General features: G+C 36.2%; 8 protein-coding genes and 1 long non-coding RNA gene across 11 annotated transcripts; 3 read left to right on the forward strand and 6 right to left on the reverse strand.

Moving 5' to 3' along the window:
- The first annotated feature begins 7,398 nt into the window (after window positions 1-7,398).
- LOC146160558 (nardilysin-like) lies at window positions 7,399-12,116 on the forward strand. Its single transcript, XM_083384312.1, has 5 exons — window positions 7,399-7,637; window positions 8,163-9,335; window positions 9,463-9,584; window positions 10,111-10,551; window positions 10,748-12,116. The coding sequence occupies exons 1-5, from the start codon at window positions 7,418-7,420 to the stop codon at window positions 11,879-11,881; spliced, it is 3,090 nt and encodes a 1,029-aa protein (XP_083240438.1). The 5' UTR covers window positions 7,399-7,417; the 3' UTR covers window positions 11,882-12,116.
- Window positions 12,117-12,197: 81 nt separating this feature from the next.
- Window positions 12,198-25,062, reverse strand: LOC146160559 (ATP-dependent translocase ABCB1-like). Its single transcript, XM_083384967.1, has 14 exons — window positions 25,010-25,062; window positions 24,500-24,632; window positions 24,097-24,221; window positions 23,819-24,032; window positions 23,443-23,625; window positions 21,726-21,842; window positions 20,641-20,853; window positions 20,254-20,431; window positions 19,945-20,165; window positions 13,636-13,748; window positions 13,449-13,530; window positions 12,855-13,001; window positions 12,293-12,462; window positions 12,198-12,228 (listed from the first exon to the last, which is right to left on the reverse strand). The coding sequence occupies exons 1-14, from the start codon at window positions 25,060-25,062 to the stop codon at window positions 12,198-12,200; spliced, it is 1,980 nt and encodes a 659-aa protein (XP_083241093.1).
- A 5,721-nt stretch (window positions 25,063-30,783) lies between these two features.
- LOC146160560 (uncharacterized) lies at window positions 30,784-32,437 on the forward strand. Its single transcript, XR_014494698.1, has 3 exons — window positions 30,784-30,878; window positions 31,545-31,644; window positions 32,208-32,437. It is a non-coding gene; the product is annotated as an uncharacterized LOC146160560 (long non-coding RNA).
- Window positions 32,438-36,494: 4,057 nt separating this feature from the next.
- LOC146160561 (UDP-glucose 6-dehydrogenase-like) lies at window positions 36,495-46,253 on the forward strand. The gene is made up of 11 exons (XM_083386116.1): window positions 36,495-36,728; window positions 37,212-37,313; window positions 37,382-37,582; window positions 38,427-38,624; window positions 39,810-39,930; window positions 40,004-40,125; window positions 40,438-40,558; window positions 40,690-40,795; window positions 41,236-41,368; window positions 41,676-41,780; window positions 45,098-46,253. Exons 1-11 carry the CDS (start codon window positions 36,570-36,572, stop codon window positions 45,191-45,193), a joined length of 1,464 nt encoding a protein of 487 aa, XP_083242242.1. The 5' UTR covers window positions 36,495-36,569; the 3' UTR covers window positions 45,194-46,253.
- A 5,911-nt stretch (window positions 46,254-52,164) lies between these two features.
- Window positions 52,165-59,709, reverse strand: LOC146160562 (putative ribosome biogenesis protein RLP24). Its single transcript, XM_083384183.1, has 3 exons — window positions 59,198-59,709; window positions 52,768-52,955; window positions 52,165-52,622 (listed from the first exon to the last, which is right to left on the reverse strand). The coding sequence occupies exons 1-3, from the start codon at window positions 59,339-59,341 to the stop codon at window positions 52,460-52,462; spliced, it is 495 nt and encodes a 164-aa protein (XP_083240309.1). The 5' UTR covers window positions 59,342-59,709; the 3' UTR covers window positions 52,165-52,459.
- A 1,468-nt stretch (window positions 59,710-61,177) lies between these two features.
- Window positions 61,178-66,626, reverse strand: LOC146160563 (recQ-mediated genome instability protein 1-like). 3 transcript variants are annotated; one of them, XM_083384033.1, is made up of 11 exons: window positions 66,504-66,626; window positions 66,260-66,390; window positions 66,066-66,189; window positions 65,782-65,904; window positions 64,338-64,487; window positions 64,124-64,190; window positions 63,909-64,039; window positions 63,639-63,744; window positions 63,012-63,511; window positions 62,031-62,207; window positions 61,178-61,434 (listed from the first exon to the last, which is right to left on the reverse strand). In XM_083384033.1, the coding sequence occupies exons 1-11, from the start codon at window positions 66,609-66,611 to the stop codon at window positions 61,246-61,248; spliced, it is 1,806 nt and encodes a 601-aa protein (XP_083240159.1). In that variant the 5' UTR covers window positions 66,612-66,626; the 3' UTR covers window positions 61,178-61,245. The 3 variants fall into 3 exon arrangements, with proteins under 3 accessions (XP_083240159.1, XP_083240158.1, XP_083240160.1); XM_083384032.1 differs by having other exon boundaries at window positions 63,615-63,744; XM_083384034.1 differs by lacking the exon at window positions 65,782-65,904 and having other exon boundaries at window positions 63,615-63,744.
- LOC146160564 (uncharacterized) lies at window positions 66,621-68,767 on the reverse strand. The gene has a single exon (XM_083384035.1). It carries the CDS (start codon window positions 68,761-68,763, stop codon window positions 67,324-67,326), a length of 1,440 nt encoding a protein of 479 aa, XP_083240161.1. The 5' UTR covers window positions 68,764-68,767; the 3' UTR covers window positions 66,621-67,323.
- Window positions 68,768-70,122: 1,355 nt separating this feature from the next.
- Window positions 70,123-82,555, reverse strand: LOC146160565 (serine/threonine-protein kinase PLK4-like). Its single transcript, XM_083383385.1, has 14 exons — window positions 82,475-82,555; window positions 81,799-82,221; window positions 81,399-81,600; window positions 78,226-78,322; window positions 77,446-77,604; window positions 75,458-76,975; window positions 74,900-75,082; window positions 74,698-74,808; window positions 74,435-74,574; window positions 74,127-74,242; window positions 73,424-73,688; window positions 71,676-71,992; window positions 71,043-71,238; window positions 70,123-70,777 (listed from the first exon to the last, which is right to left on the reverse strand). Exons 1-14 carry the CDS (start codon window positions 82,524-82,526, stop codon window positions 70,636-70,638), a joined length of 3,921 nt encoding a protein of 1,306 aa, XP_083239511.1. The 5' UTR covers window positions 82,527-82,555; the 3' UTR covers window positions 70,123-70,635.
- A 3,678-nt stretch (window positions 82,556-86,233) lies between these two features.
- LOC146160566 (N-alpha-acetyltransferase 15, NatA auxiliary subunit-like) lies at window positions 86,234-100,506 on the reverse strand. Its single transcript, XM_083385775.1, has 19 exons — window positions 100,356-100,506; window positions 99,993-100,077; window positions 99,207-99,400; window positions 98,699-98,767; window positions 96,982-97,116; window positions 96,649-96,796; window positions 94,060-94,144; window positions 93,669-93,799; window positions 93,279-93,458; window positions 92,997-93,163; window positions 92,076-92,228; window positions 91,431-91,559; window positions 90,661-90,810; window positions 89,914-90,095; window positions 89,434-89,506; window positions 88,797-89,010; window positions 88,214-88,357; window positions 87,968-88,065; window positions 86,234-87,658 (listed from the first exon to the last, which is right to left on the reverse strand). The coding sequence occupies exons 1-19, from the start codon at window positions 100,410-100,412 to the stop codon at window positions 87,347-87,349; spliced, it is 2,706 nt and encodes a 901-aa protein (XP_083241901.1). The 5' UTR covers window positions 100,413-100,506; the 3' UTR covers window positions 86,234-87,346.
- Between the last annotated feature and the right edge of the window lie 10,700 nt (window positions 100,507-111,206).

Consider the following 111,206-nt stretch of genomic DNA (forward strand, 5'->3'; position numbering starts at 1 on the left):
TGCACAATTCTTCGTATAAAGGATACAAACCTAAATAACGTTACAATTAAGATATCGCTGTTCAAACTTAAGTGTACTGTAGATTATGTGAAATTATATGGCTATCGAAACAAAAACATTCAAATACTACAGTATAACGTGATGGTAACTTGAAACACCACGTATATTTACCTTTCCACAAGAACACACCCACCTTCGAAGAGTGCGATGAACATTATCACACTGGCCAGTCAGGGACGCCCGCAGAAAATTTTCCAGGGGGGGGCAATCAGGGGAAAATCAAAAAGGGGGGTCCGGAATTTTCAACTGAGGGAATTCTCCTATTTTTCGTCTGACTTAATGAATAATGACGTCATAAAACAGTGACAGTATGACGTCATAGAATGGTGATTGCAAGACGTGATAAAAAAACTAATCAGAAACAGCCAAATACGTCCAGCAAAAGCGACCACGTGCGTCGTCAACAATCCTGTCAGGCGCCAGCTGCAAAACACGGTAACTTCAGGCAAAAAAAAATTGTAGAATACACACTTGCTAATCAGTCAACCTAAACAAATAACGAAAAATAACAACTTCCAGCGTTTACGGTCGACCAAACAAAAGACGAAAAACGGCGTTTTGCACTCGATTTAGGTTTCGCATTAGATTAAGACCCGTGACCCAATTACTTTAAAAGCACGCCGCTTCGAACAGTTTTTTAAAACATGACAAAAACGAACAAAAAACGATAATATCACTTACAAAAAGAGGGTAAGAACTCCCGCCCCCTGGATACGCCCCTGGGGGCAATGGATAAAGTATAATATGTTTAACCTTCATATACATATTACACTTATAAATAATACTAATAATCGCATTTTGAAATTGCAGGGGGGAAAGTGCCCCCCTTGCCCCCCCGTGCGGGCGCCCATGTGGCCAGCAACATAGCGATGTTAAAAGCTAGGTTGATCTTCAGTTTTTCCAATGAATCCGGGACCATTGAATAGAAGCAATTCTGCAAAGCCTGGAAATCCTTCGCAGGCTGCTTTGGTTCGAACGTATTGCCGAACAACCCATTGAAGGAAGCAAACAGTTTCGAGTCGATTCGAATAAAAAACATAGCTTTCGCTTCTGCCATAAATTTCTGTCGTTCCCGACAAAAGACATTGAACGAATAAGTCAAAAAATGTAAAAAAAAAACTTGCCCTGGCAAAAAGCCATTGTTTCAAGTTGTTATGACGTAACAAAATCTTTGGGAAACTTGACTGAATTTAGCAAACTTTTCGGAAATTTCAGTCAAATCTTTTACAAACACTGATTAACACAACCATTAAAATAGGGAATAACACACCTAGTTTATTCTTTTGTTAATTTTATGGTAGGCTATACTTGTGCATAGCAGGAATAATTAAAAGCTGGCACACGTAAGAAACTGAGCGCTGTATCAAAATATTGGCACGCTGTTTTCCAAGTTGTCATATTGCATTTTGTTTAGTTTTGTGTTGTTTGTAGTTAACACCGACTGGTTAACACTATAAAAAGTACACCTATATCTGCTATATGTAGCCAAGCGAAGTCTCCGAAGTGGTCCGCTAAACTTGCTATAATTTTTACTAAATTAATGGTAGCTATGACCAGGGCCGGATTAACCCTTAACCTAATAAGTAGGGCCCGCAAAAGTCAATAAAGTTAAAATTTTTTAAGGAGCTCGTCTGTCCACGAATCAAAGAATAAAGTTGTTTTCAGCACCTAGGGGACTGTTTCTAAGAAGTTTATAGGTTAAAATAAAGTTAAAATTTACAATAAAGTCAAAATTTTCAATAAAGTCAAAATTTGTCAAATTATGGTTTTTGACAAAGTTTTTTGTGTTTCTTGAGAGTAATTTTTGTAAAAATGCATTGTAAATCAGGAACTGCGACACAATTAAACCATATTAACCCATAAAAGCAGGAAATATGTCACAATGCCCAGCTGGATCAGCAGTAACTTTTATCGTAAATGTCCATTTTTTTTATTCATAGTTACCCATTAAAATAATTCTTATAAAACACTTCCTCTTCATAAACGTGGTCTTTTCGAATATCAACAGTTTGGATCTCAGAAATAGCCTACTGACATTCTGTAATACAAAAATATCTAAGCAAGCTAAATCTAACGCCAGAAAACACGAATCACTTTTTAAATCCATAAAACACTTTGATTTTTCGACAAAATATTACATTTGGGTCTGAAATCGACAACATATTATGTTTGGGTACGGTAACTGGCATCAATTCAAGGAAGAACTGTAGCCTCTACAAACAGGCAATTTCGTTAGGTTAAAATAAAGTTAAAATTTGATAAAAATAAAGTTAAAAAAGTTGTTTTTTTAGATTAAAATAAAAAAGGCCCTACTAATAAGGTTATAGCCTTAGGTAGGACTACCATATGTCCTCTTTTAGGAGGATTTGTACTCATTTTTTAAGAAAAACTGAATGGTCCTCCGAGGACGCTCAAAAATGTCCAATGTCCTATTTTTTCGCATTTCTAATTATAGTTGCTTATACTTTTAACAAGACTGTTAGGCGAGACGTTGTATTTATTTCCCCCAAAATACTGTAGCAATGAAATATGCCGAATTGCCGATTTAAAACAGGTTTTGGCACAAATTGCCCTACCAGCCTTACCTTCTTGATTGTTATTGCAAACATTACGCCTAAAAAAAGGCAACAGAACCTCCTCACATTTAAAAAGGCCCATTGAAAAGCAAAGGCGTGATGAGTAGTGTAGGACTTGCCTACTATTAGTGTTGCTGTATGGTAGGCTATGTTCTTATTTCTTACAGAAGCTTGTCTAGTTAGTCTATAGCAGCGGCTCTTACCGGGGGCGCGCCCCTAGGGGGGCTTTAAGCAATTCTTAGGGGGTCGCGAGCTCTAAGTTAATATTTAATTTTTTTGCAATGATTCTAATGGTTTTGTTTTGGTTGTACACCACTCCTACAGCGATGAACAAACTTTGTTTTTGCCAACTTTAATGTTAAAACTGAAAAATAAATTCGCGCTGCGCGAATCTTCTATTTTTTTACCTTTGTTCACTTTTTTTTATCGCAAAGTCTTTTTGATTGCCATTGCATGTTTTCATGTCAAGGTTTAATGGCCCTATTTAATTTTAATTTTGCTAACTTAAAGATAAACGATAAAAGTCATCCACCGTTCGAATTATTTTTTATCCATATTTTATATAATTGGATAACAGGCTAGCAACAGGGGAACTTTACTTTTTGCACGAATCGATAATGTTTTTGCCATATTGCTGTTGTATTGTGTGTCGTCACATCTTTTGAAACAGGATAACGCAATGTTTAATTTTTGCGCTTGACACTTTTATTCGCACTCGACATCACAGTCTTACAACTGTTGAGTAAGTAAATCCCCCTCACAACACGTTTGTCAAAATCACCTCGTGCACCAGCAATTTGTTGTGTGACCAATAAGAAAACCTCCTAAATTTACAGTTTAACGCCAATTCAACCAATTAAACTAATTTTTTTCGCGCTTCGCGCGACCGTCAACAAATTTCGTTACTTTCAAGTTGCCTCAGCCTCAGTGCACACTTATTTGATTTATATGCGGGGAGTCGAGCCGGAACCGAACCGCAACTTTATGATCCGGTTTGGGGTCTATTTTTCCGAACCGTAACCGAACCTGAACCGTTTTTTGTAAGATTTTAAGGAGCCGAAGTGGAAATTGAACAGAATATTTTAAAAGAACCTGAACCTTAACCAATCCCGAAAATGTTAAAAAGCGGTTCACTCCAGCATGACGTCACAACATGTATTTTACCGAGTCAAGGTATGTTCAAAATTGTATAAAAAAATACGAATATTGATACTGATTAAATAAAAACGTTTATTTTTTATTTTTCAGAAATTTCAGTAACGACTTGCTGGTTTTTAATACGTCACGTAACTTAGATTAAATGACTTACAGTTCAAAGATTATTCTTTACATTAATTGACCCATATTTTGAGATTTAACGCAACATATATTGTATCCGAACCAGAACTTTATGAACCGGTTTTGAAATAACGATAGTTAAACCGTAGCTAAATCAGAACTTTTAAATTGCTCGAAACCGAAACTGGAACTGAACTGGGCTCCGAAAAAAATCCTTGAACCCGAACCGAACCTGAACCGGAAAAGTCAAACGGTTCGACTCCCTTCCTCTGATTATATGTCTTTGCTAGCCTAGTTAGAATGACAATCGTGTGTTAGTTGCGAGGTTAGAGCAAGTGGTTCTCAACCTTTTTAACTTACGGTCCGGTAAAATTTAAAAACAATTTTTGCGGACCGGTTGACCTTCAAAAATCAAAATCAACCCAAAATTTAATTACAACAAAAGTATGCAACTTTAAAGCAAATATTTAAAACTTTAATTAAATGAGCAATTTGCTTCTGTATTATTGATATCATACGTGTTGTACGTCGTTCTATTGATTTTTTTCTCATACAACTGGTCTTAAAGTTTAAGACTTCGAGTTGGAACTTAAGCCTACTTTTAATCAGTCGGGCACAACACTTGACGCATTGTGACATACGATAAAGTCCAAAGTAGACGATTAACTCTATGTTACGTCACAATGCTGCAAATTGCGGAACTGGCGAAGTCCTAAATTTGTTTGACAAGCTTTTACATCTTGCATTTTGCAATTGAGATATTATAAAATTGTTATATATTTGGCGGACCGGCAGGAAAGTTGACGCGGACCGGCGGTTGAGAACAACTTACTTAGAATGTTTTTTAAAATTAGGTCTAGGGCTTTAGGCTTATGGAAGTTGGAGTATTATTAGGCCCTTCTCAAGTAAACAACCTTATAGGCCTACAGTACACTTAATCCGGTCCTGCCTCTACCCACAGGTTCGGGCGTTATTTTTTCCCATGAATTTAGTCCCTATTCCGACGAATTTAGGTTTTTCAATGAACTTAGGACTAAATCCCATGAATTTAGTACTAAATCCGATGAATTTAGGCCTTATTCCGCTAGATTTGGGTCTTTCAGAAGATTTTGATTTTACGCTGTACTGGATATTGCTGCGTATTTGACTGTATTATGTCGTTGGTCTTAATGTTATGGTTTTATAGATTTTTCTGCTTTAGGTATTGTTGCTTTTTAGGTCTTATTGTGTGTTCCTGCTGTAGGTGTTGAAAAGAAAGTATGTTCGGTTCGTCATTATGTTAACTTATGAACAGCGTAGTTGTAATTTGTAACGCATGGAATCGAAAATATTACGCAAAAATAATGTCAATATTAACGTTTTCAAAAGCGTAGGCACAACTTTATTTCCAATGTAACATGTGCGCGGTCCTGATTCACACTTTTACGTAAAACTAACTTTGCTGAACGCATAAATACCGTCATTGAACAATGCAATTTTAAGTCACATTAACGTCATCTGGGTCGCCACTCTTACGTAACAAAAACGTTCATGTGAATAAATACCTTACTTCATTGCCTAGTTTTTAAAGTTGCATTTTTTAAACGTTAGTAGCTACGTCTGAAGGACGTATAAATTACGTGGTTGCCCAAAGTAGTTTTTAACGTAGTTGTTGGACTATATGCGAAGTGATATCATTTTATTCGTCTTACGTAAAACAATTGCCTCTGATCATAGGCGTAGCCATGCCCCCCCGAAACAAGCATTGTTACGTCACAAACGATGTATTTAATATTACCTTTGCTATACATTAATGTAGTTTGATTACTTTTAGTCAGTTTTTGCTCTTTGAATGGCTTTTTGAGCTTTGCGTTAACACTCAGTCAGTTGTTGCTCAAACGGTTTGTTAGCATTGTTATTTGTGTTCGTTACGGCACTTCATACATTGACAAAAGCTTAACAAAAAGTTCAAACTTTTTGGCCCCCCAAAAAACTTTGGCTAGCTTCGCCACTGTCTCTGATCACTGATGAAGAATGTCGGCAGAACCAGAAGTTGATTGGCACGAAAACTGGTAAATAGGCCAAATTATATTGGTATTATATCTTTTGGCCGTTGTATATCCTTGTTTAACGATTCTCATATTTTCATGTTTTGACCTACCCTGCGTTCTGGTTCAGTTAAAGCAAGGCACTGTACAGGTATTGGTTAAAGTTTGAGCTAATAGGCCTATGCGGCTATATATATGGTTGGATCGGTTGGACTCCCTACATTAAAATAACGGTTCAGGTTCATTTATGATTCCGATCAAATTATCCAAAAACCTATTAAATCTGGTTCGGTGTTGGTTCGACTCCCATACGATAAAAATAATAACAACACACAAAATTCAAACAACAATAAAAAAACGCTGTTTCTGTTAGTAAAAAGGGTTATTTCCCATTTTACAAACTTCCACGTGCAAGTTACGAAAACAATAATTGCAGATAGTTCAATTTCAACAGTTTAAAACTAACTCCATTTTGAGACAGTAAGTTGCGCACATCACTGTAAAAGATAAAATTGGTTTATTAAAAATACCAATCAAAATTTTATTCAAAGGATTCACTTCAACATTTTAGAACAATTTTTTTTAACTGCTTTTAATTGGTAATGTGCCTATTAAGCTTCTATATCCAGTTAATTCTCCTAAATTTATCCAATGTTGGGTTGCTTTGACGACGTAGAATCAGGGAAGTCAGCGCTAGATTTTATCTCGTTTTTTAGTTGAAAAAGGCATGATTAGTGGATAAATTAGTTAGAAGAGAAAGAGGCACTGAATAAAAGCATTAAGTTAGGTGTATATGTATAGCTAATTATTAGCTAGTGATGTTGAATAAATGTTGTACTTAATAGTTTTTATTAGGAAAGTGACAAGCGAGAAATAATTTAGATTACAAAAATATGTTTGGCAACCCTGTATAGAACAGGTGGATACAATTTTATTAACAGCACCCAATCATTTAATTAAAGATTTTTCTGCTCATGAATTAAGCAATATGAATCGATTGTCATGAAAATAATGCAAAAGTAGCGAAATTGAATTAAATAATATATAACCACCCCAAAGGCTGAACCCAAATCAATATAATCCCTAAATGGCTGTATGCAAATTACATACCCACAGTGAGCAACTAAAAAAGCCACTTTTAAGCTAAGTTATAGTTCAACTGTTAAGAACCACATTGGAAACTTTGGATTTTGAGCGGGGAGACGATTTTGCAGCTTGAAATTGTGCAGCTGTAATAACACATTTCTGCCCAAATTTGCACGGCTATAATAACATTATTTGTAAAGTTTGCACGGCTGAAAATGGAGTACTATACTGAAAACCGTTAGCGTGACCGAAAATTTTGCGCATTTGAGTGATTTTCGCGGCTGACCGTATTTAACAGTGATTTTGCACAAAATGCGCAGCTATGACCGAGGCTGATCGGGAAACATACCTTTTTATTCTTAGGTGCTCATTGTCTGCTGAAGATAAACTATGGATGCAGTTCAAGTTTTAGCAACACCCACTAAATCCCTGAATGATAAGAAAGATTACAAAATTATACAGTTAAAAAATGGTTTAAAAGTCGTTCTGATAAGCGATTCACCATTATTAGGTGATCATGAACAAAGTGATTCAGAAGATGATGAAAATTTTGAGTCTTGTGATGATGAATCTGACGAGGAATCCATGAGTGAAAACTCTGACAATGAAGGTACATGCTATAATGTATAAACTGTTAATAAATTTCAAGTAATTTGTTTACGGGATACCAGTATGATAATCGAATTACAAAAGTGTTTCTTATGCTTTGTTCAACTGCACATGTTTCAAACACGAAAGCTGACCTACCAAGTCAGGCCACATGTTTAGCCCCTAATAATACAACAGTTGGTTAAATTTAAAATATAGAAAGAGTATCCAAAAAATTGATTTAGTTCTGTTTGCTAAAATATGTTTTAACAATATTTTGAACATAAAGACACCAAGTCCTATTTTTATCTGAATACAAGTCACCCTTCAAAGGTGCTGTATTTAAGGAAATGCCTGTTTTTATAGCAGCACCTATTTGTATGTACTTGACAACAATATATAATCATACCAATGTAATTGTTTAAACCCTAATCAGGTATAAACAAAGTTGTTTTGTAATATATATATATATATATATACCCATTATATATAGTTTTATTTTTACAGACAAACTCTATTTTTTATCAACAAAAATTATTTTTTATAGACAATAATGAAGATGATTTAGATAAAGATGAACAGAAACAGGCAGCTGCAGCTCTTTGTATAAATGTTGGTTCGTTTTCTGATCCAGACAACATTCCTGGCCTTGCTCATTTCCTGGAACACATGGTGTTCATGGGAAGTAAAACCTATCCAAATGAAAACCATTTTGATAAATTTATTCAATCTCATGGAGGCTATGACAATGCTAGCACTGACAGTGAACGGACAATGTTTCAATTTGAGGTTAATCCGAAAAACTTTAAGCAAGCCCTAAAGATTTGGTCCAAGTTTTTTATTTGTCCCTTAATGACATTTTCAGCCATTGGAAGAGAAGTTAAAGCTGTAGATGCAGAATTTAAGATGGCAACCGTGGATGAGCAATCACGACTTGAACAACTAATTGGAACCTTGTGTGCAACCGGTCACCCTGTCACAAAGTTTTTGTGGGGTAATGAAGAATCCTTATTCACCAGTCCTCAAAAAAACGGAACTGATGTTTACAAGGCACTACATGGATTTAGAGAGAAGCACTATCTTGCACAGAATATGACACTTGCAGTTCAGTCAACAGAAACACTTGACACACTGGAAACCTGGGTAAAAGAAATATTTGCAGATGTGCCAAATGTGGAAGAAACAAATAATAAAAATATAAATGAAATAGTGACAAGGAAAATTCCGGACTTTATACATGAAGAATTTACTATGATAAATGTGATTCCGATACAGAATATTCAAGAACTGCACCTTGTTTGGTTTTTACCCACAGTGATAAAAGAATACAAATCAAAGCCACTTTACTATGTTCTTTGGATGTTAGCCCATGAAGGACCTGGCAGCTTGCTAGCAAATCTAAAACAAAAACACCTAGCCACCTCAATATATGTCAATGAACATGACAGATCAGGATTTGATGACAACACTAGCTATTCCTTGGTTTTGCTGCAGATTACCCTAACTGATAAAGGCTTACAAAAGAAAGAAGAGGTTCTTGATTCTATTTTCATGTATATGTTTATGCTACGTTCCAAAGGTTCACTTGAAAGTATTTTTAATGAACTGCAACAAATAGAGAAAAACAATTTTACGTATATAGAAGAAAGTTCCCCTCTATCTAATGTTGAAACATGTGCTGAAAACTTGCTTTTATATGCACCCGAAGATAACTTGACAGGTTATTAAATTTGGTGTATGCTTAATAGTTCTAATGTATAGACTAATTTTATGTATGATAATGTGGTTTCTAGATAATATGAGTACAATTATTGGCAGATGTGAAATATTTTGTTTTTATTTTTTAGGAGATTATTTGTTGGTTGAATTTAAAAAGGAAATAATAGATGACATTCTCAATCAACTTCTCCCTAGCAAATGTTTAATCCTCTTGTATACCCCGTTAAACCAATCTTTGAAAAACCTAAATGTGAGTATGGCTATGTATTGTGTTACTTTTACACTTCAGTAATGGCAAATTGGGTGCATGAGTTTTGGAAGGTTACATTTTAGCGATTAGGAGATGTGTAGCTGCTCAATGCACATGTAAGTAGGCGCTGGCTGTTAAGGCGAAAGCTGATGACTGCCCAAGTTTCTTACACGTTCCTTTTCAAGAATGACTTTATAGAGCAGGCCACTAGAATACCTGTCCTTAACTTCTTGAATTCAATTCTAAACAGAATCACTTCACTCAGTTGATATTGCTCGTTAAGTATAAATTTACAAATCTCAGAACACACAAACAAATAACATGGTGATTCAAGGCGTTAGTATAAAAGCAATATCAAAGTAAAAAAAACAACAACTCTGTTCGTGTGCTGGTCACACATCAGTGGACACCTGTTACGTATATAGTGATGTCAAATTAAGCAATGCAGTGTAATAATGCTTGATAAATGTTACAATATTAATAATATAAGTTTGTTTACTTACACTTGTAATGTTTAATTTTACAGAAAGAACCTTGGTTCAAGACTGAATACAATGTTGAGCGCTTGGACAAAACCTGGGTAAAAAGGTGGACAGACATTGATATTATCACCATAGATGATACTATGCATTTGCCTTTCGCTAATCAGTTTATTCCATCCAATTTTAACATTGTAAAACAACCTAAAACAGATGGGGATAAAAAAATAAAGTACCCACATTTGGTTGTTGACGAAACATCTCTCAAAGTTTGGTTTAAAATTGACACTAAGTTTCTGCTGCCCAAGGCCTATCTATACCTTCATTTGGCAAATCCAACTTTGTCCACTACACCAGAAAATCAAGTTTACTTGGATCTGTTTATCGCGCTGTTAAATTACAACTTGTCAGAATTGCTGTTTGATGCAGCTGCTGCCTCATTTTGTTACACCCTATCTGTCAGCATGACATATGGTATTGAAATCAAGGTAAGTTAAAATATTAAAAACATTTTTTTGTATTTAAAAACAAAAACATGTACACAAACGCTGCAGTGCCTTATTGTCTGTCTTTGTTTTTTCCAAGATATTTTTGTGTGTTTGCTTTTATAGAATATTCTTGCCCTTGCTTAAACTTTTCATGTTTACCTGTTTTGCTTATGTTAAATTATGTAATCTTGTACAGATATCCGGTTTCTGTGACAAATTGGAGCTTGTGTTGGAGAAGGTTTTACATGAGCTGTTTAACTTCACTGTTTCGGACATAGTTTTCCAGGAGCAGCAAGCCTTGCTGCGCAAGGAGTACTTCAACAAGCTGCTGAACAGCAAAAAGCTGTGCAAAGATGTTCGCCTTACACTGCTGGAGCAGCGGCGATTTTCGCTCCACGACAAGCATGCAGTAACTGCACACATTTCTCATCCAGACTTCCTAAGCTTTGCGCGACAGTATTTTGAGCAAGTGCAGGCCGACTGCCTGGTCCAAGGTAACATCAACGAAGACGATTGTCTTGCGATGGCGCAAAAAGTACAACGCTACGTCGGTGACAAAGCACCGCTTTGCCGCTTGAAAAATGACAGAATTCTGGTGGTTCCGGAAGTACGCCATTTCGTTAAAGTTCGAGGAACGAACCTGGCCGACGAGAATTCCATGGTGACTGTATACTTGCAATCCGGCCCCTGCACTGTCCAGTCGAGCGTTCGTCTCGAGCTTCTCAACAACATGATGAGCGAGCCTTGTTTCGATGTGTTGCGAACCAACAAGCAGCTCGGATACAGCGTGTGGGTTGACGACCACAACACATCTGGCGTGCTTGCCTTGTCCTGTAACGTCCAGTCACAAAACAGCAAGTTCTCTGTCGAACAGCTTACCTTGGCCATTGGCGAATTTCTTCGCGGCGACTTCTTTCGGCTTCTGAAGAGCATGACCTCGGACGACTTCGACGAGCACGTGGAGAGTCTAATTGATCTGAAAAAGGTGGAAGACACGCAGCTGGTGGACGAGGTTGCGCGTAATTGGGACGAGATCCTGTCCGGTGACCTCCTTTTCGATAGATTGGAACATGAACTCAAGCACCTCGACACCGTAACCCACGAAGAACTGCTGAGTTTTTACGAAAACCTCTGTTTTCAAAAGGCTCGGCAACTTACAGTGCAAGTCCGTGGCAACGACGTAACTGGAAACTCGGAGGCTTCAACCCCCGATTTGGAATACCTAGACGAGATAATTGGCGTCCAATCGGGGGCTGGTAACCGGATTACAAGCATTGCTTCGTTTCGTAACCTTGCTCAATATTATCCGGTGTGCAACACCCAGCTGTAATTTTTATTCCAAATCTCGCATATATGTTTTACTGTCTTTTGTACATAATGTAAAAGCTCTGTCGATTACAAACAATACCTTTAGGGAATTTTTTTATGTGCCTTACGATTACGTTGTACGAATAAACTTCACGCCATGCCTTGTCTTGCGCAGCACGTTATTATATTCGTGTTTTATTGCTGCTTTTTATTGGATAGCAGTGCAATATATGAATGACAATGTACTTACAAAAGAAAATCGCGAAATAGTATGAAGTGGTATTACATTTGAATGAGGCAATATCATTTTACTATATGATTAAAGTCTGGGCAACCGGTCAGTCCTTGATGTGCTGTGCTTCTATCAGCCTGTGAAGCCCGAAAAGAACAATTAGGGCTTTGAATAAAAACTAGCAAAATATTTACTACCTACGTTCTGTAAACGCCGTTGAGTTGAAGCAACTCAGAGTGGGTTCCACATTCGACAATTTTCCCATCTTCTAGCACAGCAATGCGGTCAGCGTTCATGACGGTGGATAGACGATGCGCGATTATCAAACAAGTCCGACCCTCTTTGGCAACGTTTATCGCTTCCTGGACTAACTGCGCTCAGTACAAAACAATAGTCGATTACCTGTTTGCGGAGCCAACCTCATAAACTAAAAAAAACTTTGACCCTATTTATTTTAAATCTGTTAAAAATATTGCCTATATCTTTTATTTTCTGATAGTGTGTTATAATGAGGCAGCATCAAGCTTAACCGTTGTGCACATTACTTGTTAAGGAGCGTAGGCATAACTTTATTATTTATACGTTTGGTATTTTCTTCGCTGTGTAGTTCAAAAGCAGAGGTTAACAAATAACAACTATGTAATGAACTGTGAACTAGCGGGCTTGCGAGGGCCTCTAGCACATGATTAAAATAGCTGATTGGCTTTCACAAATAGTAGGGTAGACCTAGTCCATATTGTTTTTTCTATAGTAATCTATGAACCTTTTCGTTTTCAGCATCAAGAGATGCAGTAGCTTCATCAAACAAAAGCAAGGCCGGGTTTCTTGCAAGTGCTCTGGCAACCGCCACTCGCTGCCTTTCTCCTACTGATATTGACATTCCACCTCTTCCTATTTTTGACGTTCCCAGCTGAAGCGCAATATAGACACATACACAAAAACGAAACGGAAACTTAATTTAAATCATATTTTTGCACGAATCAAATGTGGGTAGGCCTACTGACATTAGGTTGAACGTTAGTATGGCATCCACCGCGCTGTTAGCCAGACCGACAAATTAACTGAAGTTTTTCAAAAGCGCCATACGGAGCTGGATTCCTTCTAAGACTAAGCCCAAGTACATGCTTAAGGCTACTTTGGTGTGCAATTTTGTTTGCTGCATTTAAGGGTAAACAGATTTGTGGGTGTCGCGTCATTATTTTTGACTAATATTAAACTAGACAAAAATATTACCATTTTTTATTCACGTTTGCATGCGAAGCTAATTTTTTTCTCTTAGGTCAATGGCGAAAAGGGTAACTTAAAGTGCTGTCTTGATGACAAGTAAACTTGACACTTGCTTAAACTCTAGGCCTACCTTGTCCCAAATATCCTGCAATTTTAAAACTTTAACGAGTTGCTTTATATCAATATCCTTGTTTTCTTTGCGGAGTCCAAGTCTGTAAAAAGTATTTCAGTTATCTGGTTGTTTTATGCGTACCGGTATACAAAACACTTTCTACTTCTCGCATTTTCAGCGTAAGAAAGCCTTATGAGTCATTTACTTAATGTTCTCAGTGAGAGTTTCATCAAATAAAATAGGTTCCTGCTCAACAACTCCAAGCTGATATCGAAGCCATGAAACGTCCAAATCTCGGATATCACGACCATCCAGTTTCTGGAGAAAAGTAAAAATCACAATTCTCTATTTAGTTTGCCTAGAATTTTGTTTTATAATTATAGTAATATATCTTACTAATTATATCGTTAAAGTGCCTTTTCTTTTCACGAGATTTGTAACCTTGTCTGCGGTTTTGTGTCGATTAGCATTTGTTACATTCGAGTGAAAAAGTAGATATAATTTTACGGATTTGGTATTATTACTAAAATACAATCAGTAATCTTTTTTATGTTTTGGCTCCGAAAATAACTACTGACATTTTTTCATTTAACCTTTTTTCCTTGTTATTGCTTATAAGCAAGAGTCCATTTTCAGTGTCGTGAAGGAAAATTGTTGAATAATAATGAAAAATAAAAAAAATGTTCAACTCACGACAGATCCACTTTGCGTGTCGTAAAACCTTTGTATCAGTTGAACGCAGCTAGACTTGCCACATCCCGAAGGGCCAACCAAGGCCAGTGTCTCTCCATTGTGGATTGTAAAGCTCACGCCTTCTAACACCACGTTATTCGGTCGAGTTGGATAACAGAACGTGACGTCTTCAAACACCAAGTCTCCAACGTATGGCGTCTTATACGTACAACATAATTAACGCGATACATAGTGCTAAAGCGATGGTTTCCAAACAGATTTTCTTTTATTAAATCAGGTTATTTAATTACGATTATCCACCGATACTGATTGATTTGCAATTAAACCTATAACCTACTTTAACGTACTCGTTGTTACATACAACGGGGTCAATAAACGATTTTCGCTGAAGCAAATTCAAAAGTCTTGCCACTGAAAGTTTTACGTCCCCGAAATTTGTTGTCATCGACGTCCGTTGTCCAGCTGACATAGCAGAATAGACGATAACCACTGTCACCCTGTAAATTTGGACAAGTATATACCCAGACAATCCTGTTTCTTAAAATCAATAAAATTATATGTATTTAGCTATACAAGCAGTAACAGTCTATTTAAAAAATAGAGATAAGATGGTCAAGTTTTTTGCGCCACATGGCTTTAAACATAAATGGCGAAACGTACGTTAACATATTTGCTGGGGTCAATTGCTGAATCACAACCAAGTAAGAACCCAGACCAAAAATGGCGGTCAACGTCATCATCATAGTTGCCTGAGAATATCCGTAGGCCGCTCCTACACTTAGTGCAGTTTTGATCCACAATCTTCAAAAATATTTCGTCAATTTGCATAGCATATGGGCACTTATATTTACGTATTTCCAACATAGCCTACTTGTATTTTCCCCGAAAGGAATTCCGGTATACTGTTAAAATGGTGGTTGCATTGGCCAAGCCGAGAATAGTCGGTAAGTTACTGATCATCTCAGAGGCAAATTGCACTTTAAAATGAAAAAAATGATTATGGATAAAACAGCTTCCTACGCTTTATAAAATTTGTTCTTTCACAGGGTCAAGTCCAGGAGGGGGCGTCAGGCCACGTCCCCTGCCCCCGAAACAATTTTTTTGCCTACTTTTAAGATCTAAATACAAAAATTTTTGCGCCTCGCGCATACTTTTCTCTGTTTACTATATGTATTTTATCTGTTTTTTAGGACCAATTTAGACTGGGTTTAAATTTATTTTGCGCATGATCCGTTCGCTTGAATAATCGCTACATGACGACGTCACGTTGTGACGTCATTACTGAAAATATTCATGGCCCCACAAAAATCCTGGATCCGTCCCTCATATTTTATTGAAAAAGTTTATGAATATTGAGTTAAATGTAAAACAATATGACATGCTGGTCAAAAATATAAACTGTTTTCAAAAATAGTGAAAATTGATACGCTTACCGTCTGCAATAAGGACAGCACGTTGAAGAAATCTTGTCTGAATATAAGCAGAAAAGGCAAGAAGAGGCAAAATGCAAATAGCAAACAGCGCAAGCTGCCAACTTAAGACCATAGATATAATAATGGAACAACCTTGAAAAAGTAACACACATGTATATTTAAAAGTGAACTTTTAGCGATATATGTTCAGGGATCAGTGCCTAGACCGTATGTGCTCTTCCTGATGTTTGTATAAAAACTTAGTGTTAATTTACAGAAATTTTAACAAAATTTGACCTTGAAATACTTTTTTTTGACAAGGACTGCATTAGTGTGTCTTGGCGTCATCAGTCAGATTTTAAATATTTATTGGTGTCTCGACAACCGACGGAACGCAAATTAAGAAAAACAAGACCCTGTTTATTTTAGAAACTGGATGAGTAAACATGTTTGGTGAAATTCAAAGTAAAAGACTTAATAAAACTTTAAACTGAAGGACAATTTAAAAAAGCTTACTACAGTTTTGGTTTAATAATTTTTAATATTTCCTTCGTTTAACGATAACAAAAAATATATATCCCGTCCACGTTGGCATAACGTAAATGCGGTCGCGATCGGCGACCCCTACAGTAATCCGACATTATATAAAAAAAAAAAAAAAAATCGCCCAAGCGGCAGTGTTTGTTAAATTCTTTAGGTTGTACAGTAAAAAACTCCACAAATTTCGGGACACCCTTTATACAAAACAAAAAATATTTTAACTAACAATCACCTCTAATATATGGAAAGACAGTACGTAAATGTCCTAATATTAACAGTTTTGTAATCGACAGTACGCATTCAAGTTTCGCATGCTTGTGGGCATGCATATTTCTAATACAAATAGGTTAATTCAAAATACCAAAAAATATCGAAAGACATGAAAATCTCTCGAGGTACACTAGAAACACTGGCTTATAGAGTGAAGTTGGTTTGTAACAATCGTTACTTGCATACTCTATAATCGGTTTAGGACCGCTGAAGGGTAAAGCTTTTGTTAACAAAATGCTTACCAAACGACGAAAGAAGCTTGATAGTTATGTTTATGCGATCAATGGTAACGTGACTAACGCTGCACGCGTCTTCTGCCAAAAGTTGTGTCAGTGCCGAACATTTGTTCGCGCTTTGGTCGAAATAGCTGATTTCCTGTCGAAGAAGGTTCCCGAACAACTTGCATCGCAGCCGAAACACGAGGTTGGCCGAACACTTGGCGAAAGCAGCTTCCTATTGAACAATTTCGTTTTAAAATTTCTACCCAGGTAAACTCCATAGTTAGACAAATTGTTACGATGTACGGTGTGATGTAAATTTTGTCTACATGGCAAACACGTTTTATCTTATACTGTGTGCCAGAAGTAGGGCAATTATTTTTCGATCTGAAAAATTAAAGCAAATTTTTGTCAAATTAACATGTAAGTTCTATTTGTCAAAATCATTTCATATACAAAATCGTTTACAAAATGCACTTAAGAGTTGCTTTGTCGCGTATGTGTTGTCTTTGTTGCTTCCCAAGTCTTAGGTTATCCCAGGGATCACCAAACTTTTTAAATAGGCTAAATAACTATATAACAGTTAGGATTGACGATAGCGGGACAGATCTTTGTCAAACTTTATTAATCTGGGTATTGTTTTTGTTAAACGAGGGAAATATATATACTTATTTTGCAAAAAACTGTAGAAAGCTTTATGCAATTGTATAGTTCGACAGCATACCAACTGATGTATTTTAACTTTATTTAAGGCGATGCGTGGGCCGTAGTTTAAAGACCCCACTGGTTTACCGCGTTACGTTCATCTCGTACATGGTTTTTGCTTTTTCATGTATCTTCAATTTAGACAAATGTATTAAATAGTTGTTGCCGTGTTGACTGATTTTCCACCGGTCGTCAGCAAAACACCATGCAAGAAATGCTCTCTATACAACGCACAGTGATGACTAGGGCCATTTTTATTTTAAACCTAAAAAAAAATTTGACTTTATTTTTATCAAATTTTGACTTTATTTTAACCTAACGAAGTTGCTTGTTTGTAAAGGCCACAGTTCTTCCTTGAATTGATGCCAGTTACTCAAACATACATTTTGTCGATTTTAGACCCAAACGTAATATTTTGTTGAATAGTCAAGGTGTTTTATAGATTATAAAAAGTGCGTCGAGTTTTTTGGCGATAGATTTAGCTTGCTTAGGCATTTTTGTATTACAGAATTTCAGTAGGCGATTCCTAAAATCCAAACTGTTGATCTTTGAAAAGACCACGTTTATGAAGGAAGTGTTTTATAAGAAATATTTAAATACGTAACTAAAAATGGACAATTTGCGATAAAAGTTTCTGCTGATCCAAGTGGGCATTGTGACATATTTCCTGCTTTTATGGGTTAATATGGTTTGATTGTGCCGCAGTTTCTGATTTACAATGCCTCCACGACGATTTTTACAAAAATTGCTTCCAAGAAACACAAAAACTTTGTCAAAAGCCATAATTTGACAAATTTTGACTTGATTAAAAAAAATTTAACTGTATTGTAAATTTTGACTTTATTTTGACCTATTAACTTCTTAGAAACATTCCCTTAGGTGCTATAAACAACTTTATTCTTTGATTCGTGGAAAGACGAGGTCCTCAAAAAATATTAACTTTATTGAGTTTTGCGGGCCCGAGTGAGACTCCTAGACACTAATACCTGACTCCTAGACACTAAAGACTCCTAGACACTGAAATGTCCTTTATGTATATATAAATTCTTTATTGGTCGAAAATATGTATTTTTTGGTCAAATTAATGTTTTATATTTAAGGTTATTATTTTTAGCTCGAAAAATAATCGCCCTATAGTCACACGTTTATAGATAGAATAAAAATATAATCAGGAGTTGACAAGTTTACATATATTTAATAATTATACAGTAATACTTACAGCACCAAAGTGGAAGAAACCATCAACGAGAGACATAGCGATGAAAGCTATCATGAGGTTGAGTGGTTGGCTATCAGTGTCACTCTTTATAAATGTGCTCATAAAATAGCCAAGAATCAAGCCCATGGCACTATTTCCACATCCACTTAGTATGCCACTAAATACGCCGACTGCACAACAAAATAATGACGTCTTATACGAATAAAAAAAAAAAAAAAAACTAGTTTTGTTGAAATGCGTGGTTTATGCTGTTAATTACTCTGTTATTTACTAAGTATGAAGCCATAAACCATAAAATATTTAATTTACAATGTTTGGTGAAGCTGCTAAATAAAATTAAAAAGTTGTAAAGCTGTTAAAATGTTACGTACAAAATCTGCAAATCCGTTGGCTTACCAGCAAAAAGCAGTGACTCCGGCTTGCTAAGTGCTAACAATTTAAAAAATGGAATTGAAAGTTCGTCCCTTGTCATAGTTGCATTTTCTACTTCGTCGTCATGCGTCGGTTTTAAATCTACAGCTGTTCGTGCGTTCGTTTCGATAGAATCTAATTATCAAACAAAATATTACCATGCTTTTGAAGACGATGCTAAAACAAAACGCCGTCAGAGGAGAGAGATTTTGCGTCTGCGAATTGTCGCGACATGATCTCTTATGAGCGGGGCAACTATTTTTTTAATCTTTAAAAATTTTGCACTTATTTTTTAGGTCGACATTCTCATTTTTAGGTGAAAAACTATTCGCCATAATTATTAGTAAATTTGGACCTTTTTATAAAAAAGAACCGACGAGGTAGAAATGACCCAAAACAACTTTATTTAAAACACAGAATAAGTTAGACCGAAAACGACATTGTCAGTTCTGCTAAAATACTAATTCGGATGAATCAAGCAAATAATATTTTTATTTAAACAACTGTGTATAAATATTAATTACATATATGAAAGTTTTAGGAGGCAGCACGTCTCTATTAGTTTTCAAGCGAAATTCAAAATACTCACGTGGCCATGTCACCCTTTGAACTGTATTTTTGCCTGTTTTAACCAAGTAAACGCAAGAATTCTAGTTATATTTCTATATGTCTTAGCCACTTAAAAAAATGGTTTTGGCCAAAGGCATCATGCGCCCCATCGCATCAAAATAAAATAAAAGTTTGGCGACATAAACGATTTTAAAGCGTTTTGCGCTTTGTGCGAATGGATAACATCTTTGCGATATTGGTTTTGTCTTTAGATTGGCAGCTCTGCAAACTTAAACTTTAACAAAATAAACGAACTGTGTGGTATAACTTTTTATGACGTCGTTTAGATGTAACTTTGTGAGGTCACATTTTTGGGTAACATTGAGAAGTCATCTCTGAAAATACCCCCCCCTCGCTTCACTTGCAAAGCAACAAAGGTCAGGTTACATGCAAACGTTTTATAGGTAAGTTGTTTAATTGTATAGGTTTTGGTTAACTTGATCAATCTGTGACAAACCGCGTTCACTGCTTTGATGGCAAGGATCGCTGTTTGCTTTATCCAACTGATGTTCGACCAGCGATTTGTACGCTCCATTTGTCAGCCTCATTAACTCATCGTGTGTTCCAGTCTCGGCAACCTTTCCACCGTCAAGCAGACAGATCAGATCAGCGTGTCGTATTGTGTTTAGGCGATGAGCGATAACAAGCGTTGTACGGCCTTTAGTAGTAATTTTTTTTCATATTACTAAATATCCCTTCATTTTTTTAATATTTTAAAGCATTCACGGGTTAAAATATAATCTAACCCTGTGTTGCTTGCAAAGCATTTTGGATGACGGATTCATTAACGGAGTCGAGGGCTGAAGTTGCCTCATCCAAAACCAAGATAGTGGAACCTCTAATAAGAGCGCGGGCGATAGCAATTCTTTGCTTCTGTCCTCCACTCAAGCTCGCCCCACGATCTCCAACAATCGTGTCGAATTTCTGCAAAAAACGCCAACGCTGCAGTTAATCTTTCCGATTTAAATTAGTTTAGAAGCAAAATATTTTTAGGAGATGTCGGCTGTTGTTGTTTTCCAAATATTACTGAAATTTAGTTCGTGCTATACAAATATATAAAACCAAAGACCAAGATTGTATTAGGAGAGAAAAACGTTTGGGATTTAAGATGAATGCAAAAATCACAAAATCACGTCAGGAAGTTTAAGAATAAACTCCAGAGCATTTGCAAGTTGGGCTGCTTTTTCAATCTGCTTCCGATCAACGCCTTCGCGGTAACAGCTGATGTTGATTGCTATCGTTGTGTTAAATAGCACTGGTTGTTGCTCAACGAAACTTATTTGATTACGCATCCAATGCAAGTTTAAGTCACGTATGTCGTACCCACCGATGCTTACTGAACCGTACTGAAAAATAAAATATAATGCGATTTTCAGTGTTAAATCTTGTATCACATTTAGGTCACTTGAACCACCGTTTTGCTTTGATTTAGGGTTAAAATTTTTAGTAGAGTTAGCTATGAAGTTAGGGGCGGGGTTTGGGGTTAGATAAAAGGTTGTATAGGAATTATACTAGCCGTTTTAGGTCAAGGGTTACGACTATTAGGTATTAGTTAAATTTTGATCTTACTTTGGTGTTAGTCTAATTTTGGTCTACAGAATAAGTCCAAAATTTTAACACGTAAGTAGATAACTCTCCTTTTAAATAAGACATTTTCCATTTGCAAAGACTAAACCAATTTTAATTAATAAGATAAGATTTATATTTTTGCTGAAGAATTAATCAGCAGTCTAATTCTTATAGTGGGCCTACAATCTTGAAATAGGGCTCCACTTTTCATTGTTGAAGAAGGCTCGACTTGATCTTTCCAAAATGCCATCATTCATACAGCACCCTTAGTGAAGTGGAAACCATTCGCAAAATTTTTAGCAACTCAAAACTAGAGCTCCTTACTATGTGCTGGTTCGGGTAAATAATTCGCATGACGTGTTATTCTTATTCCTTCGCAAAGACCAAATACGCTGTGTATTATGTGTACCAGTAAAACATGAGCTAAATGTATATATCTACACATTAAATGTCTTTTGCGTATATACTTCAGACACAGTTTTTTTACAAGATCCAAATACCAGTTGACGTAATTCGCCTACTGGTCGAAACAACTTTACCGTGAAGTCCATCTAATCTAAAACATTACCACACATAATGAAAGAAAACGCTACACGCTAGGAAAACAAAAAAACTTGCACAATACTTGTTATGAAGGGCCCATAAATACCTCAACATCATGCCACCTTTGCAATAGCTTGGCCACAGTAGTTTTGCCGCAACCACTTGCGCCAACAATCGCAACCATTTTGCCTTCTGGTATGCTTAGATTAAATTTCTCCAAAACCTAGACATTGAAATAAAGGTTACGTGCTAACTGACTTCAATATCTACATAATAGTAAACCAATTTTATGTTGTCCAAAAAATAGAAATTAGTGTTTCTCAACGGATTTGACATTTCATTTGAGGACATATTAATCGAAAAAGTTCCAGCTCATCTGGCCTGGGAAAAGGCGCCATTTTGGATTTTCAAAATGACCGTCAAGGTCAATCCAATTTACCGGGCCATGTAATTCATGGTTTCAGACCCTCAAAGTTGTTATTAAATTGCGTGGAACAAGTGATTTTGAAAAAAATTACTTAATTATTTTACTGAAATACTGTCTATTCTATACTCTATTATCTATATCAGGGATGGCGAATGTTTTCATCGCGCGGGTCACAATCACGAATTTAAGCCTTACAAAATGCAAAAAAGTGGGTCATATATTTCTTTAATTATAGGCTATGCTAATTTTATGCGAAAATTTCCTGCTGATTCGTCTGGGTCGGTAATAATTAATTCAAGGTTTTTAAAGATTTTCAAATTCGGACTCCTACGAATTTTAGAAACTTAAATTGTTAACAAGCGCTGCAGCGTTTTATGGGATAACAGGAGTTCAACAGAAAGCTTTTCAGCAGGTTTTAACCAGGATTTTCATAATTTACAGTCTGCGAGCTCTTAATTTCCCTTGAAGAATTGCAACCCTTGACGTTTTACAGGGATAAACAAAATTATTTTGGTTGTATGCTTTTCTTTACGCATTGGTTTAAGTAGGCCTATACTTGTCACCTTAAAACACGTTTGCACGACCTAGAGATTAATCAGCCCTAATTTAAACAGTAGAGTGCTGCTTTCTAAGGCAGAATTGTTTTTTTTTACATTTATTCTTTCTGAAAATGATTGATAAACATTTCGGTATTTATAGAGAGTCAAGTTGGCCTTAAAAATCTGTGGTGGGTCACTTCATGATCCGCGGGTCAGTGGTCCGTCATCCCTGATCTATATCAAGGCCTTTTTCGTCAAAGTCCTTTGTGGTCATTAATGCGTTAAAGGAAAAAGTAAACATTGATGTCATGTCAGTTTCTTCATTTTCTCTATGACATAACTTACAATACGATCTAATAATTTTTTAACAAACACCAACAAGGCATTTGAGTTTGATGTTACAGTGAGTTTGTTTTTAATTAGCCATGCGTAACATAAAAAAACAAAGTTGAACGTAAAGGTAAACTTATAAACCGGTTCTCAAATATTTTTTCTTGCGACGCCTTTCAAGAGGTTTAATGAGTGCAAAGGTGACCTCCTTGCGCGAAAGGCTATGTATCTCCGTATATAGAAAATATTTAAGAAAAATAAATATATGTCATATTTTTCAGAAAGAATCTATACGTATTTTAAAAACAATTCTGATAACCTGAAACCATGATTTAAAAAATTCCGGACGACATACCAGTTGGGAAACACTTGTTCCTAATTTTTGTTATTAATTTTAACCTTTTTAACCCTTTAATAAGGTCAACATGGACAAAATGTCCAAATATATTTTTTAAAAGATTAGCAAAGTACTGATTTTATTATAAATCAGTATACACTCATATAATAATTAATTAAAGATACCTTACCTTAACTTTAGTGCGCGATTGATACGAAAATGTCACATCTTTGAAAGAAACAAAACTTCTGAGGTATTTCGGCCTTATACCTTTGTTCGAAAATACGCTCAATTGCGATTTACGATCAATCAATTCAAATACCTTGGCTCCGGCAAATTTAGCATTTTTAAAAAATTCCAGGACATTCACAAACTGCAAAAACACAAAACAATAATTAATAACCCGTCCTTTTAACAAAAGTACATTAAAAAAAATGCTATCAATCATGGTTGGTTTTGGGAAGTGTTCTCTTGGGGAAATTTAAGTACTTTTCCTATTTTTTGTTAGAATTAGACGTACTTTCATGTGGCAAAGTTGATAAAGTTTAACAGACACTATAGGTTACCTCGCCAAAAGAGCGTCCCATCATCACGATAGAAAATATGGTGGCAACCACTTCTCCTCCGCTTATTTCATTTGCTTTGAAGAGTTTCACACCATACCAGAGAGACACTCCAGCTAATAACCCCGATGCAACGCGCAGCCAACCCAAACTTGCCCCTGTTATCAAGCCGCCTCTCGAGGCTGCAACTTTTGATCCATGCAGATGAGATCGGTACCTGAAATAAAAAGTAAATAAATAAAATACTAATTCCGTGTGTTTCTCTAAAAATAAAATCTTGCCTGTCGATTGTCGGCTGTTGGCACCCAAAGCTGGTAATAGTGCGAATAGAAGATATGGCTTCATGTGCAACATCACTTGCTTGTGCATAACACTTGTGTTCTTTTTCACGGCTAATTCCGTAGCTCTGCGAAAAATTAATGCGGGTGTGTAAATGTTAATCGGTTTTCATTAGGTTACAATTGAAACAACTATATATGCATCTATGAAAGAAAACTTCGTAAAGCAATTAAATTTGTAAATATCGTGAGTAATTTTCTAACTGTAAAAAACAATGTTCTGTCTTATTAACGAAATTTCCGAAATGAAAAGTGAATAAGGATATTAGACTTTATTAACTCTTCCGGTAGCGTTGTAATGATATACCCATATAATTAAAATTCTCCCAGAAACAAATAGAGGAACCATTGCAAATGCGACAAGGGTAAGCTTCCAGCTGAGCCATATTGCCAGGGCAAGAGACAAAGATCCAGTAACAAAACTGTTGATTGCAAAAGAAACTTTCTCCGAAATTCCGAGTTGAATGTGGTTAACATCTCTAAAATGAAAATATATTGACAGGAAAATTAACCAAGATGGTTTAAGATGGGATTGGGTATAGGCTTTATTACTGCAGTGTTGTAAACAATTCATAAAATAACATAAGCCCCAGTCGAGGCATTTGTAAATTTACTTAACTCCAAGTCAAGTCATTTTGAACAAATGACAAGTCAAGTCCCGGTCTAACACTTGTCAAAGTTAGTCAAATACAAGTCACAATAATGGCATTAAAAATTAATCTTAAAAACTTGTAAAATTGAAGAACGCGTTAAATTCTTTTAAAAATTAGTATTTTACTCACACGCCGAATAACCTGGGTCCTAAAACACGTTTGTATCATGGCACTTGTTACTCTGTTTCTAAAAGTAATCTTACTCGTTTAAAAGTTGTTTGAGATTCCCGATGTCTGTAGACTCTACAAAATCCATGTCTTGATTAAGTATAGCACGAAACAGCCTTACACGGATTTTAGACGCTTGTCTGCAAACATATTTGTGTTTAGAAGTTTCCGTGTTCTCATCCCATATAAAGAATGACTTTATATAGCCTAGTCTGTAATCTGACCTAAATACCAAAAACGCATATGAACCGTACAAACATCTGGTGAAATAAAATACAGTACCGGGAAATAAATTCGTAGCCTTCTGTTATCGATTATCATAAAAAAGTTAATTGTGACGTAAATATGCCGCATAAAGGAACCTTGTTAACTTAATGTATGGTCGCCTTGTTGCGTAACAACTAGAATAGCATTGTTAAGATATAATACGTCTCCGAAATAAGTTGCGTGATAAACAAGTAAAAAACGACACTGCTAATGGTAAATTTGATTTTCGTTAATACGTTACATGCAGCGAACTACTTGACAGTGCCATTCAAATGAGTTTGACAGTGTCATTCAAATGAGCGTATTTTACGGACCATAAGGCGCAATTTAAATCCTTTTTTCCTCATAAATTGATCGTGCGCCGTATAAGCCGGTGCGCCTAATGTACCGATGCAGTTCAAGTTAAAGTTAAGAAATCAAATTCAGAGCTTGCCGTTATTCCGGGTGGGTTAACCAAAGAACTTCAGCCGCTAGATATTGGTATCAACAGACCATTTATGGCTAAATTGCGAATTAAGTGGGAGCATTGGATGACAGACGGCGAACACACGTTTACTAAGACAGGGAGAAAACGACGGGCAAATTACGCAATTATATGCCAATGGATCGTAGATGCGTGGGCAAAAATCAGTATCCACTATCATGCGATCATGTAGGAAAGCTTGGATAATCACTGAACAATTAAATACTGATAATAGTGATGAGGCAGACTCTGACAGTGACGAGACAGAGTGACGATTCAGAGGAAAACATGTCGAAAAAATTTGTCGGGCATGCTTTGGCGGCAGCTAGCGGTAGAGAAAGTTAAAGGTAATCGCAACACAAGAAAACAACGAAAATTTGGAATCGCAGCGAACATGTTAATGAGCTTTATACGGTAACCCATACTCCTTAAAATACATTGCGTTCTATAGCCCGATGCGCCTTATGTATGAACAAAAAACTAATCAAAGCAATTTATTGACAGTGCGCCTTATAATCAGATGCGCTTTATGGTCCGTAAAATACGGTAATAGGGAAACGCACATTAATACCTACAAGGCAACAATATCTAAAGCAGAATAATCTATAATAGCTAAGTATTAGAACTAAGGACATAAAAGTCAAATACGCAGAAAAATCCACGACCGAATAAGATCTTAAGTCGTCTGAAAATGGTCTAAACCTGTTGGAATAACATAAATTTATCGGAATAAGGCGTAGTATGTATTTTGTGGCCATTTAGGTCTTAAATCCGATGGGTTTACGACTTTTTCCGATTGTAACATTATTACCACTATTAGGTATTAGTCCTTTTTGTCTTATTCCGAACTGTGTTTTATTTCAACGTTTATGTTGTTCTGACGTCGGTCCCGCGGGTCGGAGACCGTCAATAGCGCTAAAACGTCGTATATACCAGTGGTTCTCAACCTTTTTATAGTATACGGACCGGTAAAATTTTAAAACAGATTTTGCGGACCGGTGGACATTCAAAATCAAAATCAACCCAAAATTTTATAACGCAACAGTATGCAACTCAAACACTTCTTAGCTTCACATACGACTGGTCTTAAAGTTTAGGACAGCGGTTCTTAACCAGGGTTCGATCAAACCCTTGGGGTTCGACGCAGCTGTTTCAAGGGTTCGGCGAAAACGTCCTCTGAAACATAAATGCTAATATTTCAAGTTAAATTCGAATCTCTTTTATGTGCCAAAGTGTCATGTAACGTTATGAGTTGAAAGTTTGGCCAATTTAACCTACATAAATGCAAGTTTATGATTTGATTATGCCCAGTTTCAGCTGCTAGGAGGAAGAAACGAGTACTGAATGAAAATTTGGGGTTCGACGAACGCTTGCATAATAACATAGGGGTTCGACATGTGACTAAAAGTTAAGAACCACTGGTTTCAGACTTAAACGAGTTGTAGCCTACTTTTAAACAGTTAGCCAAAACAGTTTTGCAGCATTGTGACGTAATTGAAGTCAAAAGTAGACCATTAACTCCATGTTACGTCACAATACTGCAAATTACGGAGCTGGTGAAATTCTAAATTTGGTGGATAAGCCTTCAACATCTTGAATTTTGCAATTGAGATATAAAATTATAATATATTTGGCGGACTGGCAGGAAAGTTGACGCGGACCGACAAACAATATCAAATAAAGGTGGTCTTAAAACATATTTAATTGTAATATTTTTGATGTGTTATTTGTCGCGCTGTATAAACGTAGTGTTATAAGCCTACCTATAGCCATACAACGACCAGCAAGATGCTTGAATTGCTGAAACTGCCATCACCAAGACACCCAGTATTGCAATACTTTGCAGTTTCTCGGCAACAACCGATCCGAAAGTTGTACTTGTTCCAGTTCCATATTTCGGTATACTAAAAATTTTTTTCATGAGGTATGTTTCTTTTTAATAAACCATGCAAACAAAAAGATTCAGACATCACTGTAACAAGTCATCATAATGTGACATCATATTCAGGAGCGGAACCAAGTATAACTAAAAATAAACACGTTTCTTTGAAGTAGCCTAAACACGTTACCTTTGGTTATAACCAGCGCGAGTGCAATTTTCGCCGCAACGTAGTTCGATCCCGAACGTAGTGAAATCATCTTGTACATCTCCGTAAAGTAACCAAAATGCGGGATACCGCGCTCCGGAAGCAATCGCGGAAAGCGAACCAACGAACATCAAGACCCAATCTATCAACGTCGCATATCGATGCTAAAACGAAGTCAAAATTTACACGTTCAGTCAAAATTTGTCAAAATTATTTTAAGTCAGAGTCGAATATAAATGCAAATAAATTCTTTACAAAACGAAAAAATCAACTGTAAGTTAACTTTTTAAAATTGTCGTTCAGTTTTGTTAAATTTGTCGTTAAATTTTATCAAAAAAATATAGTTTTGATTCATATTCAACGACATTTTAATAGTACTATATCTTCAATAGAGCAAAATATGGTATACGCGAGAAGAGTTAACCACCGAAGTCTCTCTGATTTGGACACATGTGTTGAACAGTATTTGCTGCATTTTTTCGCGTGTGATTTGCAATTGCCTAAATCCTATTTCAAAAACTGGGTATACGTTTTTCTAATTTGGCATTTTTATAGTTGTTTGTCTTTTTGAAATGACAAAAATATCAACATGAGTATTTCCAGGAGTTTTTTTTTTGCATTAGCCTGAAAAATTACTGATTTGTTTTGCACCGGTAATCAGTAAAACATCAAAAACGTGCGGTTAACCACGCCAAGACACTAATGCAGCACTTCAAACAACAGTATGTTGTTTAAATCAATGTATTTCTAAAATGGTCAAAATTTTGTCAAAATAAATTATTTTTAGGTCAAAACTTGTCAAAATTTAAATTTTTCAGGTCAAAATTTTCAATTTTTTTGGTCAAAAAATAATCGCCCTAGTCATGAATAATTTGTAGTTTAATGACTCTAACTTGCGTTACATGATAAACTAGTATCTTGCATAAATGTCATATCAAAATACGTTTTTAACGACAATTAGGTGAGTCTATAAATATTTTACATTTAACTAGTTGGATTTTTGAAAGATTTTTCTTATTTTTATACACCTTTGCTTTTTAACGGAACGCTATAGTGACTAAACTGCATCTTCATTGTTGAGCACATAACACGAAACTTTCAAAGCTTTCTAAAAATTCAAATAGCTTAATTCGTTTAGGGCTATATAGTTACCAGTTGGTGGAACTTCAGTTCAGTATTGCCAATTGTTTCCTTTTTTTGATTAAACGCCATTTAAGGATAATAAACGTTACTTTGCAAAGCAAAATTTAATTTATAAGTTGAAGACAAAACACTGCCTTAACCAATTTTAAATGTAATGGTTGTCGTACGGACAGTTAACTTGCTACAGTATTGTGTCATTTGCAATCGTGCTCAGAAAACGTGATCAACGTACATTATCGTTTTAGGTTTAGGTTGCGTGAAGCAAATTAGTAGTTAAATTTATTTTAATAGTTACACTTGTGTTTGTTTTTTTTTGGTGGGGGGGGGGGGGGCAAACAACTATTTTTGCCTAATTTATTATACAAAAGGTGGCTGTTTTTTTACCTAAAAGTAAGGTCAAAATTTACACAATATTTCTAAAAATCACTTTCAACGTCGACTAGCTATACAGAGTTCTTTGCGGTACGTGGTGTGTAATAGAGGTTTCGATGCTACATTGTTTACACAGACAATCAGAAATCTTGGGTCATTTTGACTAAATTTACACTGCAAAAAAACTTACCTTCTTCTAATCTACTGGACTATGGGGCGCCGTTTGGAAAAAAACAAATACGCTTCTACGGACAACTTTTTTGTCCGATTTAGCTTAAATCGAACTGAAAATTTGTCCGATTTAAATTAAATCGGACAAAATTTAAATCGGACAAATTTTCTGTCCTATTTAATTTAAAGGTACAGATTATATTCCGATTTAAGCTAAATTGGACAAAATTCCTTTCCGATTTAAATTTTGTCCGATTTAGCTTAAATCGGAATATAATTTGTCCCTTTAAATTAAATCGGACAGAAAATTTGTCCGATTTAAATTTTGTCTGATTTAAATTAAATCGGACAAAATTTCATTACGATATAACTTTTACGCGAGTTGTTTATAGGGCGTATCAAAATTAATAAAGTTCTGCCTTGAATTAGAACCAGGCTTATTGTTGTCATTATTTATTTCTAAATATTTTTTTTGGTATAGATTTAAGACTATATGCATTATAGATTCTAGTTTAGATATATTTTTTAGATTCCACTACATAACTGTTCATTCAACACATATTATTTGGGTTAGGGTGTGCGTTAGCGTTTGGGTGTATGTGTCAAGGATCAGAACAAATATAATTTCCATTAATAATTGTTTTCGACTCGTGGGTAAGATTCTAGACCAGGGATGGCGAGCCACTGTCCCCACCACAGATTTTTAATGACACACTAATCTCTCTAAAAATACCAAAATGTTTTCAATATTTTTTTATAAAAGGATTAATATAAAAAGTGTTTTAGGGTGGTGAGTAGGCCTAAATTAAAGGCACTTCAACAAATGTGCACAGAAAGGCTTTTGTTTATTGCTGTAAAACGTAAAGGGTGGGAATCCTTTAAGAAAAATGAAGAGTTTGCAGACTAAAAGTTAAAAAACTCTGGTTAAAGCAAGAAACCATGATAAAAAATCTTTCTGCTGAAATGCTGCAGCATTTGTTAACTATTTAGCTTCTTACTATTTCTGAGAATCCGAATTTGGAAATTATCTAAAAACCTTGAATTACCAAGACAGACAATAACACTTAAAACGACGCAGCAGAAGAGTTTGCATAAAATTAGCAAATAATTAAATATATGACCCACTTGATCATTTTGTAAGGATTAAGGTCGTGTTTGTGACCCGCGCGATGAAAAGTTCGCCATCCCTGTTCTAGACCAATGCGTAAAAATTCAAAAATAGCAATGTTTCATGAAATAGACAATCTTCGATCTAAATCACCAAGCAATACAATTGATGCAACATATTTATTGATTTTTTTACTAAATTGTTCTATAAAAATATAGATATAATTTAATGTAATTCTAAATATTTACTGTTGGAAAAACATGGCAACTATGCTGATTTGTGTTTAGGCATGGGTAAGTTGTTCTCTTGAATGTCATTAAAATTTATTATCTTTCTTTATAACTGCACTGATTTTGTCAATAAATGGTATGTCTGGCGAGTTTGAAAGAACATATAACTGAAGCTGATAATGAGCTTGCTGCTGTAATAATGAAATCAATTCATCAAACATCGCAAGAAATAATTCAAAAATGTGCGAGTAATAATTATATTTTTTATTACAATAAAAAAAAAATCAAATTGCAACCAAAATGTTAGCAATATACTACCATATTTACCTCAAAAATTGAGCGAATACACATCTTATAATAAACATGTAACAGAAAAAAATAGTGAATAAAACAAAATGATTCTGTTAACCAACACTGCATTAAAGTACAATTAAATATGGGAAACATTGCAGGACCCAAAAGAATTTTAACCATATATTGAAGATAAGTTAGCGACACAAAAGTGGTTTCTTTGCATCTGCAGAACGATGTTCTCCAATTGAAAAGTCCAAGTAAAGGTAACTATTGCTGCGCAACAGACAAAGCAAAATCACTTTTCTGGCAAAACTCGAACTTTAAAACCCCCAAATTGGTTTGTTCATATGTAAAATAAATGTTTTATAGATATTAGTGTTAATGCTATTTGAAAAATATTGAACTATCAAAATATACAATGTATTTGATCTACAGACCATTGTCCGAAAAACTCCAGCTTGGTTAAACTGGGATGGGGATGATGACTTTAAATCTGTAGGAGATTTGTTTAGAGTCTATTGAAGAGTTGAAAAAGGTAATTAATCAAGATGAAGTAAACCTGATCAATGTAACAAGACATTGTATACTTGAATGTGCTGTTTAAATCCTTGTAAGGGCTGCATCCTGAAGTTGGAGGACTGGATTAAACACTAACTCTAAAAAATTGTTGTTCATGCAACTTCATGTGCAACAAGGTGGCCCGTATTAGAAGGATAAAGCCTAGTAAAAACAAAAAAATATAGTTACAGGATAATAGATAAGAACCCGCCACTATTTGTAACCATGTCAATTCACTATTATATGCAGCTCTTTATTAAACTACTGATTTTAAAATGCGGCTTGCAAGCTAAAAAGTTTGCCAACTGAATTGGTTTACCCAAACTATTATATTCATACCAAAATCATGTGCTTGCTGTTTTTGCCAAACATTAAAGCAATTATGCAAGCAAGTCCACATTGATTTACTAGAAATAAACCGTAAATGTTATTACATTGCAAAACGCATGCAGCCCGCATAGAAGGGTGACACTAGCGTTAACTTAGCATTCTGGGTTTCTGTGTAGTTCATTTCTAACAATATATAAATGTTTTTTATAGATGGAGAATCGGAAATTTGTTTGGAGGCAATTCTAATATTTGCTACTGGTGCTGTCCAGGTACTGCCACTGGGGTTTGACCCTCATTTCCTAATGATACAAAATACCCTTTGGTCAACACATTCTGCAATGTGTTGACAATTGCTTGGGGAAATAGAGATTTTAAACTCCCCTGGATTTGGTGTTACATAAATCTGCGTTGTTTTTCATTAAATAAACACCAATCATAGATTTGTACAGATTTTTTTATTTTATAGTCTACTCTAGAGAAGGGCAAGCCAACAAAATGCTACTTTTACTCAAGTTACACATCTATAGCATTATTGAATGTCAAAATAAATTTGTCGTTAAGTATAAAATAATATTTGTTGCTACGAATTGAAGACTTAACTTATATAATATGTTTTCCGCAAGGATTTCATTAAGGCTTGAATTGTGCGATCAAATATTGGACATTCAAAGAGTTAAATCATCAATATTCCTTGTTTTTGGCAAAATGGTGTCATTGTTATCAATATTAAATGAAGGGCCCAGGCTCTGCAGTTGTAGTAGCTGGTACCTTCATGCAATACAGTTCCAGTGGTGTGTGGTACGTTCAGTGGACCATAGATAATTGTTTATACTATGCGAAGACAAAAAATATCTATGCTGTTTGTTGGATCAAGCAACAACTGCTCCTCCAGATAATTAGATTCATTCACAAAATGCTTAACTACTTGATAAATTTGAATCGTATTTAATCTCATGATAAAAATAACAACATATTATGTTAATGTTGATGGTCAACTAGGAATGCAGGGAGTCTAACGGACCCACATCGGAGTTTTATGAACTGAATTCAGGCGTAACCAAACCTGAAACGAGTGTTTTGGGATCACTCAAACCTTTCCAGAACCCGCACCGGTTTGAAAAACGGTTTACTGCAACATGATGTCAAAACACATAATTATTTTAAGTTTTCTTTTGCCCCCAGAAGTATATTAATGTAGAATGGTGTGGACTGTCGATAACATAAGCTATAAAATATTACCTATTTTTATTATGCTTTTCATTTAAAGTGTATGATGCGATAAATATGCTTTCTACCTATGTTATAAAAACTTGGATTAGACAAAAAATGTGTAAAAGGCAACAGTAAAAGGGCGAAAGATTAAAACATTGCCAATTCTTGTTCTTGTTTATTTTTCATGGGACACTTTCATAATTGTTTTATTTTTGCCCCCTTCAATACTTATTTTTTACGCGTTATATTTAACATGGCGTTCTATAATTTGATATATGTTATAACCGGTATAGACCATCAGTTTTTGTGTACATTTAACAGTGGTAAACCCAAAGTCAAACATTTTGACTCCCTGCAGCCTGCATATAGGAATGTTAGGGACTACAAATCAAAAAAACATTTAAAAAAAAGGGTATTTTAAATAGATTTAACAAGCCTATACTAAACGATTCTGAGGGGAAGGGCTACTAAGCAACAACAACGAACACGCCCCGAAAGAAAAAACAGCTGATTCTAACTTAAGGCAGAACAGAAACTTTATTAATTTTGATACGCCCTATAAACAACTCGCGTAAAAGTTATATCGTAATGAAATTTTGTCCGATTTAATTTAAATCAGGGAGTCGAACCGGAACTTTATGAACCGGTTTTGGGTCAATTTTATCCGAACCGTAACCGAACCTGAACCGGGTTTTATAATATTTTAAGGAGCCGAACCGGAACTGAACCGAATAATTTGAAAGTACCTGAACCTTAACCGAACCCGAACCTGTAAATAAAAGCGGTTCACTCCAGCATGACGTCACAACTTGTATTTTACAGAGTCAAGTTACGCCATGGTCGAAATTTTATGAAAAAAATATAAATATTGAATGAAAAAATTGTTGATTATGTATGTTTTAGATATTTCAATAATGAGTTGCTGTTTTTTTTTAATAAGTCACGTAACTTAGATTTATTCTCTACATTTATCGACCCACATTTTGAGATTTAACGCAAATTATATTGTATCTGAACCGGAACTTTATGAACCGGTTTTGAAATAACAATGGTTGAACCGGAGCTGAACCGGAACTTTTAAATTCTTCCGAACCGAAACCGGATTCCAAAAAAATCCTTGAACCCGAACCGAACCTGAACCGGAAAAGTCAAACGGTTCGACTCCCTGATTTAAATCAGACAAAATTTAAATCGGACAAATTTTTTCCGATTTAAGCTAAATCGGACAAAAAAGTTGTCCGTAGAAGCGTATTTGTTTTTTTCCAAACGGCGCCACATACTGGACTGCTATAGAAACACACAAGCGTTTTAGGCAACAAATCAGAATCATGCTATTACTTAAGCCTACCATATGTCCTCTTTTAGGAGGACGTTAAACAAGGCCCAAATGTCCTCTTTTCTCGCATTTCGAGTTAGTTGCTTATATTTTAAACAAGACTTTAAGGCGAGACGTTGTATTTATTTCCAAACAATACTGTAGCCATAAAATGCTGAATTGCTGTTTTAAAAAAGGTTTTCAAACAAATTGCCCTACCAGCCCTACCTTATTGATTGGTATATAGCAAACATTGCGCCAGAAAACTTGCAACAGAACCTTACATGTAAAAAGACCCATTAATAAAGAAAAGGTGTGTGTAAAACGTAGGCTTTAAAATTTTCACTTATAACTCTCTTCGTAGCCGCCAACAGCAAAAACATAGCGCTGGCAACAAACAGATTAATATTTGCGCTCGGCCAGCAACACCAAATTTCCTATCGAAAATTAATCCAAGAATCCCAAAACAACCAAACATTCCTAAAATCAGCATAAAACATCATAAAACTCAAACGTAACAATTCTACTTTCGTTTTACTTGCCGGCAAAAATGTCCTCTTTTTGGGTGCTGAAAATATGGTAACCCTACTATTACTGTAAATTTAATTTGTTTGCAACGAAGAAAGAAGTTTGTTGCACGAACATCGCGGAGAGTTGCCTTTTGTGTTTTTTCGTAAATACTATTGTCCAACATACGCATTGTTTGTCAGAAAAATATCCTATTTAAAACAGCTAAAATCCTGGCTAAACTTATACAACAAAATAACACATCCTACCACTACTGCGGAGTCAAATCCGGATTAAGAATTGGAAGGAGTCGTTTATTTAGCTGTGTATAGCTGTACACTGAACATGCAGTATATGCAGGGTGAAAGTAGACTAGAATAATTTTATAGGAACGCAGTAAAAACTTAAAGATAATAACATAAAGTTACGTAGTAACGGGACGTCATAAAACAAGTGACACTGTGGAATATTGCCATATTTTCTGTTTATCCATGAACCGCCCATGCCTATATAATATCCATCGATTTATACACAATTTTTTCGAATTATATGACTACAGTGGGGGGTATTTAAATATTCAGCGATTAGACCTTTAATGGCCTATCTTCAGTATGACACAATCTGAGAAATCCCACTGAATTTTTATTTAGTATGTTGCTTAGAATAGCTTTTAAAAATACATTTGCCCGAGAATGAGGGCCGCGCAAAAATCACCTGAAACACCGAACATCAAATATAGGGTTTCGAGCGAAGCTTAATGACTATCTAGTTTTGGCTAAAGCAGTAATTCTCAACCTTTTTTTCACCGCGTACCACCTTGAGGTTCTATAATCTTATTTCGTACCAACAAGCTCGGAAATTGCGAAACAAATTCGGCCAACTATCGAAAAAGTGTCCCTTTTTGTAACTTTACAAGAGACACCGGTAGTCAAGTTTTGTGATTCTTTGTTGTTTTTCTATGATGTCATAAAAGAAATTTGCATAGGTGTTCCGGAAAGATAATAATTCCTATCAAAATGTATAGTTTATTACAATAGAAAAAAAAATGTTTTGTAAAACTGTAATTTTATTTAAAAACATACTGACTGCGTACCACCCAAAATGACTTCACGTACAACTAGTGGTACGCGTACCACAGGTTGAGAACCAATGGGCTAAAGCAAAGAGTTTTTATTCCAAATAAAAACTCTTTGAAAACTCTTTGGCTAAAGTGTCTCATCGTGACGTTTATATCTAACAACACTTACTACTAATATTTGTCGTAGGCATTTAAAACATATGCGCACATTTTCGCAATAATTAGTAATTTTGCGTTGAGCCATTATATATGGCAATAACATATCAAGTCTATAGATTTACAGATGGTTTTAAATTTTGCGGGGCCCCAGTTAAACAAACATTCTGTCGCCACTATATGTCAGTGTGTAACGTGGAAACTGCGTACAGTTCGGCGTCCCAGAGAAGCAGTCGTTGTCAGTCTGCCGATACAAGTTACTTAGAAGCAATTTTAGTTCGTCCGGACAAAATAAAGTTAAACGATGAGTATTAGCAAAATATGCTGTATCGGTGCTGGTTACGTTGGTGGTCCAACGTGTGCTGTCATTGCATTCAAGTGTCCTAAAATAGAAGTGACTGTGGTAGATATCAACAAATCACGGATAGATGCCTGGAATTCTTCAGAGCTTCCAATTTATGAAGTAATGTATACCTTAAGAAAAAAAATCAAAGCTTAATTAGGTTTCATTTTATACACAGAAGCCCTAAAAGCTGTGGTCATATAAAACTTAGCGCTAAGACATAAATAAGCGTTTCCGTGTTTAATAGACAGATTAATACCTTAGTATCGTGACCTATATATTTGTTTTGAAACACACCCCTGTCAATCAAGCGAAATTTAAGATATTAGAATAATTCAGTGGTTGAGGTTGATATGTATTAGTTAGTGTCCTGCAAAAAAACGGAAGCACCAAAATTTAAAAAAATATTATAATGTATTGTATCAATTAAAATTTCCTGCTGGGTAGTAGTTTTTGCACAAAGCAATCAAGTTTGTTAATATTAAAAAAATATATATTTTTAGTTGTTTTTTGTTTAGTATCCAGTCAGGTTAAGGCTTTGCTAGTTTTTAAATAAATTTTGTGATTATACCTTAAATATGTATGTTGAATATTTTTTTCTAGCCCGGCCTAGAAGATGTTGTCAAAAAGTGCAGGGGAAGAAACCTGTTTTTTTCTACAGATATTGACAATGCAATTTCCGAAGCTGATCTCATTTTTATATCTGTAAGTGAGATTTACTAATGAAAGTGTGAATTTGGTAAATAATAATTTGCATTTGGCAACTTTACCAGGTAAACACACCCACCAAAACTTATGGAATCGGGAAAGGCAGAGCTGCTGATTTAAAATATGTTGAATCATGTGCACGTCATATTGCATCTGTAACCAGGGGACATAAAATAGTAGTTGAAAAGAGCACTGTGCCTGTTCGTGCTGCAGCCAGCATTACCCGTATATTAACATCAAACACCAAACCGGGATCCACCTACCAGGTAAATTTGACATATGAGATGCTCACTTTTTTTCAAAGATGTGTTTAAAATTGTTCCTTAAAAACGACATCACTAAATGCCCGCTGAAAATATAAGTTGTTGTCTTACATAATAGGGAAAGCCCTTTAATGGTTGTTTTTGTTTTAAAATGAAAAAAAACAGTATTAGATGTTACTAGGCTGGTACATTGCTAAATTAAGTCCTGGGAAATAAAGCTTAATAGTTTGCATCAAATGAAATATACAATATTTTATAGGAAGATTTAACTCTGTGTCCATTTGTAACATTAAGTATTTCACATGTGCAATTAGTTGAGTTTTTAAGTAAGCTTTATTTTAATAACCTTTTAAGGCAGGGGTTCTTAAACTGGGGTCCATGGACCCCCTGGGGGTCCGTGAACTAGTTTTAGGGGGTCCATGAAGGCCTAATTAAAAAACTAGTGTATACTTAAAGTAATTAATTTTTAAAAGAAAACACTTTAATTAAAAATAATAAAAAAATAAAAAAACGGTTTTGCACTGAATGTATAGTTGGACTCCATTTAACTTTCACATTTTTGGACCGAAATGACAGAGTCATGAAATCTATTTGTTTTGTGACATCAATTTATGACGTCATTTTGGAGCATTTCTTGTCTACCGGGGTCCATAAAAAGCACAAAAAAAATTTAGGGGTCCGCGGTAAAAAAAGTTTAACAACCCCTGTTTTAAGGTAACCTGATAAAGCTGACGACTGACCTGCATAACTTTGATAATGACATCATATACAGGACAATGTTGTGTTTTGTTTTACCTTTGTTGTAATTAAATTATTTTTGTAAATTTACTGTTTTATTTAAACACAGGTTCTGTCAAATCCAGAGTTTTTGGCAGAGGGAACTGCCTTGGTGAACTTAGTTAACCCTGACAGAGTCTTGATTGGTGGTGAAAATTCTGAATTAGGACATCAAGCTGTGAATGCACTTGCTGAAGTGTATGCACACTGGGTGCCAGAGGACAAAATTATTAAAACCAACACTTGGTCATCTGAACTCTCTAAACTGGTAAATACACGATGCAAAGTGGTAGTAGCCGATATCCGTTGTAGTATCGGTACTCATTCGATACTAGGGTGCTATCGGTGACGATCTGATACCAATTTAATATGGGTATTTGGGCCATGATTGGCCGTTAAATGCAGCAATTTCTACCTTGAAAGCTAAATTTATCAAACAATATTTGGTGAAACAACTGATGGTAAATAAACTTCAAACATTAAAAAACAATTTGGGATTAATAACCCGGGCAACTTATCTTTGACTGTTTTGATTTAATATTTTTGGTTTGTATGAAAATTAGGGATGTTCAAAGTAGAATACCAAGGTATTCTAGAATAATAGGTTTCGAATCTAGAATAACGAATCCAGAATAGCGAATCCTAGTATACTTGTATTAAATTATTTAACCTCGATTTTGTTTGGTGAAGGGATTAATGTTAATCTACTCCACAGGGCCCACAATCACAGCAATAAATCACCCAAACAATTTTCTAACATGTGTACATTATAATAAAAAAAATCTCCAAACTGTCATTTCAGTTGTGTAAACTGTAATATGTCAACTGTCCAGGTTGTTGCCAAAACTTATATTTTTGCCAATAGTGAGTACAATGAAACACTGTACACAGAAGTCTTAAGCAATTCGGTCCTGTTGTTTCAAGCATTGTCTTAGTGCTTATTGTTTTACCAACATGATCTGTTATGCAGTCAAATAATGTGCTACAAAGAATACAATACTATTGACATAACGAAGAATACAATACTATTGACAAAACTGCATAACCTCGCTGAATATTGGCCTAAAGTTGACCTTAAGTAACCCTATAGCGCATTTTGTGGACGGCCAGCACGTTTTACAATGTAAAGTTACTTTTGCAACTTAACGCATTTAGGGAAATTGCAAACAACACACCTGGCATTACACGTTAGGCGCTCGGCCAATAAGGCTTGATTGACACTTAATTATTAGACGAAATCCCATCTGGATTCGAATCCAGGGATTCGATATTCTACTTTGAACATCCCTAATGAAAATGCTAATTACGTCCCTGGTATCCGATTGGATTGTGATACTTATTGTTTAAAATATCTGGTAATTGGAATTGGATTATAATATTAAGTATCTGACAACCCTACTTCTATATATTTTAAAATACTGCATATATTATTATTTGATAAATACTTAAACAGGCAGCCAATGCTTTTCTTGCGCAAAGAATCAGTAGCATTAATGCTGTAAGTGCCGTGTGTGAAGCTACGGGAGCTGATGTGAGTGAAGTTGCCAATGCTATTGGAAAAGACACCAGGATAGGTAGGGTGACTGTTTAGTGCTCTTAAAAAAATGTAAGAAAATATACTAAATTGTTAATTGATGTGTATCACAGGTGATAAGTTTCTGAATGCCTCCATTGGTTTTGGTGGCAGTTGTTTTCAAAAGGACGTCCTGAATCTAGTATACCTGTGTGAAGCCCTGCACTTGCCAGAAGTTGCAAATTATTGGCAGCAGGTAAGCTGTTTCGAAATGTTCCACTTGTTATTCATTTTAATATAATGTGTCAGAAGTATCAGAGTAAACAGAGTCACAATTAGTTGTTTTACATTTTTAAATATTAAGGAACTGCAAATTAATGTATAAGTTTAATTTTATTAGTTTATCTCTCAAAACATTTTATGTATTTACAGGTCTTATCAGAACAATTTTTTTTCTATACATTTGTATAAAATGTTATAAATAAAGATGTTGATAATCGAATGTTTTCACTATTCACTATTAAGTTATACTGGTTATAAAACATCTCTGTATCATCTTTTTTTGAAGGTTATTGAAATTAACAACTACCAACGGCGGAGATTTGCTAGTCGCATAATAGGCTCCCTTTTTAACACTGTGTCAGGAAAACAGATTACCCTTCTGGGATTTGCTTTTAAAAAAGATACAGGTAAGTAGAATGATTTTTCAGTAAATAAAAAATTGTGGATCCGTAATTATGTGATGCGATTTACAACTTCATAAGATCGTCAAAAGACAGATATATTTCGAGATTAATATGGTTTTACCTAATGATATTAGGTGACACCCGTGAATCGTCGACCATTTACGTCTCCAAGTATTTGATGGATGAAGGTGCTCGTCTGGTTATTTACGACCCTAAAGTGCCAGAAAAGCAAATATTTCGGTAAGGAGAAACTAGGTTTGTTTGACTATGGGGTGTTACGAAGTCTTGCCCGGGACCTTCCAAACAATACCCTTAACTTCTGTTTGAACGCCCTTTCGGAATTGGTTACGCTAGATTTGAACCAAGTTAACGCCCAACACGAAATAATTGAGAAGTCATTTAGCATTTCTCGTTATTCTTGGCTCTCCAACTACGACCATTGGTAAAAGTTACGTTGGTCGACATGCTTACACGTGTATAGTGAACAGACCAGCGTGTCCCGTTTTCAGCAATGTGTCGTCACGCGTTCATTAGGTCGTTCTTTCCACGCGTTTGTTTATACCACCGCTTTCAGTCGTAGTTCTAATTCTAACTGTGGACGATGTCTACTGATATGTGAACTTTCTTATATAAACTTACAGCGCTTTGAAAAAAGGTACATTTTCCCCCTTTTTTTGCAGCGACCTGCAGCACCCAACCATTACGGACGATCCTGATAATGTGACCAACCTCGTGTCGATCTGCCACGACCCGTATAAGTCGTGTGAAGGATCGCACGCCATTGCGGTGTGCACGGAGTGGGACGAATTTAAGGTAATCGCATCGGTTGTAAGTTTAGGCGTTTGACATATCCGTGGTGTTGAGCAAGCAGCGAAAACTTTAAACGCCTCGTTAAAAAAAACAAATACTAACAACAAAATGGTGTCAAGATTGTTTATAAAAACAGAAATAAAACATAAAATAATTTGCTAAAATTTTACAGAAATATATATTTCACCTTTTGAATAGGCATCACTGGCAACGAAAAGATTTTAAAGCAACATGCTTTACGTAGAACGAAACGTGTAACTCAGTTCGCACAGCTTGACCGCGGTTATCACGTCGGTGTGATGTTTTGCAGAACCTCGATTATCAGCGGATATTTGACAAGATGCTGAAACCGGCTTTCATCTTTGACGGACGAGGAATCTTGCCACACCAGAAGCTCGGCGAAATCGGTTTCCAGGTTTGAATGACTGCTGCCGGGCCGCTCGTTAGATATCCTGTTAGCATATGTCAAACACAAATCAAAGAAGCTTTAGAAAGGGCTCCTAACTTCCCACAAACAAACTATTAGTTTTAGAAAGTTGACCAAAATGAATTCCAAAACAACTCCCTAACTTACCACAGACAAGCTATTAGTTTTACAAAGTAGACCTAGAGAAATCAAAAATGCCTACTAATAATAATCTGCTGATTAGGCCTGATTGATAAGGAGCACTTACCACATGTATGGATCAATTGGTGCCTAACCAAATCTTTAACGTTGTAAATTATTGTACAGTCTTTTGTCGTTTAACCTAAAGGTAGGTTCGAAGTTGCGGTAATACCACAGTGTCACCTCCGACAGTTTACAATGAAAATACTCCGGATGTGACTGGTGTTATTTCTGTCTACGTCAACCGCCGCCACCTCTAATAAGCAGCCAGCAATAATTACCCCATAGAGCTAATTGTCGGTCATCTGCTTGTTGACCTATGTACACTTTTTATCTTTGGTGTAACGTTGGGCAATTTCAACGTATTTTGTAGTATGATTTGTATATATCTTATGCTCATAATATTTTTTATGTAACGATAGGTAATAAACAGTAACCCCTAAAATCAACAGACAAAAACGAGATTCAACTACAATAACTATTCTGCTCAACACAATATTTATGTCAAGGATTTGACCGCGGTTTCAGACTAATCTGGGTACACTGATTTGAAAAATAGCATCCGTTTTTCTCAAATATTTTTTTGTTTTGAGATAGTTGCATTTTTTTTTGCTGTCGGAACTACCACTCCAGCCACACATAATTCAAAATGAGGACCCTATCAAAATGTAATACACTATTTGTGCCCTGCGTGCATCATTGATCGACAGATTCGGTAGGTCTGCGATTGCTTTCGGTGGACTAATGATACGCAAGCCTTAATCTTTGGTCGAAATGCAGCTTCAGAAGAGCTGGATCACAGTTGTTAACACACATATGCATGTGCATTTTTGATTGTATAATGATATGGTACTGTAGATCCTCTTAATATGGAGTTGCTTGTACTAACAGAATGAAGGAACCATTGGCGTATGGTTGTTCCTCGACTCGCTTCTCTATGTAGCTCAGTCGGTAGAGCGACGGTCCCGGTACGGCCGAAAGTCGTGAGTTCGAACCTCACAGCAGGCTAGTTGTTTGTTTAGCCTGTTCTACTTGTATCCTTATCGACAGATTCGATGAGTCTGCTATGGCTTTCGGTGTACTAATGATAAGCAATCCGTAATCGTTGGTGAAAGAGCAGCTTCACACGAGCTGGATCACAGTTGTTAACACTCATATGCGTGTGCATCTTTTATTGAACACTTGGACAATAGTTAAACTGACATAAAGATAAGTAACACAATACTCGATCAACCAATGTGTAATAACTCTAGGTAAAATCTAGTTGAATCGTTTTAAGTGTTTTTTTATGAGTTACGTCAGGACAATTACGTCGAAGAAAAGTCGCAAATTGTCAGAAAAAAGTGTCCTGATGGTTGCGAAAATAAAGCACTTTTCCGCTCATATTTGCCAACCTTTAGCATATTAGCCACCAGCTCTACGAAGTTCCCTGCTCTGTAGTTTTCCAAACAGTTCTTCACAACCGACACAAAAAAGACAAAGATTTAAATTCCTGACGGTTCTTTGTTCCAAAGTTTGAATCTCTCATTTATTTACGAAGTGGAGTCCCTTTTAAAATTGAAGCAGTTAGTTTTTCTGTCCAACACCTAAAGTTGCTAATTAATGCTCTTGAAGTTTCTAAACGATTAGAAACTCAGAATGGTAAGAATTGCATACCACCTTTTATAAAGGAGGTTTAGATATATTCCATTCACATTAGCCAAGGGCGTTACGAAACGTCTTTATCAAGATGATGTTGATTTACTCCTAATTTGGCTTCGACATTCTGTGACCTATTTGGCTTTGACATTCTATATTAATCTACATTACAGATCCGTGCATAGTGTACCTACTTACAAAAATATTTAAAACAATCACCTTCTTTATCTAACCCCTTTTACTAATTGTTTTCTTTTTTTCTTTTTATCAACGGTTCTTATACCGTTAGCTTTGCCAACTTCAAGAGATTTTGTGTGGGCCATGCCTTTTCTACCAAGTGGTGTATTTTTACCATACTTTCCCACAAACACATAAAGTAAAATTATTTAGCGTATACACTTTGCTGTCCAATCAAAATGTTCACCATCTATCATTCACTTCAAAAGTGGACTTCTGGTACTTAGCATAGTAGATCAGATGTAAAACTAGCGCGTTCATACTCCTCTTTAAGCTCCATGGAACGGGCAATTGCCAGAGCAACAAAACACATTTTAAAACTTCTGGTAGAGCTGTTTGTGAACACTCAGTATTTAGGTTTGTAGTCTGGGACTTTTATTTTGAGAAGAAGTATAGTTATATCATTACAATATAAAAGATTAATCTTAACGAACAAAGAAAATAGTTTATCTTCTCTAGTCCGGTAAGCTGTTGTATTTCAATCCGGTTTCAGGTAGTCCATTTCCTTTATCCTACAAGTTAAAACCTCAAATTTCAACAAGACAATTTATGTATTTTTGTGTGAACTGTTGGAGAATGGAAGATATTTCCTCGTTGTTACTAAAACTGTCCCTACATGCCAACATTGCTGTGCCGCCTTCTGTTCTTCTAATTATCTGTTTCTAACAAATCTGGCAGTAACGTAAACACAGGTTGGGGATTACTCTGGCAATACTATCTGTCCCTGTGCACGTCGCCATATATTTATGGTAATGCAACTAGTACTACATTAAGCCAGAATATATTCCGCACAATACAACTTGCAGGGATGCTAGAAAACTTGGCTATTTTTGGTTTTAGTGCATTACATATTTCAAAAATTCAGGAAATAATTTGACTTTTTGTCACCAACTAAAAGCAGACTTACGCTATAGGAATCGCAATCAAGCCTACATGCTTGACCACTGTCACCAATGTCTGAAATAGTCAAATATGCTTCTACGAGTGAAAAATAGCGATATCTTAAAAACAAGCACCAATTCAGTAAAACTAATCCGAAACTCCCCTTTAGTTACTCCCCTTGAAAACATTGCTTGCAACTCAATTTATTAATTTGTTTGTTGAGCAGTGTTATCTTTGATAAATTTATTTAAGTTTGTTTTGTTGTTTACCTTTTAATTACTATACGCAATACAAATACTATTTTACTTTCTTTGTTTCGTGAGTTTTTTGCCATTATTTGTAAACGGAAAACGTGTTTTATTTTGCAGGTTGAGGCAATCGGCAAGATGTTCGGCAAAGAAGGTCAGTTTCACGTCGGGTCGTCAAACAACATCCTCTCGCCCACTTCTCGGGTGCTACCTTGAAAACACACTTTTCGATTTTCCTTATTTTAATAGGTCAATTTTGTGTTCTTGTTACAACGTAGTGACAAAAAAGTCAAAAACTAGCATTATAAACCCGCCCTAATCGTATTTTTCTCGCTTCAATCTAGAATTAGCATTTTGTTCATTATATTTATTTAAGAGTGTATGGACTAGTTTTGGTATTGGGTGAGATTAAAACATCAGTTTAAGCCACTACTAACCTTGACTCTACTATTACGGTTTCATTGTATCATCTTTCGAACCAGAGTCCTAAGAGTTACCCACTCCTCGTACCGCATGTGCGTTTAGTGTAACATACTTTCGACTGCAGTGTAACCTTATATGCTAAAAGTTTTGTGCTGACGTGAATGGGGTGCTGATTAATCACCTTTGAAGTTCGCCCAAGACTCAAAAATATTCTAAACTCTTTATTATCCATACGGAGATTTAAAAAACTACCCCGAAAAGCAAATACGTGTAGCCTAAACTGCGTGTATTCCCTTATTGCGTACAGTTATTATGGCTTTTAATCATGAAGCTTTAAAACGTTATAAGTTGCTTGTTTGCCTTTTAATGAGAAATCAAAAGTAAGCCTTTTTGTGCAACTTTACATCTATGGTTTGAAAAAGTTTATAAGCTTCTAACTGAACCCTCTCATTTTGCTATTTGTATTCATATAGTGACGTTTTTTATTACTGATTTGTACTTCCATTTTATTTAAGTGCGAATATCACAATGCTACCCAATTAGTGCATTTTGTAATCATACTTACTAGTACTTTTGCCGTTCTTAAGTCTCGCAGAGCTGCCAAGTAGTATTTTATGTATCATGAAGACGTTCAACACTATTACTGCATAAAATGAAATCAATTTACATTTTTCTGTAAAAAAAATTACATAACCTAATTTATTGTTTTTACTGGTAAAATTTTAAAGGAAACGTATGTTGTTCTTGTTGTTTATTTCTATATCTTGCACTTTATTATTATTACTTTGTAGAAGCATATAGCGGCCATATACATTCCTCACTATAAAAGTCAAGATCATTAAACAAAAATAGGATTTTGGTATATCTAATTGTGGTACATTTCCATAAACAGGAATACAGATCGGGATATAATTAGTTCTGTTTTAGATGAAACAAGCAAAAAACAATTCCTATTTTTGCTTACAAATCACTGATTTATTAGGTTCACCAGGTATCTCCCAAAGCCGTGTTTCCCAACCTTTTTTATACTAGTGCCCCCTTGGGCTCCATATTATTTCACATCGCCCCACTAAATTAATGACTTAGTTTTTTTTTATACTAGTGCATAACCTGAAAAAAAGGCATATCATTTACATACAACATTCTGGTGCAAATTAGTCTGCGCTACTGCAAATGGCTGACGATTCAAACATATATATAGTTTCATGCATACTAAAACATAACACTACACTGCAATTTGCGGAAATTTAACTTTAAAATGCAATTCAGTTTTGTCGTTAGCTCAACTTTAAAGATTACTGGCGATATCTAGAACAGTGCTCCGCAACCTTTTTTAACTTGCAGCAAAACCAACAAAGCTAAAACAATGTGGACGGCACACCTACAAAATATATGTCGATAGACAACAGACAACATCAGCAAAAATTCGAGGCAGCCAATAGTAAAAAAAAGAAGCGAATGACGATTAAACGCGCCGGAGGCGGCGAAAATTTTATCCATTACATTCCTTTGTATTTTGATTTTGCGGTTTGCAGACTTCCTAACCTAAAATTTCTGAAGCCGGTCAAAGTCCTGAAAATTGTAGATCATACCCCCTAGTGATTAGATAACAGAAGGCTTTTAATTGCATTCGAAAAACAACCTGGCCTTTGTTCTTTTTACTTTTGCATAATTTATTTTTCGAAACGGCTACCAAGACTATAATTACACAATCACATATGCCAATTTACAGTTATATTTTATGGGTTTCGACCATATGGTTAACCTTGACTTTGGTGTAAAGTTTGGAAATATTTGTTGTATTTTGGTACTCCTGATGCTGTTAGTTCCTAGTAGTTTAGTCAGTTAAAAAATATATTTTGATATTTGATTTCCGGTGATAGAAGTTAACATAGGTTTTAAGTTTTAAATAGTATGGAACAGTGCTTTTCAACCTTTCAAATTTCCATCCGCACTTTTTTGTTTCAAAAAATTTCCATCCGCACGAGGTAGCACAGTAAGTTTGCAACCTTTAGTTTGATTAGTGAAACAACAACGAAAGGGGTTGCTGTGTACTAAAACAGCTTGCCTAAGCCTTATTATTGTACCTGTAACACATAAGTGGTTATTTGGTTACTGTATTACACATAATGACAAATAATAACAAGCACCATTTTTATCCGCACATTCATCAGCACGACGTTTGTCATCCGCATTACAATTTTTTACCATCCCACGGGTTGAAAAGCACTGGTATGGAAAGTTCATAAAATTGCACCTGGGGATTATCGCATAAGATTAAAATACCAGACTTTATGAGATATACGTTAGTTTGATTGAGTTTTTTTTTTGACCAAAAAGGACCCTCAAAAACATATTTTTTTGCCAAAAAGGACCCCTCAAAAATAGTTTTGACCAAAAAGGACCCTCAAAAACGCAAGTAACACCCCTCCGGTAACGTTACGCCACACCGGTTGCGGAGCACTGGTCTAGAATCCTACCACAGCGTTGAAACGCTTGTTAAAGCAAAGCACAACATTTGGGTTAGGGTGTCGGTTAGCGTTTGGGTGTGGGTGGGTCAAGCAATATTATATTTATTATTTAATATTATTTTGCTTGACCTACCCAAACCCAAACGCTAACCCGCACCCTAACCCAAGTATGTTCGCTAGACCAGCGCCAGAATACATCCTAAAATACATACATTATTGCTCAAGGTTATGTTATCAGGAAAAATTCAATCCAAGACTTTAAATAAACAAACGTTTTGTCGCGTATAAAATGGTGAAACGCACCAACAATCCAACAACCATACATAAAAAAGCCAATTAGTTAACAATGGGCGGAAAACTGTATCTGTTATTTGTTGTTATTTAATGACGTGACCCAATCGCAGACCTGCCACCAGCGTTCCCTCTAAGAAATTTTTCTACTGCGCAAATATTTCTTGAAGTGCGCAAGAATATTTTTGTGGTGCGCAAGAATATTTTAAGGCTGCGTTGGCAGGGGCTCGCGGCAGATCAATGTTTTTTGTATTGGAGCGAGGCGTGGAAATTTTAAAAATGACGTCACAAAGCGTGACGACATGAAACAAGGATATGGAAAACAATGCGATCGCGCGACAAAAAAATCCGAATATTTAGGTTAAATTGACAAAATGTTTAATTTTACAAACATAATACGTGATGCTTTTTTCGCGCACAATCAAGAATCACGAACTATTCGCTCATTTGCATTTATCAATATAACTTTGTCACTTTGTGTGAATAATTTCGGGATCATGAAACCGAAATTTATCAATATGACTTTGTCACTTTGTTGACCTCACAGCTGTATCTACACATAAATCGTGTAAAAACTGTAATTGTGTCAAAAGTTTACGTTCTGAAAATAAATTTCGGTGTCATGATCCCGAATTATTGTCAAACACTCCACTGCTATGTTCGGTCTCTCGATTTTCCTGAGTAGACATTAATTCTACGTGAGATAAAAAAAACATACACAGCATGGAAGATAAAACCGATTAGACAAAGTAATTTATTACGTCACAATCGTCAATGCTAATTTGAGTTATTTACTTGCTTTTAGCTACAAACCAAGGCTGCCACTCGTAGGGATATTACCCTACGATAGGGTATTTTCGCCTAAAGTAGGGAGTAGGGAATACCTACGGGATAAATTGTACTTTGTAGGGAAAAGTAGGGTATTTTGGTAAAAAAGAAAATTATGGGGATCACACACTTGCAATGGAGTTATTTACCAAGCAGGCCTACTATTAAATTATACAACTTGTTATTTGTTTTAAATTTATGATTTTTCCATTTTTTAGGACGACTTATTTACAAACGAGATTGTTTTTGGGCTTTATGTTTTTTTGTATAAATTTACTCCTATCTAAATGTCGTAGCAAATATCCGTCATTCCGCATCATTTTTACTGTCTATGTCTATTTCCTATTTGTTGAAACGTGTTTTTTGCCCGGCTCGCCTGTTTACCGAACTTCGCACTGTAACCGGATCTGCAAAATTGCCTCACGATTTATTGCTAAAGTCGTTTACAGCTTTAGCAATGAATCGTATGTAATTTTGCAGATCCAGTTGCAGTACAGTAGTGCGAATTTTGAAGTTCGATAAACGGATGGGAAAACTTCGGCACTGGTCTGAATCTTACCACAACGAGATAATATTGTGCAGAAGAAGGCACTAGCCGTTTACCGAACTTTAAATTTGAACTTTGGGGACCGGCTCATTTTTCTAAAAATAGAAAATTAAAAAAAATAGCTTCAAATTTGAAGTACGGCTACAGGTTGCCAAGCAAATTGCCTCTTCCTATTTTGTTTTTTTAGCCTACTTACGTCAATAGAGTCGTTATAGAGACCCTATAGATCAACCCGCCATAGCGTAGGGAAAACGTAGGGTAAAACTTGCATGTGTGGTAGGGAAAAAATGAAAATTTAGAGTGGCAGCCCTGCTACAAACATCAATGAAAAAATGGCCAATGCGAAATGCTCAAACTTTGTGGCAAAAAAGTGAAGATTTTTGGTTTTAGTTTGAGAATGATTTAAGTGCGCAAAAGCAAATTTTACTGCGCAATTTGTCTGGTGTGGCTGCGCAATTGCGCAGTTGCGCACCTTAGAGGGAATACTGCCTGCCACCATAAACATTGCTCGTAAAGTAACACGAAGATGTTATTTGCATTCCGTTAACACGCCTCTGCTAAACGATGGCCAGGCGATGTGTACAAAAGTCAAATGAGACTTAGTGACTGGATCTCAACTTAACCAACTGAAATAATTTAACGGACAGAAGTTATTATGCTGGACCGTTAGTACTGTGTATGGACCTTAAGCTATTCCTGTAAGTTGATTGCCGTTCTGATGTTATTTGATAAACTCAGATACGTTTAATACCTTGCTGTGGCTAAGCTGTTGGAACACGCAACCTTCGATCAACCTTAACAAACGGAGCCTGACTCAAATCATAGCAGAAAACCGCATCAGCTCCAAACAAATTTCAGTTTAGCCCTGCAAAACTTCTACAAGTTCGCTGTACGAAAGTTGGTCAAGCTTAAATGTTACATGCAGTGCTGTTATAGTTACTATTTTTATGTAAACTGTTTATAAAATTTGCGGAAAGTACTTAACGCCCCCTCATGTGCGTCCAGCGCCTCGAAATGAAACAGACCCAAAACGCCCCCTTGCAAGGGGGCGTTGGGAACCACTGTCCTATAGGCTTACCGAAAGCTATGAGCCTGGCTATTTTTTGTCACGTTTAAAATGAGTTAAAATTAAGCAGATCTACTACTTTTTATTTAGTTAGTCGCAGCTATTGTATTGTTCCAGTTATTTAATTGGCCAAGTTTCAGTTATTAAGGCTGAACTGGTAGAATGTTAAGTTTTTAAATAGATAGGTGATTCCCAAACTGTGTGCCTCGAAACTTTTTGTAATTTCTTAAAGAGGTTCTTTGTATTAACAATAGGCATACACGCTAGAATTTTAGACTTGAATACACACTACTTCATAACAAATTAGTAATATTGAGACATTTACATATAGTTTGTTGTGTGTTAAGCGGGATTGTAAAACTACTCTATTGTTGTTCTGTTAAAAGTGTGCCGCGAAATATCTAAGATTCTTTAGCGTGTCGCTAGCGTTTGGGGACCACTAGTGTATAATGTATAAAGTGTATATACACTGGAATAAAATCACACCTGTAGGAATTATATCCATGACCTACTAGTAAGATCTAAATTGCCTCAATTCTATATTTTAGGCATAGGGTTAGAAACTATCAAACTTTGCCATTTTCCATCGCCGCTTGTCCACCAATAATAACTTAGGGCAAGGGACTGTTTGTACTTTGGTAGGTTATAACAGAGGTGGGTAATTATTTTTAACAGCGGGCCGCGTGAGAAACTTAACATGTTGTTGCGGGCCGGGTCAAAAAGGGGAACTCAAATACACGCTACTCCGACGCTATAAAACAAATAAGCTAACGAACTTGTTATTACATTAGGAGTTGTGCGCAAATGTGAATTTAAGTAGAAGTTAAAAGAAAAATTGAGACTATTGCTTGATATATTGCCATGGATCAAGTTGTGGGCCGCGTTGACACAAAAATTAAGGTTTACGTGAAAATCTCGCACAAAAAACTGATGTTTTTTTTTGCCTTTGAGGCTTTAAGTTACCGACGTCTTAATTGCAGTACTATCAACATATCGCAAAGACCGTATAAATCGGGAGAAATACACATGACATTAACTAAATTAGTTTGACAAAATGTGAATCGGTTATGTTTCAGAGTTTAGAAAACGGCTGGTATTTCGTTCATATTTCAAAGACTAAACGCCTTCGACCAAAGCGCAAAAAATATATATATATATATATGAAGTATAGGCTGTGTGTGTTAAACTTTTGTTGGAGATATAGTGACAGGGTGCAGAGGACGCTTTTTGTCCCTATTCCAATCTAGTTTTTAGTCTAACCTTGGTTGTATTGCAGAGATAAACTAGTTCCATATTTTACGATTCGGGTAATTCACATAGGTACAGAGCCATGAATCGTTACAACAGCAAGCATTTGGTTGCCTAAGACTATTACAAATATGGATGTCCTACTTAAAGGAGTAACATATTTTCAACTTGGCATTAACAAGCTTCGAACGAAACTATTTCAGTTTCAACAATAAGCAATAGAGTTACATTTAGTAATCAATTTTTTGTTTTAACAATCTTAGTAACCAGACATACAATGAATTCGAAAACAGAAAATATATTTCATCTGACAAATGATTGATCAATATGTTTATTTTGTAAAACAAGATCAGAGAATCTCAACTCTGACAACCTACTTTTTAAATTTAAATTGTATTCAGTTAGAGTAGACTAAATAAAGTGACAAGACAGATCAAAAACTGTAAGTGATTTGCAAAACTCTTAGAACACCACTTGAACAAAACCCTTGGCATGCAGCAATATATATACCAGCTGTAAGGCCGGTCTCTAGATTGCACGGAAATCGTGCTGTCGACAACCCAATCAGGTTTGCATTATTGTCCCATTTTTAATAAAATGAAATAAATCTAAGCAACATTCATTTCTTCATCTTCTTCTGGTAGGACTTCCACTAGTTCTTCTTCCTGCCGTTTCTGAAGGAGACCAGCTGCAGGAGACTTCACCAGGTTCACATTTTGTTTCACCTCCCTGATGTCAGCTTCTTTTTCCACTTTCTTACCTACCTTTAGCCTAATTAATATAAGACAATTAGCAGCAGCATTAAATAAGTTTAAAAGATAACTTAACAGAATACTTTTCAGGTAAAATAATAATACTTTACAAGTAAGTTATGTTTTTATTTGAATTGTTAACCAGGTTAATATTTTGTTCAAACCTGTTCATAATAAATTGATTATGCCGTTTGTTTTTAATTTCTTCAATTCTTTGCAATGCATTGACAGTCTTATTCCAAGTCTTTCGATTGTATTTGACAGGAACATTTCTCTTCTTTTCAAACTCCAATGAAAGATCATTTGTCAGTTCCTTTCCATTAGTTCTGCGGTAAGCCTTTGTCCATTTTACCTTAAAAATACAGAAAAAAAAATGTTTGAGAAAGAATTAGCAGTATTGTGATGACAAGAGAAGTGGTTTTCAACCTTTTTATCTTACGGACCGGTAAACTTTTCGAACAAATTTTGCGACAGGTGGACCTTTAAAAATCAAAACAAACCAAAAATGTAATTACGACAAAAGTATGCAACTAAAAATCTTCTTAGCTTTCACATACAATTGGTCTTTTTAAGTTTAAGACTTGAACAGGCTGTAGCCTAATTTTAAACAGTTGGGTACAACACTTGCAGCATTGTAACATACAATGAAGTCCAAAGTAGACCATTAACTCTATGTCACAAAGCTGCAAATTACAGAACTGGAGAAGTTCTAAATTTTGTTGGACAAGCCTTCAGCAACTTGCATTTTGCAATTGAAATACGAAATTGTAATTTATTTGGCAGAGCGGTAGGAAAGTTTGACGCAGACCACTGGACTAGACGACTGTTTTTATATGACTTGACTTGACTTGACTCAATTAAATATATGACTTGAATTAACTCAAATTATTGGCACGGCGTAAATTTAACTACTTTAATTAAATATATTTTAAACTTCAGAGTTAGTTTTGTCAATTCTACAAATGTAAATATCTTGACTTGTTATTGTTTAGTCTTAAAGTTGGCTATGCAAAACATTGCTCAAAATGGATTTTTTTTACTGATTTCGCGGGTTTAATATTTATTTTATAATAAAGTTATGTTTCATTGATATAACTTTTTTTAAATCATTTGGGGAATAGAGGGAGTCTCCCCCGCCTAACCAAATTATTTATGCGATCTAGCGGTAAATTTATTTTACATAACAGCCTGTTAGTCGTTTCCTCAGACCGTGTAGGTATTACCTTATCCTTTGCACAGGCACAAATATTTTTCTTTCCAACAATGTAAAGCTTTGTTACCGTGTAATGTATTCTGTCATTTTATTTCAAAGTTGTAAGATGATGAATTCTGCTTGATGTGCACTATGCAAGACATATTATCGTATTGCACCATTTTATCAGGGCATTTAGGATGTCCAGAAAAAAAAAACATTTTACCAGGGAGGGCTACGCTTAACAACCATGAGTAGTATATATGGATTAAGGACTGTTAGAGGTAGTGCAACAATTCCTGTGCTTGCTTTAAATGTCGCTTTTTAGTGCAGGGTCAGTGTTTGTTTGGGCGATCAAATACTCGCTAATAACTTGAGCTTAATCATAATATGTCAATCAAATTATATTGTTACATCGCTACTGGGTTACTTTAAGTGAAATTGTAGGTCCATATTCATTGAGGTTCTGCCACAATGTAAGATGGTCAAGTAATAGTAACACATCGACTGTCTAATTAACAGATCACAGTTGAAGTAAAGTAAAACTAAAACACAACAATGTCTTATAAAATTGACTAAATTAATAAAAAAAAAGTTTACTTTGTTGCATTGCACTCACTTTATGGGCAATAAAATAAGTTAGATTAATAACCTGCCACATCTATCATGTTTCACTCTTTTATGTAGTTATTCATCACTATTTAAACAACTGCTTTAAATAGCAGTTATTAAGAATGTCAATCATTTGTAATTAAATTTTATGATTACAATCAGGCGTGCAGCGTGACCGTTTTAAAGCGGGTGTCCCGATTTTCAACTTAGGGAATTCCCCTATTTTCTGTATGACGTTAATGAATAATGACGTAATAAAACAGTGACGGGTATGACGTCATTAAGTAGTGATTGTAATGACGTCATAAAACATTCTGATCAGAAACAACTAACGTCCAAAGTGAACATGTGCGTCGCAGACACTCCTGCCAGGCGAAAAACTAAGCCAAGATCCTAAAATATGTGTGATTGATTTTGGAAGAATCATATACTATCAGCAGCGCAGTTTCCTAAGTTCCATATACGGGACTGGCGTTAAGTTACAGGCACGCCTATCACCACCTACAATACCAAACGAAGGTCGTTGTTCCCGGGTGTTATTATGCCATAATTAGCCAAACATCTTTGCCGAGCTGGGTACCAAGTTAGCAAAAATACAAGCTGCGGTTAAGGGGAAATAAGTTTATAGAGAATAATTTTGCGTTAACTATCATAACTTAAAAATAGCTACTTTGAAACGCACACGACAGTCATCATTATACCACCTTTTAAGAATCTGCATGAGTTAAACAAAAATCCGTTCTTAACCAATATCAAATATTATAAAGCAGACAGCGAACAGCGAGGAAAACATTAGCTGCGTCTAACTTTTATGTTTCTTAGCGTGAAAAAAGAAAGACGGTTTGATTTAGCGTTGTGAATTGTCGAACTCACACTTTGTGATCAGCCAGCCACAACGAATAACGAAATAGGAAAACTATACTGCGTTTTACAGTAGACCAAAAAAGACCAAAACAGAGTTTGGCGTTAGTTTTGGTTACGCATAAGCTTAAAGACTCATGACTCAATTACATTAAAAACATTGCCGCTTAGTAGGGATGCTCAAAGTAGAATATTGAATCCTTGGATTTGAATCCAGATGGAATTCGAATCCAATTCTGTCGTTTATTTCGGGTAATTGGAACCGATATAATTTAATGTTTTACCGCCGATGGTTGCGCCTAATTGCACAAACGCGTGCGGTAAGTTGGCATGTCGCCATGGCGACCAATTTATAGTGCTTGCTTTAAATGTAACCTGGTAGTGCAGTGTCAGCGTCGCGTCTGGCGATAACGTTCGTCTAATAATTAAGTGTCAATCAATCGTTATTGCGCGAGCGACTAACGTGTAATGTCAGGAGCGGAGTTTGCAATTTCTCTAAATGCGTTAAGTTGCAAAAGTAACACGTGCTGGCCATCGAGAAAATGCGCTATAGGTTTACTTAAAGTCAACTTTAGGCCAATATTCAGCGAGGTTGTGCAGTTATGCACAGCATAAATTGTCAAGTATTCGTTATGTCATTAGTAACTTTTTATTATTTGCAGTACATTATTTGGCTGCATAACAAATCACGTTAGTAAAAAATAAGCACTAAGACCAAACAATGCTTTTAAAAACTGTACCGAATTGCTAAAGAGTTCTGTGTGCAGTGTTGCATTGTACTCACTATTGGCAAAAATATAAGTTTGGGCAACAACCTGGACAGTGGACTTGTATTACAGTTTACACAACTGCTTCAAATGACAGTTGTTAAGAATGTAAAACATTTTTTATTATAATGTACACATATTAGCAAATAGTTTGGGCGATTTATTGCTGTGAATGTGGGCCCTGTAGGGTAGAAAAAGATTCCATTCCCCAAACAAAATCGAGGTAAAATAATTTAATAAAAATATACTAGGATTTGCTATTCTGGATTCGTTATTCTAGATTCAAAACCTATTATTCTAGAATACCTTGGTATTCTACTTTGAACATCCCTACCGCTTAGGACAGTTTGTTAACCCTGACTAACACGAACAAAAAACGATAATATCACTCACAAAAAAGGGGGTTCACAAACCCAAGCCCCCCTGAATAGGCCACTGTGTCACATGATCAGTAACCCAAATCACCTGTTCTAGGGGGTCTGGTGTGTGGTGTGAACAATCTCCAGCGAGAAAAAAAATTGCGTTTCGTGTATTCTGGATGCTAAAAAAGGCGATTATTAGGAGCTTACGGCTGTTCAAAGTCGTCTATTTGACGTTAGAAAAATTGCAGCACCTCGTTGACTTATTCATGGCCGAATCTCATGTGATTTCCATTGCGTGCGAAACGCTATAGAATTGCGGTGTCAGAACAGCCTCTGTGACGTATAAATCACAAACGGTTGCACTTCGTTGTCAGCAAACTTAACAATGCTTATCAACAAATTTGGTGATATTTGTAGTTTTATTTCGCCGATGGTATGAAGCGTGGCTTCAAAATCGCTCATTTTGAACTCTGTATGTAAGTTATTCAACTGAAACCGTGCAGATAAATACAAACATAGCTTATTACTGAAGTTACGGTAATACTGCCATTTATTATCAGTTTAGCGGGAAGCTATATAGTTCGCCGACGTTTTAATATATGTTTCAAAATGCCACGGTCAAGCGCTCCTTTTCAAATTGAGGCTAATAAAAACATTCAATAGAGCGACCTGCGGTGAAGACGTTTGCCGTTGTTAAGCGCCTGTTTTCTACGTTGTTGAGAGTGTTCGTTTCAACAATAAAATTTATCAGGCGAACTGCTAAATAAATCAAGATGTGTTTTCAACGCCAGGTGCAATGTTATCGATGTAACATTGCAGCAATCACGGTTTTAGTTTTGTGATAACTGTTTAATGAGATTTCAAAGGGGGGTGTCAAGACTCCTAGACACCCCCCCACGCTACGCCCCTGATTACAATATAGGTATGTTATCAAATAGTTTTATGATTATTTTCTGTTTTGTCACTAAGGGTATATTATGATTAATCCACTACAAAAAGTAAAAGGTAAATAATAAATTAAAGATAGACTAGGATTTGATATTATGAAAATGTTATTCTAGATTCAAAACCTATTATTCTAGAATTGGAATTCTACAAAATGGCCCTACGCACACCTTGTCACCTTCCACAATCTTAAAATAGAAGGGGAACCAAAATTGCCTTAAGTTGAGAAATTAGGTTGAATACACAATTAGTGATAACACATTGATTTAGGTTAGGGTTAGAATTAGGTTCAGGTAGTGGTATTTGTAATTTTAATTGTCACAGTTCTATAAATTTTTATGATTGATTTTCTTATCCAAAGTTGAAACCAGGCTGGCAGAATCTTGCCAGCCTTCTGGTGACAAGCATTTTTGGCGTAAATTCTTCAGTTTTTTGGTTGTGCTCCAAAACTGAAATGATGTGTTCGTCAAAGGAATGTATGAACCTTGCCATGTTTAGGTGATAAACAAGATTATTAAGAAGTAAAAGATTCAGCAAAGAATCGCGCCTTCGGCGCAAAATTTTTTGTGACACTAAGAAATACATATGGGGTATGCTGAAGTACAGCCTGGGGGTGCACATGTCCTGCTTATCTTACTCTAACTCTGTTACATAGATAAGCTGTTTTGGGGCGAACTCATGTGCACACATGCAGCTTAAAATCAGACTAAAAACGAGAATTTTTTTTTTGAACTGGGAGAAATTTTTAATAAAAAAATAATGGTGTGTTATAATCCAAGTTAATAGAAATTGTTTGCCAAAATTAGAGTGACACAGTGAAGTACATAGTATGCATAATATCTCTTGGCTGAATAGATAAGCTTCAGAGACACAATCATAGCAAAACGATGCCGAAGTTGGTGCGCAGCGCGAAATTTTTTTTGAGTTAATTAAAACAGTCAAAAATATAGTTTAAGCCTTTTAGATGGAACAGCATGGCCTAGCCCTAGTACATCCTTGTTATGCCCATGCGAATGTCCTACCTGTCTATTTAACAGGAATGGCGACTATCATGATTAAAACTGCAAATACACAACAGTTCTATCGAAATTTAGAACTTTTTAAACTAATAAACAATCTATATGACAAACACTGGCTTTTCCCTGCTAAACAACATGCTTCGTACTTTTTTCAGAATGACACAAAAAAGTATTTTCTGCCAATTGTAGTGCAAAATGTTCCTACATATTCAACATATAAAAAAAATATTGGTTTGAATATGTGTAGAACAAGCACACGTTTCTTTGGAAAATCGATCTTTCAAAAACAAAATTTAAATTAAAAAAAAAAATTTTTTTGGACCATTTTTTTTGGTTTTCTGTCTGATTCTTCAGCCGACATAGTCGCTAAGTCGCCAGCTTACTGGTTTAAACTAATTTGTTATCTGGGTAAATAGCCTTAGGAAGAGCTTATTAATAAATTGCTCGTCTCGCTCAGGTATGAATACAGCCGCTCATGATCATGACTGCATTCCATAATTTGTGGCCGCCATAGATTCATGCCAAAACTTTTTGTGGCAGAAATCCTACGCCAAAAAAATAGGACAATATATACACAAAAAAGACAATTTTCTCTTGGTAAACCCACTAGGCTAGCGATATTTCACACCAAATGACGTCACTGGCATTATTTTTGGCAAGCATTCCACGCCAAACATCTCTGGCGGGAAGGCAATAGAATGCAATCAGGTTCATGATCATATATAAAGTTAAACTAGTTTGTTGTCCGTGTAAATAGCTTCTATCAACTATAACATGCAGTTTGATAAAGAATCAAGTAAAGTACAAACGCTCAAAATATAATAAGCCAGACAAACCTTTCTGGGATTTCTCTTCTTTTTAAATGCTTTGTGGCATTTAGCTCGGCAGAAGTTGAAGATTTTACAATCATTTCTAACAAAAGTTGTCCCGTGTCCAGGATACACGGGAGACGAGCAGAAAGAACAGGATTCGATGCGCATACTGTCCCCCTTTTTAAGTCTAGTTTTTCTACTTTAAATAAACTAAACTTTGGGGCTTATGGTTAACTTCTATTTAATTATAGAATAATGTACGTTAATTGGTATTACGCATAAACAACAGTTTAAACTTGACCATTTACAAAACAGTTTAAACTTCAACTATTATTATAACGGATTTAATATATTGGTTTGGCTTAACTCGAACAAATTACAATAACATTTTAAGTTTTGGAACAATAAATTACAAATTGGCGAGTTGGTGGCGCATGTCTAGAATCCTACCACAACGCATTTTATTTGGGTTAGCGTATTATTGTTAAATATTAAATATAATATGTGTGCACAACACAGACGTTAACTCGCGCCTTAACCCAAATATTACGCGTTGATTTAATAACTGTGCCGAGCTGGTCAACAAAACCTACCACTTTTTTTACATTACAGTTATATTTTACAAAATTATATTAGCAGACTTCGTAAATTACTAATGTAATCGATATAATTTTGTTATAGATAAAATACTGTAGAAGCGAGCCAAGCAACGTGTTCGCCGACTATGATTTCCATGGATCATAAAAAATATTTCAACTTTTATTAACTTTTTTAAGGTAGAAATGAAAAAGTAATGCTACAAACAGTAAATTAGAAGACGAACTGGTAAGCATTTTAGACAAGACCAAATGCAGCTGTGTCTTAACATGAACATTTTCCGAGATGACGTCATGAGTTACGTCGTGAAACAGTGGTTCACAAACTTTTTGGTCGCGCCCAAAGCACTACCGGAAGGGGAGAATTCCAAGATTTTTGTTTGGGCTGCGGGCATAAAAAAATAACATGGCGTCACAAAGGTACGTTTTAAAACAATAATTCTTAAAAACACCTGTTGGTATGAGTTAAATTAAAACCCAGTCTAATCAATATTATAGATAGTCTAATTGCGGATGGCGCGAAAATAATTACGTTTATTTGTTTTAAATTGGCCAAACTGCAATTAAAAGGATACAAATGGTATGTCTTTGTTTGAATATTATTGTTTTTATAAAAAAACTACTTATACTAGCAAGTTCTATTAACAAATCATTATAATCGTTTTTTGTTATCCTATTGTTAAATACTTTTTCGGTTTCACATCATAAAAATTAAGTTTTTTGTTGTGCTAGTGATATTCGTCAAAAATAAACGTAATGTCTAAAAGTCAGGTGAAAAGTGACGTTATAGCTCAGCGGTTCCCAAACTCGGGTCCGTACAGAAGTTTTAAAGGGTCCGCAATGAGAACTAGTCTTTAAGTTCTTAAACATTAGGCTTTAGTGAATGTTTTTAAACATTATTAGTCCTTAGTTATGCTTTAATATTCGATAATATAGCGTGTTTTATGATGTGAGATCATAAACAAAGCATATGTTATGCGCGAATCGGTCGCATTTGTTAGAAACCTGTATTAAAAAAGAATCGTGACTGCACTAAAACATCCGTCGACCGACCCTTGAATTTTTATATGGCCGCGAAATATCAAAACAATTGCAAAGGGTCCAAAATCGGTTATATGTTTTGTTAAAATATACATTTGTTTTCAAAAAAACAAATGCTTTCACCTTGGATTGGCCGGAAAATCACCTGGCTGCTCACTGTTAAAATGTATTTTTGGTTTTCAACTTGCTGGTTCAGAAGCTGTTTTCCGGGAAACCTACATTACATGGGTTCCATTTTATCACGTAATTGTAGTTATACGACATTACGTCATTCTTAAACCGTACCCGGATTATCGCCATAAAATCAAGTTGGTATGCAAACACGAACTTAATCCGAAGCAAACACGAGCCGGCATCAGAAGCGAAAATCTGTATTGAAAAAAAGAAGAAAGAAAGGTGGCGGCGACAGAAAGACAGTTTACGAATTGCTCGCGGTTATGCGATGCGCATTTCGGCCCAATAGCTATCATTTGCGTCGAAGAGTTGAAAGACCCGGGGCATCGAATTACCGAATTGAATCTTCATCATTTTGCACATTGTAATAATAGAGTTGCGACAGTTAGCCATCCCCAGTCGCAAGCGCTCTCCGAGCAGACTCTCCCTATTCCGTTTGATCTCTTCGGCCTGCAAATCATTAAAAATAAATTCCGATGATTATTTGCTGTTTTGCACCAATAGAACACAATTATGTTTTCTACTTATTCAATATAATCAACAAACTACAGAACTGTTAACAATTGGATGGTTAGTTGATGTGCTTTGGTATTGTAAGAATAAAATTTATAATTGTTCGACGCGGATAGCAATCATTTTTGTTATTTTTTGTCTTTATTGTTGTTGTTGTTGAGTGTGCGCGTTTCACACTTCGGTAAAGTTCGGTTATAATAGACAAAATGTGGGTGGGCCACGTTTGCATAAAATTTAAAATTGTCAAGCCACATACGAGCAGAGATAATTATCGGCTCAAAGACGTTAGCTGTATTTAAACATGCTTAATTGTATACCACAGTTAATTTCTCAAACATAATTATTAGACGAGTTGTAGCTCCCAAATAAGGTTCATGATAAACAACAAACGATTACCTTGAGCATATAACACGAATGTCATAGCTGACAAAGTATACGCAAACAAATAGCACGAAATTAAATCACTTCCTTATATGCCCTTCTGAATTGACGCAAGCCAAGCCTAAGTGTATCTACTTGAAACCAAGCCTTGCCTCTTGCGCCTGAAAGCCGATTAGTTCAGCGAGAACTTGGTTGCTAAAGGCCACATCGAGCACAGCAGTTCCGTCACAGATCTTCGCTTTAAGACCCCACCCTCCCTCAGAGACGTTACACTGAAGCTTGGAGAGCAATGTGACGATATAGGCTTTAACAGTAATGTGCATGACTTCCTGCATGTTTAAAAACAAAGAGTTAAAATATATTTGTAGTGATGCTTGTATAAATTTGCTCAACAGTAGGGATAACATTAGAAAGTGAAGCTATAACAAACAAATATTTTAAGCGTTTAATTCACTCTGGTGAATAAGATATCGTTTACATTTTAGAGGCGTCGTCACGGTAGTATATTCTCACAAAACCGCAGTAGAGGCCAATCTTTTACGAGGTAATCATATAGATCCGTTACACCGGCCTTTAAATTTTTTTACTGCTTTAAACGCTTTACAACCGTAAACCTGTTTTCGAAAATTACTTTGACAAGTCGTTTCCTGGCTCTAACAATTTTGAATGATTATTATGATTCCAAGTATATTTGTTCACGAATCACAACCAAACTAAATTGCTTCAAACAAAAAGTGTGCGACTGCTAATGAAAAGTGTACCTAGAAACCCATTCAGGTTTTTTCTAGAAAATACATTTAGGTATCGTACACCGCTTATACTAGATTGGCTCAAAGTTCGAAAAATAAACGCAAAACGATTCACACAAAGAATGAAATGATTTGTCATCTATCGTAGCAACAAATTTGATTTGGGGGCCGTCGAGGAAGCTTAAAACGGACAAACATTCGAGGATAATTTTTTTCTTTGGAGACAAATATATTATTCACGATGAGTGGGTTTGCAGGATTTTTGGAAAATTAATTTTTCGCCCACATGGCTATGTTAGAAAAATGGTAAATGATTTGCCCGAAACGGAAATAACACACATACAAAGAAAAATATGTGCATAAATAGATCAAATTTGAATTCACCTGGTACTTGGGTATGCTTTGCAATTGGCAAAGATACTTCACCGTCGAGGAACGCTCTTGATTCTGCGTGTCCTGATCACGATCAATACTCTCGTGCTTAACACTAGATAAAATTGGCTTTGACTTTTCATTCGTCGCAGGTGATTCGTGGCGTTGACTCTTTCCAAGCCGAGACAGGAGTGAAGGACACGTTTTATCCATATCAGTTGAATTGAACGGAGTTGTGATGTTAATAGCTTTATTTACCGATTTCGTTGTTGCAAATGGGTCGAAATCACATGATTTTACGTTTACGGTTATTTGCGAACTAGCTGCAGACGGATTATTTTCATAATGTAAAGCCTTTTCGGTCCTAGTGATTTTGTTTTTGGGTGCTTGAAGACACGAGTATTTACCAGAAGGCTCCTTGAAGTTTTGCTTGAATGCATTTTCAATAGAAAGCTGCCTCGAGTTTGAATTTCCTGATATGCTTGAAGCTTTGGTCAGAGACTTTTTACCTCCTAAAGATAAATGTTAAAATCAGATACGATTGTCTAACTGCTTTCGATAAAAAAATAAATATTTTTTTTAATCAACCTGCTATTTTATATATATTACATTTACTTCTATTTTTATGCATAGCATCACCCAAAGTAGATATGGATTTCACATGTTTTGCATTCAAAGGAGGTGTGGATTGTTTTGGCTGCAACTGAGTTGTTATGTTTGATGAAGCGGAATTGGTCATGCTTTTCTGGCAAGACAAGTAAATAAATCTATTACTGTTCAAAGCCTTTTAATTTAAGAACTATAAATTACATTTCGGAAGTCAGATTGCACTGATTTCAGATTTAGAATTAGACAAATATGGCTATTGGCAATTAATAAAAACTACATTTTTACAAAATAGAAACCAACTTGCGACTCGATTCGTTCCATTTCTGAAATTAAATCTTCTTCATCCAGATCCATTAAAAAACTGTCCTCTGCAACATTTTGTTGCACAGACTGCCTCGGTAAGTTAGATTGTTGAGTATGATACCCAGAATCTGCCTTAAAACATTCTTCTGTTCAGTCTACGTAAAAGAAAAATACAACCGTAAAAGAACGATTAGTAATCCTAAAATACACACCTGAAATGGCATCAAGTGTGTTTAGTGGAAGTGTAGGAGGGGCATTTTCTTGGTTTTCATTCTGAACCTAAATAAAATGATCATATATATATATATATATATATATATATATATATATATATATATAAGGTATGTTGGCATAGTATAAGAACATAGTGATAAATTACACTAAATATTGATTTAAATACAAGCAAATTGGACTTGGTCAGCTTACCACGAGGGGCTGGTTAAAAGTTGCACATAGAATAGCCGTCTTTGAGTGGGTTAATTTTAATTCTTCCACTTCGCCACCCAAAAGTTGTACATTTGTCGATGATAGCATCAACACACCGTTTCTACAAAGTACTGGGCCTTTGATGCGTATCTAGAAATGCAAAATTCACTAAGTATACTCAGTGGCACATCCAGGGTAGGGGGTCGGATCATCCTTTTTAGAAGTGGTATTATCGTTTTTGCTTGTTTTTTTACAGGGTTTAACTCACTTTTAAGCGGCAATGTTTTATATTGTAATTGGGTCGAGTATTTTAAGCTAATTCGAAAACGAAATCAAACGCAAAACGCTGTCATTCGTCTCTTGTTTGCACCTGGGTCGACCGTAAAGGCAGGATAGTTTTTATCTCTTAGCCATTCTTTATTTATTCAGGTCGGCTGACAAGTTTGTATTCGACAATTGACAACGCTACATCGAACAGTCTCCCTTTATTCTTTCTAAAAACGTTAGGTTAATGTTCCTGGCTGTTTGCTATGTACACTAATATCCGGTGTTGGTGTAACAACGGCATTTTTAACTAACACAGATTCTCTTAAAAAGTGGTCTAAATCTGTGACTGTCGTGCGTGATTTAAAGTATCTATTTTTATGTAATGATAGTTAGGCCTATCGCAAAAGATTCTCCATAACCCTATATTAAGACAACTTAATTAGTGTGCAATTGACGTAATTTATTTTTAAAGCTTGTATTTTAGCTGACTCGGTACACAGATTACAGGGAAATCTTTGTTTTGTACTGCAAGTCGCGAAAGGTGTGCTTGTTATTAAGTAGTCCTTATGGTGGAATTATGAATGTACCAAGATATTTCACGGTTTGGGATTCCAACTAAAGTCAACGATTGTTGCCTGAAAAGTTTATTGAACAAAACATTTTCTTCTTCAAAGCGTCGTGTTTACTTTTTTGTTAGGTGCTTCGCGGTCCCAGAAAATTGTCTCGCGGACCCCAGTTTAAGAACCACTGGCTTAGCGTCTACTCTAAACTCTAATCTATAGGTTCGTTTTCGCAGGATGTTAATTGGCTGTTTCTGTTTAGATTGTTTACTGTTTATGACGTCATTACGATAGCCATTTTATGACGACATTAATTATTATCGTCAGTTTAAAATTTTGGAACCCTCCTTTTTGGATTTCTGAGTATACTACAACATTATATTTCTGAATATACTGTTGCTGCCAGGAATTATATCAATTTTAAAGAGGGTTTTTCTGACAAATATTTATTCTGTGCCGACGTTTCGATTACCTATTGAATAAATATTTGTCAGAAGAACCCTCTTTAAAATTATATTGCTGATAGATAAACTTTGTTCTTTTTACTATTAAATAAAAGCAAATTTGTTTCCTAATTAAATTTCAGTAAGCCAAGTAAAGATACTAATTAAATGCACCTTTGTACCAGGTATGAGAGTATCTTTCAAAGCTGGAATTCCTCTGTATTCCATGCCAGAAACTTTGGTAACACCATCTGTCAATTCCATCATTAACATTCTTGTACCATTTTTTTCCCAAGGCTTGACAAATAGATTTTATTGTTGACACAAACTTTTTTGAGACATTTTAGACAATTTTACTTTAAAACACAATAAATGGCATGCAGTTTATCCGTTTGAAAAAACAATTCTTATTGGATTTGAGTTAAAAAAAACAACTTTGATTTGATCAACAGTCTTACTTTTTGTGTTATTTGGGTTTCTGCTGTTACTTTTGAGTTTGCATTATCACGGTTCTGCACCTTTAGCATTTGTCCATATAATGGGGTAGAAACATCTATTATGGAATTTATTTGAAGGCAGTAACTGTAAAACATGTCAACATTTTACTCGTCATATCTTTAAAAACAGAAAAAAATTTGAATGAAGTACTTACATTCCATTAAGAGTGTACTTCTCATCATGCACTCTTTGTGGAATACGAGCAACTGCTAGCTCTGTTAAATTTGTCATTAGCCATTGATCCCTTACTTGTTCTTTAAGGCTGTGTATTTGCCCTCTAATTCCCTACATCAATTAAAAAGCATTTAAATGTTTGACATTATGGATTGAAAGCAAAAATATTGATACAATTAAATAGTTAACTATAAAAGGGGCAATATTTTTTTGTATAAAACAACCTGATTTTCTTGACAGAGCCATTCTATGCAAGCTTTTAACCAATCTTGAGGCACATGGATGTGCTGGGATAACAAGAATGAGTTTAGTGTTTTAACAGTGGCATCCATTTACTTAACCTAAACAATTACTATAATTATATGTATTATGTATAGATATATTTAAAATTATGCAAACTAGTATAAAACAAAAATGTTTTACCCAGGTGCTTACAATACAATAAATGTTGTAAAGCATATAGATCAGGTAAATAAATATTATATCATATAAACAGTAACCAACTGATACATATATATACATTTACACACATCTCTTGAGTACAATTCAGTTTAGGTAGACAGTAATGTTGGGTTTTAAAATGTGTATAACCGGATCATAAAAGAATATATAATTACCAGGCAACAGAGGTAGTATTTAATAATTTCCATGAAACTCAAAATAATGTTACGTGGTTGTCTAGCCAGCATCAAATGGTGTGTGTAATACATCAACAGACAAATAAGAAAAAAAAACACTTTAGCAATATCTTGCTTTGAAATAAAAAATGTATGCACTCCTCAAAAACATGTTTGACAATGAATACAGCTCATTAAACAATAATATTCTATATAAAAGTAGGATTTACTGAAAAATGCAAATCAAATATAGTGCATATTATCTACCAACATAATATTTGACATAATATTGCATATGTAGTACTGAAATATAAGAAAAAAATTAATTTAATAAAAATCTGACAAATGATACTGTCTGGAATGGTTTGACAAATCTACACAGATTTGATTACTTTGTATTTCTGTCCAAATATATTTAAGCTTAAATTCATTTCTTATTGGTGCCCCAATCATATGTTAAATAAACTAACTTATATTGTTTTCCATTTAACAATGTTGTGAGTGCTAGCTTTTTGTCACTGTCAGCCATATGTTCAACAACCCAGTTTAAAACCTTTTCTTGTGTTTCACCGAAATCCTCTTTGTACCATTTAAATATCATACTGAGGCCAATCATTTTTTGATTTTTATCCACACGACAGCCATCATCACTCTCCAAAAATGCAGACGCTGCCATTTCAAGCTCTCCAATAACATTTTCAGTGGAATATGTTTTAATCGGTGGGCAACTCTTGGCTCCACACACCAAAGCAAAATGGATGAGTGGCTCAGCTGGGACCAATATGTATTTGTGCCTAGGATCTGATGTCTTGAAAGGTCTTGAGAGCATTCCTACACCCTTCCGGTTGGACCTGAGAATTCCATTTTCAATATCTTGCAGTGAGTAGTCATTTAATCCTATCATATAAGAGGCCCTGTTAAAAAATTTGTAACGTTGATAAGTGCTCTCTGGGAATCCAAATTGAATGTTTCCATGTATGACAAGTGCATTGTAAATGTTTACAAAAAAAGTAAGCTTTTCATGCTGGCTAAGATCGCCCAATTGTACTCTTTGCAAATGACCAGTCAACATTTTGTATTCAACAAATTCTTGGCATTCTCCAATACCAACATAGTCAACTGCCTTACCATCTGGAGACAAATATTTGGCATACATTATTAGTATGCTTTTGCGAATTAAACCTGATAAGTGTGGAGCTGAAACTGTTTCAAGATAAGAAGGAATTCCAGCATTTAATGAACTAGATGGCCAGTCCTGGACCAGTCTGTACAATGTGCTATTATCTTCCATAGGCAAGTTGGGTTTTATTGAGGCTGCATACCTTTTATCTAACAATACCTGGGCCTGGTTTTTGGCAGAATTCCGTTCCACATTCTTTTCATGAGCAATATAAGTAATCAAATCAGCACCAGTGAATGTTTTTGAATGAGAAATTAACAGATAGCTTTTGTGGCTACAAATGATATTATTCTGTTTTGAAAAGGTTTCAACAAATTGTGCTAATTCATCTTTTTTTTCATTTGTGTTCAAAAACTCTTCTTTGCTGTTTGCATTGTACTGTTCTGCTTCAAATTCTGGTGTACCAAGAGGTGGTTCAACATCACGCACATAAGCAATCAATTCATCTAACTTTTCAGGTGACATATTTTGAAAGTCATCATTACCTCCTATGTGTTTGTCATTGAAAAATATTTGCGGCACAGTCATTTTACCAGTAATCTTTGTCATTATATTTCTCTGATCTGGATAATCATCAAGGTTTACATCCTTCCATGGCAATTTTAGCTGGTCCAATTTGCTCTTGGCAGCTTTGCAGTGAGGACATCCAGTTGTGGAATATATCAAAACTTGACCTTTTAATTCCATAGTGAATCACTTATTCTACTTAAAAAATGCATAACATTTATTTTAGGGAGTATGTAAACAAACTGCTCATAGATAATTAATTATCGTTATGTTATATCTCTAATTTAGAGGTATGCAACATACCGCCCGCAATAAAAGCTGTGTAAAACTTGAAAAGCCTCATAAAATTTTTATACTAGAATCCTTGGCGCTGGTCTAGAATCCTACCACAGTTCTAAAATCAACGCACAAAATTTGAGTTAGGGTGCGGGTTAGCGTTCGGGTGTGGGTGGGTCAAGTATTATTATATTCTTTGTTTAATAATAATACTTGACCCACCTTAACCCAAACGCTAACCCGCACCCTAACCCAAATGGTGTTTCGTTGTGGTAGGATTCTAGACCAGCGCCGAATCCTTTGTAGTTTATTTGGTGCTTGTCTACAATCCTTCCCTTTTTTTAATTAGTACATGAAAAAAAAAGTTGCAAGATAGAACAATAAATTTTAATGAAAAAAGTTGCAAGATACTCAAATGTTAAATCGCACCCTAACCCAAACAATATACCAAGATTAAATAACTATTTAAACAAGTGGTAGGTTGTTTATTTAAACTTCACATATTTAATGTTTTTATCGAAAGATCGTTGCCAGTTGACACATCTACAATACTTTTGCAACATTGAACTGGCCTGATGGAATCACATTAATCTTTGTATTATGTACATTTATCTTTACATGTTTAAAGTAAACACATTTAGTAATATGTATTAATAGTTGAGATATATTCAAATATGTTGTATTTACTAATTATTATCTGTTATATTGTGGCGCATTTATTTTTATGCATACTTTAACTTCAGAAACATTAATTGAAATACATTTACTTGCAAACTAAATACAGGCTACTTCGTGGTAGTATAAAAGCCCATACCGTAGTAGATATCATTTTGACCGTTTTTAATATCTTTCTATTCTTTTTCAACATCTACTTTCATACGATTGTTCCCGGCATTACATACTAGTCATTTACTAAACTGTACATGAAAAGCCACACCCAAGTTCACCGATCTGTACCGTTTCTAGCAGGGCTCATTACCCCTGCAGTCTGGAGCATTGTTTAGACTTTAGAGTGAATCGTCTCAATACTACCGCAGCCTGTATTTTGACCATGTGTTGCGCACCGCCTACCTATTCATTTTACGCAACTGGCGTATATTACGACTAAACAATCCCTCCAGCTAAGTTTTGCGAAACGCGCCAAGTTTGTTTGTTGTTTCTCTACACTGACACCTAACGGTCGTAGACCAGTCCGACAAAAAATGAACGAATGTATCCGGGAAGTTTTTATTCAACGAGCTTTGTTACCGACAAAACGCAGCAGCTACATATAGCAGTTAAAAGAAATGTAAGACGAAAGCAGCAATCGCTGTAAACAGCAAGTAAATAATTGGAAAATTCATATTAAATTGTTCACAACAGAATAACGCTACCTACTCATTAAATCGTCTAAAAATCATTAAATTACGTAAAAATATTACTGTACACATATAGATCTGTGAAGAAAGCTAAAATAAAGTTAATACAAAATAATATTAAGGTTAAAAAACATTTTTATTATTATTAAACACAACGAACTAACATAAACTCAAACGTACTGTAACTAAAATATGCAATATTATACTGTACAAAAAGCCCGTGCATCAAAAAATAAAACAACGATATCAACCATCATATATTATTCCGGCTAGCAGCAAAATCATTTGATATGATTGCGAGACATTTTACCCTATTCCACCCTTTGTTGAAAAAAATTCGATATAGTCAAATTTAAATTTGGACGTTGAAATTTTGCCTCCATACTAACTGATGTTCAAACATTGAGTTGGGCCAAATTTATTTTGACGATTCCGTGGTCCGGGTGCCGTCAGTTGGTTCTACGTTGTTTCTGGCGGCTTTGACTAAAAGTTCAACGATCGCCGGTAACTCGGTTAGCTTGAGCTTCACGTAGTCGGGAAGACGAGCTGACTGGCCGAATCTGTAGAAAACAAAGATTGAGATTGTCCAACTCTTCAAGATTAAAGCTAATAGTACCAAACTTGGGACATGCAAATATTTACAACCTATAATAGTGGTCCAACGAGGGAAGACATACACAGAATAGTGAGTATGACAATTAGACGCTTTTCAATCATAAGCTCGACTCGCAAATTTGTAATTATTTTGTCAGATACTTTACTTGAAGTTGCATGAAAAAATGCATATCTCTGCGCCAAATCTGACGTCAAAAGTCGATCGCTTACGTTTCGCGGCGTCCATCCGCTGCCGCGTAGACCACTGTGGTGGCCGACGACTCGACGAGGATCTGCGACTGGTCGAAGTAAATCACCCAGATGTTGCCGTTTGCCAGGTGCGCCGCCCTCCCCACCCCCGCGATCTGCACCGACTTGCTCACCTGAGACTCGCTCGCCAGAGGCACGAAGCGGGAAGCTTGGGAGTCTGCGAAACACGAACAAAAAGCCGACCGTTAACGCTTGCAAATACTTAAGCACTCAACTGCGCGGTATTATACTTGTTTTAAAGATATTGTACGCATCATTTCTGCATTTAGCGCGACATACAGAGCTGGGTTTTAAAAAACGCGCTTCCGACAAACTTAGACTTGAGAATATAAAAAATAAGAGAACACAGAGTTCGAAGTATTTATGTTTTTAAAGGTAAACCAAGGCTACGCGGAATTAAAGACAGGAGCCGTAAGAAAAATATGCAAGACCCAAAATACACACATATATATTATATTATATTACGACTTACCCGCGGCGAGCGTAAATTTAATGAACTATTAAATTATTCTTTTCAATGCAACAACAAACTTTCCTAGGCTTAGACAACGGAATGCTATCGAAGAGTCAATTTATTTCTAATTATTGAATTACCTGCGCCTTTTCTACTAGCGCTCACAACGCTTCTGGTTCGGCTCATTGCAGTGGCACTAGAGCGAAAAGAAAGCACAGAATCAGTGAAGCGTATCGGCGGTATTGTACTGGGGGAAGCTGTGGCGGCAATGGACGGCGAGGGAAGACTCTCGGGCGTCCGCGGTGAAAGACCACTCTGTGAATGAGTAGCGGTCCGAGTTGGCGTCTTATGGCCGTCGGTAGATGGCGTCGGTGGTTTGGATGTTGAGGTTGACGATTTGGTGGTTTTCGAGTTTGACGAAGATGCGGCGTTTGACGATGGTACGCCTACTGGCCTCCTGGAAAAAGCAAACGACGGTAAACGTTGGCGTTTAAACGATTAATACTTATTGCATATTAGCTTGCTCGCATGTGGTTTGCTAACAACGGACCTCCAGCTTTAAACCTGTCCTGGAAATAAAACCTATGGTGAAAGTACAGCGAACTGTCGATTTATGTATGTGTACACCAAGGGTCTCAAACACGCGGCTCGCAACATTTTGTGCGGCCCGTGTAGAAATTTTGGATTTCCAAGTATTTAACAATATTTAAGTGCCACATATCTTTTTTTATCAGATTTGAAAGTTAAAATTCACTCTAAAATTGCTTCAAAAAACTGAAACTATACTCACCAAACTTCACCGTCATATCACTTTCAAACGCTACCATTTATGCGGTAAAAGATCTACTACTACGTCACATTGCCTATTCAACTCTGTACAGTTGTCACAATAACGCTGGAAAGTGCGTCAGTCAGGTGTTAGTGTAATTGGTCATCTCATAATGTATAAATTAATTGTCGAGTTGTAGGCTTTGATTGTTCTAGCCTAGTATTGAAATAAATTTCTATAGCTTAAAAAGCTAAATTACACTTGTATTTTGCTTCAAAAATGAGAAAAATCACAGACGAAAGAAATGTTTTTCTAAATAAGTGGGAGGAGTTATATTTTGTCACCGCGGTCAGAGGTACTAGTTATTGCCTTATTTGCCGGCAGAAGATCGCTGTTATGAAGAAGACAAGGGTTTGCACTTCGAAACAATGCACCGCGATAAATAATATGCTTACCAGGGCAAAGTAAAAAAATAAAAAGTTAAACCAGCATTTTGCAAACAAAGAATTTTCTTTGCCAATATTAGGCAGTCCACATCTGCAAGCAACTCTAAGATTTGTTTCTGCTGACAATTTGAAGCCTAATATCGAGATCCTTGTCCTTGAAAAACGCTGCAAGTAAACTAGCCAGAACAATTAACTATAGCCTAAAATCAGCCTACATGTGTTTATATTTTATTGTGTTCTTATTTATTGTGAATTGCGGCCCTTGGGCATTTGACACGTCCTCATTTGGCCCTCAGAGCAATTTGAGTTTGAGACCCTTGGTTTACACCGAGACGTTAACAAATGCAGTTCGGACTCGTTCATATAAGTAAGGTGTAAAAATTTAACCATGCCGTGAAAAAATATTTGTTATTCGTATTTCCACATTTTCATCATAACGCAAAAATGTGGTTTTGTAACTTCACTTCAAACTGAAGGTCGTTCAAATATCAAACGTCACCTAAAAACGGGAAGAATTAATGCTGCAAATTGAAGCAGTGAGTGACGATTAATGTTTTGGCTGGGATGATTTACTAAAATAGTGAACAACGCAAGGTTCCATATATTTTAACAACAGTCAAACAAAATAGTAAAAAACAATTCATTTCAAAATCGAAACACAACAAATACTGACCTGGACACGGAGAGCGGAAAATACGACGCAGAACCTGGACAGCTCTCTTCGAGCGCGGACATGGTCGATTCGATGTCCAGGGCGCGCTGTCGGGTCTCTAAGGCATGGCTCAGCATTGCCTGGGCCGACTTGGACAGCCCGGCCACATGCTCACTTTTGGCCGGATTGCTTACAGACAATTGGTCGAGTTTTGCGTCCAAAGTTGTCAGTTTGCCATCCACGTCGATAACCCGGGTCTTACCCTTGGTCTGGTGGATCTTTCCGCCTTTATTAAAATTAAAAATATATATCATCACGGTGAGATTTGCGTATAATACGGGCCTGCGGAACCATCGGTGATGAATAAACCTTGATGGATATTGTATATTGTACAGATCTTACAGATCTTACAGAATTAATGTGTTATTATGAAATTAGGTAGCAAAATTAATCAAATGTCATTGTTGACCTTTCGCCAAAAGTGACCGTGCCATATTTAGTATAAACTATAACGCATAGTTATCCACAAAGCCTAAAAAAATCGGTAAAAGTTGTGTTAATACCACCTCCCCTTTAAAAGATATACAAAATTTTACCGAAGTTACAATGCAATAGTACTGCGCTCAAGTAACGCTTCTTAAAAAGTTAAAAAAGTCTAAAAGTTGGGTTGAAATGCGGAACTCCAATGCCTAGTACCCTTTCTGAATTCTATTTCTGAACCTACCCTGGTAGAAGCAAACTTCGAGGTCTGCGTCGGGATCGTTTTCCATCAACATGCATTTCGCTCTGCTCGTAAACAAGGTCACCTTGGGAGTCTTCGATCGCACGAGATCAACAAACCTGGTGAGTAAGGTTTGATGTTTACATGGCGACTAACAAAATCCCCCGATGGATGGATAGTTCACATTGCCAGTTAGGTTGTTCATTATACCTAGTACAACTGGTAAGAATTTTTTTTTGTTAAAAACAAAAAATCCAAATATAATCGGTTTAATTGTCAATACCAATCGGCACCAAAAACATTCCTCTCACCTCGCCAGGTATTTAAACTTGTTGCAGTACTTCTCCGGCATGTTGTTGGTGGAGAGGGTGGGGATGCCGGGGTGCGGGTCAGCGGGCTTGGGTTTCAAAGGGCACCCAGAGCCACCCTCAGCATTAACGGGGGAATAAATCTAAATAGATAACCATTATATATCTAAAAGCATATACGGAGGGATATATCTAACAGCACGAACGATGGATTTTCTTAAAACGTTTACCACAAAGATACAAAAAAATGTTATTGCATAGCTTACCTGAATGGATTTTCCATTGTCAGAAACCCGCAGAACTTCGCTAACAAGATCTTTGCCGGTTTTGCTGGAGACGATTTCCAAGCAAACTTCACCATTTTCAAGAATGCTCACCTAATGAGAAGCACAACAATATATACATTAAAAAATACGCAACAATACATCTTAAACAGAATATCCAATAAAAATCAAATAACATAGCTACCATCGAGTTCTTTGCCTTTTGCCTTATGGGGCGCAAGCGGGTGGAGTTGATGGTAGGTAGTGAGCGGGACTTGCTGGTGTTTGGCGCACTTTTGTGGTGGTTTGAAGAGGAGGGTTGGTGGTGGCTTCGGTCGCTGTTCGACTTGGGCGGTTTGTGTCGTGGCTGCTGCTGATCGGGGAGGGGCTTTAGGAGAAAACACGGAAACGTTAAGAAAAACACAAATGCGTATCAAGGCATGTATACCTGCGTTTATTCTTTGCTTACAATCTGTTCGATATATATAGCCTACCTACCAAAAATTTGCAACAATTTTTAACGTCAATCATATTTGAGAATGTGATTCAGCGAAATTCGATTGATTCAAGTTCAAAATACACTTTCACGCGAATTGTAGCGTGGAAACCCTGTATTCATTTTTTTTAAACGCAAATTCAATTTTAAACGTGACAGAAGCCCTTATGTAAAGGTGCTCCACAAAACATCGTATCTTCTTTACAAACAAAGCAATGTTTATTGTCACGGCAAATAATAATTAAAAAAGTAATTAATTTTACGCACCTGTAAAACGTTGCTACGAGTACGCGACAATTCTCGTGCGTTTTCCTTGGCTTGACCGCCGTTCACGAAATTTTCCTCTTGCTTGCGTCCGGAAAAATATTCTCTTCTGCCGCTATCCTTGCTCCTCACTTGTCGGTTGAAGTTTCTCTCGCCGAGTGGAGGCCTCGTGCTATAACCAGAACTTGATTTGGAAGAAGATGGCGGCTTTTGTTCGGACAAGTGGGAGTGGGACCTATGCGTGCTCTTCACTCTCGGGTCTTCATTCTCGTTTCCGTACTTACGCGACGCGGGTCGCCCTCGCCCGGATTCGCTTGGGTTCTGGTGGGCGTCCTCGTAGTAGGTGCTGGAGCGGCTGGACGCGTCGGTTGGAGGACCTCCGCCGGAGTAGTTGCTGTTGGCAACTGACTTGCCGTCCCTTGAGGCGTGACGACGCGACGAGGCGGATCTGGAGAGGCGGCGGTTGGAGGTGCGCTTGTCATGGCCGGCTTCACACTGCGAGAGGTTCTGCATGGACGACGAGCGGTTAATTGAGTGCTTGTCAGCGCCGGAATGCTCCATTGACTCGCCGCCGTAGTGAAGGCGCGACTGCGAGCCGCAAAAGTCGCGCACGGGGGGGGAAGGCGGATGACGTGGTCTACTGCTGTTGTTGTAGCCGCTAGATGACGAGCGATAGAAGCCGGGTTCGTACTTGGCCTGGTAGGGTTGAAAGCTGCCTCCGGGCGGGTAAAATGGGTCGTCGGGCAACATTCGAGACGCGTCCGGGAAGTTACTGTACTGTGAATTCTCGTAGCCGGTCGAGTCGTCGGAGGCGTAGTGACGCCGGTAGCTTCCTGTTGAGTTGGTGTCCATAGAACGCTGCGAGTGACCAGCCTGTCGATAGCTGCCTGAATAGTCGCGATCACTTCGATCGTTGCGGCCACCTCCCCAGGTGTCGAATCTGCTCTTAAACATCGGCTTTGAAGGAAGTGGGCCGATGTCGGAAGAGTCGGGCCTGTTCCGAGTGGTGCAGTCGCTACTTTCGTCATATCTTGTTCCTTCAGCGTCTTCAGAAGCGCCCTGGTAACGCTGGCGCCACATGGGCGGACGGTTTCCAGGCATGTCGTGAACCCGCGATGCCACGGGCGCGTTTTCGACCGAATTTGATCGCACGTAGTCGTTGCAATCGCGATTTTCTTCCGACCTAGGATCCTTGTGATGCCGCTTCGGTCTTGGCTCGTGGCTCATGGAACCTGGAAGTTTGCCAGACACGCCCTCCATGTAGGAACCCTCCACCTCGGCACCGGAATCCTGAACCGAGTCGAGGCGCCCAAGCGGAAGCGCCACCAGGGGTCGTGTGCGGGGCGGCAGTCGAGATTTGCTCGCCTCGACGTTGGAGCTATTTGATTTGGTGTGCTGGTGAGTTGCGGGCTGAGTGTGCATCGTGCCCTGTCTGCTGCTGTAGTTGTTGGTCGAGTTGGTGGTCATCGTTGCGTTACCGCTGTCAACCGACGCTTCGCGGCCGCGTCTTGTCGAAGGTTTCTGTACAAAGGGCGAAGTATGTGTTAAGACAGGCTTTTTTGTGTTGTACATCGTTCAGTTCGCGAAACTTTCTTCATCGTTTCGTCGTGGTTACAAGATTTAGATATCTCTTACTTTATTGCAATCAATATAAACAGCTATTAAACAAAAATCAAAGTAAGAGAAGCACGGCGCCTGTAAGCATTGTATTTATCTATATTTAGCAGTTAAATGCTTAAGGTCACCTAGTACAACTTGTCTATTGATATTCTACTTTCCCTTCCCAATTTTGTGCGTTAGGAACTCACCTTGAGTTTAGTTATATGTAAATACAACAGAATGACGTTTCTACTTACACTAATGTTATTCCAACAAAATTGTTTTCTATAATCGAATTAAGATATATTAATAACTTCAGCAAACTAGTAAAGATTTCAGTATTGAATAAAATTTTCAGTAAGAAATCACAGCAAAATATTATGGGGGCTAACCATGAACCGGTGGTCGAGGACAGCAGATAGTGTTATCCTGCTCTCTGGGCTCTTCTGCAGCATTCTGTCAATTAAGTCCCTTGCGTCCGGCGACACATGATCAGGGGTTAAGTAATTTCCAAGCACCACTTTGTTCAGGGTGCTCTTTACTGCGTCAGTCTAGGTAAATAGCAAAGGCATGTTCATAGCAAAGGCATGTTCAACGTTTGAAACTACTGGATTTTAAAAACTCACTGGCCTTCGTGAATTAAAGAATGGCTGTGCTTTAGACTCCCAAAAAAGGACAAGCAGAAAGTTAAACTTTTATACAACAAAACACGTTTTCAAACAAATCGATGCATTTATACGAGCCAAGACCTATCAAATTTAATTAAAAATGTGGTTTGTCCAACGGCATTTTTGGTTTTAAACTTAATCCATTGTAAACAATTAAACGTAATTCTTGGTCAAATTTTAATTCATATTCAGGTTTTCAAGAATTTACTAATTCTAGTCCTTAAATTTTCACACACCTCTCTGTTTGCTGTGTTGTTTGTCCGAACGTGATATTATTATTATAAGAAGACTTCTTGCGTTTCGGGTTCTCATAAATTATCGGAAGAAGTTTTTGTAATTATTGAAAACACAACAAAATACAGGCTCAAGACAAAAAGAAGGACATTTTTTATAAATAAGGTTTTTCTAAGACGTTGCCCTTTAAAATAAGGACAAAGCTTACAAATAAGGACGGTATGGCAACCCTGCATATATTTATAACTGTTTTATTTTGATAAAACTTACGTCGAACGGCGGAGTTCCAACCAGAAATGTGTAAAGCATACAACCCAGCGACCAAACATCGGACTCCAGCCCATGTGCACTTCTAGTTGCGATTTCCCTACGTAAACGAACAGGATATATTCTTAAACTGTCAGTATTTAACAAATTAATATTTGTTATTTATTTCCAATGTAAACTTGAACAAAAGAATCTGGTAACAAAGTTATCTTCAACATTTTTTAGAGCACTATCTTCAACTAAACTTCAGCAGAAGAAATGTATTTCTTCTAATTTCTAAAAATGATCACAAACGCAGCAACAGTAATGTTCCATTCTAAACTTTGGTTTTCCACAGTTAAATCGAAAAACGTGCTATGCGAAGCTGACAAGAAACTGCATTTCTTCGCAGTATATTAACTGAGATAAACTGTTAATAATATACTGTTTGAACTAAAAAAAGCAGAGATGTTGTTACAACGCCACAGAGCTCATCCTAACCACTAAAACAATACGGCAATACCGCGCAAAATTGAACTGTTCAACAAACATCACACAGACATATGTTTCGTCGAATAATCGGACAGGGGTGTTTTGGGATGTCTAATAGAATGAATGATTCAAAAAATGCATTTCCATGACAACAATTACCCTAAACAATAGCTTAAACGTCCGCTAAATAGGTGTTGTAACTGTAACGGGTAAATCAAAGGAACAAGACAATTAGCACGAGTTAAGCTGGTCTGAACATGTTCGAATTTCGCGCCACGTACACTCCGTACAGCTTCCTATCGTGTTACGCGCTGTAGTATTTTCACAACCATGCGTTCTTATTAGGCTTGGGCTTCAGGTACGACACAAACGCCATAACACACATGTCTCACGGAAGGACTGTGGGAAACGTTCACACAATGTCGTTACAAGTGGTCGATTTAAATATTAAAACCAGCTCGAAAAAGACTTACATAGACCAGTATAAAGACAAATAACAAAACACCTAAGAATATGGCAAGTAAGGGAAAGCAAATGTTTTTGTAAAGGACATGGTTTAACGGAAACCATTTTTAAGCACAAAATATAAGAACACTTGAAACACGTATTTATACCTAACTATATAAGTTAGCACGTTGTTTGCTACAAATGGCCACACCATGTGAAATGTAACCAGGGTGTTTAAAGCTTAACCTTAAAAAATATATGGGATAATCGATGCGGATTTAACGGCACTTCCAGGATACTTAACGGTTTGGAGAAGCGCAAACAACGCGACTGTGTCAATACTTTATCACTACATAAATTAAAGGCGCATGTGCTATCAGAGTCGGATATTTGTGCCTCTGCTGTGTCGTTATTTGTTAACGAATTAGAAAAACAAACAGTTCAAGCAAAAATAATTACTACGTCATATCTGGAGGCCTTGCAGTTAAATAACCGATGAAGGTATGACGACATTCCATACATCGTATCAACGGGCGAACAACGTCGAGAGTGACGGTTTAAAGGTAAACATTGGCCGATTTAGACACTCTTTTTCCGTATTTGCACAGTGTTTAACCCACCTCTGGAACACGTTTTGAAGAATGGCATTGCAAATATATGTGTAACCGCGCCCACAGCTTAAGTCTTTAACAGCAAGACAGAAGAGTGATTTCAAGAGGTCATAACGTTTCAACCCCGTACTTCACAAGCGTGGTCGTTTTATGTCACGCTTGTCAAAATTTAGTTTCATGATCGACTTCTAGTATGTAAGACTAACATAGGCAACACAATTTGCGGTTAAAGGCATTTTTATAAATGATTTTGAAATTGTATGAAATGATTAACAACGACTGGGTTGCTCCAACTAACTGAGATATGGTATACTATAGCAATGGTGCAGTGTAAATATAATCGTGCAAACCAACCCACATATTTTAGTCGAATATATTTAGACGGTATCTTAATATGATATTTAATTTCATCTTAACTGATCCAAAATTTAATTTAGGTCTTGAATTCGCTTCAGCGAGCCGGACAAACGGTCACAAACCGCTCAGTTGTGGATGCGCACAAAAACTACAAACTGTACATTGTGCTCGAGTGTTATCTGTCTAACACCGCTAATTTATCACCGGGTGCAACAGAATGCGCAAAAACAGAGATATTGTGCCCACAAGCATGCTTATATCAACACGGACGAAACCGTTAGTGTTCTCACAACGAACGGTGAATCCACTAAACCGTCAGTGGCCGGACGCTGTTGTTGGCGGAGCGCAGGTCGTCGCCGCGGCAGGTCTGGGCCCACAGCGCGAGCCATCAATTGTCCAAGGGAGATTGGCCGCGATCCAAACCCAACAGCGAACAAAGGCGACGTAATGTGACCGGGCAGAGCTCGTCTCCTGATAAATGGCGCACTACATCGCCTCTATGCCTCACGCAAATACGCTTCGCTACAGGGACTGGGCGTAAGGCGAAAATCGCGATAAATCTGGAAGGGCGAGTGCGCTTTTTGGGCAAGCACAGCCTGGCCCAGGGCATGTCCACATGTGGCATTTAATGTTCCAACGGCGCCAAGATTTGGCGGGTACTGCCGGCGACACGTGCTGCCTGTTTAAATCTACAACTCTGTCAACAACTTTTCACGTTTCTGGCAAAATGTTGCCCGTTTGCAAAATGGCACATGCTTTATTACAATTAAACTTTACTTTCTTTCGCATACATTGCACAATAATTGAAGTAAATGAGTCTGTTCTGAAGCACACTGTTTTATGAAGGCAACCAGAGTATTTCAGTGAATTAAAGCTCTATCATCTACGTTTCTGCCTGTGACTAATAAAATCAACTAGGCTTTGCGGCCAACGGTCAAATGTTTGTTGACATAAAACCATAATTATTCATTGACGGTTCCTTAACTTCGTTTACTTAAGCATATACCTTCGGATATTGTACATGTATAATTTTGTTGAAATCTTATGATATCCACATTTTTTTCATAAGCACACAGATATTCGTTTCAGCCATAATAATAACTATTAACTTTGTTAAATAAATTCTGTGCTAGTGTTAAATACACAAGTATTTTACAACAAACAAGCCATCTATACAACTAGCTTACACATTAACTAATACTATTTGACGTATTTTAGTTTTAAACCATACAAAGAATTCAAGGCAATAAAGTGCACTTTAAATTACTATTTAAACAAATTACTACTTACGGTGATATAAAGTTTGGCGTTCCACACATAGTGAAGTGCTTGTCTGTGGGAAGAGCCAACTGTGTGGCAAGACCAAAGTCAGCAATTTTGATGTGAAAGGAATCATCCAGCAGCATGTTAGCCAAGGTGAGGTCCCTGTGTAGTATTCCATGTGCATGGAGATAAAGCATACCATCAACTATCTGGCCAAGAAATTCCCGAACTGAAAATAACAAATAAAAAGTGAGTTACTGATAAGATCAAAAATGTAATAACAAAAATATATCTTTAATATTTAGACATATCTCCTAGCTACACAAAAGAGTTGCCTGTCTCTCACTAGAATACAGGAAAGCTATCTTAAATTTTACTTTATTAAATGTAAGATATTTACACTGAACAAAAGGCAACCTGCATTTACCTTGATCCTCAGAAAGTACATTTCCTTGGTTCTTTAGATAACGATTGAGCTCTCCTTTTAAACACAACTCCAAAACAAGATAAACATAATCAGAGTCCTCAAAACAATGATAAAGCTCTAAAACAGAGGGGTGTTTCAACTGTGCATGAATTTCAACCTCACTTCGGACCCTGGAAACCATTCCAGATTTACGCATGCACCGTTTGTCTATCATCTTAATTGCCACCTGGCAACCTGAAAGTTTGCATTTTGCTCGGTACACACATGCAAAGGCACCTCTCCCAATTGGGTTGAGCACTTCATACTCTGAAATATTATTTCCGAACTGTGGCATGACCTTCAATAGTCTACAAAGAACAGCAAATCGATGGGGTACAGCAGAAACCGCATCCAGCAAGTTGTTAACAACAGGAAAGTTTTGCTCTGAAATAAATATATATATAAATAAATTGACTGGAAAATATTTTACCTTAATGTGTTATTCAAACTAAAACAATCACAAAAAAGTGTTAAGAGCAACGATAATAAAATGTATGTAGATAATTATGATAAACAAAATCATTTAGATGTAACAAAGAAATATGCAACTCTCAAATAAAGGTTCTGTGTTCAAAAAATAAGCTTTAAGTATTGAATGAATTCCATACTTGTTTTAAGAACTTTTAGCTTTACTTACCTAGCTTTAAAACATAATCACACAAAGCTCTTCCAACATTACTTATCCACATATCAAAAACAATCCTAACATTATGGAAATATAGACCTTGCACATAAAATATCATCATAGAAGGGACAAATAAATGTAGTATTTAATATGTTTTTGTTCAAAAGATCAGTATTCTAAAGGCCAAGATATTATTCTGATCCATTTTTTTTTTTTTTTTTGAAATTCATTTTTTGTTTTGTGGTAGAAAATATACTATATACTGTATTAACTGTTTAGAGGGTAAATATCATAAGTCAACAGTATACAAGATTTTAAAAGAATTTTTTTCTATGCATTTAAATCTGCAGTTCAAAATGTTGGTTTGCACAAAACTGATACCCACATATATCACTTGGCAATTTATTAATTTGATCACAAATACTTAAAACTATCATTTTTTCCATATTGTCAATTTTACGTAAAATGATTACACTGAAAGTGTGTTAGTCTGCATTCTGTGTTCTGTTAAAGAGGCACAGTCGAAGATTTTTAAGAAGTTTGTGTGAACACCAGACTTAAAACCTACACACCTTAATCTTTCTGCCTTGATAGCATAACACCGCTATGGTGTGCAACTGTACATAAACTTGATTTCACCTAAAACTTCTGCGCTTCACACCTAAGAAACCAGTCTGTATTTTCTGGCACTTTACTCTGAAATTTGGGTGTACAAGGCAAAATTTTGAGGTGTGCAGGTTGCAATTATTTTTTTGCAAACCTGAGGTTTCGGAATGCTACTACAATTTAAACAAAATTTAGGTGGGTAATATACAAATTCAGGTGTGGACACAAATTGCTTTAATAAACTATTTTTGGTGGGCATTTGACACTGCAGACTGGGCAAGATATTCCAAAAAACTGCCATAAGATGTACTGGCCGCTTTACGGTGCACAGTAAGGAGATTATATAACTGTCCTAAACAATACAAATTGCAGCAAACTATTATAATTTAGCCATTGCCAGTCTCAATAGGTATCAGCTATATATTTGAACAAAATTCAGTTTACTTTCCTACAATAAATGTTTTAATAATTAAAATCTAAAAATTATATCAAAACCTTTCTTTACATTTACATAAAATTATACTAATTTAATTTATTTCCAATATTTAAGCTCTTAATTATAAATCAATATCTTCTATTTTATTCTTCAAGTTATTAATTCACATATGAGTCCTTTAATTGTAAATAAAAAAACATTAAACCAGACTCAAACTAAAATTGCTGACTATAATTAAAGCTTACCCACACAATGACTTAAATGTACTGACCTCAAGAAGGCTACGACATGTTCTTCTCCATTGTTGAAGAATTCGTTGACGACGTCTTCCAGTTGCAGGTCCAGGCTTGTTGACAGATTTGCTGGTTCGACCCTGTCAAGTAAGGCCGATTCTTCGCGTACGTAATTGTACGTAGTTATGTAAACATTAATTCTAAATATTCATTTACGACCATATAATACATGCAAAGAAATCTTTGTTTGTTAATAAATCCGTATACAGCTGTCAACCGATATGCATGACTTGTGGGAACAATCCTTAAAATACAATGAGACGGACCTGTAATGTGAAACCTGATACCTCAGGATCTCGTAATACATTTATAAAACAGGGTATTTGCTTGTTTAAGATGGCTATAGAATGGTGTGATTAATAATGTATTATAGTGTGAGTGTAGTAAAATTTAAAAAGAAGAATTTCGAAACGATATGAAGGACAAGATTCAACATAATTTGAAATCCGAGCGAACTTAATATTTGTTACTGACACATCGATTCAGGTTTAATTGTTTGACTTATGTTTTTCCGTTCGTTTTTAAGCACATAAAGAACACTTGTACGCAATTTACTGTTTGGTACAGATTGCCAAAAATTCAAGAATTGCGAAAGAAAGTCGTATACCAAAAAATAACGTCTATCTTGTTATTTTCGGAGGCTACACGTCGGTACATGGCTAAGCAATCGTAATACTGTATCATTGGTATAAAATTTCAAAATAGTTTATTGTTTACATTTTAATAAGGGGAAGCTGACTCAATGAACTAGGTTACTAGGGTTCCCAGGTCCCGGATCCGACTCCGGCCAAATGTGCGAATTCGTCGAGTCCCGAGTCAGGTTGCCACTGTTCAGCCTGTATTTCACCCATTTACGTACGGTAACTAAAAATAATAGTAGACAACTAAAAGAAGGCTATGCTTTTCCGCCTTTACAATTTACAGTTGGTGACAATGTCAGTTTCAAATTTGGTAGCCTACTGCGCATTCAAACGTCGGATTCGGGCAGGGTATCTACTATTGTAAAACATTTTGATTTCGTCGATGAGTTTTTATCAGGGAGTCGAACCGTTTGACTTTTCCGGTTCAGGTTCGGTTCGGGTTCAAGGATTTTTTCGGAATCCGGTTCAGTTCCGGTTTCGGTTCGGAGTAATTTAAAAGTTCCGGTTCAGCTCCGGTTCGAACATCGTGATTTCAAAACCGGTTCATAAAGTTCCGGTTCAGATACAGTATAATTTGCGTTAAATCTCAAAATGTGGGTCACTAAATGTAGAGAATAATCTTTGAATTGTAAGTCATTTAATCTAAGTTCCGTGACTTATTAAAAAAACAGCAACTCGATATTGAAATATCTAAAAAATAAAAAATGAACGATTTTTGCATTCAATATTCTTATTTTTTTCATAAAATTTCGAACATGGCATAACTTGACTCTGTAAAATAGAAGTTGTGACGTCATGCTGGGGCGAACCGCTTTAGTTTACAAGTTCGGTTAAGGTTCAGGTACTTTCAAATTATTCGGTTCAGTTCCGGTTCGGCTCCTTAAAATCTTATAAAAACAGGTTCAGGTTCGGTTACGGTTCAGAAAAAATTGACCCAAAACCGGTTCATAAAGTTCCGGTTCGGTTCCGGTTCGACTCCCTGGTTTTTATTATTTTTCGAATAAAATCGTTTATATCTACCTATATAGCCTACCTATCTTCGATCCGGAATCTAGAAATATGGATACGGTCTGAAGTTTAAAGAATCGTGTTAAAATAATAACAATTATTAAGTATGATAATAGTATTCATCTCTCGCCAAGTCGCTGGCGTACGTAAAATTTTAACCGGAGACATTACTTTTGTAGCGCAGCGTTTTTCGTGATCCCCTGTCGTCGATTCAAACTTGAAAAGCAAAAATTGCGGCCAAGTACGATCTACATACTTTTATGTTTCTTCTGCACTTAGCTTAAGAATATTTTTTTTCTTCTTTACGAGTTTTTTAAAAAAGAAAGAATTTAAACAATTGAACGATTTTGCCAAAGTTGCACTAAACGTGAAAAATCTTTTATTTTAGGGCTATCGATCAGTGTAGAACAACCAGAGTCCGACTTTGGCCAATAAAATAAAGTCGAGTACCCAGTAGTCCCACTAAACCACATTACCGGACTGCACGACGTCTTCTCCATAGTTCTGTTATCCATTACAACCTTAACGCAACCACAATAGGGTAGCAATCCAATTATAATGCGGTATATGCTACTTCACCTTTATACGATTTACAGTATGTGATCTTCTCGTTTTCGAACTTTCTACTGCACACGTCAAACTCTGGTTAGTCGTACTCTAATCCGAAGTCCGACCCAGGTTTATACTAGTAATGACCTCTTTAAAATCGTTTGACGTAAAGCTTTAAGACACTTCCCAGCAACATCGTATAGCCTACCTTTTTAAATTTGTTACGGCAAGAGCGTAAGTCCAACCAATGGCAAAATGATGATTACAAGACAGTTGTTTAACGAATATGAACCAAGTTTAAATTGACAGATTGACTTTTCCTTTACTTACAGCAAATAAGCAGTAAAGGCAAATCGCTGTATATTTTAAATGAAGAAAATCCGATTCAAATAAGAGCACAATAAATATTTGCGAAGTCAGGCTTTAATGAAACAAGTAAGGACTGCTGAACGCGACAGCACGCAAATGTATAGACGCCGTGTAAAGCAGATAAAGGGAGTATAGTTTCAACTTATTTCTCACAGTCGCGGATTGTTTAGAACTTGCATCAGCCATTCAAAACAGGGCATGTAAAAATTCGAACACATGCAATTTTCGAACAAACTGAAACAACATGCAGAAAACAGCAAACGCGTTCAAGTTCAACTAACCGGCGTAAGTTTGATAGGCCAAACGCTGGTTTAACATACAAAGTTTTAACTATTTCGCATAATATCATACAGAGAACCTTTTTTTAATAAAAATAATTGCCTCGAAACGTAACTGACAATTTACAGAAATCAAACATCGAAAATAGCAATTTCCCTGTGGAAATAAACAGTATTTCAAAGGACAAGAGGAACTTTTTAGCAAATTCTGTTTTAGGGAAGCACGCAGTAGATAGATTTGTCACGTAAGAGGCACATAATGTGAAAAAAGCCAGGTCCCAATGACACATATCGACGCGCGTTTAATTAAATATTTTAATTACCAAAAGCTTTTGACAGATTAAATTAGAACCCACATTACACGATAATTAAAGACAATTAAATAATTTATTAACAAATTCCAACTGAGTTGGTTAAAAAAACTTTTAAAATGTTGCGGCCAGTATCCATTAATAACAACTGTTGTTGCAAGAGTTTTTTTTAATTTTTTTGGCAAACAAAACAGAACGCAACAGACCAACAAGGCGTTGGTTATTTCAATGGTTAATACACGTTTGTAACCATTTTTGCGTCACATTAAGTTGAGAACATGCGACTGTTTTTCTGATGCGTTAAAATCTACTGAACGCCAGTTGCCCGGTTCCCCCATACTGCGTAGGAAGGCGGTACGTAAGAGGCGTATTTTACCACGGGAAACAGTGACTTCAGTCACCATGAGAACAATGGTTTTCGACGAGAGCCGACGGCTCGGAAGCGTGGTCGATCGGTTTCAATTCCTTTTGGCCGATTTTTTTCTGATCGTTGTCTCCCGCCGATTCCACGTCGTGCTTCTCGATCCCGTTAGACATCGGCGTTTTCTTCGCTTCTTGTGCACTTGTTTTGCCTTCCGGTTGCAACATGAAGACACAGGCTCGCGGGTGGAACTGGTGAAACTTCTCGCGTAGTGCTTCCAGCGTGGGTCCCGGCAGAACTCCCATGTCGTTGTTGCGAAGTGACAGATAAACCGACTCACACGCCTTGAAAACATTGACTTGATGAAAAACACTTGCAACATGTCAACATGGAAAGCGTGGTAACGTTACGGTAGCAAGTAGACCTTGCACACAAATGCGTTTGTTAGGTACGCACTATTGTTTTGAGGAGTACACGAAAACTAATTTGTTTTTAGATTCGTTTAGACAAGATAACAAATTTCCACTTCGGCCAAACCTTTTTTATTCTTATATAATAAAACATCCATAGTTCTAAAAAAACACGTTCTGAATCAATAACGGAATCAAAATTGCTTAACCGATTTGCACGTGAAAAAGTGTCTTTCGAATCACCTTAAGATTAATGTTCTTAGTGTTCAACGAAACGTTAAGCAGCATGTTGACAACTTCGTCCCTTTTTCCATTGTCCAAGTGGTACATTCCTCGACAACCTTAAAATAAGTGAACTTATTAAGTTATTCAACAAAACGACCGAGATAAAAATACTAGTAAAATAAACATGTGCTACTAGCAAAAAAACTGATACGAATAACCATACAAGTGAAAACAAAATAATGTCAAATGTTATAGCACACATACCTGCAAATAAGTGAGGTAACGAGTCCCTGTTTTTGTCAAGAAACCTTGAATTAAATTCTTCTAAATCCAGACCGTCAAACAACTGATGCATAAATTGCTGGATGACGTCATTCACAGCTGACGCCACTCCATTGGCGTTACGAACTGAAATAAGTGTAAATACGAAGTAACATCTTATTGATGCAGCAGTCCACAGGCTATTTTCATATGAGTTAATTAGGATTTTATTGATCGAAAATTAAAGAAAAATAATCCTTAAAATATAAAACATGAACATTGAACACCAGGTATTGAAGCATTGGTTAAAGCAACGTTTTAAATTCAAATACGATAAACACAACTTCGGAATAACTACCACGGAACAGTTATATACCTGTAATAATAATTACAATCGAAACATGTGCTTTAACCATTTTGTTCATGGATCCCTTTTACTCTGTATTGTATGTAAGGAGTTAAATTACAAACAAAGTGCATACGTTGGACCCAGAGGATGTTTTATAACCCTTTTAGGTCGTCACGACATGCCTAAGCATCAAAACACCTTCAAGTGACTGCGCTTAGGCGGCGATGCGATGCGTACCTTTTTTAGCGAATTGGACTTTGCAAAAGTGAAGCTCGGGAAGTTGCCGTTCGTCGGCCAGCTCCTGGCAGCGGAGGAGGGAGCGGAGCATGAGTAGGAGCTTGCTCCGGCGCTGGGCAATTCGGAATGCGAAGAGATGGGTGTCGAAGCGCTGCGCGCAGAAGAGCTGAAGCGGAGCAAGGAATCTGTTGGCTTGCTCCAGAGGGTCCGCAACCTGCAGGAAGTAAGTAAAAGGACGGGTTGGTTTCTGGCGAAGCACAGCCCAACATCTGCCAACTACTTTCGAACTTAGAGTGGAAATAAGGCAACATGGCGGAAACTAACCTTTAAAGCAGGCCAAAAAACTCGACCAGGGACGGGTATTGGCAATAAAAAAAAATTGGTAAAGTTCGCACAAACCCAAATCCACTTTATGTTGGGGGGTCTGGTACGAGCTACGTCATCGGGTACGGTCGGAACCCCCCCAAGAGACCCCACCATAGGGGAAGGTGAGTGACCTTGGGGTGACATTGGAACAAAACTGGGCACGGATGGCAGTATGTAGCGTATATTTTTAATTTTGGGAAAAAGCTTCTTGGTTTTTTAGTTGATGGAAATAGCGTTTGCTGTAATTCGACGAACAACGACAATTACTTACCGACGCGAGTTTTTCCGGATCAAACACGACTAGTTTTTTTGTGTCTGCCTCGTCTTCGTTTTTGTTTTGCTGCCTGCAGGAAATCAGATAACAAAACTTAATATTGGCCATGCTACGGATGTAATTATAACGTACACATGGTAGCGATAAAAATATTATTCAAAAAAATGAATGTTAAAAGAATTTAGCTTTATTTAACAGCTTTATTGCAAGTTTGGTCATAACTTAATTAACTTGACTGGTTCTTTAAACTCTTTCATTTACAAAGAATCATTTACAAATCTATAAAATATTTTTTTGGTTGTGTTCGTTTAATATTAAATGATTCAAACAATGTCAAAACAATATTTTAAATCCGGCATGTGATCTTTAATATTTCCAGTTATCTGGTTGGTGATCGCAAATTCTTACAGTCACCGTTTACCGTATGACATTCGAACACAGTAAATAACAGAAACAAAAATAGATGAAAGGCTGCACCTTTTCTTGCGCGACTTCTCGAGCTCTTGTTTTCTCTTCTCCTCGGCGGCGGCCTTCTTCCTCTCCTGCCTGCGCTGCTTGTTGCGCAACTTCTTCAGCTCGGCTCCGGACACAAAGGAGTCCTGGTCGCTGGACTCGCCTCCTTCCGACTTGTACGGTTGGTCATGAAGGCGGAGGTAAACCTTAATGAGTACAAAGAGCACTGTTAAGCTGGAGTTATTGTGTTAAGCTGTGCTTTTAAACCGGTTTTATCTCGCGGCCCTACACGATCACTTTTTATTTCATTTAACTAAAGAGATGACGTAATAGCTGCACTGGAAGAGATTTTAAATTAAGTAATGTTTTAAAATCTTTTGTTAAAGAACAAACGATGGTCGACGTGAATTGTATTTTCTCTGTGTTAATTGTTTTGGCGCTGCGGGCATAAACATCGCAGTTCTATTCAGTTTTACTTTAATCCGTATGGTTATAACATTCCTTTATTGTGTAGTTAGTTGCACTTACATGTCACTGTTTACCAAACAAGGTAAAATGAACAATATAGCTTTGACAAAATTTTAGGATAACAAGTTACATTAAAACTGACAAAACTATGCCACAGAATTCCGAACGCTTCACGAACTTTGATTGTGTGTAATATCGCGTTATTTTCTGTATTCGCTTTTAATAATTTAAGTGAAAAGACTTCGTTCCCTCTCAATTGACACGTATAAACAGGCTTTCGATTTATAACCAGTCGTTGTGTACCTGGATTGCAATCCTAGCCGCCTGGAAGTAAAATTCGTGCGATCTGAGTCCGTCCTCCAGTTTAAGCATGTTTACGTAGGAGCGCAAGGTAATCTTCCGCATGCAATACTGGTGAAAGTCGAACTGGTCGTCGATGATGTCGGTAAAGTGCTGAATGAAACAAAAAAATTAGAGGCATAATAGAATATTTTTTTTAGAGACAGGATTGAAGGTTTACGAACGTTACGGCAACATAACGTTCATTTCGACCTTTAACGATTTATGTACTTTTTTGGCATACTTTTTATCGAGAATAATCAAGGGGTGAAAAACTCTTTGAGTGTTACCCCGACGCTACGCAGCCAATTACACACTACAGCGAAAACTGGTTTTGTCGTTAATCTATACTCTTTTTACCCCACTTTTTCTAAAGTACAAAAAAGCTGGTTTACGTTTTTACTATTTTAATAATTTACCCTGGTGAGGTCAGCTGGTATCTACGTCAGTTAATAACTTTGTTTACAAATGTAGAAAGATTAAAAACTGTTTGCATCAAAACACAAATGCATAGCGTTACATGAAAGAAGCTCAGAAGACCAATACATTTTCGAAAAATACAAGGTGATATATATTCATTAAATCAATACATTAAAAAACATTAAGAATTTTCTATGCTGTTAGTTTCCGACATTCACAAAAATATCAAAATCATTACAAAAAGTCTTACGTACTGTGTTATATCTTCGCGTTTTTTAGCGGTGTGAGCTGAAATGCAATTTTCTGTCACTCACCTTATCAACCTCGTGGCATTTTTGCAGCGCTTTTCCGTAGCGCTGCGCCCTCCAATGGGCAGCCGCGAAATCCACTTCGTACCACATGCACTGCATCTCGCGCAGGTAGTCAATCACTGACACGTTTTCCTAAGACAGAATTTTCAACGATGACAATATACTTAACGACCGGAATCATGGAAATAGGTGCTTCATTATAAAGGTGGTTTGTTTATTTTAATACTAGAGGTCAATGTAGTTAGCGTTGGTGTCAGGCAAGTGTATACAGCTGTTAATTTGGCCTAAAAATGTCACAATGAGGCCAATCTAAAAGAGCTGGGGTAATTTGAAGCGGTCATTTAAATGAGACTGATTTCACGTTAAAATGAAACTTTAATATGCCCAAAATAAATAGGCCGATCTTTATTCGCCTTTCTTCCAAAAAGCAAAATAAATCCGCATCCATTAACGATAGACAGTGCTGGCGTGTTGCACTTGAAACACAATTCCACCAAAATAGTTAAACTAACGTAACTAAATTACAAGGAGGCATACTTAAAATAAAGTTTTCCTTTCCTTTTATAATTCAGCCAATGTACAGGTCAAAATATCTGTTCCACACGACACCGGCACCGTGTCACAAAATAAACTAATAAAAAAGTATACCCTGGTAAACTTGGCCACGGTCTCCTCCGCTTCGACCAACATATCGTTCCTGATCATGTAGGCGACGCACTTGCAGTTGATGTAACGGTCGGCCGTGTCGAGCGACTGTGCCTCGTCCATGCTTTGCATCGCGCCCTCCGTGTCGCCCATGTGCTGGAAGGAAATCGATAGACAAATGTGTAAATAAGGTTCGTTGATACTTGATAGAGGCGACCTATCGTGGAAGCCACAAGCACTTTCTGTTTACACATTTGTGAAAAGGCGTGGGCGCGGGGTATGTGTGCGGTTCCTTTGATGAATTCCCATTCTCTAGGTCTAGGCCACAGCTGCCGCCCTGTGTTTTCGTGTTAATTGTTAATATCAGCTAGAAAATGAATACCAAAGCCCAAAAGGTCAAGTATCTTAATGAAGAGGCTTCCATACACACATGTATCACCATCAGTACATCATCAAAAATGATAATGATATAAAGGTGTATAAAATAATTAAGATATGCAACCTATCTGGCTTTGTTAACATCACAGCTTCCACAGGCCGAGTGAAGAAAAATCCGTATGTTGTCTGTTCCAACATCTGTGATGAGCTTAGTTCAGCTTACAGTAAACAATTTAGTGATGATTGTCTGTGGTTGTGGGCGGAGCTGGACTCAAGGTCAATGAATGTTTTGCCTTTTGTTAGTGTTAGCTACATAACTAGTCAAATTTTTTTTCTCTATATTGATTTTGATAGAATAACATTTACCAACAGGATAGAAATTGCTATTGATACCTAACGATATTTTTACTCCTCTTAATAATGCAAAAAATAGTTTATTGTTGAGTACCATATACATTCTTCACTTTTTACCGATTAAAGAAACGACAAGTCCGTCAAACGGTGTTGGCGACAAACGAAAGATTTCAACTCATAACACGGCCTTACCTTCAAGACCTTTGCCTTTAATACGTGCAGCTCGATGAGGGTAGGTGTGTGCTCCAGGGACTCGTTTACCATCTTTAGCGCGCGTTCGTATTCGTGCAGCGCAGTGAGGTGCTGTGCCATGAAGTAGCGAGCCCACAGAAAGGTGGTGGGCGGCTCCTCCTGTTCGTCTGTGGTTTTAAAACACAATAGTCAAACGTCAAGGGTCGCAGACTAAAAGTTTGGGAAGCGCCAAGGGCCAACCCCTGGTTGCACCCCTAAATGTAATCAAATGAAAAAGTTTACCTTCTGGGGAGAACTTGGATATTGATTTGAGATGGATGATGAACTGACTGACCAGCTCTCCAATGATCCTCACTTTATCTGGATCCTTGTATAGAGGTTTTAGGCTGACAAAGAGTGGGGGAACACCACGTTTGAGTTGTTCTCGCATTAACTTACTCAACAACGTTCGGAAATCTTCACCTGAGAAAAGAAAAACAGAAATAAACTCGAGAAACAATCTCTCTCTTTTCAAGATAAACATATAAATATAAATATAAAATATAATAAAAACAACTGTTTTTGACTAGCATTTTTAAACAATATATTATACAGTAACATAAACCAAATAAAAATAAATAAACCTCCACATTATACTGATTACATGGGGTCGGGGATAATAAGTAAGTATACCTTTGCTAAATGTCAAAGGAATTAATTTTGGTGAGTCTGCTTTTGGGAATATGTTTAATACAGCTTGGTAAATTTGCAAACGCTCTTCAAAATTTTGCGGCTTAATGACTCTTTCAAGGTTGTCGAAGTATCTGTTAAACATATAAAAAAATTTGTCAGAAAAGCAGAACAACTTAAAAAAACATGAAACCAATCTGTATTATATTAATCTAAGATTTTTAGTATGTTCAAAGATATACAATATTTAACCAGATAACTTTCTAACATGTTTATTGTGTTCCAAAAAATATAAAAAAACATTATGGATTTAAACTGCTTTATTTGCTGCACATGGATTTAACTGCTAAAGGATACTAAAACAATTATGTAAAACAGAAACTATAATGCTTACTTATGATTTTCTGGATTACGATAAATTAAACTAGTGAAAATTTCTTCTGCTTCTTCAAGGCGTCCCAAGGAAAGAAGAAGTTCTCCTATAAAAAACATACTTACATCATATTACAATTCGATTCTTATTAAGAAAAGTAGCATAATTAAACAAACTTGCTTAAAGTCATCTGTTACACATTATAACAAATTAATTTGTTCTAGGGACGAAAGTAAAACGTTTTTTTTTAATGATGAACAAATAATAACAGCAACGTGTACTAGGCTTTGCAGTGGTCTTGGAATTGGGGTCTGTAAGGAATTTTTAAGGTGTTGGGTCAACATCTGAATGATTTAAACTTTACAGTGATTATGGTACAGTATTTTTCTATGTTTTACTAGTTACAAAAATTTATCTTGCCCTTAATTATTGCAAGGATACAAAAGAAATCGACCAAGTGAAAAACTTTGAAAAATACAAATTAAGTAGAACGATTACTCAAACAATTAATTGCCCGTAAAGTTGCTGTCTAATACCCGAGAAATATTTTGGTAATCAGATAACATAAAAATAACATTGGTATTAGATTGCCTTAGATACAAGCAGCTATGTCTATAAAAAAAACTTCGGTTATTGGCAGTGATAGAATAGGTAACTGGTGAGCTTGTTCAAGTGAACCAATATTAACAGAGCTTTCTTTGTGTCTTTTATTTGTAACACTGACAGTGACAACCATTACCCTTTGACTTTGTGAATCATAAGAGCAACATAGAGAAACAAAAAATCATATTTAAATAAAACCCTATTTTGCAATATGGGGATTTAAGTACAAAGATTTGGATTAGGCAGTATGGCACAATGCTGGCGACTTGTCGACTATGTCGGCCGAAGAATCAGCCAGAAAACCGAAAAAAATGGGTACAATAAATTTTTTTTTTTTATTTTTTTTTTAAGTTTTTAAATTTTTTAAGTTTTATTTTTCCAAGAACCAATTTACAAAATACCTTCGGGTTGTTTCCACATAAATTTAATCAAATCTATTTTTGAAAAGTGGAAATATGTAATAACGCTACAATTGGCAAAAATTAATTTTGTTAAGTGCCATTTAGAAAAAAGTTATGGTAGTGTTGAAGCACGTTGTTTAGTGAGAAAAAGCCAGTGTAAGGCATATAGATTGTTTATTATTAAAAAGTCCACAATTTTGATCGTAGAATTGTGTTTGCAGTTTTACTTTGATTTGGCAAGTACTCCAAATTGAGTTGAATTCCTGTAAATCAGTGATTCTCACTCAAAGTATGGGTCGCGACCCATGCAGGGTCAAACAATGGGACGCTCTACGGTGATTCAAACCCGCGCAAACAAACTTTTTTTATTTCACTTTTCAAGTATTTTCTATTCCACCATAACTGAATTATTGCATGATAAGCTTTTCACGTGGCTTCAAATCTGTAACCTGGATTATTGCATCATAAGTGGTTTTATGAACGTTTTGATGGCAGCCAGCTACAGTATAGCCATAGCCAACTGCAGTAGCTGCTAAGACTGGTGTAAGCTTTTAGTCACCACAACCAGCCACGCTGATAATATAAAGGAAAAAAAATTCAGTTTCACCAATCACACTAAAATAATCAATCATTTGTCTGTAATCAATCATTGTTTCATGGAACTGTGTAGGCTACTGTATTTGGTTGAAGTGTCTTTTTTTATTTCATGCTTATCAGAAAAAGTACATTTTTGATGTTTGAGGCTTGGGTCGTGAGATGTTTATAAAACTCAGATTTGGATCGCGCTCAAAACAGTTTGAGAACCTCTGCTGTAAATTGAGCTGAATTCCCCATTCCTGTTAATTGTACAGGTAAAACATTCGCATCGGCATATTAAGGATGTATACAAGGCTATGCTTAAGGCCTAAAGCATTATTTGGTTGTTTTAATAACACAAACGCAAAAAATTTTCACGCTACGCGCAAATTTCTTTTTTCACACGAATATTTCTTTGTGCTTTTCAATCTGGTTTTGAGCTGCATGTTTTCAACACAAGTTTGCCTGAAAACAGCTTATCCATATAACAGTTTTTTTTTTTTGAGTAAGAAAAGCAGACATGTACATTCTACACCCCCAGACCCCAGGTTGTACCTTTGCATGCCTCTTATGTACTTGCCAATGACTTGATGTCACTAAATTTTTTTGGCCTAGCGTGGTCCGCGCGAGCTCCAAAAAAATTTCAGGGGTTCCTGGTAAAAAAAGTTTAAGAACCCCTGCCTTGGTGAACACGTCATTTAAGTTTAGGGGCGCGACCAAAAACTGAAGAATTTAGGTCAAAAATGCTTGTCACCAGAAGGCTGGCAAGATTCTGCCAGCCTGTGATTAAGTATGAACTTTACATGAGTTTTTAAATATGTTGTGAAAGATCCTTTTTAATACATACAGTTCATCATTTTGTTAACAGTTTACATAACATATAAAACTCTGAATACATCAGTAATCCAGATAGTAAAAACCTTTCTGATTTGAACTAAACCTATTTGTAAGTTATCGAACTTGTAAAACATCTCTTTAAGAACAACAAGTTGAAAAAAATATTTGTTTTACAAACTTATTCCCTTCTTACCCTTGGATTCCATAAGAAGAAGTTTGTCAACAATCCGTTCTTCATTATCTTTAAGATGGTCAAGAGCTTGTTGGTAACGGCCTGCTTCGCGCAAAATTGCATTTTGAAAAAGCAAAAGTTCACTCATTTCGTATGCAGCATCCTGAGACTAAATAAACAGTGCCAGCTGAGGAACTACAATGTACTCTATTCAAGAAGAATTATTGATCGCCTACTGAGAAAAAAAAATCTATAGCAATATAAATAACAAACTTTAAAGCTAGGTGTTTGTCAACTTCCACTTGACAATAATTTGCTCTAAAAAATCACACATTGACACAACTCCAAATTTACCTGTTGCACTTTAAAAAATTCCTCCAAGACTTTATAAGCAACCATATAATCTTTTAACAAGTGATTTGATATGGCATATCCAATCCAAGATGCCCTTTGTCCAGGTTTGAGCTGCAGTAGTTTATAACGAGTTTCCTGTAAAAAAAATGTTTTCATTAGCTTTAGTCTGCCTTGATGCAATATGAAGTGACAATAGAAGCACATAAAGCAGCATTTATATCTAGAACACTCCAGATTTTAGAGAAATATTAGGGGTAACAAACAAATCGCTGTCAACACTAGGAGTCGGTTTATGTTGGTACTTACTTAATAATATATATATATATACTTAAAACTAAACATTAAACATATGACTGATGTAGTTGTCATTTAATTCATTCACTCACAATATGGCAAATATTCTACCACATGTTATTCCATTTTCACAATTTACATATTTCAGGCCTTATCAGTTTCACAATTTGGTACCGTGTGTGCACATGTCGGACTCTGGTAGTTTTATATAGATACTCCAAAATCAAGTCCGACTACAGCCAAATAAACAGACTGTGTCAAGTCTTAAGTCAGACTCTGCAGCCCTGACTGGCAGTAGCTACAGTATGAAGCAGGGCACAGGTTCTGAACCAGCCGCAGGACCCAAAGTAAGCTGTTTTTGTTGTTTATGAGTTGCAATCTACACTCTTAAGCATAGAAAAACTATAATAAGGTTGCATCATGATATACATTGCCAGAAGTTTATGAGTTGCAATCTACACTCTTAAGCATAGGAAAACTATAATAAGGTTGCATCACGATATACGTTGCCAGAAACATAGTGTAGGCTCATCATATGAGTGCAAAACTTTATTGAATGTGACAAAGTGTTGTTTTAAAAAGTGACAAAACGTTGTTAATCAACAGTGTGCAAAACTTTCCTGAATTGCAGCGTGTGAAAGTATCATCTGTCAAAGCATTTGTTCGAAATATACAAAAATGTAAACCTGTTTTTCCAGTTTGAAAAGCATACTGATCGTGTTCATAAAAAATTCCAAGTGTTGAAGTTAGTTGCAATGCAATAAGAAAATGTTAAATTTAAAGCAAGAGTTTTCAACCACTAATCACAGAAAAAAATTGTCATTAAAAAAAAGCTGACTCTCTTGCAATCATTAGTTTATTCACATAAAAATATGAATATCCAATTTGTCAACTTCAACTACAGTAAGTGTTATGGCCACTAAATCTCCTTGTTCATTTTGAAACTAGAATTGGTTAAGCAATGGCAACAATCATTAAAAAAATTGCAATTTTAAAAGCTTTATTTTTAATTATTGTTTGACTTATCTAATTGAGCATGCAGTACGCCTCATGGTTTGCTCGCCTCATTTATAGGCCAGTAGGTAAAACAGAAACATACACGGCTCAAATTTAGGACTTTGTTAGCCAGTTTGTTTTTAAATTACCCATAATTAATCCTGTATCAGGGGAAGTTTCTATTTTAGCCAAGGCCACTTTATTTTGAGCAGAGTTGATTGTCACTATACCTCGTCGTAAACAACTTTGTTCAGACGAAAATTGTAAGAGATTATATACTGCATTTTTTTAAAGAAAATATACAGAATCGCAAAATTGTTTTTTCAAGAGCTGTTGCGTTTTTTAAAGCTTAGTAAGCATTTTGTACTGGTTCAAAAAAACGTCCTGAATTTTAAAGTTTGACGCCTGTGCTCTAAGGTTGACTTACCCTATACCCTTCCAAATCTCTTAAGTGTACTTGCAGCATTGATAGATCACGCAAGATGTGCAAATTGTCCTTAAAAATAATGCCAATAATAATGATAAATTATGTTTTGGAAAAAAAGAAGTTTATAAGCAATATATATATGTGGACCAATATATTTTCAATAAAAAGTTAAAAAAAAATTATCAACCTTAAAATATTAGGCGAATGGAATTAAAATTTTCAAATAAATTAGGAATTATTTATACATTAAACAAAAAAGGTTAGCTTTCAATTGAAAAGGGACATATCAGGTAAAGGAAAAATTGCATTAACTGTACATTAAAACAGAAAATTCAACTTACTTTATCCCAGCGAAGTGCATTGCGATAACACTTAATTGCCTCATCATACTTTTTATCATTTTTATATATACATTAAACAAAAAAGGTTAGCTTTCAATTGAAAAGGGACATATCAGGTAAAGGAAAAATTGCATTAACTGTACATTAAAACAGAAAATTCAACTTACTTTATCCCAGCGAAGTGCATTGCGATAACACTTAATTGCCTCATCATACTTTTTATCTGAGCGCTGCAACAAACCATAAACATGCCAGCATACATGAGACTTTAGATCATTTTTAAGTCCTCGTTTTACAAGTTCATATGCTTCTTCCTTTTTACCGGTGCAACTCAAGGTCAAGCCTTTCATGGCAAGGGTTTCTGTAAGAAATGATATAATGTAATAATTTAATATATGCTGGACACATTTTTGTGAATTCTAAATTCATGTTGTGTACTTTAGTACTTTTACATGAAAAAACACACACATAACTACAGCAAAATTACCACAAAATGAAAAAAATGCATTAAACTATAGTATAACTGAATCATTATCAAAATGCAAGAGGTTGTACCTGTCTGATAACTAATAATCACTATCTTATTATATAGGAAATATATTTTGAAAGTTTTTTGAGCACAGTTGTAATTAAAAAAGTTATACTCACTTTTATACCGAAAGTCAGTGAATACAACCATACTCCTAATATCAACAGACCACCTTAACATTAAAATAATCGAACACTTTTGAAGTAAGCACACTTTGTATCATAGCATACTAGGACACTAACTTTTTATTATCATTAAAAGTAAATATTTGTTTTTTTTAGTTATTCACTGCGTTATTTAGGAATAAGTTTAGATTCTATTACAAATGTTAAAAAACATCACATAACAACTGAAAAAAACAACACACTAAACAGTAAACTTTACCAGAAAACGAGTAGATCTATTAAAAAAACAAGTTACCAACCCCCATGTTCAGCAAACTTTGGATTGGATAATATTTGTTTGGCAAACTTTAATCCATTTCTGTGTTGTTTCTGTTCATAACATTTCTGGAGAAAAAGTTTATAAACTTAGAAATCAATTATCGTAAAGCGATAATTTTTGGCCACAATTTTCAGTATTGGACTTTGAACACAATTTTCAGTATTGGACTTTCCTAGTTGTCAACATTACTGCATCAAAGTAAAAAAATATTAATAAAAATTGAAAACCTATTACAGCTCAAGTTATCTCAATTACACACAAACAAATTATTCAGTAAATTAGCAATAATAACAATTTAATCTGGTTAAACAGTCTACAAACATAGACAGAAGTGTCAGAATACCAATATTCTATTGAAGAGATTCTTTTCCTTCGGAGGAAGTGGTTGACTTGATGGCATGGTGATTGGATCAGGTTTTTAGGCTGGATCACAATTTAAGTAGCTGACCATCAAATTTAAAATTTATAACATAACCAAATTCTACATAACAATAAACTTGTCTTGATTGTACAGTATTAACTATTCACTATTTCAGCAATTAAACAAACAGTGACAGCAAAATTGCAAAACAAATTGCAGCTTTTCTGTCGCAAGCTAGAACAAATAGCATATAGTTTCATAATGAGGCGAAAATAAACAATTGTTTGTTTGTTTTTTTGTTTGTTTTTTTTTGGGGGGGGGAGGGGGGCTTAGAATGACAAGTGTTTTAAAAGTTAAAAGTAACAAGCAGTTAGCCACAAAATGGTTATTTTTTATCAATTAAAGACACTTAGAAAGGCAAAAAAACCCTCAAAACAAAACTGCTAAATAGCAGGAGTGTGTATTCATTTTTATACTAAAGAAAAAAAAGAAACAACCCACAAAAATCTCTTGCAGTATAATAGCACTTAATATAGCATATAACAGATATGCCAAGGTTTATGCAGACCAGAGGTTCATAACACAACCAAAACTCAACCACTGATACAAACCAACTAGATTGTTGTTCGAAAGATTGGTGGACATGCACTAATGTAGTTATGTACATTAAGTTTGCTTCAAAAAAATGGCTGTGCAACTGCCATACAGACTGAGACGGGAGTCAATTTTGGTTTTAATAAATAAACATATAGGTTCATTTCTTCAAAAACTTTCTGTTTAATAAAATTTTGTGAACAATTAACTTGAAAATAACCTGCGTCATACAATTCTTTCCTAAAATTGTTAAGGGAAAATAAAAATAGATAAATTTTGCTCATTTTAATAACAAACAAGTAAAGGTCTGGCATGTATGGTTCTCTTGAAACAATTTAAATATGGATGCTGCATATTTAAATTTTAACAAATAAACTTTACTTGTATGCCTGGTGAATTAACTAGTGAATTAACGCCGGCCTGGTGAATTAACTAAAAAAAATAGCCGTTTTGGGCGTATATATTGTCTTATTTTGGCGTAGGATTTCAGCCAAAACAAATTTTGGCGCATATTTTTGGCGGCCACAAGTTATGGAATACAGCCAGGACCAGCGGCGAATAAACCAATTCATTACTGAATCAGGTACCAGCTATAACGGCACAAAATACAGAGGGTCTGTCTAACCTATTGAAAATGTTCTGTCAGGTAATGTTTATCACAGGGGGAAAATTGGCCGCCAAAGATATGCTAGTGTTAAACGTAATTTGTCTATGATATTCTAATGTCCAAATAGTTGCAATGCAAAAAAGTCTTGGTGCTTGTCTAGAATTCTACCACACGTACAAATAATTTACAGCAACGCACATTAGTTAGGTTAGAGTGCTCTTTAGCGTTTAGGTTGAGTATTACTAAATTTATTAGCCCAATTTGCGCAGTTTCAATTTTGACGACTGGTTTCGATACTGTATACCTAAAAAAGTGGTAGGATTCTAGAGCAGGGCCACAATTTTTTCCCAACATTTTTAATGTTAATAAATAAATTATAAACACTACTGTGAAGTTACTAAATTTATATTATAACACAAGCACCTTTGTTGAGAATTATTTTTCAAACATTTTCACAATGCTTTTCCTCGTGAAAAGTCTATTGTAGGTCCCATGATCGCAGCGTAAATTTGCGATAATCGTTTTTTGATAAAAAGAGAAATCAGTTTTTAATATGAGTGAATTTAACAAAATACTTGTAAACAATTTTTGCATTTTAAATATACAACACAAAATAAAAAAGGGTTAGAAAAATACAAACACTTGGGTTACGTAAAACGAAGCAACGACATAAGAGTTTCTATGTCGTTGAGCGAACAGAACGGTTTAGAAGCAAAAATGGTTATGTTGTAAACAAAGTCAACAGTGCGAAAAGCAAGATCGCATATTACAGGTAAATTTAAAGATATAGATTTTGTGATTGAACAAATGCATGTTTTTTAATACACACTGAAATTAGGTTCCTCTTAATAACGCTATAAAAACATTGGCTTGAGAATGACTGTATCAATTTTTAGGGGTGTGTGGGTTGCAACCTGTGAAAAGGTATGGCCCGAGTCAGGATGGGTACCAGGCCTGACACACGAATTCTCTCAGTATAGTTTTATGAGCATCTAAATAAAACGTGTTAATCGTATAATTTGTTTCTTACTTTTCTATTTGTAGGCCTATATTATCCGCAAGCGCGAATTCAGGAATTTTATTTTTTGGGGGGGAGAGAGGCATGACAATATTTTCAGAGGTGACGGCATAAAGTTACGTCATAACGTGACGTCATAAGGTATTTGGTTAAAGTCTTAGATTGGCCAGGTGTTGCTTTCAATTCGAAAGCTGTATATGTAATCATTCGATGTACCAGTAATCGATTCGCGCACAACGCAACGCATTGATATCGTTAAGTTACCCCAGCCTGATTTTCGACGTTGCGATAGGACGTATAGGCCTACGCCGCTCCAATTTTTATTTACTTAGTTAATAAAAGCCAAAATACAGATTTTTCGGGGGAGCATGGCCACGTTTAATTTATTCAGTAAAAATATAGGTAAAATTACAGTTTCGGGATGGGGCTTGAATCCTTCCCTTCTATCTGAGATGAAGCACCCTGTTTGTTACGCTGTCGATCACGTTATTGATTTAGGTATAGTGCTTCTCTTTTTCAAAATGCTTTATTGCACTTGCGACACAGCAAGCAATACGAATACTTTTTATTGAATAATTTCTTGGTTTGTACAGCGGACCAGGGCCGGATTAACATAGTAGCAGATGTAGCAGCTGCTACGGGCACCGCGCTTCACAAGGCCCCGTGCTTGGTGAGCAAAACATTTTTTCATGCAAAAATGTCGAACATGGTGTTTTTGACTTACTAGAATGACACAGGAGAATATTATAGTTGTAAGATTAAATTACTAGTCCCATCGCCATCGTCTTTCCTTCCTAATCATTGTAAACTTTAAAAAACAGTAATTTCTGGAGGCAACTGCCTTGATCGTCACAAACACAACAATGTGCCGGAAATACTCCGACGTTTTTTAGCGGCCTGTATACCCAGAAGTGTAAACTATTAGTTTCGCTTTTAGCTTGGTTTCCCAGTCGCACAAAAAAAAACACTTGTCTTTACCTTGCAACCTTTTTCTATCGAACGCTCTGCTTTTAGTCGTCATTATTCCGACTTAGGCTGCCGTAAAAATGTTTGGCGGAATTCGAAGCGGAAAACATCTTGCAGAGGTTTAACAACTGGTGCACGTTAACGACGCGTTTGTCTAAATCTGTCAATGGTTGGACTACATATAGGCAGTGGTGGGATTCAAATTTTTTGTCAGCCGCTTCTATCACAAAAGTCATATTTTTCAGCCGGTTCTGTTATAAAAAGTCATATTTTTCGGCAAATAATTAAAGTAGTTGCAATAACAGGATGCAAACCCAGGAAAGGTTGGAACCGGCATCACTGCTAACAGCCACACTAAAAAGCAGCATTCGCCTCTTGACGTATACTTATGACGCAACAATGGAATCTTCAGACACCCTGTCACAAAGGAAAATTACTACAATTACAAAAATTAACACAATATATGACTGTTACGTGCGACCTTGACCATTGCAGATTTTGAAAAAAATAACACGTGAGGTACATGGATATAAGTCGGAGAAATACTTTCTGCAATTAAAGTAGATATGCGGCCCTCGTGAAAGCAGCAACATTATTAGGCCGAACATGTTGGCAAAGGCGCTGTGTCCATAACAAATCCGTATTCCCCGGACCAAATCATTCTCAAGCATAATGTAAGATTTCATCAAGCTGGCCTCTTAAAACTATTATATATTATGATGTAGCCCAGTGCTCCTCAACCGATGTGAGACCATGCCAGGTGTGCCGCGACGTTCCCGGAGGTTTTACTTCTGTTTTTAAGGGTACTTTTTTCAGTAGAATTATCACAAAAATGGTACACCAGGGCAGGCATTTAAACCCGAACTTCAGAACATTTTTTTAACTAACACAACTATCAAGAATATAAATATACAGCAAGGGTATAAATATATTTTTTTCGAACTCTACACAAAGTGGAAAAGGTGGACTACAAAGTGGAAAGGGGGATTATCAACGCGCGAAACCGTAATGAACTATCAGTGTAAATGTATTACTAACGTTTGAGGAGCAATCGGTCTGGCCTCGGATGGTTTGGCATTGAGTTATTTGCTCCTGTTCGGTGTTATTGGTGGGTAATAGGTGGGTAAGAAGTTAAGTTAGGATTGAAATTATTAGAGAAGTTAGTTATGAATTTAGGGGTTGGGTTTGGGGTTAGGTAAAGAAATGTATTGGCATTATTCTAACCGTTTACGCACTTTTCCGACGGGTTTATGGCTTATTCCAATTTAGATGTTATTACGATTATAGGTATTATAGTTCTATATTGGTCTTATTCCGAAATTTGTTTTATCCGACGTTGGTGTTGTTCAAATTTCAGTTCTATGGCTGGTGTCCATTTGGCCGTATTAGGATATTTTAGAAAGAGCGTAAAAAAACACAAAACTTGTAAATAATAGAACGTAAAAGGTCAAATTGTCGGCGATCTCGGCGCGTTTAATCATAAATCTTCTTTTTTATGGTTAGCCCAGGATATTTGGTTTTGTTGTCTATCTTATTCAGTACCGGTACTGGATATTTGGCCTAGTGCGTATTTGACTATATTATGTCGTTGGTTTGAATATGATGGTTTTATAGATTTTCTTGCTTTAGGTATTGTTGCTTTTTAGGTTTCATTGTGTGTTCCCGTTTGTTGTTGGTGCGTTTCACCATTTTATACGCGACAAAATGTTTGTTTATTAAAAGTCTTGCTGCAGAAAGTTGCATTTTTCCTCGTAATAACATAACGTTGAGAAATAATGTAAGTATCTATAGGAAGTAATCTGGCGTTGGTCTAGAATCCTACCGCAGTAAACATTATTTAGTTTAGGGTACGGGTTAGCGTTTGTCTATGTTAAGCAATATTGTTAAATAATAATACTTGACCCACCCCAACCCAAACACTAACCGACACCCTAACCTAAATGTTATGTAAATATGTCATCGTTGCTTTAATAAATATTTCAACGATGTGTTGGATTCTAGTGTGCCTCGAAGTTCCCAGAGATGCACTTTTTAATGATCAATCGAATTAATGCGAAAAATGTATATGTCATAAAGGCAGGTAGTTTTGATTGTATAATTCCAACCCAACCCATTAATTAGTCTTGGCAGCTGGTTCAAAAAAATGTATTAAACGAAAAAGTACAAAGCACCAAGGGGTTGGATTTTTTAAATGCTATAAAAGCCCTCTGTAATTAGCTATTGCAAGGGGGCACACTTTTCAGGACGTTGACCGAGAAAATTTAGTAATTCTGCAAAACCGCAAAATCAGATGATAAAGAAATGTAGTACGTAACATTTTCGGCGTCTTTGATAACAAATCGCTTCTTTTTCTATTTGCTGCCTATGATATTTGCTGATGTTATCTATTGTCGATTGACATAAATTTCGTAGGTGTGCGGTCAAATTGTTTCATCTCTGTTGGTGTGCCGCAAGTGGAAAAAGGTTGCGGAGCACTGTTCTAGACCAGGGCCAGTAAAAATTATAAAAAAACAAACATTTTTATTGCATTAGCGCAGAGTAGCTTGCACCAGTGTGTTTAAACCTTAACACAATTAGTGTTATATGTAAAGTATTTGCTTTAGTTAAGTTTATGCACCTATACGTCATTAATTTAGAGAGGGGGGCGGTACGAAATAATATGGAGCGCAAGGGGGCACTACTATGAAAAAGGTTGGGAAACACTGATTTACCTCTTTTAAATATTGAAAATGACGTTCTGAAGTCACTGAACTCATCTAAATAATTTCCAAATTTGCAGAGGTCAAATGCGACGAAAATTCCTTTAAATGATATTGCTGAAGTTTTATTTTTCTTCTTGTAAATAAAACATCATATTAGAGTTTTGTTGTTGTACATTTGTAGAATATAGATCACATCTATAAATTATTCAATTACTTCCCAGTCATTATTTGTACATTAAATCAATCTGCTACAGGCCCCGCACTTAGTTAATCCGGAACTGCAGCGGACGAAAGTTATAATCAATTGCGACATATTTATTCGTAACTATGATCTGATTTTAAAAAGGTCCACTGGAGTCATAATATTTGAAAGCTTTTTATCACTACAATTGAGTTCAGAAACGAATAGAAATCAATGTATAACGTCCCCCCTAAAAAAATTATAACGACACACAGAGGCATCGCGACGCGCAGTTGATAACCTCTGACTTAGTATATAGCCTCTCAACTATACCGTAGTTGTAAGATTGGCATTTGTCTGAAGAACGTGGGTGAGCATTTTTTCCAACTATAGATAAACTAAGTTTTACAAATTGCCCTCATCGATCAGTACTGAATGATGAAGCATGGAGAATGAGCTTTTGGTGGCAATATCACTTCAGTCAAGGTGAAATCTGGTGGCCTTAACCAGATTCACAGAGTTGTCTTGTGGTTTAATATCTGGATACACATATTTAGCCCGTTAGTATAAGGTTACTCGACCCTATATTTTAACCTAATAAAATGCTTACACAAAGACAATACATAAATTTTCTCCACATATTTTTAACTATAGTGTCTATACATAAATATTTTTGGATTTTTGCATAATATAAACATTTTGAGCTCAATGAATTGTGGCTGCATGTTAAATATTGTGGCGTTTATGTCTATAAAATAGCTCTATATTTTGGTAAATTACTTCGTGATAGATGCGTTTTAAAAGTTTTAACTGCGACCTTTTAAAACGAGGCTAACAGGAATTGTCAGTTTTATTGCGTATATATATAAAACAATACCATGTAAACAGTAAAATGTATTTGGCTGTAAATTTGGTCAAAAAGCATCAATACAATAAATTAAACATTGGCAAAAACATGGCTTTCAGAAGAAAACCCTTGAATTGCAATACCCGAGTCATTCGACCATTTCCTCGACACTTTATTTGGAAGAAGATCTGTTTTTTTGCTATTTTTCAGACGACACTGGTTGTCCTCGTCGCTTGCGCTTTCCCCGTAGCCTTCGTCCGAATGCGTTCTCTTCTTAGAACAAGTTGCCGAACTCGCGGAAGACACTGCAGATTTATAGGCGTTGTGTTTGACATTTGCCGAGTGGAAAGTATGCGCGCTACAGCGATAGGGTTTGTCCGAGCACAAGTTCGATTCACCGACAGAGTAAGAACCGCGCGGAATTTTGTCGCGTGGACTTTCAACTTTAACAGTCCGCATTTCATCAACCTTTTCGAACGGTAACTTTTCCAGTCCCAAAAGTCGATCGATAGACGTAAATATGCTGTTTGTTGGAGGTTTGACTTTTTGGTCCTGACCGCATGAGAGAGACATTTCCTTTCGGCTAAAAGGCTTGGCAATGTTGCGCTGCTGTGGAGCCATTATACTTGGATTTATATTATATGAATAAAGGTTATCAGGCGAAAATCGGCTTAAAAATTGCTGACGCGCAGCTACTAGGTGTTGCATCTTGCTTGATTGGTTGTACAATATCTGGCGCATTGGATTGGTAGAATAGTCAACCTGATAGGGGTAAGGATTGTTGAGAAACGAATGTAATGTACCGGAGGGTAATTTGAGTTTACGCTGCTTTGGGGATTGAGACATATCGTTCGTGGTGTGAATCAGTTTGTCTTGGTTTCCGCAGTGAAATTGGTCCCGTATCGGCTGTCCTGCATGTACCTTCAAATAAAACATAACTATTACAACAATCCAGATACCGAATGTAACTAAGTATATTCATTAAATTCGATTAAATAGGTGCATTTAATTTGTGTTGATACCAACCCAAATTGCCGGATACTAGAAAAAGATGCGCACCTTCTATACCACATAAAGTTTAAAATTACCGAGAGCTACAATGCCGATACTAAAAAGACAAATATATTGGGCTTATAATGCCGGGAGGCAAAAAAAGGCAATAACTAAAATATAGTTTACATGGCTTGTCTGAATGTCGCTGTCGAAAATTAGCAGAAAGCAGGAAAACAGGCACATGAGGGCAGCAAGCGAGCACCACGCATTACATCGAGATTCAAAAAGGGACTTTATACCAATAAGGCAAACCAATTAGACCAGTGATTCCCAAACTGTGTGCCGCGGCACCCTAGTGTGCCTCGAGAGATTGTCAAGTGTGCCGCGAAACTTTTGTAATTTATGAAAATAAGTTATTTGTATTACCAATAGGCATACAGACAGGAATTTTAGACTTAAATACGCACCGCCAATTACAAATTAATAATAGTGAGACATTCACGTATAGTTTGCCGTGTGTCAAGGGCGATTGTAAAATGACACTATTGTTGTTCTGTTAAAAGTGTGCCGCGAAATATTTAGGATATTTTTAGTGTGCCGCGAGCCAAAAAAGTTTGGGAAACACTAAATTAAACAGATTAAAGTGCAACCAGGTTTGGACATTTTAGAAACCGGTTTACTCCTGGTTACACAACCTTGCCAGAAATAGCTCCGCTCAAACATCCAACTTTTACTGCAAGATCATTTCGTGTGCGCTCTAAAAATGCCTTCTTCTTTGGGAGCATGTTTTTATTGTTACCGACAAAAATTTATTTTTGGGAAACTCCCACTGAGATGTATGTTAGCCGTCGCAGCGGCTGGCCTACAAAATCGCATTTAAGCCCATGCTTGTCAACCAACAGTCACGGATACCCATTAGATCAGAATAATATGGCAATCGATTCTTTACATTTTACTTCCTTAACTTTTTTGTCGAACTGTATTTATTGGGCTAAATGTTTTTGAATCCCTGCGAAATGCGAAGGACACATAAAGCAAAATGCCAGTTTTATTTACCGAACTTGTATAGCGCCACGAGTAACGTTTTGGCAGGGCTGCGGAGTCGGAGTCGGACTCATGACTCGGGACTCGAGTAAGACCACGTGGTGAACATTTTTCAACCATGTATTATGAGTGGATGAATTACATAAAAAGAAACCTAGAAGTGGATTGCTGAATATCTACCGTACTTAGTTACGTTAATTGGCGGAATACAGGCTGTTGAGTCTGAGCTGGCCTCAGGACTCGACGAAATAGCATATTTGAGCGGAGTCGGACTCGGGACTCGGACTCGGGTTATTTTTAACCGACTCCGCAGCCCTGCGTTTCGGGCAAAGAAGAATGTTATATTAGTTTAAAAAAAATTATTTTTGATTACCAGTAAAATTTTGCTTTTAAAATTACAATGGTTCACTGATAAATGACTTAGCACTCTAAGGAAGATGTAACGATGTATCTAATATATTTTCTTGATAATATGTTAAATGGCCCAAATCTTTTTCTATGACTATAACATTTGGCTTCAAGGAAAACATCGCGATTTAGATAACTACGCAAAGTTGGCGTAAAGTTCGAGAAGTTTTGCTGTTTTTCTACGGTATCCTATATAATTACTTTACATTGTAAGGACAACGCAAGCTTTCACATTGAGTTTATGATGGCATAGTAGTACAACTGGTAAATATCGTTCTTAACCTGGGCAACTCCTGGTATTCGTCTAGTTTACAAAAAATAATACGCGCCAATGTTCTTAAGAAACACCATTTCAAACTTTTACCAAAATTTACCTGGCGTTGATGACGCCTCAAACTGTTGATGTGGCGAAATTTCTTGGAGCACTGACGACACTGGTAGGGTTTTTCCCCAGTGTGGATGCGCATGTGAACGGTAAGTGACCCGAGTTGACTGAACTGAGTGCTGCAAAACTTGCACGAATATGGCTTTTCTCCCGTGTGAACCTGGGTAGCATAATATGTGTTAGTTCATAACGCATATGAGTAAAAGTGATTTAGAGAAAGAAGATTTGCACATTATTCCAGCATGTAATCATAAAAAGTAATTTGCTTTTTGTTGAACCTTAGGTATACTAAAATTATGTGATGGGAACACAATAATAAAAAAAATCGGACGAGTTGTGCTAGAATTATAGCCTTTATAGGGCTATAAAATTGTCTAGCTCATTTAAGAAAATGACCTCAAAACCATGTGCATATAGCCTGTCAATAAGCGTTTTGGGGGATAAATGTTACAACTTGTTTATAAAATTCAAATACTTCAAAATGTTTCCAGATAAGGATGATCACTGACAAACTATGTTTTAACAACAAAAATAAAATTGTTCTCCATTGAAGCACCGCTTTTTTGTGTTTAGTGTGAACAAGTTATTATTGAAAATATGTTAATTTTACCTAAAATTAGGCTAAATTAATGGGTGAGTTAACCCGAAGCAATTAATTTCGTTAAGTGAAATTGATACCGTTGCATTGGTTAGCTACAGTCATAGTTAACGGTCTGTAAGGAACTCGTTTTAACCATCAAAATACAAAATGTAGTCTAAGAACTCACGCGTTCGTGGACCTTTAAATGACATAAGTAGGAAAACGTGCGTTCGCAATATTTGCACTTGAAGCTTTCTGCAACGGGCTTTTCGCCAAGGTCAGATTGCGACGAATCTGAGGAATCCGTCGACGTAACTTCGGACGATCCATCTGACGAATGCGTCTCCAAACCTTCGTCACTTGTTGTGCCGGGTGAGAGGAGCGACTCGTGATTTGATTGGTTGAAAGGTGTCGTATGTATTTGACCGTTAATCGAGCAGAGTATCTGTGTCGACGGAACATCGACCTTAACCGGAGGTGGTGGGGTAACTTGCAATGATATCGCCTG

Source organism: Ascidiella aspersa, chromosome 3, assembly GCF_963924565.1.
Source record: "Ascidiella aspersa chromosome 3, kaAscAspe10.2, whole genome shotgun sequence".
NCBI classification, from domain to species: domain Eukaryota; kingdom Metazoa; phylum Chordata; class Ascidiacea; order Phlebobranchia; family Ascidiidae; genus Ascidiella; species Ascidiella aspersa.

What these genes read in the sequence shown, in the direction of transcription:
- LOC146160558 (XM_083384312.1), top strand. Translation starts at nt 7,418, where the DNA reads ATGGATGCAGTTCAAGTTTTAGCAACACCCACTAAATCCCTGAATGAT. An exon ending in TGAAAACTCTGACAATGAAG is followed by an intron (nt 7,638 to 8,162) that starts GTACATGCTATA and finishes TATTTTTTATAG; the next exon opens with ACAATAATGAAGATGATTTA. An exon ending in CATATGGTATTGAAATCAAG is followed by an intron (nt 10,552 to 10,747) that starts GTAAGTTAAAAT and finishes AATCTTGTACAG; the next exon opens with ATATCCGGTTTCTGTGACAA.
- LOC146160559 (XM_083384967.1), bottom strand. Translation starts at nt 25,062, where the DNA reads ATGGATTTTGTAGAGTCTACAGACATCGGGAATCTCAAACAACTTTTA. An exon ending in AATCGCGCACTAAAGTTAAG is followed by an intron (nt 21,843 to 23,442) that starts GTAAGGTATCTT and finishes TTCAATGTCTAG; the next exon opens with GTTTTGGAGAAATTTAATCT. An exon ending in TGCTTTGCAAGCAACACAGG is followed by an intron (nt 20,166 to 20,253) that starts GTTAGATTATAT and finishes TTACTACTAAAG; the next exon opens with GCCGTACAACGCTTGTTATC.
- LOC146160561 (XM_083386116.1), top strand. Translation starts at nt 36,570, where the DNA reads ATGAGTATTAGCAAAATATGCTGTATCGGTGCTGGTTACGTTGGTGGT. An exon ending in CAGAGCTTCCAATTTATGAA is followed by an intron (nt 36,729 to 37,211) that starts GTAATGTATACC and finishes ATTTTTTTCTAG; the next exon opens with CCCGGCCTAGAAGATGTTGT. An exon ending in CGGAGTGGGACGAATTTAAG is followed by an intron (nt 41,369 to 41,675) that starts GTAATCGCATCG and finishes GATGTTTTGCAG; the next exon opens with AACCTCGATTATCAGCGGAT.
- LOC146160562 (XM_083384183.1), bottom strand. Translation starts at nt 59,341, where the DNA reads ATGCGCATCGAATCCTGTTCTTTCTGCTCGTCTCCCGTGTATCCTGGA. An exon ending in AGAAGAGAAATCCCAGAAAG is followed by an intron (nt 52,956 to 59,197) that starts GTTTGTCTGGCT and finishes TGTATTTTTAAG; the next exon opens with GTAAAATGGACAAAGGCTTA. An exon ending in AATCAATTTATTATGAACAG is followed by an intron (nt 52,623 to 52,767) that starts GTTTGAACAAAA and finishes TATATTAATTAG; the next exon opens with GCTAAAGGTAGGTAAGAAAG.
- LOC146160563 (XM_083384032.1), bottom strand. Translation starts at nt 66,611, where the DNA reads ATGGATGCCACTGTTAAAACACTAAACTCATTCTTGTTATCCCAGCAC. An exon ending in GGCTCTGTCAAGAAAATCAG is followed by an intron (nt 66,391 to 66,503) that starts GTTGTTTTATAC and finishes TAATTGATGTAG; the next exon opens with GGAATTAGAGGGCAAATACA. An exon ending in TGGAACGAATCGAGTCGCAA is followed by an intron (nt 63,745 to 63,908) that starts GTTGGTTTCTAT and finishes TTGTCTTGCCAG; the next exon opens with AAAAGCATGACCAATTCCGC.
- LOC146160564 (XM_083384035.1), bottom strand. Translation starts at nt 68,763, where the DNA reads ATGGAATTAAAAGGTCAAGTTTTGATATATTCCACAACTGGATGTCCT.
- LOC146160565 (XM_083383385.1), bottom strand. Translation starts at nt 82,526, where the DNA reads ATGTGGATAAGTAATGTTGGAAGAGCTTTGTGTGATTATGTTTTAAAG. An exon ending in ACAATGGAAAATCCATTCAG is followed by an intron (nt 74,575 to 74,697) that starts GTAAGCTATGCA and finishes TTATCTATTTAG; the next exon opens with ATTTATTCCCCCGTTAATGC. An exon ending in AAGTTTAAATACCTGGCGAG is followed by an intron (nt 74,243 to 74,434) that starts GTGAGAGGAATG and finishes CTTACTCACCAG; the next exon opens with GTTTGTTGATCTCGTGCGAT.
- LOC146160566 (XM_083385775.1), bottom strand. Translation starts at nt 100,412, where the DNA reads ATGCCATCAAGTCAACCACTTCCTCCGAAGGAAAAGAATCTCTTCAAT. An exon ending in TAAAGGCAAAGGTCTTGAAG is followed by an intron (nt 92,229 to 92,996) that starts GTAAGGCCGTGT and finishes ATTTCCTTCCAG; the next exon opens with CACATGGGCGACACGGAGGG. An exon ending in ATCCGGAAAAACTCGCGTCG is followed by an intron (nt 89,011 to 89,433) that starts GTAAGTAATTGT and finishes TACTTCCTGCAG; the next exon opens with GTTGCGGACCCTCTGGAGCA.